This window comes from Simochromis diagramma, unplaced genomic scaffold (genome assembly GCF_900408965.1).
Source record: "Simochromis diagramma unplaced genomic scaffold, fSimDia1.1 OVJJ01000205.1, whole genome shotgun sequence".
Classification (NCBI taxonomy): domain Eukaryota; kingdom Metazoa; phylum Chordata; class Actinopteri; order Cichliformes; family Cichlidae; genus Simochromis; species Simochromis diagramma.
Window position 1 is genome coordinate 13,402,129 of NW_024386782.1, and position 106,373 is coordinate 13,508,501.

At 41.0% G+C, this 106,373-nt stretch overlaps 9 protein-coding genes across 16 annotated transcripts; 3 read left to right on the forward strand and 6 right to left on the reverse strand.

The window, feature by feature from the left end:
* The first annotated feature begins 1,252 nt into the window (after nucleotides 1–1,252).
* Nucleotides 1,253–14,194, forward strand: LOC120727599 (cyclic AMP-responsive element-binding protein 3-like protein 3-B). Its single transcript, XM_040021964.1, has 10 exons — nucleotides 1,253–3,307; nucleotides 3,551–3,649; nucleotides 3,966–4,239; nucleotides 7,730–7,860; nucleotides 8,020–8,130; nucleotides 8,422–8,528; nucleotides 11,671–11,739; nucleotides 12,961–13,045; nucleotides 13,322–13,415; nucleotides 13,527–14,194. Exons 1-10 carry the CDS (start codon nucleotides 3,287–3,289, stop codon nucleotides 13,733–13,735), a joined length of 1,200 nt encoding a protein of 399 aa, XP_039877898.1. The 5' UTR covers nucleotides 1,253–3,286; the 3' UTR covers nucleotides 13,736–14,194.
* A 3,215-nt stretch (nucleotides 14,195–17,409) lies between these two features.
* On the forward strand, nucleotides 17,410–21,778 carry LOC120727600 (relaxin-3 receptor 1-like). The gene is made up of 3 exons (XM_040021965.1): nucleotides 17,410–18,017; nucleotides 18,780–19,223; nucleotides 19,318–21,778. The coding sequence occupies exons 1-3, from the start codon at nucleotides 17,823–17,825 to the stop codon at nucleotides 19,927–19,929; spliced, it is 1,251 nt and encodes a 416-aa protein (XP_039877899.1). The 5' UTR covers nucleotides 17,410–17,822; the 3' UTR covers nucleotides 19,930–21,778.
* A 5,916-nt stretch (nucleotides 21,779–27,694) lies between these two features.
* On the reverse strand, nucleotides 27,695–37,097 carry sirt6 (sirtuin 6). The gene is made up of 8 exons (XM_040021967.1): nucleotides 36,849–37,097; nucleotides 36,273–36,400; nucleotides 33,428–33,610; nucleotides 32,082–32,141; nucleotides 31,072–31,167; nucleotides 30,900–30,980; nucleotides 28,860–28,983; nucleotides 27,695–28,708 (listed from the first exon to the last, which is right to left on the reverse strand). The coding sequence occupies exons 1-8, from the start codon at nucleotides 36,912–36,914 to the stop codon at nucleotides 28,391–28,393; spliced, it is 1,056 nt and encodes a 351-aa protein (XP_039877901.1). The 5' UTR covers nucleotides 36,915–37,097; the 3' UTR covers nucleotides 27,695–28,390.
* Nucleotides 37,098–38,529: 1,432 nt separating this feature from the next.
* On the reverse strand, nucleotides 38,530–44,793 carry LOC120727610 (ubiquitin-conjugating enzyme E2 R1-like). Of its 3 annotated transcripts, none has more exons than XR_005694559.1 (6): nucleotides 43,997–44,793; nucleotides 43,794–43,880; nucleotides 43,205–43,302; nucleotides 41,061–41,195; nucleotides 40,097–40,510; nucleotides 38,530–39,537 (listed from the first exon to the last, which is right to left on the reverse strand). XR_005694559.1 is itself a non-coding variant. In XM_040021980.1 (6 exons), the coding sequence occupies exons 2-6, from the start codon at nucleotides 44,180–44,182 to the stop codon at nucleotides 40,300–40,302; spliced, it is 717 nt and encodes a 238-aa protein (XP_039877914.1). In that variant the 5' UTR covers nucleotides 44,183–44,304; nucleotides 44,418–44,793; the 3' UTR covers nucleotides 40,016–40,299. The 3 variants fall into 3 exon arrangements, 2 of the variants coding, with proteins under 2 accessions (XP_039877914.1, XP_039877913.1); XM_040021980.1 differs by lacking the exon at nucleotides 38,530–39,537 and having other exon boundaries at nucleotides 40,016–40,510; nucleotides 43,997–44,304; nucleotides 44,418–44,793; XM_040021979.1 differs by lacking the exon at nucleotides 38,530–39,537 and having other exon boundaries at nucleotides 40,016–40,510.
* A 538-nt stretch (nucleotides 44,794–45,331) lies between these two features.
* Nucleotides 45,332–54,462, forward strand: cactin. Its single transcript, XM_040021969.1, has 10 exons — nucleotides 45,332–45,770; nucleotides 46,959–47,562; nucleotides 47,656–47,751; nucleotides 47,926–48,071; nucleotides 48,184–48,346; nucleotides 50,055–50,169; nucleotides 52,779–52,971; nucleotides 53,147–53,269; nucleotides 53,365–53,687; nucleotides 53,768–54,462. The coding sequence occupies exons 1-10, from the start codon at nucleotides 45,466–45,468 to the stop codon at nucleotides 54,256–54,258; spliced, it is 2,559 nt and encodes an 852-aa protein (XP_039877903.1). The 5' UTR covers nucleotides 45,332–45,465; the 3' UTR covers nucleotides 54,259–54,462.
* Nucleotides 54,463–54,559: 97 nt separating this feature from the next.
* sema4e (semaphorin 4e) lies at nucleotides 54,560–61,847 on the reverse strand. 4 transcript variants are annotated; one of them, XM_040021971.1, is made up of 15 exons: nucleotides 61,481–61,847; nucleotides 60,004–60,318; nucleotides 59,704–59,849; nucleotides 58,235–58,297; nucleotides 58,059–58,157; nucleotides 57,851–57,950; nucleotides 57,654–57,761; nucleotides 57,422–57,573; nucleotides 57,100–57,278; nucleotides 56,821–56,977; nucleotides 56,471–56,693; nucleotides 56,228–56,343; nucleotides 55,809–55,981; nucleotides 55,668–55,720; nucleotides 54,560–55,558 (listed from the first exon to the last, which is right to left on the reverse strand). In XM_040021971.1, the coding sequence occupies exons 2-15, from the start codon at nucleotides 60,110–60,112 to the stop codon at nucleotides 54,999–55,001; spliced, it is 2,238 nt and encodes a 745-aa protein (XP_039877905.1). In that variant the 5' UTR covers nucleotides 60,113–60,318; nucleotides 61,481–61,847; the 3' UTR covers nucleotides 54,560–54,998. The 4 variants fall into 4 exon arrangements, with proteins under 4 accessions (XP_039877905.1, XP_039877906.1, XP_039877904.1 ...); XM_040021972.1 differs by having other exon boundaries at nucleotides 61,429–61,847; XM_040021970.1 differs by having other exon boundaries at nucleotides 61,278–61,847.
* A 1,974-nt stretch (nucleotides 61,848–63,821) lies between these two features.
* On the reverse strand, nucleotides 63,822–69,631 carry stap2a (signal transducing adaptor family member 2a). The gene is made up of 11 exons (XM_040021976.1): nucleotides 69,256–69,631; nucleotides 68,329–68,400; nucleotides 68,124–68,243; nucleotides 67,976–68,032; nucleotides 67,740–67,891; nucleotides 67,509–67,640; nucleotides 67,334–67,403; nucleotides 64,348–64,450; nucleotides 64,173–64,268; nucleotides 63,964–64,095; nucleotides 63,822–63,877 (listed from the first exon to the last, which is right to left on the reverse strand). The coding sequence occupies exons 1-11, from the start codon at nucleotides 69,499–69,501 to the stop codon at nucleotides 63,822–63,824; spliced, it is 1,236 nt and encodes a 411-aa protein (XP_039877910.1). The 5' UTR covers nucleotides 69,502–69,631.
* Nucleotides 69,632–69,706: 75 nt separating this feature from the next.
* Nucleotides 69,707–80,710, reverse strand: LOC120727608 (endophilin-A2-like). 2 transcript variants are annotated; one of them, XM_040021977.1, is made up of 9 exons: nucleotides 80,463–80,710; nucleotides 75,726–75,794; nucleotides 75,355–75,571; nucleotides 74,971–75,104; nucleotides 74,562–74,720; nucleotides 73,586–73,689; nucleotides 73,094–73,227; nucleotides 72,845–72,904; nucleotides 69,707–72,163 (listed from the first exon to the last, which is right to left on the reverse strand). In XM_040021977.1, exons 1-9 carry the CDS (start codon nucleotides 80,505–80,507, stop codon nucleotides 71,976–71,978), a joined length of 1,110 nt encoding a protein of 369 aa, XP_039877911.1. In that variant the 5' UTR covers nucleotides 80,508–80,710; the 3' UTR covers nucleotides 69,707–71,975. The 2 variants fall into 2 exon arrangements, with proteins under 2 accessions (XP_039877911.1, XP_039877912.1); XM_040021978.1 differs by lacking the exon at nucleotides 72,845–72,904 and having other exon boundaries at nucleotides 80,463–80,705.
* Nucleotides 80,711–81,686: 976 nt separating this feature from the next.
* LOC120727605 (nuclear receptor ROR-beta-like) lies at nucleotides 81,687–95,843 on the reverse strand. 2 transcript variants are annotated; one of them, XM_040021975.1, is made up of 10 exons: nucleotides 95,355–95,843; nucleotides 89,686–89,771; nucleotides 89,433–89,574; nucleotides 88,219–88,743; nucleotides 87,066–87,187; nucleotides 86,471–86,603; nucleotides 85,873–85,980; nucleotides 85,044–85,154; nucleotides 84,421–84,533; nucleotides 81,687–84,335 (listed from the first exon to the last, which is right to left on the reverse strand). In XM_040021975.1, exons 1-10 carry the CDS (start codon nucleotides 95,359–95,361, stop codon nucleotides 84,174–84,176), a joined length of 1,509 nt encoding a protein of 502 aa, XP_039877909.1. In that variant the 5' UTR covers nucleotides 95,362–95,843; the 3' UTR covers nucleotides 81,687–84,173. The 2 variants fall into 2 exon arrangements, with proteins under 2 accessions (XP_039877909.1, XP_039877908.1); XM_040021974.1 differs by lacking the exon at nucleotides 95,355–95,843 and having other exon boundaries at nucleotides 89,686–90,864.
* Nucleotides 95,844–106,373: the final 10,530 nt, after the last annotated feature.

Below are 106,373 nucleotides of genomic sequence, written 5' to 3' on the forward strand. Positions count from 1 at the left end.
GCTTCAAACATGTTTTCAGCCCGTGACTTCACACCCATGGACCTGAAGAAGGCATTTCTTTGATCACTGCAGTAGCTGTGTATTTTTTATATGATTCTTTTGCTCTCCACACATCTTATTGCACACTTTCTTGCCAGGGAATAGGGTGAGCCGTGAGACCATTTCTGTGGAGCTGCAGTCATTAGTACCTGTGCAGGTCATTTCACTGGAAGAGAACTGACCGCATAAAAGTGATTTTATGGTATATTTCATTTTAAAACATCCAAAGGTGTCCAATAGATGTTCTTTTCCTTCACCCTAACCAACCTGCTCTCACATGGAGATATCTGAATATGCATTCACATTGTGATCTAATATGCAATAACAGTTATGTGTACTGAGCAGCAACTTATTCCTGGTATCTAGAGATGTGCTCAAAATGCCCCGGTTAGATAATCACTGCACTCAAAGTACTTTGATACTCTGCAATCTCCAGTTAGAACAACAATAAAGATAGCAGCGCTCTGCTGCCATTTAATTAGGCGTAGTCATGTTGATTTTAAAGCAACTAATATACTTAAGAAGCAAGTCTTTGAAAAACTAAAGTATAGCGGTCATAATGGATTTGTACCGTGGCTTCACTGTGAGCGTTATTTTCTTAAGTAAGAAAGAGTCTAACACAGCAGAATATGCTAATACACCATCCATTTCCATTAGTCTCACCAGAGTGTATTTAAATAACCTTTTTTGGCCTTATACAACAGGGCCTTTTTGACATTTGAATTGTATTTTAGGTCTGGAAATCCAACCTAGCCTGTAAAACAAGCGTCTCCACCAAGCCTGGGAATCAGACACCTCAGAGAATTTGATTTATTCACATTATGCATGCCTGACAAACAAAAGATAAGAAAGATTTGCGTCCTTTCTGCCGTGCCACAGTTTCACTTTCGTTCTTCCCATAAAGTCCCTCTTCACTCTGACTTTTGAACAGCTTAGTAAAGGTAACAAAAAAACATAAATTCAGAACCCAAAGAAAATATCTGGCATCTCTGTCTGCTTCGAGCCATCTGATGAAGGCAAAAATGTCATATAAAATTATGTGAAGAGAAAGGAAAATGGCTTTGAATTATTTGAGCTACCAGGCTGTGTTGCCTCAAAGGTGTAACGATGCTTTGAAGTTGATATGGCAATAGGAGGATTGAGCTGATGGTGTTCATTCTTAAAAGAATGCTGACTATTGATTGTGCTTATTCTGCTTTTAGACGGGTGTAATACTAAGTAGCTCTGCCACTGAAACAATCCCTTCCCCTGTGATAACAATGAGATAATCTCTGCCAATGTGCATGTTCCCCTTGTGTAATTGCTGGAAGAACACATTATGTAATATCTTTTGCTTCATGGGGCGTGCTAGCATGAAACAGATGCTCTTAATTATGACAGCAAAGATAAGGAACGGATAACGTTGTTTTGCATTAGGAAAGCAAAAATAAAGTCATTGATCAGCTTTCTAAAGAGCTGTAACTTGAGGAGCAAGTGTCTATTTGAAAGACACAAAGAAAATAAATACTTCATTTAGAAGGATGCATGTTTTTTTTCTCATGTCGATCCACCTTGATTGATCCATCCCTTCACAGTAGCTTCAGATGAACTCTTTGTTCTTGTAAACAGTTTGCTGACAAAAAAAACCCCACATTAAGGTAATTATCAGTTTGTTTGCTGCCAGCGACTGAAAGAAACTGTCCAGAACAATCGCATTCTCTTTCTTGATGCTTTGACAACAAGCTTCACTGAAAGGTCTTTGCAGCTGTTTGCTGAAATGTTATTTTTCTCAAACCACTGAAAAACTGTAATTGTTGAGCCACTTTTTAAAAAATAGTAGCTTGGACACATCTGCTGTTATAGACTAAAATAATCTTTGTAGATAGCAATTATATTTAATCTCAGTTTGGTTTTTTTTTTCTACAATGAAAACAATGAAGTATTGCTATGGCCCAGTCGAAGTCCAGACCCTAACCTGACTGAAACACTACACTTAAGATAGTTGTGCATAAACAGGTGCCCATAAAGTCCGCCACAGTGATGTGAGAGACTGATAAAGTCATAAAAAAAAGTTATTGCTGCTACAAGTAGATCTACAAGCTACTGAATCATTGGATCATGTGAAACGTTTATTTTTCATGAGACTGTATCTTCTGGAAACTTGTTTCTGTAATTTTGGATCTAAGTGGACCAACAGGAATTTGGGGGTTCCCTGTTGCTCACTCATTGTTCTCTTCTATTTGCACATTGAGCCTTTCACTGGGCTTCATTATGTGAAATATTACCAAGACTATCATTAGTAACTCTTGGACTGTCTTAAAATCATTTTAGATGTGTCAGAACTATCTCCAGCTAAACGACAGCTAACTGAAAGATAGTTCTCATCTTGGTTTCTGGCTTTGATGACCAAAGACCAAGCCCGAAATCTCAGTGTAATCCTGACTTTTATTGACTTTTACCTTTTAATTAAATTAGTTTAAGTCCTTATTCAACCTTAAAGCCATAAGAAGAATCAGGAAGAAGTCCCATAGAAGGGGAGCATTTTTTCTTTTCCTTCGATTTCCATCCAGAAACCTCCCAGACAGCTTCAGCTCTGCTTCAAATCAGATCTCTGCGCTGGCTTTCAGTGTCAGTGAATAGAGTTTGAAGTACAGCTGCCCTTTTTATTAATCCCTCAGTGGCTTAGAAGCACATCCTGACTTTCTTTTACTAACTCTCTCTAATTTTCAAATAATCAAATAGACAGTTTCTAACCCTTGAATTCAGATTAAACCCTTTCGTGTGTGTTTCCACTGCCTTGTGGATTCCTTAGTGATGAGCAGAGAGAGGAGTATTGAACTTTTGTTGGGCTTAGTCCAAACTGGTGCAAATTAAAAGTCAGTCTTTCCACTTTCTGTGTTTGAAAGCAATAAATTGGGCTTTAAATTTAGCTTGTCCAATTTAAAAAATAAAAAAAGAATTTGACAGCATACACCAACTGCTGATTTATGACCTCAAAGGTCACACTTATTAACAATTAAGTAATCTCCCTTCTTGTCCTAATTGGCTCTCTCTGCTGGCTGACTAACAGTGGATTGGACAGTGATCAGCTGGGTTGGGGAATGCTGTTGTGTGATATGGCATTTCAACTTTGTCCCTGAAGGCTGACTCAGATGTTTCTCCTTCACGCTAAAGGCACAAGGAACGTACCAATCTGGCCGTGTGCTGCATTTGTATGCCTGAAGGAGACTTTCACTGAAATTCCACCAGCTGCTTTAATGTCAGAATTATGACACTGACTACAGACAAGGTAAGATCACTGGGTGCAGTTGATGCTTTTTGTGTAAGAGAGTGATTCAGCATGAGTGCATGTCAAGAAAGCGTCGCTTTAAAAAAGGCGAACGTGAATGCAAGTTTGTCAGAGACAAGTGAAGTGTGAGATTGAGCGAGTTTTTGACACCCAGGTGAAATTGAGTAATACTGTGGAAAAACGTTTTATCTTTTGAAAAACTGAGAAACACTTCAATTTCAGAACCATCACTGTTTGTTTCAGGTGTACGATGGGATGGACATCATTGACCTTCTGCTCAAAAACACAGGTGAATCCACCAGTTGCCACAGCAACCAAACGTGGACCAGCTCAACTAATGATGTAAGTGTGCTGCTCATTATGCACAGTTTGCTCCTAAACCGAATCACTCAGGGGAAAACATAATCACGGCCACAAATTCATCTCATCATGAGAACCTGAGTGCTGAGTTTAAACTGTATTCTGGGGTGTGCCTGATTGTATAGCGGCAAGTGTTGCAAATAGCAGGAACCAAAGGAAACAGAGAGAGAGAGCGAATTGAAAGCCTGGTGTGTTTACGCTTCTGTGTCTGCTTGTATGTGTGATTACTATTATCTATGATCTAGATTAATTCTGCCAATCAAGCCATAATGTAATTATGTATGCATACTCTCTTCAGACACTGAGCACTAAGCAAAGTGATCCTGATGATTTCTTGGAGTTCCTGCTGCATGGGAGCGACTCCTCCTCTGTGCCAGCATCACCCCTGTGGTCTCCCTGCACCAGTGACAGTGGCATCAACGAGGACCCCCTGACAGATCCCACAAACAGCCCTCACACAGCCTCCTGCACAGCCTCCACTCCCTGTGATATTCAGGCTTTCACGCAGTCTTCATGTCTCGTGAATCAGACAGTGGCAAATGAAAAAAAGCCAGATGTTGTTATCGATCTCGGTAAGACAACATTTAAATAGCAAAGGGTTAACCGGCTTGCTTTTTTATACAGGCCAGAAACATGTACTGAATTTGAACCTGTAAAGCAGTAGTTTGTTTTAACAGTGAGCGCAAATGTGAGGTTGAGACGCGTAAAGAACAAAGTAACCAGGGCACAGGACTACCAGATGAAAAAGGGGAAGCTTTTGACATTGTGAGATCTCTCATTTTGTGCTTTCTGTAGTGGGATAATGGGGGCTTTTGACTGAGCCTCTGATGGCGGACCTTTCAAAGAGCCACTTGTTTGGTTTTTCCCATTTTTGAACATCTTTAAAGATAAACGGTTGTGATTGTTGCCATTCATAAACTGTTTTGTGAGGGCAGCTATTTTGAATATTGGTTCATTTCACTGTGCAGGTTTTTGACCCACCACTAGTGCCAGAAATATCTGAAAATACATTTCATTTAAAAAAAAACCCCACATACATCACCTTCTAATTACAACAAAAGGTTTTAAAACACAAGCAAATACATCCACAAGGTCATAATTATGAGGAAAGGAAAGTAATCTTTTCGGGCTGTAATTTCTTTAACTCTTTACATACCTGCTTAATTACTCATCAGCATCACAATTACAGTGGACAGCTGTTTTATTTGTCTGTACTGGACTTTATCAGTGAATGAGTGAATAAATTCATCATCTACTTGGATTTATATAGTATATATTGTCTGTTAGGTTAAAGGTCAGTGTTCTTTTAATTCATTACAGGGAACAATTGTTGTTGGGAACACTGGTCTTGTGCTTGTAAGACTATATTACAAAGTCCCTTTCAGCAGCTGCTCGAAGCTTTGTAACAGCTATTACCGTGAAGGTTAAATCCACTGTGCATTTGAAAGGTAGCGACAACTACACAAACCGCCATAAACTGCAGCCTTTAACTCGCCACAGAACCAGTGTGGGTGTAATTCAAATGTATGAATTTATATCCACGAGCGAAGCGTTACTGGTTTAAATGCTCCTGCCAGAAAAGATCAGCAGATAAGACCAGAGGGTTCCTGATGATTCGAAATGGCTGTGGAGTGTTGACATATCAATATTAATGCAACCCACACAATTTAACATTAGTGTTTCCCAGTGTTTACAGTTTTCCACATTTGCTTTGACACATTTCTTGAAACCTTTCACACACATTATTTCTTTTTTCCAAGCTGTTAACACAAAACCTAGACACAATACTCAACGTCAAACTACTATTCATAAAACCTCTGACTCTTGTAAACAATCGTATCGAAATAGTTTCGACTGTGCTTTCAGGTCACACTCAAATCCCGCAACAATAAGAGCACTAACGAGCCTTCATTGAGCAACACATCAAAAAAAATGGAAAACACAACATCAGGGTGTGGACTTTAAAAATAGTTTGAATAATCAGAATAAAATAGAACAGAAAATCAAACTGCAAAAAACTGAACGAAATAGAGTACAAGAAAACAGATCATTACAAAAATAATTACTGTTAATAAGAATCTTAATGGAAAACAGGCACAGTCAGTGATTTTCTGAGGTTATTTAATAGGAAAAACTGTACTGTGCTGATGCTGTACTCATAGTATCTACCTAATAATACACAGGAGCAGGTCTGCAGTTTATAATCCTATGATCTATGTATGATCTATCTATGTATCAAAGGTGAAGAGGCTCTGATAAACAGCTTGATTACATTCTCACATTGTATGTGAGTTTATTCACTAAGCATCAAAGCCCAACAATGTTACATCAACTTTAAAGAAAGTTTCACTCATGCTGGCAAACACCAGCTAACAGCAGCAAAAACAACAGGCTAAGGCTTAAGCATATCCTCAGCAACTCACCTCATCTCATATCATCCATCAGAACTGACCTTCGCTAACTCATCAACTTATATCGAACTCTCACAAACGTCCACAGCCCACTTCAAAGTAAATAGATGTGGACGCCTCTCACCCGTCATTGGCAGCTGAGGTAAACAGTGGGCTGACAGCCTTCACACAAATAAAGAAATTGAGCAGACAATAGTAGATACACACTGGCTGGCTGTGGCGATTATGGAGTACAGTCTAAATTTAATGTCTTTGATCTCTCTTGGCTGGCTAAAACATTTTTCTCATATTGCAGCAACTGTAGCTCGGATTATGCATTTGAATCGAGATGGGTAAGAAAACAAAACTCAGTTGACTGAAATTTACTGACATCTAGAGGTGAAAATGTTTATTTACTGTAACTTTAAATTAAAACAGAAACAAGCAAAACAATCCTTTTTAAAGGAGCCCACAGAGAGCTAAACAAAGCTGGAGTGGGAGAATATTCCATATTCTAGGTGCCACAGACTGAAATGCTCTGTCAGTCCTGAGTCTTGTACAAGGAACAACCATTATATTCAGAGCCTACAACTGAAGACTACGATTAGGAGTGTGTTTAATAAGAAGCAGACATAAATTATCTAGAGCCTGTCCATTCAGTACTCTATTAGTAACTTTAAGAATATAAAAACATCATAGAATCTACTGAATTTACTATGTAAAGCACATATATCTGTAATACTTTAATACATGTAAACATTTACTTTCGGAAAAAATGGAAAGTTCTGATGCTATTTTCTATTTTTGTTTTTCAAATTGACTTTCTGTGAACAAGAACATGGCCTATCGCAATCATCTGAAATCGCTGTTTTCCTCTTCCCTGCTGTTTTCCTCTTCTTACAAATGCTTGTACACTTTTGTGCGCTATGAACTGGCATCTGTGTGTTAACAAGAGCGAACAATTTCAAGTTGTATTTAGGAAACGAAACACAATGCGCTGTAGTTGTGCTTTCCAAATGAGCACTAAGAGCAATTTATGTATAACTAGCTGGAAATTAAGAGAGTGAGTCTTTCAGTAAATGGAGTTGGGACACTGTGTATTTGTTTTAAAAGTGGCATATCAGGTTTGATTAACTGTGAAAAGCTGACAATATAAAAATCACACGTTCTTCAGCCTAGGTTAACTGGCTACCTTAAAACTTTCTCACAATTTTTTTTATATAATTACAAGACAATGTCCTGATGTCACTAATATTAAAGTAAAGATACATACTCCAAATCAAGCCAATATTTTGTGTGACCAAGTTTTCAAGGTACTTGGCTGGTTGCTTGCTTCAGGTGGCTTTTGTAGATTTTGGCTATCTCGACATCTTTAGTCTCTCCCAGACTGACTCCATGAGACAAGAGCTTGATGGGGACTGTGCCATCTGGTGCATAATTGGTGCAGGCATGATCAGTCTCCTCCCTGGTGGTGCCACAGGATGGACAGGAATCCAAGTGTCTAAAATGCCTAAAAACCTGTGCAGCATTGTGTGTTTGCAAATTGTTTTTAAAGCACAGAAAGATGCTGCAATGACTGACGTTTTGTGGTGGGTTTTGTTTGAACTGCAAATACAAGCAATTTTGTAAACCATGACATGTGGTGTACTGTTTTTTCTGCTTTAATATGCAGGCTGTGAGTCTGGCAGCTTAGAGGAGGATATCGGAATTTCATACTACCTCACCACAAACCAAAATCCTTTGCAACCACCCAGCCATTCTCTCACCGTGAAGGACCTGCTGTTATCCAACCTGGGAGACAAAGTAAGAAGGGTTTCATAATTGTGTTGAAACTTAAAATATGTGTGGTGTCCTGTCCAACTCTGACTGAAAGAGAATTTTATTATCTGCCTGTGCCTTCTTGGGGAAAGCTGCAAATAGAGTAACTTTAAGTGAAATGAATTCTGTCCATCTGGTTCACAGGCGCAGCGAATCCCCCAGCATTCCTTGCGGGAGCTTGTACTTAATGAGGATGAGAAGAAGCTTCTGGCTAAAGAAGGGGTAAACTTGCCCAGCAGACTGCCTCTATCCAAGGTACATGAGCGATATACACATGTATGTAGGGCAAACGTCTCTGCACAAGCATGCTCCAAACACATCCACAAACACACATCTGTATCCCCAATTTATGTATAAATCTGTATCCCCAGTTACACAAAGTCAGCCAGATATGATGCCCCCCCTACCCCACCCACCCACACACACACACGCACACACACACACACACAAACACACACACTCTCTCTCAACCTAGTTTCATCTCACATACCTTTTTCTTTATTCTCTCTTGTCCTGGTCTCCCATGTGTTTCATCTCCCTGACAAGTTTGAAGAGAGAGTTTTGAAAAAGATCCGGCGGAAAATCCGCAACAAGCGCTCAGCTCAGGAAAGTCGGAAGAAGAAAAGGGAATATGTCGATAGCCTGGAAGAAAGGTATGACATTATCTCTGCACCGGCTTAGGAAACATTTTTTTAATCATCTGCTTTGGATTTTTTTATGTTTTTCAGTGATTCAGTGAGTGTTTTGTTGTTCATTAAGTAAAGCACACTTCATGTTTCCTGGTATTTGTCAAATAGTTCCCTGAAAAAAAAAATCCTCACAGGAAGCTCAAAAAAAAACAATTGTATAACAACCTCAAACAACACTAGTGAGGTGTTTTGAATTAAAAAGAAGAAGAAGAAGGAGAGCTGTGCAGCAGTAGTTGTCATTGCCTCCAGCAAAACCAATTAATTACAGAAACTTATTCAAGAGAAAAAGTATATAGTGCCAAAATTGATAAAAGAAATACAACCCATTGAAATTCAGTTCCAGTGAAGCAGCCCAAAATGAAAGACATAAACCTTGTTATTTTTTTTTATTTATTCACTAATAAAGGCCATTATCTGGATACACAAAGAAATACCATTTTCAAGAGATTGCTGCAAAAGAGAATTTCTTTTTCATTTGAGGAATATTTATATAAAAACAAAAAACAAACTTGTACATAAGCATTACTGTCTATACACAAACACACAAAAAGATGATGTTTTAATAATGCAGAGAATAATATATATTCATACTCCTGCTGTGGAAAAAAAGAAAGTGAGCCTTCTCTCAGTTCAAAGGTTATATATCAGGGTATAATAAAAAATATGATCTAGTCTTTACGTGGTCTTAAATTTAGGTAAATTTAATCTGAGAAGGACAACAACATTCTCACATTAAACTGTGTTGTGACAAAAAACTAAACCAAGATCCAGAAACAGTCCTGTGAGAAACTAAGCACACCCAGTGATTCAGTAGCTTGTAGAAATACCTTTAGCAGCAATACCATCAAGTAACTGTTTCCTGTATGACTTCATTAGTCTCTGCCATCATTGTGAAGGAACTTTACCCCACTCTTCTTTACAGTGTTGCTTCTTGAATTCATCCACAGATCTTTTAAGGTCTCGCCACAACATTTCAACAGGTCAAGGTCTGGACTTTGACTGGACCATTGCAGCACCTTGATTCTTTTCCTCCCTTCTTTTTGGGATCATAGTCCTGTTGTTGGACCCAGTTTTGCCCAAGCTTTAGCTGTCAGACAGATGGCTTCACATTTGACTCAAGAATACTTTGGGATACAGAGAAGTTCATGGTTACCTCAATGACTACAAGGTGCCCAGGACCTGTGGCTGTAAAACAAGCCCAAATCATCACCCCCACCACCGTGCTTGACAGTTGGTGGGGGTTGTTTGTGCTGAAACGCTGTGTTTGGCTTTCTCCAAACTTGGCACCGTCCATTATGACCAAAACACCTCAATTTTTGTCTAATCCTTCTAAAGGACATTGTTCCAGAAGTTTTGTAGGGTTTTTTTTTTTTTTAGATGAAACCCTTCTAAACAAGCCACACTTGTTCAGCCTTTTTCTAATTGTACTGTCATGAGTTTTAACATTTAACATGCTCACTGAAGGCTGTAGAGTCTGAGATGTAGCGCTTAGATTTTTTTTAAAGTTTTTGTAAGGATTGGATGGTCTGACTGAGGTGAATTTTCTGGGATGTCCATTCCTGGGGAGATTGGCATCTGTTGCTTTCCACTTGTGAATAATCTTTTTCACTGTAGAATGAAAACATTTTCTGAGTGGCCTGATAACCCCAATTGCTTTTCTAAGATCGTTGCTGATGTCTTTCCTGCTTGGATTTGTGATAACGCGTACCTGAATGCTCCAGACCTGCAAACTAGCAAATCGTCTTGACGATCTGTTAATCAAGTGCATTTCATTAGCAGCGGCTAATTTTTAATGCTCTTCTTCTGCACTTTGACTTATTTTTATTGACATAGTATAATATGTCACGGTTTGCAGTTTATCTGAGGTTGTATATACTCATTTTAAGACCTCTTAGAGATCTTAATATTGTTTATGAGAAAAAAAATCGGTGTTCAGTATAGTCAAAGACCTGAAAGTTTCTACATTCATTGAACATTGTAAAGAAACTCAGAATACCCACCATACTGTGATAACTGCTCCACTGTGGGGCACCAAAACACTTACGGTCGATCTGGACCACTTTCTCATTGTGCATACACGCAAACTCACAGATGTAGTCAGGAGAGAGAATGGATTATTCCTAAACATGATGCCACAACCCAGAACAGCAAGCAGGTTTTTGCGTCAGTCTTCCTCCTCCTTCTCTACCTCGAGGCTGCTCGGAACCAGCCTCACCACACAGCCAGCAAGCCTTTGTCACCAAATTTATTAATCCCACCTGCCTCCCACATGTTGGCGCTTCAACCACATCACACCTCCACAAACAGCGCTGCGTGGTCGAGCATGTAATTTGACTCGCCTCAAAGAAACGCAATGCAGCAATGTTCCCCAAATTCCTTTGTTTGTCAAATCCCCCTAGGTTTATCATTCATCAGCTTCTCTTGGGGGTATTTTTAGAAATTGTTTCACTCTGATGTGGTTCTTAAGATTGACTCCCTCGCACTGCTGGACTCTTTTAAAACCTGCCATTACTGATCTGTGTCAGAATAAAAGAGTCGATTGAGAATGAATGGAGGTGTTTTGGACCACGGGTGTAGCGGGTGGGATAAAGCCAATACACAGTTTGAGCTTTAAAAATGGCCAAACACAAATGTACTGTCACTTTAGTAAATATTTGAAATGTGAAAACTGTCTGTGTGTTTTGCGTACTAATGAAAATGTCTTACTGATGTAACACAGGAGGTTTATATATCTAATTACATGCTATCAACATCTCAATCAAGCTTGAGCTCTGCTGCCTCCTGATAACAAAAGTTTCATGGCAGAGTGAGATTGTCTCTCCCAGAGTCAGCATTCGTTGATAATTAAACCAGATTCAAGCAGAGCGTATCAACAGGGTGTCATTATCAGTCGAAGGCATAATGGACTCACAGTGACTGAACCAAACAAGAGAGACACCAGAAGAAGAAAGGGGGTGGAGTCCCTGGATGACAGAATGGGGTTTGCGATAACAGTCAGCAGGCTGATATTGGCAGAGAGAGAAATGGAGGGCAGGCGAGGCAACATCATAAAACGATATTTTTTTAATACGATTCTGCCCTCATTCTCCTCCTCCTCTTTCTGTAGGATGTCTGCATGTGGTGCTCACAACCTCGAGTTGCAGAGAAAGATCCAGCAGCTGGAGGAGACCAACAAGTGAGTCCTTAAGTGAGGCAACAAAAGTTTAACCTGATGATTATTGGCATTAGATGCCTGGACGACTCAGTGTTTTGTACAATGATGGAGAGCTTAAAGTCCAGAAAATACAGTAAAGAACATAACACACCTGATTAGCTTTACCTGTGACAACATCCAGGACTTGCTTTTGAAAGTTGCAATGAAAAGCAAAGAGTTACCATGACTACAGCCCAGTGCACTACACTTCAGCATATGGTCTGGAAAAGTCCAAGTCTCTGAAGCTTTGGAAGCTATATCCTGGCTCAGGCACAGTCAGGGCACAGCTTCAGAGCTCTGGCATGATCGAATGGTCACTGTTAGATTTTAGAGAATGGCTATTTTAGCTCTGCAGCAATTGCTCCTGTAAAAATAGCACCACAGATGTCTCGGTTTTTCAGTTTATTTCCCTGTTTCAGTTATTTAGCTACTGTGTTTTCATTAGTGGGATTATGTCTGGTAGTATTTAGTATTTTGTTGATAGCCTAAACCACTTCATCTCAAGGCTATGACACCACAAGGCCTGTTTCATGGAGCCTAAATCCAGAAATATAGGATGACAGAAAAAATTAAGATTGACCATATATAGTCAGAACATCCGGGTGTCGTACATTTAACAATGGCCAGGCTGAGGAGGTGCAGCCATATGAAAACACAGCATAATTGCAAACCCTCACATCCGTTTCCCATCAAAGTCCCTACCGGTTGAACAGATAAGGCAGCAGGATTAATCAAACCTGGACGCGGGGCTTGTACAGAGCTAGCAGCACAAAATAAATCTCCACGACATCTTTTGTGACACCGCTTTCATGAAACCGAGTCACGGCTGAAAATGGCCAAACCGTTCTGCCTGTTAAAGATTCAGGACTGAAGAGCCTGAGAGTAAAATTACCAGAATACAAAGTGCATACCATTCCAAATCTTCACACAGCTTTTCCAACTTTTCTTTTCACTCGGCAATTTCACTGTCCTGATTTTTTTATTCTTTTTTCCCTGACGCTGGCAGACTGCTGCTTGTAAAAACAAAATGTGTGAAGGCTCCACACACACACACACTCTTCCTTCAATTTGTCCTTCTCTCTCTCTCTCTCTCTCTCTCTCTCTCTTTTGCGAGAGTAATCACAGATGCTGGAAATGATGAGACCCCTTATGTGAAACTTTTGCACAGCCTCTTTCATCTTTCTGTCTGGATTTGTGTTGCAGTGCTCTGCTGGAGCAGCTAAGCCGGCTACAGGCTCTCCTTCCTAATGGCCCCAGCAAAACAAGACAGAAAGCAACCTGCATCCTGGTGAGATAGAGCATTATGTAATTTTTCAGGCAGTCATAATTGTAACAAAGAAATACAGTAAACATTAAAAGTTCATAAGCACATCAAGGCGCGCGAGTGTTTGTACCGGCAGGACTGCGGCTGTGAATGCTTTGAATATTTAAATGAGTCAGAGAAGCACCGGTTGTGCAAAATGTTATGTAGTTGTGTGTGTAATAACCTACTCAGTTTCTTCTTTCTGATCTGTGTTTTCTATGCTTGACCTCTTTTTGTCCATCTGTCTGTATTTACATCCAGGTCTTGCTCCTCTCCTTCTCTCTGCTGATTTCTTCAAATCTTCGACCAGACCCTTACAGCCGGCTCAGTCAGGCAGACTATGCAGAGACCAAAGGTCCGTAGCCATCATGCATGGCCAATCTTGCTTTCTTTTTTTCTTTTTCGTCCATGCACACTCACTCATGCACACACACTCACTCTTCTCAACCGCATCTCTGTCTCTCAGTGCCGTCCCGCTCCCTGCAGTCGATGGATGATGCCCGAGACATCCCTCCTCCTCCACCTCCTTCTCTTCCTCTTCCTCTCCTCTGCGTTACCAGGGGCTTTGAAGCCCTGCGCAATCTGACAGAGAAGATTAGGCCCTGGACAGATCTCCCCAAAGCAGACGTCCCCTTCTCTCGCCATCAAGATCACAGGCACAAGGACCTTCACTGATTTATTCTAACAAGAAAGACGTGGCGCAGGGGTGCGAGTTTGGATGCGAGTGCAGCCCCCAACAGGGTAGTTTAAAAGCTTCTCTGCATCTGCTTTTCACTACAGAGGCTGGGTGAGAGGCTGCTCCAGCACATAAACATCCATTTGAAAGGTGTTTCAGGAATGCACTTTCGCAAAGGCCAGTAAAGAGGTCATTGACGTGGATGTAATCATTTTTCATTTTGCTCTGAATAAAAAGCCTTTAAGCACCTGCTGGATCATGTATGCTGGATCATACCTGTGCAGCTGATGCCTGTTAAATACAAACACATTAAATACACATGCACGCTCACTACTGTGATTTATTATTTTCTTTGAATATATACCGTGATCTGTGGTGCATTCAGTAGGAGCTCTGCGCAGTAATTTAATGATGCATTTGCATTTTTCACTGTGTGTATGTGTATGTGTATGTGTGTGTGTGTGTGTGTGTGTGTGTGTGTGTGTGTGTGTGTGTGTGTGTGTGTGTGTGTGTGCTGAGGCTTAGACGGTTAAATCTTTGAGACAGGTTGCTACTGGCAGGATCAGCCGGGTGTGAATTCACATTTTCTCCAGTGAATTTTGGACCCGTCTGAAAGTTTTGTTGTTGTTTTGTTTCCTTCCTCCAGCGATACCATGTGTCCTGTGTCGAGGAAAGCCGATTTGCAAAAATAATGAGACAATATTTTGAAAACAAAAATGACAAATATGACTCAATGAGCAAATAAAAGCTTCAGGTTCACAGCCGGCTGTCAGAACACCAGAGGAAAGTGGGTTTCAGTTTCATATCATTATTTTTGAGAAAGAAAAATATCGCTTACTGTAATTGTGGATATGTAACTAAAGACTGTTTACAGATCGACGTGAAGTGCCTTTTTCTGGTGAGATGAAATGAGATAAGCAGCTTAAATGTTCCACAGCTGCAAACCTCGAACAATTTAATCTGAAAATACAATAGTAGTAGATTTTAAGTCAGGAGTAACAACTGGCTGTTGGAAAGGAAAAGAGAAACGAATTGAACTGTGATTATTTTTAAATGATGAGTATGTTATGGATTATGTTCACATAAAGAAGGCACAGAGGACTCTGTAAGTGTTGTTGATGTAAAAGTTTCTAACAGAAGGACCTGAGAGCAACTTGAGGTGGGACACCTTGGCTACCTGATCTACCCCATTGTACTGTAGTACTTACACAGCATTGTTCAGTACTGTGTGGGGGATGAGCTGTTTTATAACCTGGTCCATAGTGCAGTACCTCTATCAGAAAGTTTATTTTTTGTTTTTTGTTCTTAACTATGAAATCTGTCTCTGTAGGTGAGCATGAAACATCTTGACAAATTTGTAATTAATTATACAATAAATGCAATTTTGAAGCAGAAAAACAACCCCCCAAAAAGCATCAATGAAAAATAGTACAATGTACCATTTTACAATAAATTATTTTTCCGTATTCATTTTTATGGATGTGTTTTTCCATATTTTTTAACCAGTCATTGAATTTTACCAATTACAGTTTAGCAATATGTCCATAAACTTCCATTTAAAAAAAGAACATATACAAAAAACATATATAATATCACTATAATTTCTCCACAGTACTTTATACTTTCAATCAAATATCTGCAAAATTGATGCCCATCACACTCAGCTGCAGTTTTCTGCCTCATATACTTACACAATACTTTTAAAAGAAACACTGTTGGCATTTCCGTCAAAGCACAGCTGTGCATTCAAATCTGCTTTCAACTCTATAATTTGAATACTTCTTTTTGGTTTATATTTTTACACAGTTGATATTTTTTTTTGTCTTTGTCGGTGGAGCTGCGTTGTGGAAATGTGGCTTTATCATCTCACTGTTTTTTTTAATCTCCTGGCAGCCGTGCATCGAGCCTTTCTCCCTGAGAGCTCTCGCTGAGCAGAGAATGTGGAATAACCGAAATAAATAAATAAATATTTCTGCAAACCAAGCTCAAAACTACGGGCTCACTATACGCACACACCGGCTAGGAGTCGGAAATGAATTATTGATGAGGCAGGTTAGGCAGTGTGTTGTAATGATAAAGAGTTAAAGATGTAGGTGGAAATTCAATCAGGATCTCAGAGCTGAGCAGAGGTGCTGCTACCCGAGGGAGAAAAGAGGTTGCAGGAGGAGAAGATTGCTCAGATAATTTTAGAAGGTTAGGCTGTCCAGATGGGGCTTCATGAACATCTGAGCATAGCTGCAGAATAATTAACCTGCACTCACAAACATGAGCACATAATTCTGACTTAATGATGACAAACATGAAAGCAGATGAGGCTGATTTTGCTCAGCAGTCTGAGTTCTTTCACCCTTTTCAGTGAGTTTGTTCAGCGTCTTTTCTTTAATTCTTATCCCTGCGCAACCTTGCATATATTTACTGTTTAAACATTAACCGGCTAAATTCTTGGGGCATTTAATATATATTTGATTTTTCTCTCCTTTGAACTAAATGTAATTTAATCTAGAGGTTTATTAACATTTCTTCCACTGCCATCATATTCTTTGCATTGCAGCAGCTCTGAGGACGGCATTTAGAGCGTGAATTCAAATCATCCTCTCCACCAAAGAATGACATTGACGAAACGCCCTCGATCAGGCCAAGAATTTGTATTTGAATAACTGCATGTATTACTAAAGAAGAGCTCATTTTTATAACCGTGTCTGGGCACAAATTTACATTGTAACACAGTCAGTGCAAAGTATTTTCACCTTCATCAGACAGAAATATTCACCCTTACACATTATCCCTACACACACAAACCAAAGTTTGCCTCAGCTTTACTTGCACTTATTTGGACTATAGTCGAAAACACGTCAGAAAAGCCCAACAGAGTCAGAATCTCCCCATCCATTTATTTTTAAATGAAAGCTGAATTTTTAAGCATCTTCGAAAGCCTCAGCAGAATGACAACAAGCGGCTTCACGAGGGAGATTTGGTGGGTCAGACTTCAACCACATCTGCATTTCTTTCCATGTCAGCACTGTGTACAAAATATGATTTATTAACATCTGAATTTGTGATTAACTGCTTGTGAAAACAGGAAAAGAAACCAAAAGGAAAGGATACACTTTCTTCCAAATGTCCCAGCTGCTCTTATATTTGCCCCCTTTTACTAGTTTTAGGAGCAAGGATCAATTATTTAATACCACTTGGAGCAAACTGGTTGAGGTTAAGATGTTGAGATCTCTTCTTTTTAAAGTTACAGACTGTTTTAATATGAAGGTGCTGGAGAAAATGTTTGCTGCACTATGTCTTTTCTCTCAAACGCACTCAGTTTAGATCCCAGCGACACACTGTGCGAATACCAACAGTGACCTATAAGACATGCAAATCGCAAGTGCACACACACACATGCACGCACACAGCTCTTCCACTAACAGCATCAAAAAGACTGAAAGCTTTCTGATTTTCTAATGTTGAAATGAACACTGAAAAACCCTTGAAGGCAAGAAAATCTATAAAAATATGATCAATTTATCTTTAAAAATTAAAGTTAAATCTGGATTACATCAAAAAGGGGTGGGTGCGGGGGGATATGAATGAAGCTCAGCCAAGAGTACTGACATCTGAAACTTGGTTAGTGGGGCATCTGCTTTAATAACGACAATAATATATCAACACTGGGGAGTCCGTGTGTGCACCGACAGGGCGCCATCATGCGGTGAAACGAGAAGCTGGGCGAGTATAAAAGCCTCCAGTGCGAGGATGCTGACAGAAGAGGCAACTGCATCATGTCAGACTTCGGCCTGAACGCGCCAAAGTAGGTGGATGCGGATTAATCAGCTCTTTCTTTTGTTTTTCCAATATCTCAGACATTTCCGACTGGAAACCACAAACAAACAAAAGATTCAAGCAAAAGAAGAAGAAGAAGAAACGCGCATTTTGGAGCTCTGATTTCTTTTAATACTAAATGCATGAGGAGAAAGAGATGGGGATTTTTGAAGCCGCACCTGCGCACCTGCGATCTCGAAGTTATCCCGGTGGAAGAAGTGGATAGTTTTGCGAAGTAGCTCGCCCTCTTTTCCCTTCCCCGCCTGCAGCCGAGCCATGCAGGTCAACAACAGCAGCTCCTCTGGAGCTCTGACAGGGCTGTGCGGAGGGGAAGAGGATGAGCGCAAAATCTCCGAACTGGTCAGCCCTACGGGAGCAGCCTCCTCTTTTAACCTCTCGTTAAACTGCTGGCTTCACATACTCTCTCAGGAGTCCTCGTTGGATCTGCACGGAGACAGCGCCAATCTGGCAGTAGGTTTGCTTACCTTCTTGTTTTGTTTTTTTTTGTTTTTTTTCTACAAGTCCAGTTGGATCAGATTAATAAAAAATGAAACGGTAATTGTGCATGAATCTTGGAGATAATGTTGTTTCTTTATTCTGACATTAAAGGTTATACCATTTTTTTTAAACAAGTCCCACATCTTCAGAATATGTTTCAGCTTAAAATATTTTACCATTTATTACTGCAGCACTCTGTAGCATAAACTGTATATAAAAGATGACACTGCCACCGTGCCACTCATTGGTTTGGTAAGTCTGGAGCCCAATGTTTTCACAAAGTGTCATCTGAGCTTTTTGAAAGGACACCCACCCTAAAGAATAATCTGCTTTGTCATCTTTTTGGACTTGAAATAATTATAAAATAAATATTATTTGCATATAGTGATCTTAAAACTAGCATTTGAGACAAAAAATAGACTCAACAGAAAAGCTTTGCCGAGGGTGTGACTTTCCCCCCATAGACCAGGCATTAGAACATTAGAAAGAATGCAGGTTGAATACACTTCCACGTTTTTTACACCCAGAAGCTATCTTTTATATACAGTCTTTGTTTATATCTCTTGGTTTTAGTTCTGCTCATATAGGCTCTAACTTTAAATGCAAATACGCTGCTGTGGGCCACAGCAGCCTTTAAATTATCAGGTTGGAAAAGTCTCAGATTTTTGTTTTCAGTTATGTTTACTGAAAACACCCTTCAAGCACAAAACATGTATGTGTGTGTGTGTGTGACAGGTACGAGTTGTCATTGCCCTGGTTTATCTGGTTGTATGTGTTCTGGGGCTCGTGGGTAACCTCCTGGCACTCTTCTTGCTTCACTCCCGTCGCCGTGGATACCACCACTCCTCCATTGACTGCTTTGTGATGAGCTTGGCTCTCACAGACCTCCAGTTCGTCCTCACCTTGCCCTTCTGGGCTGTGGACACGCTGCTGGACTTCCGTTGGCCCTTTGGGCAGGTCATGTGCAAGATCGTGAGCTCGGTCACCACCATGAACATGTACGCCAGTGTCTTCTTTCTCACCGCCATGAGCGTGACACGCTACCGCTCCCTGGTTACTGCTCTGAAGATGGAGAGCCCAAGGAGCGCCACCGCTCGGGCCAAGTGGGCCAGCTCAGCCATTTGGGTGGTGTCTCTGGTGGCCACACTGCCTCATGCTTTCTACTCCACCACTGTCCAGGTTTGTTGAATCACTACTCAACAACTAGTCTGCCTACAGTGCACGCTCTGTGTTTTGGATAAGGATCCTCTGATCTCCCTATTTATGTTTCCAGGTTTCTGCAGATGACGAGCTCTGCTTGGTTCGCTTCTCTGACTCCGACTCTGGTCACTGGGACCCCCAAGTCCTGCTGGGACTCTATCAAACACAGAAGGTCCTTCTGGGTTTTGTGGTTCCCCTTATTATCATCTCTGTGTGCTACCTCCTCCTGCTGAGGTTTATCCTGAGCCGGCGCATTGTGTGCAGCATGGTAACCGGGAGTGCCACCGATAAATCTGAGTGTGAGAGAGGCCGCCACCGCCGCCGATCCAAAGTGACCCGCTCCGTCACTATCGTAGTTCTCTCCTTTTTCATCTGCTGGCTGCCCAACCAGGCCCTCACCTTGTGGGGGGTGCTGATCAAATTTGACTTGGTGCCCTTCAGCAAAGCCTTCTACAACACCCAGGCCTATGCGTTCCCCCTGACTGTGTGCCTGGCTCATGCTAACAGCTGTCTGAACCCAGTGCTTTACTGCCTGATCAGAAAAGAGTACAGAACTGGCCTAAAGGAGCTTCTCCTGAGAATTTCTCATGCAGTGCAGCATGTTTTCTCTCTGTCCCTGAGGGGAAGGAAAGTGGAGGAAGCACCGCCCAGCATGGTTATGATACATAAAGACATTAATATGTGATTTATTCAGAGCAAGAGAATAGCCTGACATTTTTGCAAACACAGTTAAATGTATTTTGATTGTGTGTGCTTCAGGGGTGCTGGAAGGTGAATTTGGTCACTTTCTGTGCTAAACCAGTCTAGCTGTTTCCATCTCTCCCCAGTCTTTGTGCTAAGCTAGGCTAAACGGCCGCCGATTGTAGTCTCATAAATAGAACGCACATCATCTAAATGTTAGCAAGAAAGCCACTACGAATATTCTGCCAAATGTTGAATGTTTGCTTTGTAATTCAACTCTGTATGCCATATTTCTTTGGTGTCATGTGTGACATATTAAAAGAAGAAATAAAGTGTTTAAGTAAGGCATTAAGCCATTCTGTTCAAGCAGGAGCTTTGTCATTGATTCTCAAGGTCTCTGGAACATAATCATGAGTACCAACTAATAAATCAGTCTAAAATCTGACTCAAACAGAGACTTTTTAAGCAAATCCTGACTTGAAATTTATCAGCAAATTCTGCAACAGCAAAGATTGTAGAAGTATCATTTTTACGGGAAAAAAGGTCTTTAAAACTTTTATGAGCCAAAGTTAGTAAGCCTTTTAACCATTTTAAATAGGTTTCATACTGGTAATTCTATATATGTAGTTCCTGTGCACTGGTAACCATTCAAATGTGAGTTAATTAACTTAGGCTTTAAAAATTCTTTCATAATCTTTCTTTGGAGTTGTCTGCTTCTCACTCATTTTCAGTAGAGTCCTTGTACCTGACCATTTTCAGAGGAGTGTTTGTTTGTTTGTCTTTAAGCCACTTAACACTGACCTGTGAATCACTCGAGCATAAAAACACATCTAACTCAAGGAATAAACCAATGTTGTGTCTATACCTAACAGACAATTAGCAAAGAACTAGTTTAAATTGTATCTTTAGCACTTTGTTACTAGCATCCTGTTGCAAAAACACATCACGTGTTCCCATTTCTTCAGCTGAAGCAAATAAGATATTCTTAAGAAAGGAAAGCAGCGAGGGAAGGCTGAGGTATGCCAAATTACACAACAAGTGCAACAGGTCTTATGGGGTGATGAATTAATTAATTTAGCCTGTGCTTTCTAATAACTCCCCCCTAAGTGTGTCCAGAGGTGCTTCAAGGTTACAGAGTATTAAGCTTGCTTCTCTGAGAGCTTTGGTTGAAATCTAGTGACTGGAAAATTCACAGTGCATGACTCACATCATTTTCATATTCATCTGCAATTTTGGTGGGGCCTTGTCAACCTTGAAGATAGCATAACCTCGTTTAACAAAAAAATAAAGGTGAATAATCCTTACTGGCTGCAAGTGGGAGCAGTGGGCCAAATTGCCCCCCATAGCATCACAGAGCCAACCAGTTCCTTTTACTGCAGGAGTGAAGGGCTCATGTCTTTCCTCTAATGCAGCACCCGTGTGTATGTTTTATTTTTGTTATGCACTTCTGTGAAAAAAACTATTTGCAGAAATACTACAAGAGACTTTGGGCGTTATGTCCATTGTTAAACTGTTCAATCAGCCTGTGGCCTGTTTCTTTTTCACTGCTGTTTGATGTTTGAATAGATGATCTGCAAAATGATTTGTTTGTACTTTGCGTCTTAATTCCCCACAGAGACCATTATGAGGACTTGTTACAGTTTCATCAGGATTAACGTGTGAAATATTTTCTTGTGTTATTGCTGCTAATTAATCCACCGCGCAGGAATCTGCCGGAGAAACTCGTCTCCAGGACATTTTGGCATTCACATTCAGTGTTTGATGCTCGCCTCTGTGTCTGATTTCCTGTCCTGCTGTGAATTGTTTTGTGAATACACGTGTGTGCTGTGACATTAAATAAAACAGGAGAACAAGAGTTTGGTGACATCTCGGGAAAGTTAATCTCTCCTGCGGCATCACGAAGACAAGGTAAACGAGTCAGCCACACAAAGGCTCTTGCACGTTTTTGCCCTTTAGCAACCTTTAAATTTTGAACGGAAAACTATCTTCAGCCACTCGCAGACAGTTCCTGACATACAAATACCACACACACACACATACACATGAGCTCCACCACACCGTTTTCATTGTGCGCCACTGTGGTTGTAATTATTTCCCAGCCCTGCTTCTTACATCAATAATTACTTGCCTGATTCATTCAGCAGGCTCTCTGTGAGCTATGATGCTGCTGTCGGTTCACCAAGGGAGCCTGCATCTTCCAGCTGAGAACAGCAACAATCACAAGTGCTATCTACTCGAGATCCTTACTCAGACTATGCACTGTTATTAAGCACAAAAAAGTCTTCTGTTATTTGAAAGGCTCCTTTAGAAGAACTCACTTCACAACTCATCGAGAGCAAAACAACAGCCACAGCAGCTACAGTTCATCCACTCAGACCCTGGTGGGCCTTTCTATTACAGAGCCAGTTCACAGAAAAACATCTAAAACAAGAGGGTACAAAGCACGCGTGCTCGGCTATTCATCTTCAAGTGCTGTACGGAGAGGAATTTCACAGTCCTGCTGATGAAAACCACTCGAGGAAGTGTCATCCGTAAGTGTCCACATATGGCCTTCTTGGATTACTGATTTATAACAAGTGACACGTTTATTTCCCAGGTGGACACAAACATTAACACAGCTTGCGTGCTGCAGAAGAAAGCTACAAGGATCGTAACACCATCAGATATGAAGCGAGCAGCATGCTTAAAAAAAATGAGGATTTAGATAATGTCAAAAGAATAATGTGCAAAGTAGAAAATAATGGACTCCATAGCTGGATTCAGTGGTTGTTTGAAATCACAGAGACACAGTTTGAGCTCAGAGGAACCATAATGCTTAAAAAATGCAAACGTAAGGACAAATATTAATCATAGATTTATGTGTTGCAGGGGAAACAGGTTTCACCATCAATTTTTCAGCAAACTAAAGCTGATGTTAACTTAACCTGAAAATGTGTTCATCAACTTTTTATCATCATCATGATGAAGAATCTGATCCTGCTGAACGCTCCAGTTTCAAGGTCAAGTGCAGTACAGTGTAAAAGTCTTGAGCCACCTCATTTCTTTATACTTCCAGACTTACTTAATTCTTTAAAGTGGTCTTGAGTAATAATTCTCCAAACTTTCCGAAGAGCTTTCAAAGCTGTTCCCATTTCTTTTCTCTGACGGGCATAAAATAATATTTTTGCGCCAACAAGGTGCAAAGACCATGGCACCATGGTGTGCACCGTATCCTTAAAACATTGGAGGAAATTGGACAAGACAAGGACAAAAGAAGAACTTGAAGATAGACTTCATCTGCAGCAGATGATCAGTATCTGAAAGTCACCTCCTTAACAAATAGGGGGGGAAATCCAGCAAAGACCTGACACAGCACTGGAGAGACTCATCTGATGGAGATCTTGTCAAAATTAATGTAATTATGAATGCAGAAAAGCCTCATCAGATTTTCATCAATCTTGTAATACCATCTGGAAAGCTATGGCTGGCAACAGCTTCAAAAAACACACACACAAAAGAGCAACATCAGTAATGGATTGGCTTCCCCAGATCCCGGAACATTAGAACTGTACAAACTCTGTTTTTGCTTTATAAACTGTATTTCCAGGCATGTTTGCGTATATTCAAATAAATTGCTGCACATACTTCTCATGGGTGGCCCAAGACTTTTGCACAGTACCGTATATCTCACACAGTCAACCTCAGGGGACACGCAGTGGCCTTCAGAGCTTTCAACCTCATGTCACAGGTATCACCATGTTTGAAAGTGCAGCTTCTAATCATGGTCCTCATCATGGAGAGATTTCATCACTGAAAGCTTTTGAAACACCATTAAGTGGAAACATTTCTTAAGTATCAGTTGTGGAGCTTGTTTACCTGTAAAAATTCTAAATTAATAAAGTTATCTGATACATTATATCTACATGACCTTCAAAATCCTTCAACTAGAACATTTTATTCGTATCGAAGGAATGATTCTCAAAAGAAATGGTGACTAACTGCCCAACAGAAGGCCACAAACATGGTTGGTTTACATGTTTTTCTCTTTTTCATGTCAATTCACCATCTGTTTATTTAACTCGTGCAGATTTTTGTGAAACTGATTTCACTAAATTCTGATCAGCCTCACTGTAAAAAAAAAAGAAGTAAGTTTTTAATTTGTTAGTTTGTTGGACAAAGACACATCTGTACATCACCACAATCACCTGATTTTAAATCCGACAAATTAATATATAACCTTTCAACTTTAACTCAAGGAGTTTTACAAAGAAAATTGCCTTAACATTTTAGAAATTACAGTTATTTTTATACAGAGCTCTCCATTTGCAGAGGCTTAAAAACAGTTGGAGAATTGGCTGATGAGCAGTTTCATGACCCGGTGAAGCCATGACAAAGAATTTGTATAGTTTTTCACTGTAATTCTAAATGTGAGGACCAAAGAGATGACAGTGCAAGTGAAGTTCATCATTAGGTTGAAAAACCCCAATAACATTTTCAGACAGACAGCAGAAACTTTTCGAGTGACCAAATCAACAGTGTGGTTCATCCTGAAAAAGGAGAAATGCACTGGTCAGCTGATCAGACAGAGCTTCACCGTGCAAAAGGATAATGACCAAAAACAAACTGCAAAAGCAATCAAAGAGTTTCTCAAAGCAATGGGATATTTCTCAATGGCCAAGCCGAGATCTCAGTCCAACAGAGTGACGTTTTCAGTTCCTGAAGAGGCAGAGAGAGACTCACAAACAAGCAAACTGAAAGTCTGGCAGAGAATCTCAAGGGAGGAAACAGAGCATTTGGTGACTTCCATGGATTTTAATTTTCAGAAAGTCATTGACTGCAAATTATTTTTCATCTAAGTATTAAAAACAATCCTTACGTTTAAAATTATCTTAGTTTATCTAGTTAATGCTCAGCCTCTGAAAATGGAGAACTGCAAATAAAAATGTCTGTAATTCCTGAACATTCAATTCCAAATTTGTGTTAAGATCCTTGAATTAAAGATGAACGTCTGCACTTCAATCACATCTTGATTGTTTGATGTAAACCCCACTGCAGTGGTGCACACAGGCAAAACTTCACAAACAGCTCGAGATTATGTTTGCACTGATTATTTAGCAATCTAATCTTCAGTGTTATTCTCTGTCTGCGAAAGCATCATCTGTAATAGCACTTTTAAGACCATAGTTATCTCCACCAATGTGCGGCTTTATGGGCCATGACGGTAAATTAAATTTGCAGTTATCTTTGATATTATGCGAGGAACACTGTGTTCCAGCGTAAGCAGGAAAAAACAAGAACAGCCCTCTCAGGGGAGTGATCCTCCAGGAGCCGTAATAACGAATCCGGATGCAGCAGTGAGAGACGTGACTCAATTATTTTATAATTAAAAGGCGACTTCCTAAAATGGTTTTCAACAAAGTCCTTTTCCTCTGTCTCCCACACAAGTGTCTGAAATTGTTTATGAAATAATGACATCAAATAAATCCAATGTGAGGATAAAAGGGTCATCAAGCCTTTAATTGGTGCCAACTCCAACTTCAATCAGGACACAGAACAAAAAAAAATCTCCACTGATGGACTGAAACATCAGTTTAGTGCCTTATAAAATTCCCTATCCTTTTTCAGTTTGGCATAAGATAAATGTTTTTGTGAATTCATGGATAAATGCCTCCAACTGAGAAAAAGTTGATTAATTTCTTCATCGGAGAGGATGCCATGATGCAGAAAGAGGGAAGCTGTGCCTGAAAATGGATAAAAGGAAGCTTTATGACGCATGACGGTACGTTATCAGGCTTTGTCAACAGATAAAGCTTCTGATAAACTCGTGACTGTTGAGGCTCTGATGAAATAACATATTTGCAGTAGTGAAACCTGTCTAAGCACATCCTGCTCAAAGTCCGCGGTACTTCAGGCTTTAAAGAATTTCCAGTATCTCAATCACATTTAGTTTCTGTCTTTCTTGATGTCATTCTCAGTAACAATGGTTACAGCTTCTCCGTTCTTCCTCTGAGACTCACCTGAGCTCGGTTATACTGAACGTGGAGCTTCTCTAAAGCAGCTGCAGACTCTGGTTCCACGATTTGCTCGCCTGCTTTTGTGTGACAAGCACAAGAGAGCATGAACTCCCTGACTGTATATATATTTTTGAAAGTCTGTAGCAGGGTTTTCTGACTTTTGCTGCCATTATTGGTTGCTCTCACTTTCCTTAAAAGCACTTTCCCAGTAACTACCAGTGAAATGCTTCCTCACAGCATGAAGCTACCACCCCTGATGGTGTGCCTGCTCTCTTCTAAATGAAGCACTTTGAATTACAATGGAAAAGTGTTCTTCAGACTTCATTATATCAACATTTTTAATGTGGTATTTTGCTGCCTTTGCCCTGGGTACAAATACGCTTGCTCTCGCTGACTGGCTACTTATCGTCACATCAGGGCTCCGATTCTCTGACCAGCATCCCTGTCACTGAAATCAAGAGGATGAAAAGCTGCTGCTGAAAAAAAAAAACCTTTCCACTTCCTACCAAACACCAAGGAAACTCTTCACAAGTTTTTTCCTGTTTTGAAGATAACTTCCTGTGTCCCTTCTGTCAAGTCTAACACACCTTCGAAAAGAGGTATCATCATCATGAAGTTCTGGGAATCCATAAATCAGACCTAGCTGAGCTCATCTAAGCAAGATCTGTTATTCCTGGTTTAGAAACGCAGGTTTTATTGAACATTAGACCACTTCAACTTGAGTGAAACAAAACTGTCAAGCAAGGTGTGGCTACAAGGTGGATTTGGGTAAATTTAAGTTTTATTGGATTGTATTACTGCCTCTCAGAATATTCCTATGCAAACCAGTGAAGTTCCTGACAAATTAAAAAACGTGTGATTAAATTCAGTCCCTTCAAGGTTTCAACGTTTTGATTTTTAAGTGAAATCCTGGACCTTTTTGAATGCTTCTCGTTTGCGTTGGTTAAAAAGCTTTTTTAATGTATTTTTTTGCCCTTTGAACTATAAAAATTAAATTTCACTTTCACAGCAAAAAAGGATATTGATTTCATGACACAGGTTACACATGCTCACTAAATTGGACAATGAAAAATTGGAGAAATGTTGCCTGTTGCACTGGTCTCTTAAACATGAGTGAGTTTACTATACCTTGTTGAATCTAAGCCACAGGCAGTTCTGAAGGTAAAAAGAGGTCATGTGGACATCTCTCGAGTAGACATGATTAAAACACATTTAAATGGAGGTAGACAGTAAAGGCATTAGGTGTGTCTAATGATCCGTTCACATTCAGGTAGTTTAAGTGTATGCCATTGTGTCTGCAGCTGTTGTGTTTTTTTAGCTTTAACATTTGTTGCTTCTGTGTGTGTCAGATCAAAGTGCCTTAATGGACTGAAACAGCCAAGCAGCCACACGTCTGCCGCAGTAATTATCTACCTTTGCAAACACCTGTGACCCATTACACAAAATGGATATTCTGGCTTCATAAAATAGAGAAGGTAAGTGCAATCCAGATGCAGCACCGATTTGACTTAGGTGGGGGTGGGAAAAAAACCAGATGTTCTTCTCTCCTTTCGTCACTGAGGTCATTTCTGCCATAGACCTTATAACAGCATTCATTCATAAAGCAGCGATACACAATTAGAGAGAATCTGAACATTACTAAAGTGTTGAAATGTGGACCTCAGAGGTGTAAAATCACAGCAAACACAATTAGTCACACACTATCCCAGCACAGCACAGCTTAGTCCAGGTTCTCTCAAATGCTGATCTCCACTAAGCAACACTGTATACAGATTGTTCCACAGATTTTTTGGTGTTTATTGTCAAAACATATACAAACTGTATGAAACAAACAAACAAACTGAGAGCACAGTACTTTTATCCTGAGTTATAAATATTTTCCTAAAAATATACAGCATGATTATGAATCAAAACTGAAATTTCCCTCAACTCAAAGTAGATACTTGTTATTCATATTTTCTAAATGCTTGCTTGCTTTCTCCTTTTCATTATCTACTGAACTAAAGAGTCTTTAGAGACAAGGTCTCCAGGGATGAGATCTGGAGCACATGGCTATGAATAAAGCTTCAATATGGTGCAGCTATCTTACAAACCTGATTAAAACTATATTTGTCATGAAGCGTTCCAGATCTCATCTCATTATCCCACCTGCAACAGCCCTGCTCTCCAACTAAAGCAAAACACCTCCTTGCCCGAGATGCCCCATACTGTGGCAGGAGGAACTTTTACATCCTCTCTGTAACTCAAGAGTTCGTTCAGGCTCGAGCTGCATCAGTTTCACATCGCCGCTTAACATGACAGCAAGGGGAGTGTCAGAAATCTCTGATTAAAAAACCCACTACAGCACTAGAAAAGTCTTTGTTCCAGATGAGAAGAAGCTCTGACCTCCGTGAAACAGCTCAAATCACCTTCAGCTGTGAGGTTCTGTTGTGGAGGGGTTTGTGGCGTGCTTTTCAGAAAGAGCACCTGAGGCTATTTCTCTTCATTTATCTCCACTGGGAGGTCCGCTCTCTCCCTCTTTACTGAAACTGTCTCCTCCTTAACGCTTCCATCGTCCGTTAGCTGTGAAGCTTCTCTTTTCCTCTCCTCCTTAACAAAGTTCTTTTCCACCTTTTCCTTCGCAGTAACTCCACGCGGTGGTTTGACATCGGCGGTGGTCTCAGTGGTAGCTGTGGAGCTCTCGCAGACAGTTGGTCCATCCCACTTTGGGATTTCCAGTCCCAGCAGCTCCATCAGCTGTTTCATGACGTCGTCCACATAACTATGGATACGCAGGTGTGCATGCTTGTCCTGCACTCACAGAAAATTGCAGCCATTGAGGTAATGGTTGATAATAATCAGTGTTTTTTTCAGCATTTACACACATCACTCAACACTTCAAAGGTAAATAATTACACGTGCATGCGTTTGTATGTGTTGGTGTTGCATACATGACACTCACGTGTTTGGTCGGCTGCAGGTTGACAATAACCAGTTTGCCACCCTTGCGCTTGGTGAGGAGTGGGAGGTCTCCACTGGGTTTGATCTGCAGGGACGTGCCCAGAGTCAGAGCCAGGTCCGCTCGTCTAAAGAGGACGACGCCACACACAAACCAGTTTTTCATCATTCGTACATAATTGATGCAATCTATATATCTAATAGATGATCTTACAGTGTTAAATTACATTATTCATTTATTTAGGTGTCATTTCTTGCAGTGGCACCACCTGACTTTTACTTTATGCTCTCCCTGTGCCGGGGCTAATTCTCTCCAACTACTCCAGATTCCTCCCACAGTCCACAGACATGCAGTTAGTGGGGTTAGGTTACTGGTGATTCTAAATGGGCCATAAGTGTGAATATGAGTGTGAATAGTTGTCTGTATCTCCGTGTCAGCCTTGCAAACTGTCCAGGGTGTACCCCAGCTCGCAGCTGGGATAGGCTCCAGCTGTCCCGCAACCCCGAATTGGATAACCAGAAGAAGACGGATGGCTGAAAACCGCTCCACAGTTTTTACTTTAAATTTATTATCATTTGAACAGCATTTTTAGTCGTCCAAATCTGTTCATTCAACAGGCAGCTAAGGCACCTGACATCGTTAAAGAATATATATTTGAATGCAATGAAAATCTATTCAAATAAAAAAAAAGTTTATAGAATAAACTCCACAATGTCATAAAATGAATGAACAGAAACTATACACCTCGATAAAAACCTCAATGTCACATCTTTGGCCCGTGTATATATACGTTTGTATCAGTCAGTAAAAAGGCAGTTAAAGCTCATTTATCCTGGCTGAAACTGAATGAATGGCAAGGTCAGCTTCAAGGCACTTTCTATGTCAGCCAGTCAAGGTACAGCGCGTGAGTTACTCTTCAGACTACAGCTTTTGCAATTTGATTCTATAACATACTTGTGCTGTTTGTTGTTATAAATAGCAAATTAGCTTCTGCATTATGGTCCGAAAAATGTCTTCTTCTTTTTTTTTTTTTAAAGCCACACTGAGGGTTTCCAGTGAGCGTTCACTATGAATTCTAATCAGTTTGTTCTAACTTTGAAGAAATCCGCTCAAGGCTGTCAAGAGATATTGTGTTCATATGTGAGAAACACACAGTCCCTCCCTCTGGCCTCGGCTGTTACAGTCACAAAGGCAAAAATGGCAAACAAATAAATAAAACAGATACTAAAACAGATACTTAGTGTATGCAGCTCCAATCCTAAACCACAAAGAAAAGAAAATAAACACAACTAAAGCCAGAAATCAAATTTCAGTATATACAGTCTGATCACACGTAACACGCAACACTTCCAGCTGTGCAATGAACACAAGCTGAACTCCTGCACTGTGCTGTTCCCTGCTCGCTTGAGCTCAGACAAATTTGGTCGTTTTCATCTTCAAACCGGTGCAACGGACGGATTCCCAGGTCTGTGCCCGGACAAATCCACTGCATGAACTGCAGCTAAACCTCACATTGATTACAGCTCGGTAATTTTTCACCTTTTTCCGCTGCCATGAACACATAATTCAGAGTTCAATGGTCGGAGCTCCAAATCTCCCCTTTGTACTTTAGTTAGTAATAATACATCCATTACAAACGGCGCATCAAGGTGACACATAAGCAATAAGAGGGTTTTTTTTTGTTGCAGATGGAAAGAATGCAAATGTTCACACTCCAGAGGAAAATGGGGACATCAAAGCGCACTGCAATGCATATATAATCCCTAAAAAGGTTTTCAAATAAGGTCTTCTTTGCATGTCAGGAGCAATAGCAGAGCCACAGAAAGCAAATCATCAAACAGTTTCCACATTTTTCAGTTCACAGGATGTGTTTGAACTACTGCTTGTGCTTTATATTGAGAAAAAAAACCCAGACATGTCAGAGGAACTCTGACAGAAAAGAGCATACATTTTCTGTTTCCGCCTTATCAAAGCAGATGGTTAAACAAAGAACATCTACAATATAATGTAAAAAAAAGGAGTTCAAACTACTGCACCTCTCACCTGCTTGCGTCATCTGCTTTGTTCAGGTCTCTGTCAGGAAGAGCATCCTCCCAGTCAAGTATAGTGCTGATCAGCTTCCCTCTTTAGTATTAAGGAAACACAAAGGAAATAATAAATCAACAATGACTCACTTTTCGAGTCTTTAAAATGCACAAGCCTACGCATGTGTCACCTGCAGGCTCTGAGCCCCCTGGATCGTACCACCTCACAGTAGCGTCCTGTCGGTTTCAGGCCCATCACACCGATCACCTTTTCTCGGACGTACTGCCTGGAAAACCAACAAGAATTCCATTTAATTCTCAGTGCGTCCACAGCAGCTTTACATGAATTACAAGAAAGAAGATCAAGCTGCTCCCAAGGCATCAAAGCAAGGTCTAATTTTACACAAAGCCTGGCACTCAGTGGCTACTTCAAACCACACATATTTTAGACCTAAACGGTGGATTTTCCAAAAAGGTTCTCTAAAGATTTCAGGGATTTAACCACATCATGAAACTCTCGCAGACCTGTTTAAACATGCATTAATTCTCAAGCCCCTTTTTTTCCACCTAATCCCGGAGGTAATCTAACAACTTTGAAAGTCACTGGAACAAAGTAAAGTCACTGCAATGTTACTGAAAGCATTTGGAGATAATGAGTGTGGATTAAGCTGCTGCGGTCCTGCTCTTTCCAGATTCATTTCACATTAGGATCCCTTACATGTGCAGGGGGATCCACTCCTTACATTTACGTCTTTGAGTGTTGCCAGTTTTTGTTTTTACCTGCTGGAAGTGGAAACCAGCATGGGGTTTCTACTGCTGCGGGGCATCTGCTTCAGGGCTCTTCTGAGCAACTATCTGTGTACTTATGGAACTCCTCTGAATACATAAAGAGGAATACTACCACGGCATGTTTTGATCAACACATTACCCATGTAGATTGTGTGCAAATTCCAGGAGGGAGATGATAGAAAGTCCATTGTGACCGTAGGAAATGTAAGGTGCAGGACTCCTTGGATACGTGCATTCTTAAGCAGTAAACATAAACAGATCCTCTTATTTGCATGCTTTACGCACTATGTGGCAGCCTCGTGCTTTGCTGCTGGTACTGCCAAACAAGCGCCTAATGAAATGTGAATTCAATGTAAGACGAGCTGTTTTTATATCAAAATGTAACTTTTTGTGTTTGTGTGCATGCACATACCTGCCACACTTCTCACACTCCTCCACAAACATGTTCCCATGAAGCTCTGATAACAAATCCCTGACAGAGAGAGGCAGATGATATTCGTGTTATTCACCGTCACCAACGCAGATATAACTTTTTGGTGCCAGAACTGAAACTAAATAACCACCAATGTTATAAAATACTTTTTAAAGTAGGTTCGTTAACTGAGGTTTCACTGCCTCTACACCCATATGAACCTGAGCGACATCCTGGCTTCAACTCTTCCGGGAAGGCTTTCCACGAGGTTTAGGAGTGTTTATTTTTTTGGCATTTTTCCCAAAGTGCATTTGTGAGGTCAGACACTGATGTTGGAAGAGAAGGCCTGGCTTGCAGTCTCCGCTCTAATTCATCCAAGGGTGTCCTATTGGTTTGACGTCAGGACTCTGTGTAGGTGGGTCAAGTTCTTCCACACCAAACTCGCTCATGTGGCCCCCCCCCACACCATGATGCATGCTGGGTGCTGTTTTTTATGCACCTGTGGCAATGGATTAAGTGATTTGAATGGCTGAGTAAATGCTTCTGCCAATATAGTGTAATAAAAACCTGTGAATATTTCAGCCAAATACCACCGATTCATGGCCTGTTACCGTACATAACATCCAACAAAGGCTATTTCGACCCAGGAAAAACCCTGTAATGTGAGGACACTACAGCTCAACTTTTTCTCTGTCCTTCAACTTGGACTCTTATAAATATTCTGAGCACTCATATTAGTTTCTGAGCATCACCTGACACCTGTGCCGATTAGGCCCAACTGGTTTCCTTCGCCAGCTTAATTATTTCCTCAGAGAACCACAGTTACGCTTCCTGGTCTCATTTAAAAAACCCGACCGAGGGTGGAGGAAGGCTTAGAAAAAAAAAAAAACGAAAAAAAAAAAAAAAACGGCTTCCAGGGAAAGCAAGCCTTCCAATATGCATAAAGGCTGGATGTATGTGCTGAATTAAAAATAGGACTCCTGGCCTTGGGTTAGTCCAACATGGCTGTGTAACCCAGACTCAGACCAAACATTTTCCATTGCACTGAAAATTATTTCAAGCTATTCACCGCAGCTGTTATCACACAGCAGCAGCTTCAAAATTTACACAATGAGTCACATGTGGGAATGAATTGATATGATTGGGGGAAAACAACAGTAATGTGGTTGCTGCATGCATTTCATAAACAAGTCAGGCTGAAAGCTAAAGAGCTACTTTACACCTCCTCCATTCATTCTGCTTCAGCTCCAAAGCATTCATCGTGAAAGTTAGTGATATTCTTAAGATCTGACATATACTGTATAGTCGCATATAGAGAATAGCAATGTCTCTACGATTTAAATTACCTGGGGAAGCCTGATCGCACATGCAGGCCATCCACATTCTGGCTGATGAGATATTTGAGGTACCCTGCCCTCTGCAGTCCCAGGAGAGCCATGTGAGTGAAGCTTGGGCGAGCATCTTCAAATGTAGTATCAAAATGAGGTGACTCACCCTTTTCTTCAAGAGTCCACACACCCTTGGGACCCCTGAAAGAAAATAAAGATTAGAAATACATGGAGTGAGCATAAATGGGACTGGACAGGTTGTAATATAGTGGACTAGAGGCTTTACATCAGGTGTGTGTAACAATAAACCCATGGGAAAGGTTTCTGTAGAGAAGCTCTATAGAATATCTGTATGAAATTGACATTATTGTTAGTCCAAGACCAATAAAACCACTGCAAATATATATAAAGTAAGAAAAAAAATCAGAGCGATCATTTTAAACAACAACAAAAATAAATCCTCACAGTCTAATGTGAGAGGAAAACTTTTGTTGACTATGTGGATGATGTTCAATGTGAAACTGTTCCGTTTCTGCTCCTGTGATTATCTGTCAGTTGTGGATGTCTGAATGGTTGGATGAACACAGTGGTACACTCGCTGCTGGAGCTGTCTAACACCGTGACAGTTGCCAAGTTACTCTGAGGGCATGCAACTTATCATTAAGCATCAGACGATAGAGCGCATCCTACAAATCCAAAAATACAACCACATGTCTCATCTTTTGCTCTCAGCTTGGACTTTAAAAACCCCGTCTTTCAGCCGACCGGCTCAAAGCCTCATCGGCAGTGAGGGAGTGATGCGTGCATCGCATACAACACCCTAATCACCCCGTGAACGATGCTGCGCGACATTAGAGCCACTGAGTCTGTGAAGCTGTTACATTTACATATTATGGTGTCAGTAACAGTAACTTAATGAGCTGAATTTCTTCTGATCTGGAGTACGTGTGTTTATGTGTGTCTGAGCAGCAGAGGGAACACAGTTTGCATTTGTGAGCTTTATGTGTATGTTTTAATCTTGGCTCTAATGATAAACCCTCCAAGGTCAACTCCACCTGGCTGACAGGCGAAGCAATGAAATATTAATTTGCCTTCACATCCGAGTATTTATGCGTTTGTGTGAATTCACATAATCTATAGTACAACTGAATGTCTACAATGAAGAGCTCTATCCGCTCCACATCTCTGCATTCGGGAGGCAAACATTTGCCACAGTACCAAAGACAATCTAAGTAGACAATAGAAGTATTTTCCATTACATTTTCAGTGTGTGTTACACAGTGCTAGACCTTATGTGAAGTAAGCAAGCACCACCCTCCTCTGCTCAAATCACGGTACTACAAGAGAAACAGGAGAATAAGCCGAGAGGTGCTTGTTACATCTCCCAAAATACCAAAAAGATATCAGAAATGCTCAGCTCACAGTGAATAGATTGATTCTTATATAGCGCTTTCTATTCTCCCAACATGCCTCATTTACACAAGCACTTTTTTTCCCCTATGCTTAAGCGCTTACTTACATTGGAGACCAATTTGGGGTTAGGATCTTGCCAAAGAATATTTGGCATGCAGACTGGAGCGGCCAGGGATCGAACCACCAACCTACTAATTGGTAGATGACCTTCTCTATCTCCTGACCTCTCCGACTTTCAAGAACAAGGTTCAAAGACAATCAAATATTGTCGTAGTCCTGACTTAATTGGACTCAACACAGGAAACCTCACCCGGCCCAGACATGGAAGGGATTGACAGCTTGATAGCTATTTCTGGATCCTGTGGGTGGTGGTGCATGGCTGTTCTTAGTTGGTGGAGCTCATTGACTGCACAACACAGCTTTTCTGCACACAGTAACAATTTCTGTAGCTATGATATTTGATGATGCTAATATGTGCTAATCATAAGAGAACAATTAAACAAATTAAAAACAAACAAACAATCAGAATCATTCATTTGTGCTGCCTATTAAATTTCATGACTTCACTCTTTAAGGTCAATTAAAGTATAAAATTTCCATCTGAAAACTATTCAGTGACAAAACCGTGAAGCAACACTGGCCAACTTCGGGCTCAAAGGATAAAACACACTTGGAAGATTTTATCATTAAGCAACAGTGAGGTTTTACTGCCAGTTTTAATCACTGCTGATCAAAACTCTAAATTAACAGCATTATAATAATCGGAATGAATCGGTAACACTGACTTTTTTTAAACTGATAAAATTTCTTAACTGCAACTCAGATTTCATAAAATCAAAACAATCAGATGCTACATCTATTTTAATTAACAACTAGGCGGCATCTTCTGTGGATACTGCATCTATCACAATGGCATAGATTCACAGTAGAAGAGTCTTGGTGGAAAAACATCTGAAAAACATCTGGTGCGTCATTAAAATCAAAGCATGTGACTCCAAATTTTTTGATTTGCTCTGCTGCCATTAAATTCAAAATTAGCTAATATTTTACGTAAAGTAGTAAAATGTCTGAATTTAAACACTTTAACTGTTTCCTGTTCTGCTGTGAAAAAAATGTGGGTTTATGAGATTTGCAAATAATTAGACTGTTTTTATTCACATTTTACTCAGTGTCCCAACTGTATCATCTGCCAAGGTGATGATGGTGATGATTTTGACCTGCTGTAAGAAAAGAACTTCCCAAATCTGAGATAAATTAAGTATGTCTTGTGTTTTCTTTTCTTAAGATTTGGGCTCCAGAAAACAAACATAATATTTGTTTTTGTTGGAACTGTATTTCCTTCTTTGCACTTCTAAAAGAAAATGTAACTTGGCCTAGAGGTGCACAATCTATGCAAAAAACTGCACGTCAACATAAAAAAAAACAAAAAACACATTTGTTCTTGTCTCACCTGAAGTCGGGGATACCTGCCGAGGTGCTGATCCCAGCTCCCGAGTGGACAACCAAGTACTGAGATTCTTTAATCAGCTGAGCTAGAGTTTCCACCTTGGCCTTCAGCTCCTCAGGATTATCAAAGTGCTGCAGCAGAAGAGAAAAATGCGACTTCAAGAGCTGACCGAGAGAGCCACATTCAAATCAGATTACAATGAATAAGTCTGTTTGACAAAAGGTACAAGCACACAGCTATAACACAGTTTATTACAGCTCAGCACTGATTTAAAAGAAACACTGACAGTTTTGAAGTGCTGGTACTTGTGACTCCTCTAACCCCCTCCCCTTGTAGCTTTCAGATCTATACGTGTGTGCTGAAGATAGTATCAGTATACGATCTGTGCACTTCCTAATAAAATACGTATAACTAATGTGATATCACTCGTGGATTATTATCCGATGCTTGGAGACAAACAGAAGCTCTTCGTGTTACTCTCGGATGTTGCCGTTTTTAAAGACCAAGCTCTCCAAACGTACTATGCGACAAACGTCCGCGGCTAACCTGCTAGCTACCTGCTCTTAAAGCTTCAATTACCTCAGGAAGTCCGCAGACACCTTTGTTTGCGTACGGCGTGAGTCCAGCTGCATAATTCACAGACATGGCTGCAGACGGTAGTGTACTTTTGTTTTTTTCTTTAATAAAATTAGTCGTGTTTTGTTCGGGCGGCGAAAATTTACCAGGCGATAGTTATGATGACGACATCAAAAAGCGACTGGGTGATGCTGCATTCAAGGACTTTGGGAAATTAAGACTTCACCTCTGTGTTCAGAAGACGTTCCACATTGAACCTCCAAGTTGTTACATATATACCAACGAATGCTAAAGGTCTCTTAATAAATTAAAGTTAATAAACAAAATGATGAATATCTTAAGAAATAAACAAATTTTTTTGTAATAAATTATCTTGAGTTAACATTATTATTTGAAAATCATTTTAATAGCACTACATTGTGAATGAAGACTGTTTTATGGATACAATTCCCCGTCACTTTATTAGGCGCGCCACAGAGCTCCTTAATGGAAAGATCTAAGCAGCCAATTATATGGCAGTAGCTCAGTCCATTTATTTGTGCAGACATGGTCAAGACAACCTCCTGAAGTTCAAACTGAGGATCAGAATGAGAAAGAAAAGTGATTTAGGGACTCTGAACGTAACAGTTGTTTGTTCCAGATGAGCTGGTCTACTGGGATTTTACCCCACAACCATCTCTACAGTTTATAAAGTACAGTCAGAAAAAGAGAAAATATCAAGTGAGGCAACAGTAACTAACTTAAAAAAAAAAAAAAAAAAGCAATGTGAATGCAGAAAATGTGAAGATTTTGCCTGAAATGCTTAAAAATATTTGAAATATTCAAAGCAGTTTCTGATTGGTGTTAGCTTGTGTGCCTGCTTGTTTCTATACCACTCAGTCTGCTTATATCACTGTCTTTTACAGTCATGTCTAAATCTGCTGAGTTTGATTCCCACCAATCAGGTGAATAGATGAAAGTTACAAAAAAGAAAAGCATAAGCATACGTCTCCAGAAAAAGTTTTGGTACTATAACTGTTTCTGTAGCACAAAGTACACAGAAGTGCACAAAATAAGAATAACATAATAAACTAGAAATAAATAAAACTATATCTTCACATTGAGAGCTGCTGCACACAGCTTGTGAAGCAAACGGTACAGTTTATTGTGAAATCAGTGGATAATAATGGAAATAACATGACAGTCAGACCCACATGCTCCAACATGAAACCTGTAAATGGTAAATGGCCTGTATTTGTATAGCGCTTTACTAGTCCCTAAGGACCCCAAAGTGCTTTACACGTTCAGTAATCCACCCATTCACACACACATTCACACACTGGTGATGGCAAGCTACATTGTAGCCACAGCCACCCTGGGGCGCACTGACAGAGGAGAGGTTGCCGGACACTGGCGCCACTGGGCCCTCTGACCACCACCAAGTGTCTTGCCCAAGGACACAACAACCGAGACTGTCCAAGCCGGGGCTCGAACCAGCAACCTTCCGATTACAAGGTGAACTCCCAACTCTTGAGCCACGATCGCCCCAATTATGTATTAAGGAATCAAGAAGAAAAAGCAGCCTTTACCTTATAGTAACCTTTTTTTACAAATAGCTATGCAGCTTTGCTAATAATAAAACCAAAATATCAAAAATTCTTAAAATACAAAAAGTAACCCGTTTAAATGCGGGCATACAAATCAAGTGGGTCTTTTTTTCTTCCAAATAAATCTTTATTTTTTCAGTTTTTAAATAGCTGAAAAAAATAAAATAAAATACACAGGTGAATAAAACAACATAGTAATCATTCATACAGCTATATGTGCATATCTGTCACGGTTCCTGTTAAAGATGCAAACCAACACTGAAGACCACCGAAAGAGGAAAATAGTTACTTTTTCTCAATTGTTGTGTCACATGTAATTCATTATCCTGAGAAATTCAGTATGACTTCCCAATTTAATTAAAACAATCAATATTGCTGATGAAAAGGTTCACACAGAGCACACCCACACACACACACACACAGAAGAAAAAGAAAAAAGTCCAATCTCAACTAAGACAGAATAGCAATGGAAGAATAAAACATGATGGTCTTGTTCACTTCCGAGGACTGGCAGGAGAAAAAAAGAAAAGAAAAGAAAGAACCTTGTTGAGAAGTGTGGGATCATAGATTATGAGACAATACCTACAATTGTTTCTGTCAATCAAACCTAATAATCTCGTCATCACATAACTCATTCTCAAGCAAAAAACAAAAAAACAAAACACAGGCATAACATCTATCTGAAGAAAACAGTAAAATGAAAACAAGCTTGCAAGAGAGAACACAAAGAGCAAACAGAGTGCGACAAACAGTTACCAAATGTTTTGGGCTTTCTTTAAAACACACTTCTTTTGGTCTTTGGGTCAAGTGGGGCCCATCAGCGAGTGACCTCCCCCGAGGAGAAATGCAATTCTGATCAATAATTAGCTCCGCCCCAACAACTCCCTGGTGATCATCCTACACAACTCTTAATCTGAACTACTTCAAATAACACAACCCTACACTTAAAATGACAGGAGAAATACATCCAACAGTAACCAGAAGAAAACACGGCAAAGATCAACTTCATGTTAGGAAAAAAAACAGAAAAAAAAAGTTCACGTGAGGATTTGACCTTCCGATTGAGCCAGCCGGTCCTCCGGGCAGAGAGTCCTTGTTGTTGAAGTCTTTGTCATCACACGGATCATGACGTAGATAAACGGTCCACCAGTAAAAGAGACAAAAAGCTTTGAAAAGAAGTTCCGGCATGCACAGGAACTTTGAAAACATCGTCATGTGACAATTAAGGTCTTGTCCTATCAAAGCGGAACAGACTGTGACACTTGGAGAGGGGAGAAAAAAGACAAACAAACCCAAAAACAAAACAAAAAACAGAATATTTGCAGCACAGCAAACGTGCTGTTTGAAGTCCTCAATCTTCTGTTCATCACTGTGACCAACTAGCAGTGAGCAATAGCCAGTTACAATTAGGGAAAGAAAGATATGCAAAAGACAGGCTGAGAAATGTTTGGAAGTGTTTGCACCAGTGCAAATGTTGCTATTGTTGACAGTTGGGTTTTTTGTTTGTTTTTTTAACCCCACAACACCTTACACTATACATGGGACTGAGAAACTCGGCAGGGTATGTGAGAGTTATGTTTTTTCGTTTTTTTTCCTCAAAGTAAGGATTTAGGTGATGATAAAAACTGAAGAAACTGGTGACTTTTGTGCTGGTGCAAATCTTACCAGGTCAGAGCCTTCCTCAGCAAGGCATCAATTTCAACCTCCAAGACGCATTCAGAGGCGAGAGGAAAAAAAGCTCTGTGTTGGTTTAGAGGAGGGAAGCTTCCAATCTTTCTTGGTTGTAAACCTAGAATATCTGGCAACCCGGGCAGAGAGAGGAAGGGTAGCACACGTCAGCTAAGATCGGGGTGCCGGAAAAAAGCGCGTCAGGACTCCTCATTGCCCGAGTCGTCTTCGTCATAGCAACAGTCGCCATCCTCGCCTTCTACGTCGTCTTCGTCGTAGCAATAGTCATAGAAGAGGTCGGAGCCTTCGTCGGGGGCTGGGGCGCGTGTGCGGACGCAGTACTCCGCCAGCGTAGTGGGCACTTTCACGCCATCACGCTCAGCTTCAGCCTTGGTAGCCAACACTTGTTTTCTGAGGGGAGATCCGAGTGGCGTCATTACAAACAGCTGGAGATTTACTATCATTTTCTGTCTTTCCATAAAAGATCAAAGAAATCTGAAGAAAAGTTCCCACCTTATCCGCCAACAGTCAGCTGATCTTTTGCTACATGAATGAAGCTGTGCAAAATTTTACCTTTATGCTATCAATATTTTACAAGTACAGAGTCCACACACCCACAACAGTTATCTGGTTAGGTCGCCTCCGAGGTACTTCCCTCTGGAGGTTTTTTTTGGAGTGAACTCCAGCTTTGAACATTCAAGATTTTTTATTTTCTGAACACATTTATTCCCAGAAGAATGGCGGTTCACCAAGTTTTAATAATGCACTGGACAGTTTTAGCTGTTTCAACAATCACTATAGCTGTATTTCTCTGCTTGATGCAAGGCATTAGTTTGACCCTCTGAATCAGTAAAATCTTCTCTATAACTACGGGATACATCTGACATGAAATGACTTTTGTTTTGCACAGCGAGTGAGTTTACACCATTTCTTTTAACTGTGAATCATGCAAACTGTTTACCTGATGATCTCCACATACTCCCGGTCTTTGCCTTTGCTGTCTCTCCATTTGCGGTACATGACAGACGCGTCCACATTGGCAGGAGAAAAGGTGTTGGGTTCATTCAGCAGTGAGATCACACTCAGCAGAATGGTCCTGGAAGCAAACACAAAGGTGGCAGTCAGCGTGGCATCTACTGCAGGACATGAACACACAAGTTATGGGAATTAAAACAAAAAGAAAAAAAAGGAACTACCGTAATTTCTACTTACTCCCTTATGTTAATTTTTTAAAACATATTTTATTTTAGTATTGGGTGAATTTAGAAATATGGATAAAGAGTCTCCAATTATGGATATAATGCTAATTATTCTGGCAGATAATAGATTGTTTTAAAATTTTCAAAAATGCTGGAAATGACAGTGAGGTAACTTGCACTGGATAAAACAATGAGCAACTAGAACACTGGACTGTTTTGATTAAAACAGACCTCTCTACGCCTTTGTAAATCTTATTTAAACAAGGTTGAGGGGGATTGTTGTCCTAAGACAGGGATCAGCAATCTTTAACACCAAAAGAGCCATTTGGACCCGGTTTCCACGCAAAAGAAAACACTGGCAAATACTTTTTGACATCTAAAATGAAGATAACACTGTATATATTGTTTTTTACCTTTATACTTTGTGTGAACAACTAAGGTGTGTTGCTTATGAAATCCATGAAGTGCTACAGCAAAAACTACATTTTATTTATGTAATTAACACATTTTGAACTCTTAAAGAAATATAACAAAAGGAAAGACACCCAGCTGAACTAAAATGATCCATGTAGCAAACAAAAACTGTGAGCCGCCACCCTTATATCGCCTTTGGGCTTTTTGAGCCTTGACCTGACTTTTAAAAAAAAATTATTGGGGAAAAAAAGCACTATGCTGCTAAAAACAAAAAAACAAAAAAAACAAACAAAAAAAATAGATATTTACAAAATTCTGCCTTAATATGTATTTTACCTGGTTAATGTGTGTGGCGGGGCGTGGTCTGCACCGCCGCTGCAGGGGAGGCGGACGCACCTGAGCGGCACCCGCAATCACGCCTCGCCGATTTAACGTCTGTGCTCTCTATGGTGTTGTTGGTGTGTGTCGAGCTGTGAGCTGAAAAGCTGCAGCCGTCTGTGTGCATACAGCGACCATGTGTGAAAAGTGGTCAATAAAGAGAAGCTGTACAGCGTGTTCATGCAAACATCGTCGGGTCTGCCGTGGTATGTTTACAATGGGACTTCTGCTCCTGAACCTCTGCGCACAGCGTCTGCAAATCGGGGCTGTAAGAAGTCACTTTCATCTTTACGCAGGATTGTAAGCTGTCATCTGTGAGGCGTGAGCGGTGTTTGTTTTTAACATAGTTCACGGTGGAGAATAGCTGCTGACATAATGTGGATCCGAAGATCCATAATTGGCCTACCTGGGGGTGAAAGTCTCGATAAATGCACGGCGTTTCTGCGGGTATACCGGCTTCCGCGAGTGTGACGCTTATTTTGAGCGATGAAGAAATAATAGAATATAATTTTATTTTTATATTTCAATATCACAATAATCTAACAATTTAGAACTACACATTAAAAAAAAAAAAAAAAAAAAAAAAAAACTAACATAAATAAAATACACCTCAGCCAAATACTTCTAATTTATTTTCCCAAACCACGCGGAGCCGCAGTATAAGGACTAAAGAGCCGCAGGTTGCCGACCCCTGTCCGAAGACAACAACGCAAAACAATGCTAAGATTGTCACTGAATGTTGAGCATGTTCAGAAATGGTGACTTTTGTATTTTTGTGTAATAACTTGTGCTCTGAAAGCAATGCATAATAATGTACTTCTACTATAATAAAACAGTATAAAGGAGGATATCTTCCTCTTCCTACTGAATGATAATGCCTCCATACTGCAAAAAACAACAGGCGACTCAAACTGCTTTAACTAACAAGGTGTATAATACATTGAATGCCCACATATGGATTCAGTTTCTAGATACAAGTAAAAAGAAGCCAATGAAGATGAATGTCATGCGATAAGACTCTGACTCAGGTAAATTATTGAAGTGGCTGAGACAGGACAAAGACGGGAGGTACCCAAGAAAGGAGAGACATGAGAGATAATGAGGGAGTGCTAACCGGACGTTCTGGGTGGGATTCCATCTCTCTGAAGGCAGCTCTCCGCTCTGTGGGTCGTCCACTGGAGGGTGCAGTATAGAAATACACACATCTCCATTCTAAAAGACACAGAGGGGAAAGAAAGCTCCTTCAAATGTGATTCAGTCAAATTTTAGTTATAGAGCACTTTTTAAAAAAAACAAGAATCTGATAAAGTCCTGTATAAAAATACTAAACACACCACACAAAATATAAATAAATTAAAAAAAAAAAAAAAAAAAAAAAAAAAAAAAAGCCAATCCCCCGCTACGGAGAGATTGTGGAGATTGACTGCCTGATGTTTTCAGCTGGGTTGAACACCTTAAGGTTGCTGGCAGTTAATTGATTGACTGCCAGCAACCTTAAGGGAACATATGTCAGCAGCTCAGATATGTATGGTGGCGCTGATCCATTAAAGGCTTCAAAAACAAACAAACACATTTTTTTAATGGGTCTAATGGGCCCCATGATGCAAGTGGTATTTGATCATATGAATCATGAGGCAAGCCTAGGACAGCTGCTCCCATCACAAACAGAAGTGGGAGGGCATTCAAGTATGTCAAGTTGTTACCTCATAGATGTTGGGGTGCCACATCTTGGTGAGGAAGCGGAAAGCCGGAGGGGAGTAAGGGTAGTCTAGAGGAAACTTGATTCGAGCCTAGGACAAAAAGAGACCTTTGGGGCTTGAATTGTGTGGCAATCTTTATTCATTCAGTAAAGCCTGTGTATTGTTTTACATTAAGTGAAGTAATCACACCACTTTGGCTTTCTTACCTTGAAATATCCCCCTTCATAGTGGGTATTTGGTGGTCCAAAAATGGCCACTTCCCAGTTGTATAAATCAGCCTCGTCCACCAGTGTTATTTTGAATCCCTCCACGGGCTCCTCCTGAAGGCTCTTCAGTTCCAGCATGAGTGCTTTCTGTGAACTGGCTACATGAGGGGCGTCGGGTTGCGCCATAATGTTGTTGTTGTTGGTGGTGGTCTGGGTGGCTGTCGGGATATTCTGGAGTGAACAGCGGACAGTTTCCTTCTGTTCACGCGAACACGGCAAAGTTAGCCTAATAAGCCAAGCAGCCTACCCTGAAAACAACAACAACAGTACCGAGACAATAAAACAGGCCAAACGTGTCAGGCTGTGCTCGAGCCAAACAAAGGTGGCGTTGATCTGTCCCCGAAACAGAGGAATTATTTACCAATGTCAACACTCAGAGAAATCTGCAACTGACCAACCATTGTGTCAGACCCGCGCCTCCAGCTTTAGCTGATCTACCTGGCAGAACAGCCGCGGATATAAGCCGTAAATCTACTGATAGCTGTAGGCTAATGGGAGCTAGCTAACAAGCCCTACCTCACCAACCAGATCGAACCGATCCTAGCGCGGCGCGAATACTTCCTAACCGCATACAAGAGCCAGGCTAGGACAGAAAACACACCTATATACCCAAACCCATGAATTCTTTACGGCAACAGCCGGAAAATATAGCTCATACGGCCATAAGAGAAGACAGGATAGAGAAGAATGTTGCTGAAAGGAGTCCCCTTTCCTCTACAAACAGGCAATGGCGCCCTGTGATATGCGGGATTTGTAGTCCAATTTCCACCTGTCAACATTATTTTTCCCCTTTAGAGCAGCAAAGAAGGCGTGCGGTGACGCATTCAACTGTCTTATTACATAAGTTTATATAAAATTAAATTTACCCAGAAAAAATAATAGCTTTTAGAGCAATAATTCTTTAACATTTTATTTGAGAGGGAATTTAGGGAACTGCATTTGCCACTTTCTGACGTCACAAAAACGCCAAATATTGTTCGTGCTTCTGAGCTGTTTTCACCCTGAAATTATTTCAACACACCGACGGTTCTCAGTTGTATTCAGATGGTACTCCGAGGAGGGGTGCGGATTTCATAAATCAACAGTTAATAAACAGCGGGCCATTTGTTTCTAGTTTATTTTTCTCAATGTTCTCGTGACGTAAATAATACGCGCCATTTCACAGAAAGCCCCTTCGAGGGGGGCTTTTTGCTGCCCCGTTAACTAGTTAAATATGTAACGGTTTTATTTTATATTTTATTTTTTAAAATATGACCTAAAAATGTGAAATATTGACATTATTTGCTTTTTAATCGTTCCAGTGCCGTTTAACCAGGTACGAACAGAATATGTCTTAAAAAGGCCCATTTGTTACATGTTATTTATGCGACAAACTGCTGTTGGGACCCCCTATTGAGAGAAAGTTCGCAATGAGTTCCAAGTCTCGACGTCGGGCTCGCTCCAAGTCCAGAAGTCGGAGCCGAGATCGGCCGAACAAGTCTAGAGGAAACAAGTCTAGATCCCCAGATGAGAGGAGAGACCACAGTCGGTCTGCCGACGGGAAAACGGCCGCTCGTGGTAGGGGAAGATCCTGCAGTCGGGACTCCAGCGATGGCTCTCCGGCCCGACGTCGGCCTCAGCACAGGGGCCGCTCTGGTTCCAGCAGCGGCTCGGAGAGCGACCGGAGGCGAGAGACTCAGAGTCAGAGGAACAGGTCGAAGGGTCGGTCATCAAGGTAATCGCTTTGCGAAGCGGAGTTGGCTGCTTACTTGGGATTTTATATATTATGATGGTAGTAGCAGGCCTCATTTGAACACATCGAGTGACTCCGTAAACGTAACGTTTTTCTGTCCGAATTGCGACAGCGAAAGGACATCAACAAAAACTATTCTTTTTGGGGGGAATTCCAGGAATCAGCATGCATCTATGCTTTTGCTTAGACGCTAAATATAATTTGATGTTGACTTGCAGAACTGAGCAAGGCCTTACATTTAAAAAAGGAAGAAAAAAGATGTGTCTGTTGTTTTATTATTTGAAGAACTCATACCACCAGTGCGTGTGGCGCAGTATTGCTTACTACAAGGCAACATGCCTGTGAGACCTTCGTAGATATTCTGTCTATCCATCCATCAATCAATCATCCGAAGGTTGTAGTGGCAGCAGGCTAAGCAGGGTATTCCAGACACCCTTCTCCCAAGCAACACTTTCCAGTCCTTGCTGGGAGATACTGAGGCATTTCCAGGCAAAGTGAGATGTATAATCTCTTCAGTGGGTTCTGGGTCTAACTCGGGGTCCCCTCCCCAAGGAGAAGGCATCTTATTAGATCACCAGGGTTTTTTTTCCCAATATCAGCTTTTTAAAAATGTATTGCCGGAATTAAATTTAAATTAACCCTTCTTTTTTGAAAAGCAAATTACATTTCTGAATTGAATCTTTTGTTGTTCTGTATGATTTTTAATTGGATGTAGGTAGGGTTTAAATCATTGTACAGCATAAGGTTTGTTGTCACTGCATAAAATATACATAAAAGAGATGTGTGCACAGTATATTGCTGTATCGATGTTTGTCCCATCCTTGGTTGAGTGCCAGGCTGCTGCACAGTAATCCAATCAACTGATAGCGATGCTGATGTTCAGTGACATTAGTGTTAGTCTTTATGTGAATGAAAAGACCTTCTGTAGATCGAATCCCTATATCAACTTGTTATGGTAACTCCATTGCATGTACTACTACTACTACTACTACTACTACTACTAATAATAATAATAATAATAATAATAATAATAATAATAATAATAATAATAAATAGGTTTTTAACTGTATACAACGGGACCTTACTTTCAGAGTTTCCTGTTATGTGGTTCTTCTGTAGTTAATATTGTATTCCTGCAGTTACTGTATTAAATCACACTTTCTGTCTCAGTCCTGATTCAGATAATACAAAAATGAGAAGGAGGAGAAAGGAACAGGAGAGTCATAGAACAACATCCCGAGAGAGGAGAAAGGGAAGATCCCAGTCCAGTTCTGACTCCCATGATGGAAGCGGCGACAGAGAAAGGAGAAGAAGAAGGAGTCCTGAGAGAGGGAGTCCACCGAGAGACAGACAGAGGAGGGAGTGGGACAGAGAGAAAGAGAGGCACAAGAACAGCGGCAGAGACAGCGACAAAAGTCGAGAGCGAAGGAAGAAAAGTGAAGACAGGGAGCGCGGGAGGAGTAACAGAAGCCAAGAGAAGTCTGACCGGGGCAGAGCCAAGCAGCGCTTCAGTTCGAGTGAGTCATCTGAGAGCTCAGAGTCTGATTGCGAGAGAGGCGCACTCAAGGAAAAGGAGGAGAGGAACAAACAGAAGGAGATGATGAAAGCTCTTGAGACACCAGAGGAGAAGAGGGCCAGAAGGTTGGCAAAGAAGGAAGCAAAGGAGAAGAAAAGGAGAGAGAAGATGGGCTGGAGTGAGGAGTACCTGGGATACACCAATGCAGACAATCCTTTTGGGGACAACAACTTATTGGGGACATTTAAATGGCAAAAGGTGAGTTCCTGACTGCAAAAGTTTGGATATTTGCCTGTCATAACCTGCTTTTGAGACCTTGTATCCCATCCACGGTTCTTTTTGCTTCCTCAGGCGTTGGATAAGAAAGGTATCGGTCATCTCGGAGAGAAAGAGCTCAAAGAAAGGAACAAATGTATTCAGGAGGAGAACCGTAGAGAGCTGCAGAAGGTAAGAACTGTGGGATAAAAATCTTCCCCATTAGTGCTCACACAGTGCCTGACTTTTTATACAAATGCTTAAAAAAAGGATGGAATTTCACTTCCCAGGCAAAACATGGAGGATCAGTTTTAAGTTTAGAGATTGGGAGCGACATATTTATACACCAACTTTATGTTGATGTAGGTGAAGCAGCTGCGTCTGGAGCGGGAGCGAGAGAAGGCCATGAGAGAGCAGGAGCTGGAAATGCTGCAGAGAGAGAAAGAGGCAGAATATTTCAAGACCTGGGCTGAACAGGAAGACAACTTCCATCTGCATCAGGCCAAACTAAGGTTAGTGTGGCTCTTACTCCACTATGATTGGATCAGTTTGTTTAAACCTCCACCTTCTACATCTGTTTATCTAATTAACCCTGCTTCACACCCTTGTTCTTTGTCTCTGCAGGTCTAAGATTAGAATCCGTGACGGCCGCGCGAAGCCGATCGACCTTTTGGCGAAGTACATCAGTGCAGAAGATGATGATTTGGCAGTGGAAATGCACGAACCATACACGTTCCTCAATGGGCTCACGGTCACTGACATGGACGACTTGCTAGAGGACATAAAGGTTTGTAGATGTGCTTAAATGAAGTGTAAAAGTTCTGTTTATGAAAGGACTGATTTTAATACAGTGTTTCATAATTTGCCCATACAGATACAATATTAAAAACCCAGCTCAATTTGTAGTGTCAAGTTTAGACTGTATGTAAAACATAACATCACTCACTATGTTATGAGCTACTGCTATGAAATCTCATGTTATAGTACTGTGCAAAATTCTTAAACTATCCCGTTTCTTTATATTTTGCTTCCTGATGTTAGATGTTATTGACAGTTTTTAAGTGCTCTTGAACAATAGTTCTCCTGGCTTCCTGAAGGCCTTTCAGTGCTCTTCTTTGATCACTGGCATCTATTTTGCTTATTTTCAGTCCAGTCCTTGTACCTGACCTTTCTCTGAGGAATCTTTGTTTGTTAAGCCACCATGAATCATTCGAGCATAAAAAGAGACCTTACCTTACGCAAGGGATGGATCTGTGCCATGTTTATCATCGACAGACAACTTGGCAAATAACCAATTTGAAATTGAATCTTCAGGCACTTTGTTACTCCACAGCATATTTCTTTACTTCAGTCAAAAACTGTCTCAGTGGAAGGGTGGCAGGAAGGAAGGAAGAAAGGGAAACAGGGAGGAGCGGGTTGGGTATACCAAATTACACAAGAGCTGGACTGAATCTGTTCAAAAGGTCTTGTAAAGTAATGAATCCAAATTTGAAGTTTTTCATTCAAATTGTCATTAACATGTACAGAGGAGGTCTAAAACTCAGTATCTGCAACATTCTGTAAAACATGGTGGGCTCGCTGTCATAGTTTGGGGCTGCTTTTCAACCAGTGGTGTTGGACAGGAAGTCAGAATTGACTGAATTATCAACACAGGAAAAGAAAATGCTGGAAGGCATCTGATTGGCAACGGCTTCATGACAGTGATCCCAAACACACTATCAATTGGCCTTCCCAGTTTAACATTATTGAAGCAGTGTGGGATCATCTTGATAGAGAATTGAACAAAAGGCAGAAAATATCCAAAGAAGGACTTTGAATTTCCTTCAAGAAGCCTCGAGAACTATTCCTCGAGACTACTTATTACAAGTCTTATTATTATGTATTACAAGAAAGCTGTCTAAGAGAGTTGGTCATACAAAATACTGACTTTCAAGGTTGTTGGAATTGTATATTTTTTGCCTTTTATATACTGTATCTCTATGTACGTTTGCACCAATCTTCCTTTTCTAATAATGTCATTAATGATATAAAGATAAGGGGTGGGTCAAGACTTCTGCACAGCACTGAAGATAGTATTAAGTCCTAACTTGAATATTGACTTTTACTTTGTAAAATACCTGAGCACAGATTAGTGTAAGTATCCACACAGCAGATGGTGTTAATTGGTAATTGCTTTAAAATTCTCTATTTGTCAGAATCACTTCAAACATGGTGGCGAAGTCCAATTCAGGGACTCAGATTAGCTGACCTCATGCTTAGCAGGCTACCACCTAGTATGGCCACCTAGGAAGCGACCATCTCTCACACTTCAAGTCTTAATAATATAAATGTCACAGAATAAAGGAGGCAAATCAGCTGTAGGTTGTTTAGTGTAAATCTATATTTATGTTTTAACACATATTTACCGTAAACATGTCAAAAGATGCATGTTAACATGTACTGATCTTAAAGTGCAGCATAATTAAAACATTACTGCATGCACAATGTTCTGGTAGGTGTACATGGAGTTGGAACAGGGCAAGAACGTGGACTTCTGGAGAGACATGACCACCATCACTGAGGATGAGATCAGCAAACTGAGAAAACTGGAGGCCTCTGGAAAAGGGCCTGGTAGGACACCCTTCACATTGTCCCTCTCTAATGGCTTTTCTCCTGATATGATTCTCTTTTTTTTTTTTTTTTTTTTTTTAATTAGTGTAATTAAAGTGGAACCCCGACTTGCGAATACCCCGTTTCACAAAAAGTTCAAGTTACGAAGGCACTGAACGGCAATATTTTTGCCCGTGTTACGGCAAAATGCCCGCGTAACGAAATCCGCTAGCTCTGATTGGCTGAGCCTACAAACCCCACAACGCCTTCTGAATCATGTGACAACCCCTTGGCTTCCGTACTTGCGCTTCGCTGTTCCACTTGAACGACACAGCAATTAGCCTATAGCCTGTCGTTCATCCAAAATGAGGCCTGCAAGTGATGCGAGTGAAAAGAGGAAGCGTAAAGTGCTCTCGATGAAAACAAAGAGAGAAATTATTGATAAATATGAGCGAGGTGTGAAACTTAGTGCTATTGCACGTGAGTATGGCCAAAATCCTTCGACCATAGGAACAATTCTAAAAACAAAAAGAAGTCCTCAAAGCAGGTAAACCTTCAATGGGCACCACCATCATGTCCAAAAGGAGGACCCCCATACACGACGAGATGGAAAGTCTTCTCCTTGTTTGGATTAAAGACAAGGGAAAGACTGGCGATACCCTCACAGAGACGATCATTTGCGAGAAGGCGTCTTCAATTTATAATGATTTAGTAAGTAAGGCAGCTTCCAATGAGCAGCCAATGGCATCAAGGTCCTCGCAGGAGGCACCCCCAACCTCCCCAGAGTTCAGTGCATCGCATCGGTGGTTTGATCGGTTCAAGAAGAGGACTGGCATCCACTCCGTTGTGCATCACGGTGAGGCAGCAAGTTCCGATCACAAGGCTGCTGAAGAATTTGTTAAAAAATTTGAGGAACTTATCAATCAAGAAGGCTACATCCCCCAGCAGGTATTCAACTGTGACGAGACCGGCCTCTTCTGGAAAAAAATGCCGCCGCGTACGTATATCATCGCGGAGGAAATAAAGATGCCAGGCCACAAGCCCATGAAGGACCGTCTTACCCTCGCCCTGTGTGCTAATGCCAGTGGGGACTGTAAGGTCAAGCCAGTCCTAGTGTACCACTCACAAAATCTGTGTGCCTTCAAGAAACACCAAATTTTAAAGGATAGGGTCGAGGTTATGTGGAGGTCCAACCCCAAGGCCTGGGTGACCTGACAGTTCTTTGTTGAATGGGTCAACTTGGTCTTTGGCCCTGCTGTCAAGAAGTTCCTTGAGGAGGATGATCTCCCCATGAAGTGCCTGCTGATCATCAATAACGCCCACGCCCACCCCTCTGGCCTCGAGGATGACATCCTGGAATTCTCGTTCATCAAGGTTCTCTTCCTCCCTCCTAACACGACCCTTCTCCTCCAGCCCATGGACCAGCAAGTGATCTCTAATTTTAAGAAACTGTACACGAAACACATGTTCAAACAGTGTTCTGACATAACAGACAGTACGCAGCTCACCCTCAGGGAGTTTTGGAAAAGTCATTTCGACATCGTTGCATGCCTCAAGTTGATTTCTTTGGCATGGCGGGAGGTGAGCCGTCGAACGCTGAATTCTGCCTGGAGGAAGCTGTGGCCTGATGCTGTTGCCCCTCGAGATTTTGAAGGCTTTGAGGGAGAGGAGGGGGAACCTCAACCTGATGTCGAGGTTGAGGAGATTGTAAATCTTGGCACCGCCCTGGGACTGGAGGTTGACGAGGAGGATATAAACGGCCTTGTGCATAAACATCAAGAGGAGCTGTCAACGGCAGAGCTGCAAGAGTTAGAGGCGATGCAGCACTCATCAGTACAGCAACAATTCAGCGAGGAGGAGGAGGAGGCCGTCATACCATCGGACGATATCAAGTGCATTCTCTGCACTTTTTAGAGGGTGGCCGATTTGTCAAAAAAATCACCCTGAAAAGAACTTTACCGCTCGGGCTATTGAGCGTTTTGGTGACGTCTGACTCTCCCACTTCAGATCCATTTTGAAAAGTAGACAGAAACAGACGTCATTGGATAGATTTTTCACAAAGAGGCCGGCAACAAGTCAACCTTCAGGTGCAAGTGTGCCTTAGAAGGCGAAAAGCGATGAAAGTGGCAGAAGTGATTAGTTAAAAAACATAAAAATGCACAAAAAATATAACATAAAAAAACAAAGGATAAAATAGAAAATTAGAATTTTTTTAAAAGTTTAAAAAATATGCAAGTTTTAGTTTTAATGTTTAGAATGTTATGTACACACAGTATATGTTGGTGGATTAAAACTTTTTGTTAATAAAATATAGTTTTCTTTGGTCTTTAACGTGCACTTCAATGTCTGTTGCACTACCTCCTTATGTTTAAAGCCTGATTAATCTTTGAATTAAAAAAAATTAAGAACTTTACACCCTAATGTTATACCAGTTTGCCCCGTGGTGGTGCTGTATGTATCCATGCATACGTATGCTTTCTTCAGCCTCCACTACCAAGAACTTCGTCTCCAGCCAGCATCGTTTCAGTCAAAAGGCGCGATGGGTGCTTCGACTTATGAAAGACCGTCAGGAACGGATTAATTTCGTAAGTCGAGGTTCCACTGTATTAATTTATCCGTTTATTTCTCAGGTGATCGTCGTGAGGGCATCAATACAGCTGTGAGCACAGATGTTCAGTCTGTGTTCAAAGGAAAGACATACAGTCAGCTGCAAGCACTGCACCAAAACATTGAGGCAAAGATTCGGGCTGGAGGATCCAATCTTGATATCGGTTATTGGGAGAGTCTGTTGCAGCAGGTCAAAGTCTACATGGCCAGAGCAAGGTATGACAGTGATGTGGCAATGCCCACTGTTTTTGGCTGGCTTAATAAAGTTAAGTCCCATCTTTATGCAACTTAATATCACACTGCTGTCCTTTTTGGCCAGGGCACTCTTATAGAGATTTGTAATCTCAAGAGTCTGATTGTTTAAAACTAAATCTAACTTTTTATGCTGTAGGCTGAGAGAACGACACCAGGAGGTGTTGCGTCAGAAGTTGTTCAAACTGAAACAGGAACAGGGAGTAGAGAGTGAACCTTTGTTTCCCATCATCAAAGAGGAGCCTAGGAGTGAGGAAGATGAGTAAGTTAAAATGTACAGACCTGAGTTGCAAATTCCTCTTTGCACTATTGCAAGAGGTGCACTGTAAAATCTAAACCAACATTTCCTTATTCCAGTGAGAGAGGAGGGCAAACTAGAGAGAAAAAGAGAAACACTGAAACAGAGCCAGAGGAGGGTCCGTCCACATCTACAGCAGGAAACCAAGATGAGGAAGGTGGCGAAAAGGGTGACAAGAAGGATGGAGAGGAAAAGGATGAGGTTGTGGAGGCTGTTCTGACGGAGGAGGACCTGATCCAGCAGAGCCAAGCGGAGTATGACTCTGGTCGCTACAGCCCCACGTTGCTCATGCAGTCTGAGCTGCCGCTGGACACCCACACGATCACCCCAGAGGAAGACGCACACCGGCTGCAGTTAGCACGCAGACAGCTCCAAGTCACAGGTATGAGATGATGCAGAAATGTATAACCATGCATATTGGGAACTGTAGCCTCACTGTTTTCCCACTTTCTGTCTTGTCAGGTGACGCCAGCGAAAGTGCAGAGGACGCCTTTGTGCGACGGGCCAAGGAAGGCATGGGCAACGATGAGGCCCAGTTCAGCGTTGAGTTTCCGGTCACTGGGAAAATGTACCTGTGGGCAGACAAATACCGCCCCAGGAAACCACGCTTCTTCAACAGGGTCCACACAGGCTTCGAGTGGAACAAGTACAACCAGACACATTACGACTTCGACAACCCTCCCCCTAAGATAGTCCAAGGTTACAAGTTCAACATCTTCTATCCAGATTTGATTGACAAGCGATCCACGCCGCAGTACTTCCTCGAGCCCAGTCCCGACAACAAGGACTTTGGGATTTTAAGGTTCCACGCGGGCCCGCCGTATGAGGACATTGCTTTTAAGATCGTAAACAGGGAGTGGGAGTACTCGCACCGACACGGCTTTCGCTGTCAGTTCGCCAATGGGATCTTCCAGCTTTGGTTCCACTTCAAGAGGTATCGCTACAGGAGATAAATGCCACAGATCAGTATGGACCAAAGCCGCTAGTGACTGGGTTTTACACATGCTGTACAGTAAAGGTGCTTTGTTTTTGTTTTAGCTGCTCTCTTAGAAAAGCAGTATTAAAGCTTCAAATCACTGTACTGATGTCTAAGAAAGCAAAACTGTAATCTAGTCAAAAAGTTACACATTAAAGATTTTTTTTTTTTTTTTCCCCCCCCATTCTCCTTTTTACTTTTGGCCACTGGTTAAGGGGTTTCATACTAACTTCACGTTAGAGATGAAACAGTAAGCATTTTAAACTCGCTGAAACAACTTAAAGAACATATAAAAATTGTTTAATTACAATAAAACAGTCTTGGTAGCTAGTGGTTACAGAATAAGTGGCTCGATTTCAATTACTGTACATTCCCTGTTTAACAAAAAAAAAAAAATCAAACCAGTCATTGCAACATATTCCAATCTGTGGTACTTAAAACAATTAGTAGGAATTTAAGCACAAACCTGTATATAAAACAAAAAGGCAGGAATTCAAGTACATCATATTTGTACCAAAAATAACTTAGTTTTATCAGTTTTGTTTATCAAAACAAGCATTTGAAATGTTTTTACATCCAAGTTTCTATGCAAATATTACCGCTGAACCCCTATTCTCATTAGTTCAGGGCAGAAATGAAACTGTTTCTGTGTCCCCCGCATTGATTTGACTCTAAAGTCTATCTTTGTTAATGTCATGCGCTTCAGCTTTGTGACTCTCAGTGTTGGTTGTTGTTACTGTTGCTGCTGATGACCACGGACTTTTCCTCTCTGGGTGCAGCTTGGTAGCTCACACCAGAGTGTAAAGCCTCCTGGTTCTGGCTCTCCTGAGATTGCTCTTCACTTTTACTCTTAAAGCAACTCCAAGGCAGACACAGATGGCCTTTGTAAAAGTTCCAGGCCAAAAGAGCAAAAAAAGCAAGCCCCAAAAGAGCACATGCAACCTGCAGTCCTGTAACTGATGCACAATCAGTCTGAGCTTGGGTATCCAGCGTCCTATCACCTGAGTCTGATAGGTCAATTGTGACCAGATGCTCAATTACAGTTATGCTGTGCTTTTTAGCTCTGGAGTGCTCCACAGACAAGCAGCGGTAATGACCGGCATCGCTTAATGAAACATTCTGGATCAGAAGTCCGTCTTGTAGCTGAAGTGCAGGTGAAGGCGTCAGATCGATATTGTTCTTCTGCCACATGATTTTTCCCAAGCTGGAAAGGGGTAGACAGCTGAGCTTCAGGTCCTCACCTTCCCGGATGGACAAATTCACAGGCTTGATAGGGTCTGAAATTTCAAGAGACACCCATAAATCCATTTTCAGTTTGACAACTGCAACAGATCACATGCAGAAACGTGCAAACTCCAGAAGATTCAGTTTCATGAATAAGCTCACCAGCATCAGGGCAGAGGGAAGCATCTCCAACTTTCACACTTTGAATTATTTCACTACAAAAAAAAGAGCAAGTAAATAGAAAATTAGTTTGAATATACAACATCAATATCACTTGGTCCTTGTCTTTAAAGTGATGCCTACCGGTGTGATTTAGAAATGAAAACGCATTTCCCCAGAGCACTGTTCCAGCCACAGTACGGGTCTCTGGCTAGAACACAGTCCATACAGGATGAGGACCTCTCACAGGTGGCCAGTGGTATCTGGGCTACTCCAGTGTCTGAGCCTGCATAGAGCTGACCATGTACACCTTGGATCTATGACAGAAACACAGAGCACCGATGATGCTGATGTACATTGACACCAAACATATTGAACCTGTTTATTCTTTCTGAGAAGACTCTTTATAAATAACTTAAATATGTGTTTTTTCACATTCTTGATGAATCCCGTCTTGCTGAAGGATAAAAAATAATAAAAATGTAATGGAATTCCTGAAACAATATCACTGAGGCATCAGCTGTGATATAAACTTTTTTAAATGAATGGTTATCTCAAATTACCGTGATATTTGAGATTTTAAGAATCTTGATTGGCTGACGGGGGTGGAAGATTTGTACTTCCTCTATGATGAACATCTCTCCGTCGTAGTTCACAGCTTTCAGCACTGTGCCTTTGTCTTTTGTATAAAAACAAGAAAACATATTTACATGCATAAAGTCCAGTATGCTTACCACTGTTAAGTCATCAAAAACAGCAAAATGGACAACAAACAGGAAGTGACAGAATGATGTACTGATGCAAACCTGTGCCTATAAACATCACGGGGTACTTGTTGCCATCTGCAGCTTTCATTTGGTTTACTATGATTTGTGTGAATGTAGCTCCTCTGCGCACCAGTAGAGGTTTATCTCCTATTGGCTGGATAACCTGGTCCATGAGGGGCTTGTCCTTGACAAACTGAAGGGTTCGGTCTGGTAGATCCAAAGTTTCATGTATGCCCGCTTTACGAGCTGCATTATTTATACACTAGCAAAGGATCAACAAAAAGGAAAGAGAGAGCAGGGTGCAAAAAGGAATCAGCTTCCTGCTAGGGTTTTCTTTAAAAAAAAAAAAAAAAAAAAAAAATGCACAAGGGAATTTTGGGAAGACTTACAGCTCCAGGCCGAGGGACGGGCACTTCTCCGCTATACATCACCCACTTAACAAAGGAGGTTTCTACGGGGACTGGGGTCTTGTACTTCCCCTCTGCAAACACTCTGCTTATGTCTGACACGCGGTACGCACACACTGCAGACAAGTCTGATGTGTCCCTTAAATAAGCACACACACACACACACACCAAACATGCAGGACATCTTAGCCAACTGGTGTCCTAAAGACATAAAAGAGGAAGTTAGCCTTTTCCTTCTTACACAAACATGTCCAAACTTACGACTGTGCTGTGAAGACTGTGTAAAAAATACAGCTCTTCCAATCCTTCTCGGGGTCACACCAGCGGTATGCGTCCCGGATAATGTACGGCAGCTGGGACTCCAGCACCGGACAGTCTATTCTAGCTTTCAAGAAGGTTGTCCACTTTTTCTGCAAAGTCCTTAGACCGCCAAGATCCCCCTGTGAACACAGAAATGCATAACAGGAGGAAAAATACACATAGCAACGAAACAACGGAAAGGGCTGCAGGAGCACAAATGGAAGAAGTGCCATTTATGTGCCATTGTCATTGGAAGTGCATGCAATGTAAAACCTTTTATCACCTTGCAGACGCGGGCCACGCGGGACACCACCAGTTTGTTGTAGCAGTCGCACTCCACAGCGGTCTCACTAAAGAACAGGTAAACTTTGTCGTCATCTCCGCTTTCACTTTCCTTGCTCTCTGGCATCTGAGCCATGGAAACAAAGGTGGGCTCTGGCACAAGAAGAAAAGAAATCTTTAACTTTGACTCAACTAATAGGTTTAAAAAATATATATATATATTTATATCTTACCATTAAGCCAGGAGCTTTTAAACTCAGTCCGTATGTTACCAGACGAGCGTATTAGGACGGGTTCAGAGCCGAGGAAGTTCATTGACGTGGCTGAGTAAAGATAATCACCTAACGAGACCAGAGAGCAAAAGAAAATATGTTTGCTCTGCTAATCTTTTCAACAGGTTTCTTAGTGTAGTTGGCAAATTTCTACCTACCTGCCATGATTGAAGCGTATCTCTGGAAAGGATCAAATGGACACTTCCCTTTGCCATCCTCCATCTTCTTCTCAAAAGTCAATGCATCACCTGAAAAGGACTGCACCGGCAAACACCATTTTATCTTTGGAATTATTCTGCACTTATTGTGAAGCTGATGAAAAGCCACAAAAACCATCTATTCAATCAGTTAGTGAATTTATCTCACCATGTATTTGCACTCGGGATCAAAAGCATTGGTTCCACACACATACATTCTGTCATCTCCCACCTCATGCAGGATCCTGATATAGTTCAAGCACTCCGTCTGTGAAAGGAATTCAAGAACCAGTGACTGCCTCTGCTTAATGTAAATTGACCTTTACAAAACTACAATTAACCAACCTCTGCATTTTTTCCTTTGTTTTTACAATCTGTCTTTTTTGCTGGAGTTGCTTCCCATGCAACCTAAAAAATAAAAAACACAATTTTAGTCACACTTCAAAAAAATTAATAGAAGTTCTGTTGAATAGGGTAAAGTTTGGGCCTGTCATAATAACTGATTGATGACAAACGTTATGACAAGTCCACAACTCTGACATTGCTTTCATTACTGGTCACACTACTCTGTGTGGTAGGAGAACATGTTTCTCAGGGCTAACAGGTTTTCTGCTGTACAGAACAATACTTCCAACGTTTACATTTTTTTAAAGGAAGCACAGCTGCTGTTAAGATGGTTAAACTGTGAAGATGTGGCTAAAATTGTTGCTGAACAGGAAGTGTTGCGGCTCAAATGAGATGATCTGCTTTAGTATGTCTGCTAGCTTTGTTTACACTGTGTTAAGAATCAACTGTCAAATACGCCATGATATTTGCTATTTTTTGACTGTAGCTGATCATTAATAAGGTGCAATCTGAGGTGAAAACAGGATAAATTCATGTGAAGGAAGAGTAATTTAAGGACAAAGTTTTAAACAGGTTTTTTTCCATCTTTGAAAAATGTGTCAAAACTCTGGTTATGAGACTTCCTGTTAAGCTGGTGGTTGGTAAATGGTTGTGTCTAAATGATCACATCACACACAAAAAAATATACATCAAGAATTGGACTGTGCACATTAGAAGAGTTAGATCAGTTCACACTGTTGTTGAGGAATTAAACAAATGAACCCGTGTCTTTTGTTTGCCTGAAGTTAGGCTCTCAGGAAGCACCATTTCCGGATCACAGATGGATCAATTCCAGCTCGCCCTTACTCCCTCCTACTCTGTAACAGAGTGAGACTTTCACAGCTGTGAGGAATAAGTTCTGTCTTGTTGCCTTTTGACAACCAGCATGTATTTCAATGGATCTGTGAGCTGATTTTTACTCAGCGTTCATGGTAGATAGAGTCTGTGAATTTCTCACAGAACCACATGAAAAGGGCCAATAACATCAGTGGCTCAAGCGATGGGCGAACATTTTTAGCTTTCTTTTCATTGATAGATGTTGAAACGGTTCTATCAGAATGACTTAATTTATCCCCAAGGGGCAATTAAGATACAACAGAGCAGCATGATGATGACATGATGGTAAAGACATAATAAATAATAACTAATAAATACACAGAATATACAGTATGTACACAGTTTCAAAATAACACAGTTTTAAAATTAAAGTGTCTGAATAGGTGAATAAATAACTAAGTGACTAAAAGTGGGTAAAGTGTGGGCAGCATAAAAAGAGTGTAGAGTAGTTTATGTTTATGGGTATGGGAAATGGTCTTATCGGCTATGTTGGGCACTTGCCCTGGATTGGTGAAAGAGATTGCTTTAAAAGGAATAAAGTGGGTGCTGCCTGTTAAAGAAAAACAAACAAACAAAAAAAACTGTGTTCTTACTGAAGCACGTTTCTGGGAGATGTTATAGAGGTCAAGTGCGTACACTTTTTCCCTAGCACCAAGCATGAGCACGCCTTTATCTTCTATCAACAGCATGGTGGAGTAGTTATAGACATCATTCTCACTAAAAAAACAAGCATTGTCCCCTAAAGGAAAAAAAAGAGACAGCAGACAAATGATTAACTCGGCAACCACCAGTGATTAAATCCCATTTCCTTTTGAGTCAATCCAAATTATATGAGCTAACACAAGCTGACGCACTGTAAGTCAAGTTACACAAGACAAAAGAGCAGCACTTACTGTGATAAGGCACAGATCTGCGGGGGATGCAGTTCAGTGGTAAGTTTTCCTTGGCCATCAAGGCCAGAGGCAGCAGGCAGAAGACAGTGAGGGACAGCAGCAGATTCATGGCTCCTTTTGCTCAAGCTCAGAGGATTTTTGGCTTTATTGTTTCCTCAACAGTCAGTCATAGAGCGGTAAAGGCGGCAGGGTGGCATCTATGACGTGATGTGGTCTGTGGTGTTTGAAGGGTAGCAGCCCCTTTACTGGCCCCGCTCTGCAGGCTGTCCATGGGGAGATGGATGGCACGGACCAAAGACACAAAGGCGATGGGGGCTGAAAAATACAAGGGTGTACAAGATATTAAAAACTGTTCATGAGTAAAGAAGGAAAAGTATAGAACCTTAATGGATGTACAGCACAACACCAGGACAATAGCTGACAGGGGTAAACATTAAAGTGCATCAAAACAAAGTGTAAGAAACTTAGCCAAAAAAAAAGGGGGAAAAAAGAAAGAAAAGAAAAAGTAAAGGAATCGCCAGAAAGGACAGAGTGAGCTAAAGTCAGCACCGCAGTAATTCTGTCAGTGCCATAGTGATGTTAATGCAGGGCCATGAAAAGCATTCAGCAGGGTGCAGGGATGTCAACCTCAGCTCTCCTGCAGCACCAAGCACCAAAACAATGAAAGATTCACACAGAGTGCCAAATTCTGGGCTCGATTAGAGACGAGCTCTTGCACAAAGTTGGCTGCAAGGAAGTTAGATGCAAGAGTGGTTTCACTGCACAGAGCAAGAAACTGAGGTAACCTTTAATTAGGTCGTTGTTACAAAAGGAGCATCTCTTTTCATTACTCTCACATTAATCAAATTTAAAGTAATGGAGGTGTGTGTGTTACCTGATGAGCCACAACATGTCAGAGAATGCACCCCGATAAGATTATTTAGCCTTGAGGGCCAATCCCAGCTTCACTCTACACCCACATGCAGGCGCACACACACGCGCACATGCGCACACACTCACAGCACAGTGCCTCTCATGTTTACGTTCAACTGAATCTGGACAGTAGAACAAACCCGATAAGTGTGTGAAAATCAATGTGGAAACAAAAATCCATAAAATAAATGACAATTTAACAGTACGCTACTTAGCTAAATTAGTTATAATAATAGTAATAAAGTACGTTACCCCATGTAGTGAAGCTTTAACGTGAAATTCACCCTGAAGCTGTTAATAAAGTAGCTCTTGCAGGTTAGCTAAGAGTGAGCAAACACTCGAATCACAAGTTAATCTCTTACCTGCGCACGGACACACCCCAAGGTTTCCTCTAAGAAAAAAAAATAGTCCCTGCACCTGTTTACGACATATTTCACCACCGCTTCACGGACAGTTTGATAGTTTAAAAAACAAAAACAAATAAACAAGGCAAAATCAAAAACTCCCACATACCTTTAGCAAACACTCAATAAAAGTGTGAACAACTGTATAACGTCTAACGTACCCCAGAGGTGTCAGACGTTGGCCGTAGCCAGCAGCTTCACTGAGGTTTATTATCTGCAAGCTCGCGTCTAAAAATCAGCGACCGCACAAAAAATTAAAAAGGAAAGGCGCTCAAGCAACGGCTCAGCAACCCGTCAACCTCCAGTGAGTGTTTCTAAAGACACAGCGGTGCTTCGTTTCTGTCCACAGCCTCTCTCAGCGGTCATATCCCTCGGTCGGTGAAAGGATCTGAATGGCCGGGGCTCCTACTCAGGACAGCCGCGCAGGGTTTTTTTTTTTTTTTTTAACTAGTCCCCCACACCCCTTCAGAGTGTGGCGGAAGGCGCTGACCTCCGGTCTGATTAAGTGTTCGTTATAGTACTACTACTGTCGGTAGAGGGCACAGCTGACTTCAGCTGGGCGGATCAGGTAAACCGTAAAAACACCTGGCAGCGTGTCCAAACAGGAGTGATGAAGCAATGCAACATAGCAGGGCGGCGTGTTGTTATCTGCCCTCCACGATGGAAACGATGTATTTACATTAATGCCACCATCATCTCCCTGCATGTGCAATATTCTGGCACTATAATAATCCTGCACATGCACAGAAATATGAAAAGCGCAGAGAACTGATGCATATTTGTTATGATCTTATAGTTACATTTGATTGAGACGCCACAAATCAAGAGAAAGGTTGTAGAGAAAGGGGAGATAGAGGGTTAGCCACTTTGTTATTAAACAAAGAAGCATGTTTGACAAGGTAAATAGATTGATTTTTCTTCTAATTTAGCAAAACCTCAAACTTTAAAAAATATTCTCCTTGCTTCCAATTGAAACCAAATGTCTAGCCGTATTTCTAGCAAGACATTTCTAACCGTTTAAATGTGTAGAAACTGTCGATTACATATTAACGTTTATTTCTGATAGTTGTCGAGATCGTGGAAGGACTAAAATCGCAATAATCCCCATGTTAATACCTTAACTTTTAACCTAAAAGATTTTTTAAAGGAAAAACAGGGCACTAATAGTCTTTCTAATCATCAACTGATAGTATTGATAAATTCCACTGTTATCTCGATAACAAGAGGCCTTAACTCACAACGGATCCATGCAAAAACACATTTAATTCTTCAGATATCCAACTACCTTTGATAATAATAAAGTAGACGAGACAATCATGTACCAACATACAAGAAACTGTTCACTGCAAGACATTTAAGAGTCATTTGACACTGATCTGTAAACGTTTTTTACACGTAGAGTTACTTGTCGTTGTTTGAGCACCTTCAGACCTATAATCAGTTAACTGTAGTGCAGCTGAAAAAAAAAACTGTAACAAAAGTTTCAGGTTTACTCTGCAAAGGGATTGACCTATTGAAAGTGATTGTGCTCATTAGGGTCATGGGACAGACGTACCACAAGAGGGCGCCCTCACTTATGACTACAGTAGACTGATTTTTTTTTCTTTTTCCCTTTTTCTTACAGAGGAACAGAAATCATCTAGAGTTACATACAGTCTGTGGTTTCCAGGCAGGTCTGGTCAATCATAGCACCATACAATAGCACGTACACAAGAGAAGAGAATAAGGAAACACGCACAACACAGTTAAAGTTGAGCTGTAAATGAGCTACATTGTATCAACAGCAGTGTTAATGGTTGCTTATCAGTCAAATGTAGGACTCGGAGCAGGCAGGCAGAGAGTGTGCAACTAAGTTGTATTGTTATTATTCCAGTCATGCTACATGTAGTGATGTGAATGAGGTGACTCAAGGAGCTGAGCATGCCTGGATTTGTCTCATGTCAGAGTTTGTTGCATTGGAGTTGATCATGGCAGTCTACATGTTGTTTTTTAAGTGGTTTCCAGTGTTGTAGCAGCAGTTTAGCACCCAGTATTTTTTCATTTATTTGTTTGTTTTTTTGGCTCAAACAGGAAAACATGAGGCTCAACTGGAGGTCCGATATGTGCCAGTCCTTCTGTGAGTGATTCATAGTTCTTGTGGACTGTATTTTTGCTTGGAGGCAGCTTGTAAACAATATTATGCAACTGGACAACGCGCAAGTGGGTCATCAGCCAACCAGGGCAGGCAGCATTTTGCGAGATTGCATGAATGTAATCGGTGATAACCAGTCGGTTTTGCTCTTAGGGAGCTAGTCAGAGTCAGTTAACTCATGTCAAATCTAACAACATAAATACTGAAACAAACAAACACAGTTTTAAGGTTCCCCAAGAGAAAGTAGTGGTTCTGTAGTCCCTTGTCTTCCACATTGAAGGCACAGGATGAGCACGTAGCTGCAGTGAGAGTAGGTTTGGCACCGAAGATTGAGTATGCTGTGACAGGAAGTCCCTCCCAATCAGTAAAAGTCACTCCTGACTCGCTCGTCTCTTCTCCAGCTTCATTTTCAGCTCCTCATTGAGCGCTGTGGACAACCAGGGATAAAAAAATTTGGGATTAAAGGACTGCAGATAAACTGCCGCAAATGAAATCAGCACATCTTGTACTCACTCTGTGTGAGAGGTGAAGGGGAGAGGATGAGTCGTCTCATCGGGTTGCTGGGCGAGGCCGGGACTGGTGAGGTCAGAATGCGACGGTCTGGGGCGGGGGACCTGGACAGGGGACTGCTGGAGGACCAACGATCTGCACCAGAATGGGAGCAGTGATCACGATATGCTCTCTGCCTCTCATTGCACATGGTTTATATGACCGGCACAAACCTTGTTTTGGAGGAAGGGCAGGGGCCCTAGGCAGGGGGCTTGAGGGGGCAGTGTGGAGGATCCTCTCTCCGTTCTCATCATTGGCAGAAACATATGCTGATGACATAAACTTAACAAAATTAGTATTAAGAATTTGTTTAAAAAGGTGGGTGAGAAATGTTTAGTAATGCCTCACTTATATTCTCCTCATAAGGCTCCTCGAGTAGGAAAGGCTGAAGAGTTCCTGCTGTTTTCTCTACTAGTGCATCAATGACCTCATGAAGAGTGGCACAGGGGATCTACAAGAAGATACCTCTGTGTTATAATAATAATAACAACAACAATAAAAACAATAACATTAACTTAAAACACACAGCTACAGTGTGTTTCATAGCTTGGATAACAGCTTTACATTAAAAATAAGTATACATGATCTAGCATACAGACAAATAGTCAATCATATGTTATTGACATACTCACCTCCATATACTCATTAGATCTAAACTACGGCTAAAAAAATAATGGGAGAAAGATGAAGGGAGAGATAATCTATAAAAAATTAGTTTTCAGCAGTTGTTAAAAACAAACCACAGATTCACCCGACCTGATAGGCTGAGGGAAGCTGTTCTAAAGTTTGGGCACTCCAACTTCAAAAGCACCTCAATATCACCTCAGGCTTAAAAGTAAAAACGTGGAACAGTTAAAAGAACCTGTTCAGATAATCTGACAGGCTGACAGCTGCTGTAAGGTCTCGGTATCTCTGCTAAATAAGCAGAGCCTGGCATGTAGAGCTTTATATGTTAACAGTAGAATTTTAAAGTGGATTCTGAACATCACTGGAAGCCAGTGAAGAGCAGCAAGAATAGAGGTGCCTCATCCTGGGCCAGTGACCTTTTAATAGCAATCTTAAAGTTGTAAATTATGAAATGACAGCGACCGATTTTTGCAGCGTTTTTTAAATGAAAGAATCAAGTCTGGATTCTCTTGGAGGTGTATTTCAAATTTCAGTTGCAGGTCAAAAATAATACCAAGGATTTTAGAAGATCTGATATTGGTGGAGATGGGGAACAATGTAATTGGCTGGCCTCCCTAGAGAAGTTGTCAGGGCTGAACACAAGAGCCTCAGTTTTACCAGTGTTGAGATGGAGAAAATGTAAATGCATGCAAATATTAATGGCAGTGAAGCATTTGCTGAGGTAGGAGAGGGCCCTGAGGTTGTTGGGCCTAACAGAAAAGTATAGCTGTGTATCATCAGCATAGCAAAGTAGCTGTTAAGCAGAAGACCGAGGGGTACTGCATATAAACAAACAAAAACCGGTCCAAAGATTGAGCCTTGGGGACTCCACATACAAGAAGCACAAATGAGGACATATAATTGTTAATATGAAGTATAGCCCTGATTCTCCTGCTTTATTCAATCTCTCTACTCAAATTTACAATTTATGTCTTACAGTTCTATTTTCAAATAATGTTTTTAAGGCCTTCTGTGTGCCAAAATATCCACAAAAAATCCTCAAAACTTGAAAACTCAAAAAGCTTTAAAGTATTAATGTGAGGACAGAGCTATATTTGATTTTGACCAGCTGTCAGTACAGAGAAAATAAAAGCTCTGAAGAGATCTGAAACATCAAGTTTGTATCTGACATCCTGCATAAAAACTCTTTTTTTTTTTTTTTAATTATCCAACATAGAGCATCATGGTTAAGTAGCTGTGATGGGACTGATTCACAATAAAAGAGGTGAACTGAGACCCGTGTTTTTAATAATCTCATGCCTCAGTCTATTCAGTTGGATTTAAGCGGTTTGATGTTTGCAAAAATAAACAAACAACAACACACATTTCTTCAATAAAAACACAGCCATGATGTAATGTTAAAACTCTGAACCTATAACAGTAAGGTCTATGAGTTTTTGATCAGGGCACAATTTTGTGAATTTTGGCTCTGTGCACCACCACGATCGATTTGAAATGATGCAAATAAACTCTTTGACTCTTAACTTTGATTCAAGACAAAAATAAATAGCATTGCCCATATAGAAATTACATCAATTTTTTATATACAAGCTTAAACATTGTTTTCAGAGGGATTATTTTCAGTGCTTGAATGCAATCCTTTGCATACAAGGATTCTCTGTTGTCTGGAACTCATGGATATCACCAAACAATGTGGTTCCTTCTCTGTGATGCTCTGCCATGCACTGGTGGACTTTGTTCCTCTGGCAGCCATGCATGCACATGCTATAACGCTAATTCTGGTGTATTTTACAGCCGATGTGATCTACTTTGGATCGTGTGCTGTTATTTTCCTTCTGCCCACTCTTCCCATTCTTGAGATAAAAGTTCATCTTGGTTTAATTTTAGCAAAGAATCTTATTCCACAATAATATATTGCTTTCTGTTTCCAAGCAAAGTCTAATCTGATCTTATTGTTCTTAAACGTAAACAGTGGTTTTTGTGTCTTGCCGTAAACCGTCTGCACATTCGTGAAGGCGTCTCTTGATTGCAGGCTTTGACAATGATACACTTACAGTGCCTCCTCGAGTGCTCTTAACTGGCTAGATGTTGTGAAGGGGTTTTTAATCAGTTAATTCCACAATCATCCACTTTACTTGTCTGTTATGGTCTTTAACATCTTTTAGTGTTGCTGAGCTGGAGAATGAAAGTATTTTTAGAAGCAGGTTTCGCCATTTGAAAGCCATAGTGATGACACTTGTGGCAGTTATTCATATGTGTCATCTGACCTAACTTTTGATGGTCACTGAGATATAAAAGAATCAGCAGTCAAATCTGATAAACATTTTAAAAATGTGCCGACTTAACACCAAAATAAGATTTAAAATCACTGTTTTGTTACCACTTTTACTTGTGGTAGAAGTCTTGTATCTTGTGTCTCCTAAATGAAAAAAGGCACCCATGTCCACAATGTGTAATTACTTTTGAGCCTGTGAAAATGCTGTAGTTTCTAAATGGCTGATGCAATAATTGTTAAAATCCTTCCTTTTCCTTGTGTTTACGTCAATCACACCATTCCTGATCCACTGTGGTGTACACTAGAAAAATCAAACCTCTTCTCCTTTTCCTAATACTCATGAATCTGAAAGTAGGTCAGTTATACTAACATGTTTTACATTCCTCTTATGAAATGTTGTAAAACTGTAACTGATGACACTTGTGCACTTACAGGATTTTCAACATCAATGACATAACCACCTTGGTCCCTCTGTGTGACTCTGTAATGTCTGAAAACTGACCTGGAGCCACAAAAAAGAAAAAGACAGCATGTAATGATATTCTAGATAACCTTTGGTGTTTGTGATTTTGTAACTGCGGTATTCAGATATTCAGAATGTGTTTACCCGTTGAGATCCTGTCGAGTAGTAACGGCCAACGAGCATCCGTCTCTGCCTGGACGAAGCAACATGTTGCCACAGTCTGGGTGTCTCTCTAAAAGGACTTCAGCCTCCGTCCGGGACACAGGCCGAAAACATCTGCAGATGAAACACACAGTATTACAGTTAATGTGGTGATATACCAAAGCCACTTTAGATGCAGTGCATCTTCTCTATGTAGCACAGAGGAGCGCTCACGGTGGGATCTCTCCTACTAAAGGAACGGAGAGAGGCGAAGGAGGAGCTCGTGCAGGATTGCGACTTCTCCGCCTGGCTCTTTCTTTGTCCACCACCTCCTGTAGCATTTGTAGCTGCCCCGGCAGCAGTGTGAGATAGGATGGTACATTCAGCTGTAATTGGACAGGAAAAACATGTGAGAGGCAGGCTGGTACAGGGACGCAGGGACAGCAGCTGTGTAAAAGATTAACACCTACATCTATAACAGAGTAGAGGAATCCTTTCCACAGCTCCCGTGATTCCAAGTTTGGTGCCTGGGAAAGACAGCAGCAGCATTTTCTGTCTCAGCAAAGATTTGTTAATTTTAGCATCTTTGCGTCTGAGTGTGTGAGCCAAGTGGCTTACTGTGAGTTTGGTCTCTCCATCCTTCATTTGGAGGATGAGCCTAGCTGCCTCTAGGTTTCTGTCCCGGCTGCAGTCGTCCTTCAGGGACACAAAGCCGCTGAGGTCCAGCTTCTCCACATACTGTTGCACACATAATTATATTTTAGTGCCAGCACACTATTATATGAAAAAAGACACACAAGATGCTATATAATCTGGAACTTACATGAGTGTCCTTGGCGTTGTTGAAGAAATACAAAGAATTCCCACACAGGCACGTCCACAGCCGCCTGGATGCCTGTCACATACAGATGGACACACAGACCTGAACTAAAAATGTTAAACCAAAAAGGGCCAGTGCTGTCTTCCCAGTCAGTGTAATGGATATTTTCCTTTTATCACCCCCACATTTCCTGTCCCTGGAGATGGCTGTAGTGAGTGAGCCTCAGCTGCTGTCAGTCTGTGGCCATGGATCACTGCGACACCCTGCACCTGAGCCATGCTCACATTACATGTCCACATTGCATTAAAAAGGAGCCTAATCAGAGAGGGGTAGGACACCTGGGGAGTGTCTTCTTTATCGTCTTCCCTATAAATAAAGCTAATACGTGAAAGTATCCTTGGGCAAAACTGCCAATTTCTCTGTGTAACTTTATTTGAAATCTAGGATATGTATTTCAGAGATCAGACTGGCGGATCAATAATTCAAAAGATTGAGTGTCTGTGAGTCAGCTAATGGATTCTGAGTGGAAATACTTGGCTGGGATACCGTTTGTGACAATCAGATGCCCCGTTATCAACAAAATACAGTCCTGTTCGGTTCATGTGGCAACCGAAATAACATGTAATGTTTGACAGCAGTCGTGATTTCTGTCATTCAGACGCTGTGATTAGATGCTACATCGTTGCATGCTTTGCCTCCAATATGCTTCACCGCTGTGTGAATTAAATAAATCCCCGCCAGCAGCAGCAGTGCAGTTTCGCCTCACCCATTCTCGCACAATAAGGAAGTTGACAGCTCTCTGGGAATGGTGGCTCAGCCGGTGTGCGGTCCATACACACACACATACACACACACCGACCCCGACTTCCAGCATCTACAGGACGCGCCGAAACCAAAATACGGCAATTGATGTGCACCGGGTGAGCCTACCTTTTCTTTCGGTCCTCGCTTCTCCAGGTACCCTTCGTAGTAACAGGGCGGGAGCTGTGCCCGCTGCCCCCCTGGTCCGGAGCGCTGCCTGACGGGTGCAGCCGCCATGAGTGTCGCTGGCTGGCCACCGAACGAGGACAAAGGGGCGCTGAGTAATTCGGGGACTGACACGCCTTCCCCGATGAGATAGTGCCGTGGCAATAATCCAACAGCTGGCTGATGCAGCCTGCTGTGTCTGGGGGTCATGCAGACGGGTGGTTATAGAGATTAAAAATGGGACTGGGGGATCATCCCCCAGTCATCCTAAGTATTGAGATGTTTAGTGAGCAAGAAAAAAAAAAAAGAGCATTTGTCGAAACGTCAAAATATGTATTGTGTGATAGTCAACGAAAAAAAAAAAAAAAATCAAAACAAAAACTGTAGCAGTTTAGTTTTACACAGACACACGGGACAAATTACTTAACATTTATTTAAAGAAGCAAATGGACAGCATTCATTCATACACCACATTAATTATACAATACACAAGATTACATTTAGCATAGAGGTAATTCATACATCCTAAAGATAATCCAGGATAATCCCACTTTTAGTCTCAACATTTCTCCCTATTGTGTCACAGTTACAAAAAATGAGGCATTGCATATGGCAAAAGCTAGAATAAAAAAAAAAAAAAACATACAAAAAGTTAGGCTACTTTCACAGAAAATTCAAAAGTGTGCATGATGGGGGGAAAAGAAATAAAAGCTTTATTTCCACAGTAAGAGCAGCAGCTGACAAAAGCTGATCTTAGCCCTTTGTTCTTCATGAATATTATACAAGCTACAGAACAGCTCAACCTGAGCCCCTGAGCCCCTGACCCTCCTCCTCTCCTAAACTTGGGAAGGGGGCTTTTGATTATGTGTAATGAGGCATGTAAACCCACACCTGAACCACAGTTATTAGTCTGCTATGCCAAACCCCCGGTGCAATGCATACCACTAATAACAGAGCACAGATGCAAGCAAAACATTAAGAGGTATCTACTGTGATAGCAATGATGGTATTATGGACTGGGAGACTGAGCCTCAGAGGCACCGTGGGCTTGGGATGGGGTAGATAATGAGAAAGGGGGTAGGGGCACAGGGGCAGGTGGTGAATAACGCATAGTGGGGGAGGGCATAATCCAGTGCTGTGTGCCCTTGCCTGCTGAAAAGACCTGTCTGTTCCACTCTCAGTTTAAATGGAGATGGGAGAGATGAGTGGGGCAGGGGGCGGTCTAACAAGGGGATCATGACAAGAGGAGAAAGTTGGCATTCTAGTGAACAGCACAGACCATGACAGTTCATAGTTTGCTTGTAATAGGCTTAATTGGAACTGAAACCAGCCATTGTGCAAAGGTCCTTCCTTATTATTTGTAAATTCAGTACACAGTCACTGGAAGATAGTAACCCCCATCAGGTCTGATGCAGTTTCGGCCTGAAAACTGAGGCAGGTACAAAAAAACACCAAACACACATCAGATTAAATTCCACGCATCAAATTGGAGGTTAGAATAATAAGGCCAAGCTCACCCGAGCACTGACGTGGAAAATGCACCAGTGACAGAAAGTTCATGAAACAAACAGCTGAATTATAAAAAAAAAAAAAAAAAAAAAAAAATCCCACAGAACATTATGAGTGACACTGCCAGCAGTATCAAGAGAGCCTGAGAAAACAGGAACTAAAAGAACATGGTTTTGGCTTTGGTGTAACGTTGCACAACATGAACGGTGGGATGCTGCATGTAATCATCTGAAATATCAACACAATTGTGCACACGAACAGCCCTTTGCATTTTGGAAATTTAAAAAAGAAAAAAAATTCTTTGGCATCCATGTTGAATAAAAGGAGGGCAGTATGATCTAGGTTGTAAGTAAATGAATTCACCTATAACTTCATAACCTGCGTTACATAGATAATGTTAAATTGTAATTTTTAGAGTTTAACTGCAATTCTTTTTGTTAATGCTAAAACTACCAATGTTTAGAAAAAATACATCTATTGATTCACTCACGCTGTTTCAACATCTGCAAACTAAATCTTAGGACAAACTACCCAACATAGATTTGGTAAGAAACAGCCAACAAACATCACATAATAGTGTTGCTGAATAAGGAGCTAAGAAGAAACTCTGTGACCACTAGAGGGCGGCAGAGACTAAACGTTGATAAAGGGTAGCCAGTCCTCCATGTTGGCGCACAGTACTAAGGCCTTAAGGTACAGAGATTAAAAATGGGAGTGTATGAATAGTGTTTAGAGGAACGCATGCATGTGTGTAGTACCAATATGAACAATGCATAGAACGAAACGTAATATTCTGAGTATAAAAACAGGATAAGGAAAATAAAGTTGTTGCACTTAAGAGTTTGTAGACCATTTCTTCCCCAAACACCATTCTCTCTCAGCATTTCTTAATCAGTCCTGGTGATAGAGGTGTAGTGTAAAAAGTGCACAGGTGCATAGAGAATGGCTATAAAACTCAGGATATGACAGAAGCACCCAAATATTACGATATAATTTGGCTCATCGAACATTCCTCTGCCCTTGATGTTTTTACAAATCTGTGTGTACTCTTTAACCTTGAGATACAAAAAAATATTGGTCATTGTCTTGATATTTACCCTTTATATAATCTTTGTTATCAAGAGATTTGGTAATCCTTTATCCTCCACTCTTCACAAACTTAACCCCTGCTGTTTTCAGTGTGGCAGAGGGACCATCACTTCAACATAGTTGGTCGGGAAGTATCCTGATTTTCCACAGAGGCTTCCTTCATACCAGTTCTCATCGATTTGAGAGACCAATTTAATGATGTCACCCTCCTGGAAGCCCAGCTCTCCGTCATTCTCTGGCTCAAAGTCATACATGGCCTTACAGCAAGGCTCAGCTGAAGAAAGAGACAGAGGCACAGAGATGGAGAAAGGGAGGAAAAACAAAACAAAAAACAAATACAGTTATTCCATGGAAACAATTTCCCTTCAACGAGGTTAGTATATTCTCCTTTGAAAGGTTTTCATTATAGGGAATTTAACACCAATGTTTTCCAGTCCACTCTGTAGCCATGAAGTCCAAGTCATAAAAACGGGAAACATAAAGACTTTTAAGTTAGTCACCAGTGTGCTTAAGGAGAATCCTTCTGAACCTCAAGAAATCAACGCAGGAGTACAAATCAGGCTACATATTTTCCCCATTATTTTCTTCTCTTTTGTCTGAGAATTGATTCAGACTTTAAACTGCAAATTAAATATTTGGGTACATCATGATTGTTTTTTTTTCTTGAGATTCAGAAGATTCAGTCATCAGTGCACTAAGCTGTCAGATACATACAACTTCATACATAATACCATACTCAATGGTTATTTTTTGTTTTTGTTTGCCAATGAATGAATGTATCTGCAGCCTTTGTTATTAATTGACCCACCAATCACAGTGTAGCAAAGCTAGTGAGACACTTCACACTAATGCATAAACTTTTCTGCTACAAAGATGTGCAACAGGCTGAGTAGTGGTAGTAGTAATAGTTTTAAGTTCAGTGCAAGTGACACATTTTCTTCCTCTGTCCACTCACGCCGTCTGTTCTTGATGGACGGTCTTTGGAAGGATGGCCCTTGATACTGTGCTGTGTTTGCTTAATGTTGCACAAGGAAAGACACATCAGTCATATGAATGAGACGCACGCACGCACACGCACGCACGCACACGCACGCACGCACACGCACGCACGCACACGCACGCACACGCACGCACACGCACGCACACGCACGCACACGCACGCACACAATATGAAGAGGGAAAAAACAGAAAGAAAGAAGTGTACCAGAAGAGTAAGCTGGAGGGCTTGAAGCGGATGAAGAGTATCCTCCGTTTGAGTGTTCTACTTCTCCAAAATCAAAGGCTGGTTTGGGTTTGGGTGTGTACTCTTGTCTTGGGCGAGACTGAGCATCATTTACCCTGCAAACAATCAGAATCACAAACCATTACCTCTTTGAGCTCACAAGTAGAAGATGTGCCAATACAAATACAGACATGCTAACAAAGAGTTAGCCGATCTTATTTTGGGCTTTAATCCAATCACAAAAACTAGACACATTTTATTAAAAGAAAACAAAATGATCTAAAGTTCTAAACTAAGCTGATATTTTGTTTCTCTAACAGAAAAACAAAAAACTAAACATATTTTGCAGCTTGGTATTCATTGGATGTAATCAGATGGATAAAAGATACGACTGAATCATCCTGTCATGAGCCAGAGGACGAAGCCTCAACATACAAAAGGCAAGCCACTTTCCAAAAATAGTCTGGTGCTGACCTTTCTCTCAGTTTGTCAGAAAGCTCCTCCATGATCTGTGTGGCCTGTCTGTGATACTGCAGCAGAGACTCCACAAAAGACGACAGCTGACTCACCTGCTCCACCTACAAAGGCAGAAACACGATGAGTATTTAAAAAACAGAAAAAAGAAACGAAACATGGTGACAGCAAATACCACACCAAACAGGTTTGACGGGTTTCGCGTAACTGCACAGCACATTGGAAAATAACAAGGCAAGTCAGCTGATACGTACTGTCCTTAAATACTTGTGTGTTTTGATGTTGGAGAACCTGTTAGCTGCCAACTACATGTATTTCCAAAACATGCAACAGTGAAACAGTTGGGCAATGTAATTTCACATGGTTCTCATGTTCGCTACGTAGTTTCTTATGTGACTTGCCACTCTTTTCTCAGTTTAGTGCTACTGTATTAATGCACCATTACAGACTTTAACAAGTAATGCATCAGCATACCTTGCATTATAATACATTTCCTCCTAGACTTAGATCTGCAAGTACTGGTACACAGATAGCTTGGCAGCCACAAAATCTGCCCTAAATCATTATTCTTGCTAAAATGATTAAAGATGACTATAGACTAAATAACCATGTTTGTTGACACTGAACTAGGTTAACAATTGGTCAAAATTAAAAGCTACTGCTGCTTTTAAACTCATTGGGGATCTCTTGTCACAATACATTCAGTCTCTATCACAGTATTGTTCATTATGCATAATGCTGTAGAATAACAAAGAGTGTCTCACTGGCACTCCTGCAGATATATAATCTAAGTTTATACAGTCTTCCTACAGGTTAATCCTTTTGGTCTTACACAGAGCCACAAATGTGGCATTAATCACATCAATACTTTTGTTACATCAGACTCATTAAACAATGTCAGGTTTTCTTACAACTATCTGTTGAAGGAACTTGGCGCAGCAGTTCTAAAAGCCACATTGTACTACTTAATACTCACATCTGTCTCCAGGAGGTTGTGCATTGAGCGCTCAGCCAGTTCTTTGGACTCGTGGAACTTTTCCAGGGCCTGCCTGATCTCTTCATCTTGGATTTTACCTTGACGTTTCTTTTTATAGTCATAGTCTAGACGGCGGCCCTCCAACTTCTTCAGGTGGAACTGCAAAGTGGGGGTGGGAGATTAGTGTTACAATTAGGAGGATGAAATTTCACAGAATATATACTATCATACAAACATCAAAAGATTTTCACTTGTTCATAACTGCTTTGACAAATGTTCTTTGTCATTAGTGTAATTCAATGTCAGCTTGGATTCTGAATACTTTTTTATAACATTGTAACTCACATGCAGACTGCAGAGCTCATTAGTGAATGCCTAGGCCTGTATGCGCAAAATCTTTTGAGTCTACCTGAATGTCTTTGATGTCCTTTTCAGCGATTCCCTGCAGTGGGTCAATAAAGTTCTGCTTCACATCAATATCCAGCGCATCCTTGACCTCAGCCAACCTCTTCATTGACTCTCCTGCATCTATAAGAGCCCCACCTGTGGAAAATGCACACGCAATTAGCATGAGCATGCCTAAGATAATATGAGTCATGTAATTAGCAACAATCAAACACAACAAAGCCCCCAAATTAACAATGTCTGTCGGCAACCCCCTCACAAATGCACACAACTCCCCTATCATACTGTCCACATTCTTGTGTCTTTTCCTAATTTAAAGCATATGCTATCAAGTATAACATGCCTCTTCTACCTTATATCTTTTCCTGCTATTAACTGCTGTTCTTACCAAAGTTGCTACTCTCGCCGATTTCATGTCCATATTTAGTCATACACTCCCCCAGCAGGCCCTCAGCCTGGGGGTAGCCTGGACTGTTGACCTGCCCACGGATTTTGGAAACTGTGGAGAGCATGCTAAGCTTAGCTCTCGTTGCTGGATTAGGCTGGATGTACTCTGATGTTTTATTGAGGACTTCCACTACTGCTTTGCTAGTAATATCAGCTTTCTGGTGGCACACAAGAAATGAAAAAAATTAAATGCAAGTTGAATGCCATTAGGGCCACTTATGTAAATCAAAGGAAGCTGGAAGAAATTATTTCAACAAGCTAATACAACTTAAACACATGAGCTGTCAGTATTATGTGGAATGCATTAAATACCCTTTCAAGGTCCTTGAAGTCTTCATCCAGTTTGGTTCCCTCTGCACCTCCAACCTTCTCACTCATCAACTGTGAACCCAGAGCAAACAGAAAAATGCAACTGACTGAAATTAACATTCTTACTGGCCTTCACGGAGGATTACGAAGACTGAAAAAGAAAAATATTTCATATAAAATTTCTATTGATATCCCTGTGAATGTTTCTGAAAACTGTAAGCCACTTTTTCTACAAATGTTGTAAACATTCGAGCTTGACAAATTCTGGCTTCTCTAAATAATCTCCAGAGAATCTAAAATGCTGGTTGTCTGCGCCAACACAAAATCCCTAACCCTTTGCATACAACTCTATCCACTTCCAGATCCAAGGACACCTGTGCTTTTAGAATAGAATAGAATTCAACTTTATTGTCATTGCACATGTCACAAGTACAAGGCAACAAAATGCAGTTTGTTTCCATCCAGAAGTGCTTTAGCCATGATACAGATATATTACAAATATATATTAGCAATAATATAGAGATGTGAGTATATTACAGAAATGGGTCTATTATGGTATGTTATAATGTACACGGTATGAAGTATGTTATGAATATGCTATAACTATAAGTATGTACAGGCTGTAGTGAGTACAGGCTATGAACAGGATATAAATATGAAAAACTATACAGAATATGAAATTAAAAAAACTATAGAGAAATATGAGATATACAGTTATACAGAAATGTGAACTATGCAGTTTATAAACAGTTGTAGAATTAAAAATTATCGAATTGTACAGAATGATTATTTACAGAGAATTATACAGTAGTGCAGTTAAGATAAATGAGATATGTGGATAATTTCTACAGAGGCTATATAAAGTGCTAGTGGTTGTGAGTGGTGGCTCAGTCCATGTTATTATTGTGTGTATGAGGGTACAGTTGTCCATTGTGTGTGTAGGTGGTTGTGGGTGTGTTTATGTCCAGTCCATGTGTTAACGTGGGTCAGATGTCAGGAGGCAGAGTTCAGGAGTCTGACAGCTGTGGGGAAGAAGCTGTTCCGGAACCTGGTGGTCTTAGTCCGGAGGCTCCTGTAGCGCCTCCCAGAGGGCAGGAGGGTGAAGAGTCCATGTGATGGGTGACTGGGGTCTTTGATGATTTTCCCAGCCCTTTTCAGACACCGCTTCCTGTAGATGTCCTTTATGGCAGGAAGTGGTGCTCCGGCGATGCGTTGGGCAGTTTTCACAACCCTCTGCAACGCCTTCGCTTTTGTTGCTTTTAAAACGTTGTTGTTTATCTTTCAAGATTTTGTTTCAATTAACTCCCAAGTTCCAATACTTGTCCATTTTCCATGGGGGAAGCAACCTCCTCAGCTCTGTGTGAGGGACTGAGTTCTTTCCTCTTTACTTAGAACCATAATTCCATAAGGAATTATACTAGAAGTTTTCCTTTTTTCCATTAGGCCAGCACAGACTTTTAGCAGAGTTTCCTACACTACAGCCACATCCATGGATAATTTTAATAATCACAGATGCAGGCTTCATCTTTCTTCCACTAGGTCTCCTGGCAAGCCAAACAGAGGCTCATTGTGTGTGTGCGCTCTTATTTCAGTTCAGTCCAGTGCAGCTGTCAGCAACACACTACACATAAAACTCTATGAACAGATGGATCGATCAATCTCTCCAGTTTATTGTACACAGGCCTGGCAATGTTTTTTCCTAACCTTCAATGACTCTGAAATTCGCCCTAAGCACCTATCACCAAAGGGTTCATGGGAAATAGATTAGCCCTGGATGTTTCCCTATTTAGAAACTGAAATCAAAGAATCTCTTTGTACCAGATGAGAAGTTGTTATGCACAGTGGGAAGTCAAAACTTAGCTCATTGCAGCTCTGTGGTTTTCTGCCCTTATAACAAATCTGATCTGATCTGAAACTAATCAAAGGCTTGAGTTAAAAATACAACTATTTTTCTGTGCTTTATTGAACACATACAAACACACATTCCCATTGCAGGAGGGAAAAAAGTGAGTGAACATTTGGCTTTAATAACTCACCGAACCTCCAGCAATGACCTCAAACAAGCAATTAGGTGCAGATCTGACCTTGCAATGTTAGCCATCTTCTATTGAGCACCACACGAGACAGTGGCAGGTTTAATTCAGCTTAGTCCAAGAAATGTCTTTGGCCAACAAGAAAAGTAAAACCAATTCAGCTCCTGTGAAAGGGTTTGGCTTCAGTATACTAAGGAGCAGAAATTACCACTTTAAAATCAAATTCATTTCTAAGTTCAAAATGGGCTAATTATAATGAATTATAATGTCAAATGGGGCCAAGCAGGCCCCATTTGAGCTGACATATTTTCTGCAAAAATATGTTGGATGATCCATATGACACCATGACCCTTATGGATGTACAGAAACAAAACACAGTCTGACAAGATGACTGGCAGTCTCCAAAAACTGGCAAAAAGGGAATACTGTAGCCAAAAGATGCAAAGCACAATGCCAAAACCCTACACACTTCCTCCCTTTCGGGGTCACCACAACAGATGATCTCCCTCCATCTCATCCTATCCCTAACATTCTCTTTTTTCACACCAACACTGAGGATCTCTTCCACCACTAGCTCCATGAATCTCCTCTGTGGTCTTCCTCTGTTCCTCTGGCATGGCAGCTCTATATTATTGGTAAAAACACAAAATTCTGACCTGGGCCTGCATGTCTGGGGTATTTGTTTGGGATATTTTAATAAGACAAAGGGTAAAGCAACACAAAGTCCTTCTAATAAGGAGCAAATTAAAAATGGCCTCTGAAGAATGGCAGAAATTTGTGCAACACTGGCGGCCACATGCCGAGGAGAGATTAGTCTGTCAAACATAAAAGAAATCCTAATAATCTGAGTAATTAAAGGTGCACTGATTTTTTGATACAGTTATGAACCATTCAGCATTTATGTGATATTGCACAGGGATTTGGCACTTCAATTATAAACTGTAAAACATGCTGAAGGGCTTGTTTATTTAGTTGTTTCCTGCAACAGTGGCTATAGGAAATAAAAATTGTGGGGGGTTTTGTGTGGGCAAAGTACTAAAAACAGTAATTTGAAAATTCGCACATTTTATTTAAGATTTAACTTTAAAATGTAAATGTAGAATCTATATGTAATTAATATCTAGGCCATATGACGTAAGTCTGTTAGGCAATTACCTTACACAACTAATAACCTCCACCCCATTTTTTTCTTTTTAAACCTGAATGACAAGATGCTTAGCTGTGCTGGGCCAGGTATGTACACCTCAGAAAAAAAAAATACTCAGTATAAATCTTGTGTGTTTGCAGCCATAGCATATTAAATAATTCTTGATTTTTCTATGACAGGAACTGGTCACTGTTCTGTATAGTTAGCAAACCACTTGTGCAGCTAGTTTAGCAAGAACTGGTTTCTGTGGATTCACCTATCCGTTGTTACAGTACTAACATAACAACTAGATCTGTGTTATTACTTGTGAGTTTGAAGCTGGCTTGGGCAGTATCCACATTACTAGGATTCCATTACTTACAATGGAGGACACACACACCCACCGACGTAAGAGCAATCACTTTTATATCACATGATGTTAGCAAAGCTGGTACAGGGACAACGCAGGTCATGGGCAGGTTTTGCATTTACATCAAAGGGCAGCTATTTATGTTTCTCTGATAACAAGCATTACTGTTAATGGATAAGTGGAAGCTGGAGACAAACCCAGTACAATACATTCATGATGTAACAAGAATGCACAGACTTAAATTTGTGTAATCATCTCAATCTAAGCTTTCAAATCCCTCAGCTGTCTATGTTAACGTGTGCTGCTTCAGTTTTTACATGCTTGTTATGTGACATAGGAGATGCTCAGCAATGAGAAAAGCTAATGTTTAAAACACAGCACTGAGCTTATACTTCCTTATTGAAGATGTAAAAAAAAAAAAAAGAACATTACACCAGATGACTGATGAACAGAATATCTAAGAAATAATGACAGATCATTTTACACAGCTGGGAAACATGAAACTTAAACACTTAAAATTAGTTTACTTTTAACTGTTATCATCTTAACAGGACAGCTCATCTGTCTCGGGGTTGTTGCGATACACCAAGAAACAGATAAGGAACCTTAGTTTTGAACAAGACTGGCTAACTGCCCTGCTATGGAAAACAACAACAACAACAACAACAACAAAACACCGAAAAGATATGAAGAAACTCCACCCAACGTACGAGGTCTCTGTTTGGGAGACTGAAAAGAAACCTCCGATTGTCTGCTGCTCTTTTAACGTCAATTTAACAAGAGCACAAGCCAAGTAGTACAAAACTTTGGTAGAAGCTCGGTACAAATACTGTTCCCAGGTCTCACTTTCTTAGGGGGGAAAAGTAATTTATCAGAAAACAGTGGGTGCATAAATACAAATCGTTAGACTTGAGGAAAACAAAACTTTTATAGAAAGATTAACAGCTGGGTTAACCAGTGCTGTGTCAATGTTTCGCTAATTAGCATTAGCTAAGATAAAGTCAACTATTAACTTTCACGTTAGCCGTTACGTTAGCAACACATTTGTCATATTCTGAAATGTTTAACAACAACATAGCCTATGGTATATGCAGCAAGCTGGAGGTGTTTAATTGTTTGTTGTTAAAGTTTTCCGTTCTGCTTAACCAGATAGTCAGAATGCTACATGGCTAACTAAACGACAGGCTAATGTTTAACTGTCGCGCGCTTACCTGAGTGGCTTTGTAAATCTGTTTTTTAAATCCTGCGACGGACATCTTTGCAGGTTTCAGCGTTGCCACCTGGACCTCAAAGAAGGGGGGAAACGTATGGAAAGCAGTTGCTCTGAGTTCACAGCACAAACAGCGACTGAGCAACACGTCTCCAAACTTTGGATCGTGGATGAGAAGTTTGCTAAGCAACCACAGTTTCCTGGCTTCAGGTTCGTGTGGGAGGCTCCATCCGGCTGGATAAAGTAGACCAAAGCACTTCGTGTAGACTAATAAATAAAAATACTAATAAACTGCCCACCTTAAGGTATCGTTACTCCATATTAAAACTGCAAGTACTGAAGCCTAAAGGTTGTTTTTCTATTCTAATAAGTAACTGGTCATTCGTTTTTCATCACGATTTCCACTACTGATTCACCTATTATATTTTCAAATAATATTTTATAGCTGAATATAAAAGATTTAAATGCATTTTAAAAAGTTAAAAAAAAATCTAAAACTTAATTTGAGGTGTTAAATTAATTTACTGAGGACAAAACGAGTTTGTAGGAAGAAAGTCACAGTCAGCTAAAGTGATTTCCTGAACTAACTAATTCTTGCAGATCGATTTTTGTGGTAGATCTATGGTTAATGGCATGTGGAAACTTTAGAGTGTACAGTGTACAAGATCAAGTACAACAATGCTCTTGGCTTTTCACGTTTGGTTTTAGCCCACACCGAACGGTAACCATATGCAAGAACTTTTTTCATGCAGCACTGTGAATTTTTTTAGGTTCTAGTCAGAATGCATTTATCAATTATAGTGCATGATTATTATTTTTTTAAGTGGCAAATTACACTTTTTTTTATATATGCAAATTAACCTTACACCAGCACATTCTTGCATCTTGGTGAGCTCACCATGACTCTTCTGTGGATTTAGGCTGTCTGGATTGCTTCTTTACATTCATGTAATCCCAGTCTGTCTCCATTATATGGTGATCAAGGGTCTGTGGGGATCAGACCATCTGCTGCAACACTCCTAACTCTTCCAGCGGCTGAAGATAGCGCTTCACAACTCCCACTGTCTGGCTTTGGGAGGGGGGGGTTCACAGAAGCATGAATTTGGGACCAGTCTGAAGCCTCCCTGATAATGCTGTACAGTGGAAAACCGCCTATACATTTGCCTATATTCTTGTGCATTGACCTGTATAAATTGACACAAAAGCAAATAAATTACACAAACACTTCAAAAGAAAAAGAAACAATTTATTACATTCTTAAAACCACATATAATGTATCCCATTGGACAACAATATACTGTATATCGAGCTGTGTGACTCTTGGACTAGTAATATACCTCTTGTACATTTTGTCATACAGGGAAAGAGAAGGGAGACAAACATTTTTTTGTTTGAAGTTTTCTTTCTTCAATTAAAAAAAAATAGATCACTGACTTTACAAGACGAAAGTGGAGACACGAAAAGAAAAAAAAATGTGGAGAAAAGACAAATAAATGAAAATCACAGCAAAAGAAACATTAAACCCAATAACGAAATTCATCCTGAACTCTAACTTATTTACTTTATTTATTTTTTGTAATCCTATGCATCTTAAATTTAAAGTTACAATATTAGGACAAACGGGAAGGGCTTTGACACTTTGTGAGTAACATTCACAAAAATAACTTACGTCCACAGTGATTATGGTTATGCGTTTCATCTTAGGTGCAAAGGTGTGAGGAGTACAAGGCTAAAAGACGACACTGGTAATAAAGGGACAGGAGATCACAGCTAGCTCCCTGAGCAGCAGGCAGCAGGTCCTCGGACTCTGCTCGACAACCATCGCCCATCGTAAGACATTTATCCCCATCTCTATGCTAAAATAGAACCTTTAGAACGTGTGTTATTTATGTACATCAAAAATGTAAACAGTTATGGGTGACTTTTGTGTGACAGGCTTCTAACAAAAGATAGCTCAACAGATTAAATGAAGTCTTAACTGGCATTGAAGCCCAACTCAGGGGGGCAGCTGGTAGCTCTGTCTGGCCTTAGACAAGTGTCCAATGAGAACGAGGAAAAGTATAAGTGCTTTGTAATAAGACAAGTGTCGGGTTTGGGACTACAGGAGGAGAGAGGAACAGCAAATGTACAAAATAATACAGTTGCACCAACCAGCAAAGAAGGTTAATGATACATATTATGGACCATCGTTATCCCGGCCTTTAACCACCTGAAACACTGTGAGTGAAGACAGTTTAGCTGTGTACTGACTGCTGGTTAGAAACAGGTGGGCAGTCCTGGTCTGTCCGCTTGTGTTATGCAGTTCCTGAAGTCGTCAGTTGCCTTTTTGCATTCTCGTTTCCTTACTGTTTATCCTCTTGTCTTTTTAGGCAGAGGGGAGGGCGGAGGGACGGGACGCCACAGTGCAAACCGAAAGCTGACAGTTCAAATTCAAAACAATGTTTGTTTCGTTAAGTTCGAGAACACCGGCTCCGCTGCTGTGTTGCATCTGCAGCAAATGTCCAACCCGTCGCTTGGGGTGACGGCCGCACCTTTGCCCGGTTGGGGTTGTTGGTTGCCGTGCAAACCTGAGAGTATTGTCAGGAGAGGAAAAATCATCCAGGCAAAAAAAATAAAATAAAAAATTCCAGTCCAAATATCAGTTCTCCTCACATATCCATCCGTTAAAAAAAAAAAAAAAAAAAAAAAATCCTCCTCTCACGTCTTGCTATCCTCTTCTCTCTCCCTCTCATGCCAAACGGAACTCACACATTCTAACTCTCTCCATACACTTATATACTATTATCTATTTACATTCTTATTTAAAATATTTCTTTTATAAATGTGTATATAAATTAAAGATAATTTCATCATGTCCTGTCACTAAGTGGCATTTACAAGGAAGGGGGTGCGTGGGACTGAGGTTTGTCATTGCATTACAAGAGCCTACAAAAAGGCAGCACCAAACACTGTCTAAATAAGTGAGTGAAACTGGTACTTAGCTTTTTGAGTTCAGCCGAAGTTGTGAGTCATGGAGAAAAAACCCCACAAATTTTGACTCATGATCTTGGTCCCTAAGTGATGGTCAGTACAAGGATGCTGTCTGTATGAATACGCGGACGTACCATACTGAGATGCATGAATATCGACTAAGAGCTGCAAGAACAGGGAGACTTGTTACTTGATGCAACTTTATACAAACGCTATTTGTAAAACTCTGTCTCGAAAGTGGCAGGGTTGTACATTCTCTGTTGTTTGTTTCTCGCTTGTGCACTGGTGCTTATTGATTTTTTTTTTAATTTTTTTTTTTTTTTGTGCTTATTGATGAGGTACATTCATAAATGGTTGGGTGATCCGCAGTGGATCACATGCTGAACATGTGTTAGAGCTTGCAGCTGTTACATGCTTAGTGGGCTGCTGTGGTATTATTATCATTATTATTATTACTACTACACCCATATGTGTGTTGTCAATGCTACAATATGCAGAGGACCGTGAGCATGTGTGGTCTGTAGTGTAAGGTGCTTTTGCCTGCTGGGAAATTGGAGGACTACTTTGGGATCATGGGAGACGGAGAATTTAAAGTCCTGGATTGTCTCTTAACTGCTGGTTGTGGATCTTAAAAATCCTTACCCTTCTCTGTCTCTCTCTCTCTTTTTTTTTTTTTTTTTGCTTCCCTACATCTTAATACACTTTCTCTCTCTTTCTCTCTGTCTTTTGCCTAACTGCCTGTCTAGCTGTCGGTGGAGTCCGGCAGAGATATCTCGCTGCCAAACACTTCCCGGTACAGTGGTGGGAAACTGTAGGCTGTCTCTGGGTGGACCAAACGGAAAAACTCCAGTTTATCAATATGGAGGTTACAGATGGACTTCATTATAGGCAGCCTGGACAGCATCTGTGGGGATGAAAAAAATACAAGGGTAAACATGTGAATACGTAACTGTGCGTGTTTAAAAAGGGCAACGTTTGCTTAACCTTACATTGTCCAGTTTCTCGTCAGATGCGCCACTCTTTTGTAGACTGTGCTGCAGAGCCAGATAGACTTTCTCCTGGAGTTTCTGAACCTTCTGCCCTTCTGTCAGCCAGGGTCGGTCTACAGAGATGACATTTAGATATTAGCCACCTACAGTGTAGGTTCTAAAGATGAGATTTTAAACGAAAGCCTTGATAGAGATGTGAGGGCTAGCTGACACCATCCAATCGAATAGAAACATCAAGTGTCAGGATTTCTACACCTTCTCTCCCAGCCCGATACTGTATATATCCCCAGGAAACGATAAATAAGGTAGATTAAAGCTTCATTTATGCAATTATGTCATGAAACTGATCTACGCTTTTGTCATCCGAGCAACCCACAAATGTGATGCTGAAGCTGATACACGGATGCATGAAACCAAATTAAGGTTTTTTACTGCAAGTTAGCTTAATAATCAGTATTGCATTTAGAATAAACATCTAAAGCAAAACTAATACATGAATGTAAGTGTAACCTGTTTTCTGACTATCACTATTATTTTGCAGTCAAATGTGTAGCTCTTTTCAAGCTTGTTTGCTTTTATAAGTGTGTATGAGCGACAAGGAGATGTGCATGAAAGATAATCACCCGGCGTTAGAAGGACAGCAGCGCTAAAGAGAGCCATCTCGTCGTTGGACAGCTGTAGACGGCAGAGTCCTTTCCCCAGGTCAAACACTGCACTGACGAGATCATCACAGCCTGCACACATGCATTGTGTTTGATAAGTTAATTGTCAGAAATAATAATCATAAAGGTAGCACTGCTTAGAGAAACAGGACATGCATAGAGATTGAAGATCTCGATCTCTCTTCCTGATTTGGAAATTTCATAACAGTTAAATGAGCTGCTTTCTTACTCAGATTACTGTGTATCTGATTTCTTAGAAGTATTTAAGAAAAGGGAAAATCCTTCCCCACTGACCAATCTGTCTTTTAAAATGAGACCTGAGCAGCATTCCTTTAAATGAGTTCATCAAACAGCTCATTGCTGTTTTTAAAGCTGATTTTTCTTCTGTTAGAGCGTACCGGTGATACCGCAGAGGCAAAAATTGGAAAATCCATCTGCAGGGTTTCAATTAGCCCTAATTAACGTTAATATCTGTTCTCGTTGTGACGAACTGCTGCTGATAAGAATAAAAGAGAAATAACTATCTTAGAGAAAAAGCATTACAGTGACAGTTATGACTGTTATGTCATTTATAATAATGATTTGTGTTGATCAATGTAGGGTTTAGGTAACAGGTATAGAGGTGTTGGCTGTATTTCTTTCAGTGGGATCACTGGCAGTTTTGAATGCACTAATGGTAGATTTGCATATTGCATTTAGAACAGATGTTTGATTATAAACCTTGCATAAAGAAAAAGAAATGTGATATTTCTGACATTTATTGTATTGTTTTTAATGCTCTGATACTCACCTAGTGCTTTGAAGAACTGAGCTGAAGCAAATTTTCCATTGAAGAAAATGGTGTTGTTGCTGCTGTTGAACGCTTGGCACATACGTATAAGGAGGACCTCCAGGCAGCCTAAAAACGGAGCCACAGATAGAGCAAAAAAGATGGAGACAGAAGAAAGAAGGAGGGGAGGATAGAAAAAGCCCAAGATACTCCAACACGTACAAAACAAACAACAAGATGTAAGCAATTTTGACCCAGATTGAAGGACGGCATATATAAGACATTTTTGAACAGTTTTAAAGTGTTTTAAAAAGTTCAAAACATTTACAGAAATGCATTGTCAGATATATGCAGGTATTCAGGTAACATAAAATTATGTTTTGGGTTTTTTTCCCACCAGGATTGCGCAATTTGATGTGTTCGGTACAGTGTTCAGATCAGGAGCGTATAGTTTATTCAAACAAACGAACGGGTAGTTAAAACAAAAGGCAAAGGTAGAGTTGGAGACAAAAAAAACAAAGCAGAAGGAATCACAGTTAGCAAGTTTCAGCCTTTGTTTACTTATGAAGAACAAACTCAGTGAACAGAGTATTTGCGCTTTCATAGACTGTGCACTAACCTGCTTTCAGCAAAATGATCTGATCGTTCTGACACAGATCCATGAAGCCTGCAATACGTTTGGCAAACTCCACAACGTATTGGATTGCGTTGGTAATGTGGTGTGCACACTGCTGCCACATCCACTCAGCAGACTGAAAAGCAAAGTGTGCAAGAAAGAAGAGATTTAAGTTCTAAAAGTTCATCAATGTCACAATGATAATGTGATGGACAGCATCCTGATGCCTAGCCTCCCATTAAAAAGAAATACGATCATTGATGCCCAAATATTAATATAGATGTAAATAGTTTTGTTTTTCTGTTAAGTATAGGAAAACTTGCATATTACAGTACATCTTATGGACACATGTGTCTTTCTAATTTTCCGACTGACTCATAAAACCACAATATGGATGTTCACGGTTAAGAACATGCCAAGCAATAGTGTGGCTTACTGTGAGTTTTAGATGAGGACTGGGGGTGTATGCCACTGAAGAATAAGCTCCATCATGCTTTGACTATATAACCCATGCTCACTAATAGGATCAGTCTTCTTGGTTTAGGTCTTTTTTTCCTTTTCCTTATGATCTTCAGGAGGGCACGTGCGGATTATTTACCTTGTTCTGAAAAGTACGCATTTCTTCAGGTGTATATTGTACATAGTTGAATCTCTTCATATCTTCGGCGCTGTACTGACACGTTTCCAAGTGCGACTTAACAATACTCTGAGTGATGTGCTCTGTAAGACAAAACAGGTATATACACACACAATCAGTGCTGTTTATTTGCGGTAGCACTGATTTTGCGCTTTGGAAAGACAGCATTGAGCTCAGCAGAGTTACAGTGTAACACTGGTATTGTTTACACATCTACAGACCATGGCCATGTGACCTTGAATTACTAGATGCTTTGCACCACTCTGCTGTTACTGCTGACTGACCCTGACAGGAGTGTTAATGGCTCATTTCCTCACCTTATTTCCACAGCCGTTTGTCATTTTACCACTTCCTGCATTTATTATTCACAAGTGGTTTTTTTGGTTGATTTAAAAGTTCAAAAACCAAAACCCCATTCAATTCCTCACAGTCTGTTGTTGCAACACCTGTAAAGTGAAATGTGTTCACGCTCAAGATCTCCAGAGACCCGAAACACACCCATCCCTTCATCTGTTGCCGTTTTTGGAGAGATGATGTACTATATAGTTTGACTATTATAATTTTTTTGTGTTCTTTATAACACTTGCCAACGTTCTTTGCTTTTAGATTTAGCATGTATGACTCAGATTCCTTTTATTAAATCAACCTTTTGATGAACCGTGTCCTTGTCCTTGAATTGAATATGATTTCTTTTTTTGCTGTTAACTCTTTTTTCATGCAGTATATTATACTTATTGCTCAACCCTTTTGCTTGTTGACAAAGGAATACTTTTAGCATTTCACTGTAAATTCTCAAAGCAAAGCCTGCATATTTTACTTGAAATAATGATCCAGACTGACTCTGCTTTGCTTAACCAGAATCAGTCATAAGCTTCACGAACCATTAAGAGTGACTATGTCAAACGGCTGAAAGAAATATTAACGTTGCATGAAAAGCATGCACTAGGAAAATACGGACTTCTAAATCACTCTTCTCTTTTATTATATCCTGTCAAATAAAGTCCTGTTACACATGAGCCACCGCTATTTGACATTTTGAGGTACTCCTGTACACACGGGTTTATGGGTGAATAACAGGAACTTTTTTTTGTTGTTTATTATATTCAGCACTCACCAAGGTCTGTTATTGAGCAGTCATCAGGCAGCTGGTCCAGCAGTGCATGTGTGTTTCCCAGAAGCGAATGTGTGTGAGAGTGCAGGAGCTGGATGCCATTACTGTCCGCGCCATCCAGTATGGTCTGCTGTGGGGAATTCTGATTGGACATAGACGAGGAAGTGGAAGAAGAAGACGATGAGTTGGAGGTGTTCCCGGCACTGGCTCCTCCGCCTCCGAGCAGCTCCAGGCTGCAGTATTCGCTGGCCTCCTCGGGTGTCAACGGCAGGTCAAACAGGTCAGGCAGCGCGGCGATGTCATCCAGGTCACTGAGGGTGGAGCTAGAGCCGCCACTGCTGTAGGACCTGCTCAAACCCTCTTCGCCATCTTCCCCACCGCTGCCACAGACTCCATCTTCCCTGGGTAAGGACAGAGTGGCAGAGCCCCCGCTTCCAGACCCCACACACTCTTGGGACTTCTGGTGCTTCTGAACCTCAGCGTAGAGGCTGTCGCGCTGCTTCTTTGACATACGGCCGAACTTCACCGCTGCAAAACAGAAATACTTTCATTATAGTAGACAAACAAATACATTTTACATGCTTTATTTATTAAATGTACAGTATGTGATTGACTGTCACGTTTAAGCTAAGATACAGATAAAGATTATTTTATGTTGCTGCACAGTGAAAATGGAGTTCAACTCATTCATTCCACAGAATAAAATAAGTATAATATAAAATAGCAAATATAAAAGCTTAAATAAAGTTCTGCTGAAAAGATAAAAGGATATTGCACTTTCAAAATTTTTTTTAGGTTAATTCAAGAGCTTGTATAAACATTTCTTCCTCAGTCTAATTGTAGGATATCTTACCTCACTTTGAATCCCCTATTTCTATATATGAGCACTGTATTAGCCCAGCCCTGGGTAGCAGACACATAATATTTGTCTTCTTCCTGCAGCCCACAGAACAGGTCTATATGTGACCAACCCTCTTACAACAGCTGATCTTGATCTTTACTGGTGAGGTCTTCAAATTCCTCTGGCATCAGCTTTGAAACCGATGACACCCACACGCCTTACATGTCACTGAATACACACATATCTCTTTACTTCCCTTATTTAAGCAAGTCTCAGATTAACCAAATAGGTTGTGATAACTGTTAAAAGTTTAAAGACTGAGGAAGTTGGTAAGGTGGATAAAGTGCATGGTTTTTGCGTGTATTTTGTTTTTTACCATCTCGGCTCATGCCCAAAGCCAGACATTTCTGTAGGCGGCAGTGCTGGCAGCGGTTACGGTTGGTTCGGTCAATCAGGCAGTTCCTCTGACGGGAACAAGAGTACATGGCATTGTTCTGCTGGCTGCGACGGAAGAAACCCTAAACACACACAAGAAGACAAAATACAGACACTGCGAATGAGATGCAAACGTTCGATAAAACAGCTCGGTTAAAGTGAGATTTGATACCAAGGCGTTACTCTGGGCTCACCTTGCAGCCTTCACAGGTGATGACTCCGTAGTGGATTCCTGAGGACTTGTCCCCGCAGATCTTACAGGGGATGACCTCGATCTGAGCTGCATTGATGAAAAGAAACATGGAGGAGAGGTCAGAAAACTGCTCCTTAATGTGTCTCAAAATTAAGGGGAAAGCCGTGCTTCACATTAGGCTTTCAGACTACATATTCAGTCATACTTTGGCTTTAACATCCAAACACACAACACAAAAACAGGAAGAAAAATATTTAGTAAGACTTACAAAAATAGTTTCATACAAGTCCATATTTGGCAAAGAAATGCTGTTTTGCGCTGGCTTTCCTTTCTCCTAAATAAGGAGTCCAACATCTGTTGTCCACACAGCCCTACAACTGTTCAAAATCTGGAAAAGTTTTAGTTTCACTCCCAAATTCAATCAGCTTAATACAATTAAAGCTAGTCCTACATCTCTGTTCCCTAAGCCAGGCACAAATTTAGCCTTTAGACCGCGCTATCCCGATTTCTCTCCCAAACGCGCCACTTTTACGCCTTCTGATCTCTGAACTTCTTTGTGTTGTAAACTGCTCGGTACACCATATGATTAACTGAAAACAATGCACCTCAGGCCTTTTCATTGGTATTGGTAAGAAATTATTACCGTATTTTGACGTTGACCCAGACCACTCAAAAACACATCTTGTAATTAGTCCACTGAGTGATCGCCACTATGTAGCACTGGCATCGATTATTTGTTTAATGTCAACAACCCCATAAACAAACCGTCCCGCAATTAGCACACAGTGTATATGAGAACTTGCCATAAACTGTGTTTGTCTGCGCCCTGTAAATGGCCCCCATGAGGGAACAGAGTTCACAACCACATATGAAATCACATGACACTTGCACATATGACACATACACAAAAACTCGTTCTCTTTAGGTCGTGGTAGAGACGACAAGCTCTATATCATATGATAGTTACAGCAGAGGTTTTCTGCCTGTACTATCCTAGATTGATTTACAAAATCACCCTTTGTGCCGCGAGGATCACGTATGGAAAAGCACTTAGGGATTGAGAAGGAATTGTTGCACTCTTAGGTACTGGAAAACACAACTTTCCACCTCTTTTTCTAATGACACAGTCGGCTGTCTCTTCTCTAAAACTGTTGACTGAAATACTCCAACTGATCAAGGCAGCTGCAGACATGCAATGGAAAAATATCACCCTCCCTCCCTCCCTTCCTTCTTCTCTTTCTCTCAGGTTCCCCTCCACCCCTCCCTCATCTCACGATTATATAACTCCTGTCTGTGAGCATTCCTAACAACACTCATTCAGCACGCTCACTCTAGCAACACTGACAACCCGCCCTGCTCAGCCTCTCTTTCTCCCACTGGCTGAGCTGCATTAGCAGCTTCTTGGTATTGGCTGAGTCATACGTCACTCGGGCGATGTAGCCTGTCAGCCCATGTGGACGGTCTGTCCTACTGACACACTTTCCCACTGCAGGGGGAGAGGGAGGCGAGCGCGATCCCGGCGCTGCGGAGCAGTTTTAAGGTGGAGCTGAACAATGCTCAGACTTCGCCATAAAACATTTCCCTGAAGGCTTGTGGCCTGCATTAGCAAACTGGCTTGGTTACATAACAGCCAAATTTAACAAGAAAGGCAACGATAGTCGGCCTAGACAAACTGCACATTACCTAATATCCAACACAGGCCTTCACAGTTTTCTCCTACTTCTGTATAGATTAATTAGGGCTTCACCTTGCTTTTATATTAAAGATAAACTACATTTGCTAGAACTGTGACTGCCCTCTCTTCCTGTCCCTGGCTGCTGTCCATGCAAACCATACCATTTCTGAACTTGAATGTCAGTTATTCAGCCCCCACTCCTCTCCCAGGTCTTTGACATTGAGCTTCTGCTTCTATTCCTGTCCTGTGCTGAGAGCCAGAATAACACAGATGCCCAGCCAGCCACCCCTGTTGCTACAACCACACATACATACTTTCATGGGCCTCTTTTCTGAATCTGTGCAGACATCCAAGAAAAACCAGAGACAGAAACAGATGCATCTACTCTGTTCCCCTGTTTTAAAGTCGCTCTGAATAAGGAACAGCCATGCAGTTACACTGATTGGATAGAAAACAAAATCTATACAGAAAATTAAGAGGTATGCCTTAAAAAAGAAGCAGTCGGTGGCAAAATAGATTTTCAAATAGCAGCTATTTTAATTACTGGTTAACTTTCTTCTGATTGGCTGGTTAATGTTTGACGTAAAAACACCAGTAGTGATAGGATGGTGAAAAATGCCCCCTCAAATTGACGCATTTAGATTTTGGACCAACATTGTAAAAGTATTATTTTTAACCATTATTAAAGACTATGAAGCCCATGCATGTATTAGAAGCCATTTTGTCCTAATTTTTGCAGACTTTTGTGCCTTTAGTGATTAAGGGATATTCAGATGTCAGATATTTGGCTAATCTTTACAGAATTATTGCTGTTAGCTAACTACCTGATAAAAATTCAGCTGCTTGAAATGCTGATAGCGACACAGCGACAGTGGCCACACTAAACTGCAAAAAAACCCAAACATGTACCTTTAACCCTGAAAACTAGTCTGAAGTATGTGACCTTTAGCACTCTTCAGACAGCCAGCTCTCCAAAAGGATCAAGGTAGTTCTTCTTCTCGCTAACATAGCTCATATATCCTGTAGCTTTATTACTGGGTGACACATTAACTTAGTAACAAATGATGAGAAATGACGCAAATGGCAAACGCAGAGTATTGTTTGAGTACGGCAGGTGTTTCGTCTCTAGGACTTTGGCGCACCCAAACATTTTGCACAAAATAAACAGGGAACAGGCTCTTTAACGGTTCAGGCAAACACGTTGGCCTCACAGTGTTTATCAGGCAGTTAAATGTGTAACCTTGTTATCTCTAAAGAGGCTAATTCAGTAGGGGTGGGGTATGGAGAGGCAAAGAGAGAAACAGGAAATAAAATCACTGACTTTGAGCTTCCAGCAGTTCACTTCTCTGCATCTAACAAGGAACAAACAGTCAGTAATTCACCCAGGAGCCGCCTGCCTTATGGGTCAAATGGTCAGTATGTCAGTGTGTCAGTAGCTTAATAAAAGAGAAAGCTGAATTTTTACCTTCCACATGTTCCCTGAGACATACGTGCAAGAACACACGCACACATGCCACTTCTTGATGATATAATCATAAAAACTAAATTATAAGGAGGACAATTTGTTTGTGTCGGTTTATTATAAGGGTTAAAATAACAAGTGATACACTAAGATTGATCCTAGTCTTTATAAAAGGCGGCGTGCCTTTAATTCTTTGCTACCTACTCATAATGACTAGCAGAAAATACCTTCAACAAAAGGTGGAGGCCTTGTGCTGGAGCTCTATACTGTACATACTGGAAACACTGAAGTGCTTGTTGTATCATGCTTTCTAATTGGGTGTAGGCTTACAGTGTTTCACAGAGCTGTATAACAACAGTCCACTGTGACTGTTCCTTGTTGCATTGGAACTACATTACATTGGAACCGTCTTAAACAACCTATGTGCTCAATTATATCTCTGATATATATATATATATATATATTTATTAACTCTCTTAGAATAATACAACTTAAAACACAAGAACTTGAGACTGCAGCATGCATTAAATTAACATTTACAATCTGGCCACCCGTGCATTTAGCTTACTTTATTTAAAAAGATGCAAAAACAAGCAAGTGGAGGCCCAAGTTGAGGCCCCACTTGGGAGAGATTAGAACAGAGCTAAGAAAGTCACGGACCTCCTACACTGGCTGTCAGCTTATGACACGAGTCTTGTGATCTTTCACTGTCTGCTAGGTTATAAATAAGTGGAACACATTTTGTAGAAGTGCTGTCTAGTGCAGCAAACGAGAGGAAGTGTCAGAAGCCCAGACATCACAACAGGCCAGAGCCCATCTGCATGCCTAAACATTTGGAATGACTCAACACTCTGAAACCAAAACGATTCAAGATGGGATAAAATAGCAAAAAATGCTGATGTGCTTTTCCAGTGAGGACACGACAGGTTGTGTGACTAAACTACATTTTGAGTGCAGCCAACTAAGAAAGGGCTGTGGATTGTTTACATTTGAATATCCTGCCAGAAAGGGAAACTCCCTCCACCAGATACCCCCCTTCCCTACCTCCCCACCTCTCTATCTTTTAAGTACAAGAGAAAAAAAAAAACGATCTTTCTTCCCCTGCCAAAAAAACCCCCAAACTCCTTGCAGGTAATCTCCTTTCCTGTACATGATAGATAGTAATCCTTGCTCTTGCCAAAACTCCCAAATTGCCAAACATAAACAGATCCAACCATCAGAACACTATCAGCCTCTTTAAAACCGCTGTAATTGGAGGGGGTTGTCTTATATGCTGCCTCTTTCCAACGAGTAAAAAGATTTCATATGAAAGTGATTCGCATTTTTTGCAAATCTGAGGACTAGTTTGATTTCATGTGAAATCGTATCTAACTATCTTTAGTATTTCATTATAAAAGCCCCTTCCCTTTATCACTTGGAGCTGCCCTCTTCCCAGGCCAAGGCCAAGTTCAAGTTCAAATTCAAGTTCAGCCTGTGTCAGGGAGCGACACCGTGAACATCGAGCCTGTAATCGCACATGAAGCCGCACGTCCGGGCGGCACGACGCTTCCCGGAGCCGCTTCCCCTCCTTCCGCTGTGTGTGCTGTATAACGTTGGGTGACATAACTAGGTCAGTGGAACAGCCAGGTCCGTCTCCCTCTGTAGACTCACACAGTCGGCCATGCTGCCACAGCCACCGCATCACAACAATAACACAACTACACAAACTGCTGCTCAGATCCGTGTTGTAACATCAGCTGCAAAAAAAACACACACACACAAAAAAAAAAAAAAACACGAAAACACGCGCATTTGAAGGGCTCTTTTATTTTTCAAATATATGGAAATATTAACAAAATATATGGTTATAAGTTTACAAATTCAAGATTATGCCTTAATTTATTATTATTATGATGTTCGATTGCGTGATTATTGCTAAATGTGGCCTATTTAAGCTTTAGTTTAGCCGATTAGACACCTGATAAGGTCAAATAACATCTCGATTACATAATTCTAGTTTTGGTTAACAACATCCTCCTTCCACGCCCCTCCCTCTCCTCATTGCATAACCCCAACATGGACGCCCTGGCAAAATTTACAGGAGTCTCAGGTGAGATCGCGCTCACACTTCTAAGTTTTCTCATTTACTTATTTATTTATTTAAAAAGGTAGGTTTGTAAGGTCTGTCACTGCACAAGTTACAAAGCACAAATGCGCATGAGTGCATTTAGGACTTGGTCTGATGTTATCATAATAAGCAGATGCATAGAAAAAAAGAAAGAAAGAAAAGTAAACATGTATAACATTTAGCATTTGTCACGAGTGAACGCCATGCCTCCAGCGCTGCGTCCTTTAGCGTTTGGCGTGCAGCTCTGTGCGCCTATAATCCAGTCATGAGGGATTAACGCGAACTGAGAGGAAAACAGGCGCACTCCTAAATCCCTGTGCGCACACATGTGGCTGTTCCAGCCCGTACATAACCACAAAATACAAAGTTCACCCCCAAAAAACACACGCATTTATTGTGACATTTTTTTAAAAAAAGTAAACTTACCTCTCATTTTGGTGTTTTCTTATTTCTGGAAAGAACGACGAAGACTGGACTACATGGGTTTACTGTAAGTGACAGTGGGGAGAGAGGGGAATACGGCGCTGGAGCCAGAGTCAACTGACTCTGTAAATATTAACTTCGTCCCAGCTGCAGGCAGCTTTCGCAAACCACGGCAGGGGAAAGAAAAAAAAGCTATCCGAAACTCTTCTTTTTTATCGCTCGGTAAAGTCCGGGGAAAATAAAAGAGTGTACGAAGTCGCTTTGGTTCGCATCGTAACTGTCTCCGCGCACTGGTGAATAGATTTGGATCAACTTTTTTTTTCCTCCTTCTTCTTGACAGAATAGTCCCACGGTGGAAGAGCGGTGCTCGGACCCCCCCTTTTTGCCTCTGTGACTTCTCCGCCTGCTTTCCTCTCAGTCTACCCTGCTAACCTACTTTCTCCAAGCGTGGACTCTCACATGATCTCACTGCCGACAGCTCCTCTCTCAGCTCTCGCGGGGACGCGCAGTCGGGAGCGCGTTTAAGGTGGCTTGGCGTTTGATTCACTAGTTGTTTCCCCCCCCATCCCGACTCCTGACAGCACACAGTTATAGTGTGAGAAATAAATATTATTACCATCCAGCAGGGAAAAGGAAGGCAATTAAACCTGCAGTCAGTTCTGCTTTAACACACTGTTTCCCCTCATATAAGACATAATTTACTGTAACAGCAGAGGTTGTGACCTATAAATCAATGTAAATTTAATACCTGTCTAATCAGGCTCTTGCTGAAGATGTAAACAAGCGTCATGATGCTATCAAAAGGCTGTTGTTTACCAGAGAGTACTCCCCCCCTACACACACACACCATTTGTTGCATATTTTCCAGATTTGCATTAATGGTGTATGGAAATGTGGCCTCAATGAAATGCAAAAATGAAAGGCTCAAAGTAAATATTTCTCCTGGAAACAAGCTTGACGTTCAAGCTGATAAACTAATAATCAGTTGGGTGCTCATTGAAGAATAAAGTAAGTGACTCCAGCTCCTCAAATATTGGTTTCACGGTTTAAAGCATGAATAAAATCGCGCTATTTCTCCACTGACTCAACTTTTCCTAATTGTACAATGCCTCTTCTATTCAGCCTCTGTGCTTATGTCACCTTTTGCAGTTCTCGTCCCATTCCTGAACATTTATGAGCGACCTTTCTCCTCAAAGAGAGGGGGGGGGGGGGGGGGGGACAGAGGGGTAAGTGGATATAGATTATTGTGACAAGGACTGATAGACTTTGTGGGTCTGTAAAGTATTTATTTCAGCTTGTGCACTCAGATGAGCTTTGTTCCTCAGTGGTGTTCATCTGGATTTGGAAGAATAGATGGGAAAATATTCCTGGCTGTTTTCCCGGTGATTGCTCACCATCTCTCAGTGTATTCTCGGTGGAACTGAGCAAAGTTTAGACTCAGTAACCTCAGGTTTGCTTTGCAAAAGTCTGGTTCCTGTTTCGTGTTCATATTTCTGCACTGCACATGCAAGGGCATGCAATAGAAACCCTGTTATCACATTTGCGTCTCATTTATTTAATCTCACTATCAGGTCTCAACATCGCAACAATTTTTGTTGCAGATGCATGTGTTATTCTGTTGCTCTTGTGAATCGTTTGTTTTCATGGATTCTTTGTGTGGTTGTTATAGCAAATCTCTGTCTTTAACTGATTAATAACAATAAAAGGGATTTGAACTCTGATGAATATGTGTGCTTGGGAAAGTATGAGCCTGTGGGTGTTAATGAGGATCTGGGAGGGTGGAGGAGCAGGAGGAGTGTGTGTGTTGCCGTAGCGGGTGGCCTTATGATGCAATGCGCTGGCATCACTGTTATGAAACAGCATGAAGGCAGAGATTACTCAAACTAGGTTAGTGGAGCAGCTGAGCACAGAACACCTACAGCAACAGATTTTTTTTATTTTGTTTCCTTGCTTTCCTCTATACACAGACACACACGCACAAACACACACATACAGATGTCCAGAGTCATTTATTTTTTCCTCCAGAGATCCTTTTCCTCTTCCCCTTCCTTGTTTTTCGTATGTTATCTTTTTTATTTATACACTTCCTCGTACTCTTCGGTATCAGCCAGCGTGAAATAAATTCAAACTCCTCAGTATTTTTAATCCTTCACTCACGATAAATATCCTCTTCTTTGTGGCACAGTTTTTCTTTTTTCGTGTCTTTCGTCGTGCGTGCATCTCCTCCGAAGCCCCCCTGTTCTGTGTTTCCCTTGACAACCGCAGCAACACTTTGACCTTAGCTCTTACGTAACGGCTGTGCTGCTCAGTTAGACAGCAGAGGAAGCAGAAAGAGAGACAAAAAGAGGGAGAGAGAGAGGGAGTTAGTGGGAGGCGAAGGGGGGCTTCGGCATTGGCTCTTATGTGGCAGACATTTTGTTGATAAAGTAAGAGGTGAAGAGGGAAGAGGCACGGAAGAAGAAGAAGAGCTTAGAGCTGGAGAAGACTTTGGAAGGTTGCCAGGAGAAGCATAACAGGATGAGGGAGCAGATGGGGAGGCCGGCAGAAGTCATATATAAATGGATGGATATTTATATCAGAGAGGTATAGAAAGGAGGTATGCAGAAAAATTGGCTCTCTGAGATGAAACAGGCTGTGAAAGAGCCCTTTGAATAATGTGTATAAGAACGTGTAGGATGGGGAACTATAGCTAAACACGTGGAAAAGCACAGTGTAGCTGCTTTTAGTTCAGAGTAATTGATTTTTCACATTTTTCCACCACCTACTGAATCTGCGCTTGCCACTGAATCTTTGAATCTCAGGCAAGCAAGCCTTTTTTGTCATACACAAGGTCTTGTTGTGAGGAATGGAATAAGGTTTCTCCTGACTGCCATCAAAGCCGGTATAACCTCGTGCCTGCCCAGGGTTGAATTTAAAGTCCTCTCACATCAAAGAGTCTTTGTAGGGACGAGGGACCAACTGTAACTGATTGGCTGCACATGGTTTCAATGGGGCCCCATGGGCGATCTCGCTCTCTTTCTCTCTCCTTGTGTTAGCGGCATCACCTCCCGTCGTTCGCGTCTAGCTCCTCATACACATTTATATGCAAACAGGGGTCAGTTTAACCAACATTTTTCATGCACCACATTCACCGTTTCATGCCCTTTCATTTCCTAATTTGTACAGAAATGCTTTCACCCTCAAGAAGGTTGAAATTTAAACACACACACATGCACACACTCAGTGTGTGCTGGGCTGTGCCAGTCAGTTGGCTGGGATTATTTCAGGTTCCACTGAGCTGTAATCCCTACTTTCCTCATTCAGTTAAGCTCCCTGTTTTCTTCTGTTTCGAGGCTCCGTTAATCCCCCCTCCCCTCCGCTCTAAAAAGCCACGGCTCTGTAATCTGGACTGTGAGCTTTGCTGCGTCACTAGGTCAGTGTGTCAGAGAGAGTGCAAGCGCTGTTCTCTCCTGTCACAATCTACTTTTTTCTCCATGTTTCATACATGTCATTCTCAGTTATTTTTTTTCATCCTTTCAGCTCGTGTTACAGCTTTACACTTGTGCATCTGCTTCATTTCGCTCCTAGTTTCCCCTTATCGGTTTCATTTTTCATGTACTGCACAACTTCACAGTTTGATAAAGGCTGAGGGATGAATAGTGCGAGTTCAATCATGGGTCACAAGGTACAGATTATCTCACCGAGCACTTCCTCAGCACTCCCTGGACTTGCATGCATCGTAATAGGAGCTCAGGCATGCTGTTTATAGTAGTGTTTTTGGCCTGTGTAATAATCAGTTACAATAAAAAAAAAACAATTCAGTATCTGATTTGAAGGTCTAGCATCAACGGCACAAGGCTTGTAGCATACAAAACCGCATTTGAAAACCAAAACGTGACAACATATCCCCAGTGACATTTTGATGCATATTGATGCAGCAGAATGTTCGGTATTGATCATATTGTCACGTTACGCTTGATAGACCAAGATACTGGGTGGGTAGGCTGGTGGTCTGCTTTGGCGTAGCTTTCTCTTCATATCTGTCTGAGCGATCTTTTTCTGTGGCTGGTTCTAAGTAGAGGCCCTCTTCGCTGCACTCTCCTGTGGTGTGCTGCAAGGTTTACTGTTTCTGTTATGTCTGTCCCCCCTTCAAAACATTTTGAGCCCTTTTAATGCCATTTCATATGCAGATGACATTCAGTTCTATCTATCTATCTATCTATCTATCTATCTATCTATCTATCTATCTATCTATCTATCTATCTATCTATCTATCTATCTATCTATCTATCTATCTATCTCTTGTAAGCTGTCTTGTATAGTCTTGTAAGCATCAGGATGTTTCAGAGTTAAAGATCTTGTGTGTGTGAGACTCTAATAAACGTTAATAATGAAAACACAGAAGTCTTTGTTCATGCCCTCGATAGATTTGTGGCTTGCGTAATAGAAACTGGAGCCTTTTGCTAAATCCACCATCACCTCGGGGTAACTTTCAATTCAGCTTTTACTTTGGATGCTCATGGTTAATCTCTGGTTTATTCTTCTTTTTAATCACTTAAGAAATATTGCCAAACTGAGTTTCACTGTGTCACATAGTGAAGTGGAAATTGTTATTCATGCTTCAAGCTTCTTCTTGCTGGTAATTTGATCAGTTGATTCTTTTTTTGTGTGCCTTCATAATTATTTATAAAATAAAGAAAAGACCAAGAAAAACCAAAATGTTATACTTGAAGAATTCATGCAACAAGTGTGGAGTAAGGGGGCACAGTGGTGCAGTGGTTAGCAGCTGGGTGCGGCCTTTCTGTATGGAGTCTGTATCTATATCCATGTTGGTCCTTTCCAGGTACTCCGGCTTACGCCAGAGTCCAAAGGCCTGCGTGTTAGGTAAACTGGTGATTTGCTTGTGTAAATGGTTATCTGTCTATCTGTGTTAGGCCTGTAATAAACTGGAGACCTGAACAGGGTGAACCTAGCCCCTCACCAGATGACAGCTGTGATAAACTCCAGCCTATCCAAGAAAGGCTCCAAGAAAATCGATGGATGGATGAACAGACATTTGCAATACATTATGATCTCATTTGTTGGAACATTTGGTCACTTCCAATGAAACGTGCTGTCACCTAGAGGGGAAAAAAAGCAGACTTAATATTGAAGAGATTAGATGAGGTTATGCCGAGTATATTTCCTCAAGAAAAACAAACAAATAACAACAACATAATAGCCTGGCTTATTTAGTTGTAAATATCTTATGTTCTAATATTAAATTGCATTTCCTGGTGACTCTAAACAAGCAAATCCAAACTTGTTTACTGTACTTTCACAGGCATTTGTCTTATTTTCCACATATCTATTCAGTTACTGGATTTCTAGATATTGTCCCAGCAGTTTTCATCTTTCTAAAAAAAACATCCTGAGATTTTCTCAGTGGATCAGAATTTCGTTATTGACCCACATAAACACTCACCAGCAAACGTGGCATGTGCAGCATACCAGCGTGTCTGCTAAACAGGACGCGTCTTTCTTTCGTGTTGCTAAATTCAGACATGCCTTCATGGAGAGGTTCTCTATCGTTATTTGAGTTTGTAAACGATTTAACCACACACGCACACACACGCGCGCCCAAGCCTATGTTTAAATTTCTCCAGTATGTCTGAACTTGTCTTGACAAACACAATCAGCAGCAAAGCTCTCGTTCTGTCACTCACTGCCTTTTCCTCCACCCTTCCACGTTTCTCTCCTCTTTGTTCTTCACAAAAGCAGGTTCACGTCCACACCCACGAATGCTTGAATAGAGCGAGAACTGTGTGGTGTTGACGCACTCGGACTACTCATGGAACCTCTGATTTAGAGAAGACATCATCCAAACAGTCGACAGCCATGATTGATTGCATTCGTTCAGATCCACAACTGATAACAGTGGGATTTGGTGGGACGTCACACACTGTCCTGAATCTGTAGCTTGTGTACGTGTTAACAATACAGCTGAGATCTGATGCAAATACAAATGTATAGCATGCAAAGTTGTGGGAAGAGGGAAGAGATGTTACTATGGCAACAAGGTTGTGTTTATCTCCAGCATGAAACAACGTGCTTTGCCATGTGAACTTGACCCAGTTACACCCAGCTCATTGTGACTGCGCACACACTGAGACACACACCAAATGCACCTGGATTAGCACATGTAATAGCACATGGACGCTGACAACAGTGTGATATTTCCACCCATGCTAATTAAGGCCAGTGAGCTCAGTGAATAGAAAGAAGCTACTTCTTTTCTCTTCTCTGTTTTCTTTTCCACCTCACAGTGATGTGTTTCCTCAATCACCGATGACCTAAATCTGCTGTGTGCCAACAGGCAGGGCACTACTGGACAACCGCACTCTGCTGCTTTATCTCAGTGTTGTCCTCCCATTTTCTTTCATCATCCCATACTCCCATCAGGTCCTTGCTTCCTTTTCTCTTAAATCCAGCTTCTCTAAGCGCCTCAAATGATCTAATCAGGGGAGAGCGATGCTTTTGTCACTCCATATTATGGCTAAAAAAAAAAATCAGTGAATTAATCTTTTTTTTTATTTTGCAGCTCATTTATGGTTGTTGGCTGGAGTTTGTGATATTTTCTTGCTTGTGAGATCAGCTCTACACCTACAGATAGCAGGATCTATTTCCCGGTTGTTGTTTACCAAAATACATTTAGGAATCAGGCATGAGTGAGACTGATAATTCAGTTCATATATAACCTCCCAGATGACTCATCGCAGCACAGCAAGCAGAAACGGAGACATCCAGTGTCGGGATTGTGCCATAACAGGCTGGACTTATGTAACACATGGAGTTAGCACTTGTGCTTATTTTGTGATTTCCAGTCCAAACTGTTCGAAGAACGTGTCAGACACATCGCAAGTAACAGGCCGAATATGTTATGGGTTTCACAAGTCGCAGATAAATGCATTCATTTCTATCTGCTATATCACTGGTGTGCACCAGCTGACTTTCTGTAAGAGGATGTTGTTCCCAAAGCAAACAACACTTTATGGTGGCCGCACTGTTCCTCCAAATGTGCAAAAGGCTGATCACAGATTGACAACCCCCACAAACATTATGCAATGCCGGACCATTATGTAATCTGTAATCACAACAAGAAGCCGGGCCAAATCATTGAAACTTTGGCCGATTAGAAGGTCCACATGGTGCAGCTGATTCATCTTGCCCGGGTTGGCATCTATGAAAGTTGTTTTTTGTGTGGCTGTTTTGTTGGATGTGTCAGTCAGTTAATGAAATGGAAGACTGTGCTGTGTTTTTCAGCTTCGGGAGGTTTGCAGAAAGTCTGCATTGCGTCACAGCAGGGAGCAGAGGAAAAAGGAAAGGAGACAAGCAGGGGGGGGGAGAGGAACAGGGGCACAGCCAGGGTAGAAAGGGGTGTGTCTTCATTGACCTAGTTAGAGCTGTGGAAACCCCCACCTCCCTGCACCACCCGCCTCACTACTGACGTGTAAAGGGCACTTTCAAACAGTACCAGACAGACACAAACGAATGCAGGGAGTCAGAGCGAGAGAGACAGGTAGGAGCGGATCAACAGACAGGCCCGTGTGAGTCAAGCAAAATGAGACTAGTGGAGCAAATATATCCACAAAATATATCAGATCAAAGTAGATCTGGGAAATATCTTTGTGAAAACAGGATAGGCCTTAAAGGGATTTCAAACGAATTAATGTGAACAACAGACAGCATCTGAAATATCAAACCCCTTCATATCCTGTACAATATTAGATTTCTCCCATTGTTCTAGAGAATAATATCTTTAAGGCATAAAGTAGCTTTTAATAAAATCACAAGATTGCCCCCTCCCCCCAAAAAATGTAATAACTGCAAAATGCATACTGTAATTACTGATAAACTACATCTAATCCGACATTTCCTCCGCTTTATAGAGTTCCTCATCTTGTTATGAATGTTAAAGGGTGTTATAATGGGAAATCGTCTGGATGCACTACATTGATTTGCAGGTATTTTACTTACTTAAGCCACTCTATTTAAAAGAGAGGCCCACAGTCAATGCTCATTTAATTCTGACCTTCAGGCTTTCCCCTAGGATCACAGTTTAGTTCACAGAGGACCCAGACGGATGGAGCCGATTACTCTTTTTTTTTTTAAAAGCGACTGCAAAACTTTCCTGAAACCAAGCTGCAGGGCCTAAAATAGCTTTAACTAGTAAAAGGACAAGCTCACACTTTGAGCCTCTCTGCTCTGTCATCTGTTTTCTCATTATTTCCATTAAGCCCGTCAAAAAAAACCCTTTCCAGATTACATTTTCAGTCACTCCATATAAAATCAGTTGATCACTCTCAGTAGTTTTCGTCAGTAATTCCCTTCCCTTGGATGAACTTTCAGCCCGCTCCAACTTTTTTTTGTGGAAGTCCAAGTCTAACGCAAAAAATCTAACATTCTTCTAGTTCTAGTTTTCTAGTATTTCGTGCTTTGTCATCATAGTCCCTGAAAAATCATTGACAGGAAGTATAAGCTTAAAACCCACATTATGAATCAGTCACTCACACCATGACGGTTTTGTATAAAATGTTGCCAGGAGCCAGAATGACTAACATCCTGGCTCTTGCGTGTGTTGCCTGCTGCTAACTAGCACTTCACTGTCCATCGCTGTCTGGGCTTGTGCACTAAAACTTGAACTCACTGTGGGACCACAGCTGTATAAAGAATTATAATGATGATTATTACATGCATTATTATGGTTACGGTGACAAAAACACAAACACAAGCACACATATTCTGTGACCAATCTGTGGCCCTGTCTAGTTAAATTCCCATTGACTGTGCGGAGTCTGGCTTACATGAGTGTCACCCTCAGAAACATGTCCTCATCATAGAAACACTTTGATGAGGACGTGTTAACAAAATAACTCATGAGCCTGAAACTGTTTCATCAGGCAGAATAAAGGCAGAAAAAGTCCCGCAGATGTCTTGGTGAGCTCTCAGTCTGTTTCAATGATCTGTGCATGCTCATAAACAGATGTTGAATCCTGGAGTCTTCGGCTGTTGTGCTGTGACTGTCTGCTTTTGACAGCATTTGGAAAAATCATAGGTGGTTTCTGGTTCATCTGCTGACAACAGAAAATGACTTAAACATTTTCACAATCAGGGCTGACACACTGACACATATTTTCCAAGGATCGTCGCTTTCCTGTTTGTGCTTGGTGAAATTTGCTGCCTCCTCTGGTGCATTTTATCTTTACAATCTACTGTCAAGTGAAAAAGAAAGTTTACACCCCGTGATTCACTAGCTTGTAGAAACACTACTAGCAGCAATAATGGGAATTGACTTTTTTCTGTATGATTTCATCACTCTTCTCTAAAATATTGCTACAGTTCATTGAGGTTTGTGGGTATTTGTTTATGCAGAGCTTTCTCAAGGTCTTGACACAGCATTTCGGCGGAGTTGAAGTCTTGACTTTTACCAGGTAATTGCAACACTCCAAGTTTTTTGTTTTTCAGGCATTCGTTGTTAAATTTGCTGCTGTGCTTTGGATATTTTTTGGGTTGCACAACCCAGTTTATCTGTCAGACAGATGGTCTCACATTTGACTCTAGAATACTTCAGTATACAGAGGATTTCACTACCAGTTCAATTACTGCAAAACGAGCCCAAATCATCAACCCTCCTGTCATGAACTTTTAACATGCTGACTGAGGCCTGGACAGTTCTCTTTGAGAAATGAGCAGTTTGACCTTGGGGTGAAATTGTTCAGACGTCCACTTCTGGGAAGATTGGACACTGTTTTAAATGTTTTCAAGTTGTGATTAATTTCTCACGCTGCAGTCAAGAGAGTGGAATACTGAGTCGGGACTTTAAAGTAGGGAATATAACTGGCGAAGAGAGCGAGCTTTCTGAAATAATGCACAAAATGAAGGTAGATTTATCATTTTTGCAGGAGACAAGGTGGAAGGGGAGCAAGAGCTCAGCATTAGAGGGGGATTCAGTGTGTTCTACCATCGTGTAGATGGGGAGAGAGATGGAGTAAAGATAATTTTGAAGGAAAAGCATGTAAATAGTGTTGTGGAGGTGCAGAAAGTCTCATACCGTATCATGAGTTTGAAACTGGAAATTGAAGGGGTGATTTTAAATGTCTGTAGGGCATATACCCCACAGCCTGGATGTCAGGCAGAAGACAAAGAGGAATTTTGGAATAAACTGGAATAGTGTGTTCTCAGGGGAGAGCGACCAGTGATTGGAACAATTTGAGTTCAGTGGACACACTGGTGAAACGAACAGAGGTCTTGAGGAGGTGTTGGTAGATGTGGTGTTAAGAAGGGAAATGCAGAAGGACAGATGGTAGTGGATTTGGGGGAAAAAAGGATGGAAGTAGCCATAGCCATCAAGATATATTTCACAAGGTGACATAATATTGGGTGGACTACATCGTATCCAGGGAGTGCAACCTGAAAGAGAAAGGAGATGTCAGGGGAGAATGTAGTTAGGTAGCACTGGATGGTAGCATGTATGATTTTAGAAATCAAGAAGAGAAAGCCAGTGAAGTAGAGGCTAGGACAAAATGGTGGAAGTTGAAGTAGGACGAATGTTGCACAGAGTTCAGGGAGGGGTTGAGACAATCTCTGAAAGCTGAAGTGGAAAGGAAAATGGCCAAGAAGGTTTTTGGAGTATCCTCCAGACAGAGGAAAAAGGAGACTTGATGGCTAGGTGTACAGCTAGAAAGAGAGGTTACAAAAGCAAATGCAAAGGCTTATAGTGAGCTGTATGTGAGGCTAAACACTAAGGTGGAGAACAGGAGTTGTGTTGATAAGCTAGTTAAACAGACAAACTGAGGTGGAGTGGACGTGCAGTAGTGTAGGGTGATTAAGGATAGATATGAAAATGTGCTAATATGTAAAGAGAGTGAGTTGAGAAGTTGAAAGGAGTACTTTAAGGAGCTCATGCTTAAAGAAAATGAGTGAGAGAGGAGGATGGGTGGAGGGCAGTTAGTGAATCAGGAAGTGGAGAGGATTAGTAAGGAGGAAGTGAGGGCAGCCAAGAAG

Excerpts from the sequence above, each read along its gene's own strand:
- LOC120727608 (XM_040021977.1), bottom strand. The coding sequence starts at position 80,507 with ATGTCCGTCGCAGGATTTAAAAAACAGATTTACAAAGCCACTCAG. Across the intron at positions 73,690-74,561 it reads ACAACCTCCTGGAGACAGAT|GTGGAGCAGGTGAGTCAGCT; the intron begins GTGAGTATTAAG and ends CTGCCTTTGTAG. Across the intron at positions 72,905-73,093 it reads CCCTCCAGCTTACTCTTCTG|CAAACACAGCACAGTATCAA; the intron begins GTACACTTCTTT and ends TGCAACATTAAG.
- LOC120727610 (XM_040021980.1), bottom strand. The coding sequence starts at position 44,182 with ATGGCGCAACCCGACGCCCCTCATGTAGCCAGTTCACAGAAAGCACTC. Across the intron at positions 43,881-43,996 it reads ATGAAGGGGGATATTTCAAG|GCTCGAATCAAGTTTCCTCT; the intron begins GTAAGAAAGCCA and ends TTTTTGTCCTAG. Across the intron at positions 43,303-43,793 it reads GGCACCCCAACATCTATGAG|AATGGAGATGTGTGTATTTC; the intron begins GTAACAACTTGA and ends TGTGTCTTTTAG.
- LOC120727605 (XM_040021974.1), bottom strand. The coding sequence starts at position 89,793 with ATGTTTCTTTTCATCAATGCAGCTCAGATCGAGGTCATCCCCTGTAAG. Across the intron at positions 89,575-89,685 it reads TCACCTGTGAAGGCTGCAAG|GGTTTCTTCCGTCGCAGCCA; the intron begins GTGAGCCCAGAG and ends GTGTGTGTTTAG. Across the intron at positions 86,604-87,065 it reads TGCGTACTTTTCAGAACAAG|TCTGCTGAGTGGATGTGGCA; the intron begins GTAAATAATCCG and ends TTTGCTTTTCAG.
- LOC120727599 (XM_040021964.1), top strand. The coding sequence starts at position 3,287 with ATGACACTGACTACAGACAAG. Across the intron at positions 7,861-8,019 it reads TATCCAACCTGGGAGACAAA|GCGCAGCGAATCCCCCAGCA; the intron begins GTAAGAAGGGTT and ends TCTGGTTCACAG. Across the intron at positions 8,131-8,421 it reads GCAGACTGCCTCTATCCAAG|TTTGAAGAGAGAGTTTTGAA; the intron begins GTACATGAGCGA and ends CTCCCTGACAAG.
- sema4e (XM_040021971.1), bottom strand. The coding sequence starts at position 60,112 with ATGAATCTGCTGCTGTCCCTCACTGTCTTCTGCCTGCTGCCTCTGGCC. Across the intron at positions 56,978-57,099 it reads ACAGTCTTCACAGCACAGTC|GGACACATCAGACTTGTCTG; the intron begins GTAAGTTTGGAC and ends TGCTTATTTAAG. Across the intron at positions 55,721-55,808 it reads TTCATTTCTAAATCACACCG|TGAAATAATTCAAAGTGTGA; the intron begins GTAGGCATCACT and ends TTTTTTTTGTAG.
- cactin (XM_040021969.1), top strand. The coding sequence starts at position 45,466 with ATGAGTTCCAAGTCTCGACGTCGGGCTCGCTCCAAGTCCAGAAGTCGG. Across the intron at positions 48,072-48,183 it reads CTGCATCAGGCCAAACTAAG|GTCTAAGATTAGAATCCGTG; the intron begins GTTAGTGTGGCT and ends TTGTCTCTGCAG. Across the intron at positions 50,170-52,778 it reads GGCCTCTGGAAAAGGGCCTG|GTGATCGTCGTGAGGGCATC; the intron begins GTAGGACACCCT and ends TTTATTTCTCAG.
- sirt6 (XM_040021967.1), bottom strand. The coding sequence starts at position 36,914 with ATGTCTGTGAATTATGCAGCTGGACTCACGCCGTACGCAAACAAAGGT. Across the intron at positions 28,984-30,899 it reads AAAGCAGATGACGCAAGCAG|ACGAGCGGACCTGGCTCTGA; the intron begins GTGAGAGGTGCA and ends CGTCCTCTTTAG. Across the intron at positions 28,709-28,859 it reads ACCTGCAGCCGACCAAACAC|GACAAGCATGCACACCTGCG; the intron begins GTGAGTGTCATG and ends CTGTGAGTGCAG.
- LOC120727600 (XM_040021965.1), top strand. The coding sequence starts at position 17,823 with ATGCAGGTCAACAACAGCAGCTCCTCTGGAGCTCTGACAGGGCTGTGC. Across the intron at positions 18,018-18,779 it reads GAGACAGCGCCAATCTGGCA|GTACGAGTTGTCATTGCCCT; the intron begins GTAGGTTTGCTT and ends TGTGTGTGACAG. Across the intron at positions 19,224-19,317 it reads TCTACTCCACCACTGTCCAG|GTTTCTGCAGATGACGAGCT; the intron begins GTTTGTTGAATC and ends TTATGTTTCCAG.
- stap2a (XM_040021976.1), bottom strand. The coding sequence starts at position 69,501 with ATGACCCCCAGACACAGCAGGCTGCATCAGCCAGCTGTTGGATTATTG. Across the intron at positions 64,451-67,333 it reads TCATTGATGTTGAAAATCCT|ATCCCCTGTGCCACTCTTCA; the intron begins GTAAGTGCACAA and ends ATCTTCTTGTAG. Across the intron at positions 64,096-64,172 it reads TGCCCTTCCTCCAAAACAAG|ATCGTTGGTCCTCCAGCAGT; the intron begins GTTTGTGCCGGT and ends ATTCTGGTGCAG.